The sequence below is a fragment of the Gorilla gorilla genome, chromosome 12 (assembly GCF_029281585.2).
Source record: "Gorilla gorilla gorilla isolate KB3781 chromosome 12, NHGRI_mGorGor1-v2.1_pri, whole genome shotgun sequence".
Classification (NCBI taxonomy): domain Eukaryota; kingdom Metazoa; phylum Chordata; class Mammalia; order Primates; family Hominidae; genus Gorilla; species Gorilla gorilla.
In genome coordinates, this window is record NC_073236.2 from 13,708,590 (window position 1) to 13,852,768 (window position 144,179).

Consider the following 144,179-nt stretch of genomic DNA (forward strand, 5'->3'; position numbering starts at 1 on the left):
TGGAATGGAATGGAATGGAATGGAATTCTATGGAATGGAATGGAACGGAATGGAATGGAATTCAATGGAATGGAATGGAACGGAATGGAATTCAATGGAATGGAATGGAATGGAATGGAATGGAATTCAATGGAATGGAATGGAATGGAATGGAATGGAATGGAATGGAATGGAATGGAATGGAATTCCATGGAATGGAATGGAATGGAATGGAATTCTATGGAATGGAATGGAATGGAATCGAATGGAATGGAATGGAATGGAATGGAATGGAATGGAATGGAATGGAATGGAATAGAATGGAATCAACCTGAGTAGAACGGAATGGAATGGAATGGAATGGAATGGAATGGAATGGAATGGAATGTACCAAAGTAGAACGGAATGGAATGGAATGGAATGCAATGGAATGGAATGGAATGGAATGGAATGGAATGGAATGGAATGGAATGTACCCGAGTAGAACGGAATGGAATGGAATGGAATGGATTGGAATGGAATGGAATGGAATGGAATGGAATGTAACCGAGTAGAACGGAATGGAATGTAATTGAATGGAATGTAACCGAGTTGAACGGAACGGAATGGAATGGAATGGAATGGTATGGAATGGAATGGAATGGAATGGAATGGAATGGAATTGAGTGCAATGCAATGCAATGGAATGCAATGGAATGGAAAGGAATGGAATGGAATGGAATGGAATCTACCCGAGTAGAACGGAATGGAATGGAATTGAATGGAATGTAACCGAGTAGAACGGAACGGAATGGAATGGAATGGAATGGAATGGAATGGAATGCAATGGAATGGAATGGAATGGAATGGAATGGAATGGAATGGACACCAGTTGAATGGAATGGAATGGAATGGAATGGAATGGAATGGAATGGAATGGAATGGAATCTACCCGAGTAGAACGGAATGGAATGGAATGGAATGGAATGGAATGGAATGGACAGGAGCAGAACGGAATGGAATGGAATGGAATGGAATGGACAGGAGCAGAACGGAATGGAATGCAATGGAATGGAATGGAATGTACCCGAGCAGAACGGAATGGAATGAAATGGAAATGGAAAGGGAATGGAAATGGAACGGGAATGGAAATGGAACGGGAACGGAAATGGAACGGGAACGGAAATGGAATTGGAACGGAAACGGAACGAGAACGGAAATGGAACGGGAACGGAAACGGAACGGGAACGGAAATGGAACGGGAATGGTAACGGAACGGGAATGGAAATGGAACGGGAATGGAAAAGGAACGGGAATGGAAATGGATCGGGAATGGAAATGGAACGGGAATGGTAATGGAACGGGAATGGAAATGGAACGGGAATGGAAAAGAAACGGGAATGGAAATGGAAAGGGAATGGAAATGGAATGGGAATGGAAATGGAATGGAATGGAATGGAATGGAATGGAATGGAATGGAATGGAATGGAATGTACCGGAGTGGAGTGGAGTGGAGTGGAGTAGAGTGCACTGGAACGGAATGGAATGGAATGGAATGGAATGGAACGGAACGGAATGTACCTGAGAAGCACGGAATGGAATGGAATGGAATGGAATGGAATGGAATGGAATGTACCGGAGTGGAGTGGAGTGGAATGGAGTGGACTGGAGTGGTGTGGAGTGGAATGGAATGGAATGGAATGGAATGGAATGGAATGGAATGGAATGGAATGCAATGGAATGCAATGGAATGGAAAGGAATGGAATGGAATGGAATGGAATGGAATGGAATGGAATGGAATGGAATGGAATGGAATGGACAACAGTAGAATGGAATGGAATGGAATGGAATGGAATGGAATGGAATGGAATGGAATTCAATGGAATGGAATGGAATGGAATGGAATTCAATGGAATGGAATGGAATGGAATGGAATTCAATGGAATGGAATGGAATGGAATGGAATTCTATGGAATGGAATGGAGTGGAATCGAATGGAATCGAATGGAATCGAATGGAATGGAATGGAATAGAATGGAATCAACCCGAGTAGAACGGAGCGGAACGCAACGGAAAGGAACGGAACGGAACGGCACGGAACGGAACGGAATGGAATGGAATGGAACGGAATTCCATGGAATGGAATGGAATGGAATGAAATTCCATGGAATGGAATGGAATGGAATGGAATGGAATGGAATGGAATGGAATGGAATGGAATGGAAAGGAATTCAATGGAATGGAATGGAATGGAATGGAATGTAATGGAATGGAATGGAATTCGATGGAATGGAATGGAATGGATTGGAATGGAATGGAATAGAATGGAATAAACCCGAGTAGAACGGAACGGAACACAACGGAACGGAACGGAACGCAACGGAACGGAACGGAACGGAACGGAACGGAACGGAATGGAATGGAATGGAACGGAATTCAATGGAATGGAATGGAATGGAATGGAATTCTATGGAATGGAATGGAATGGAATGGAATGGAATGGAATTGCATGGAATGGAATGGAATGGAATGGAATGGAATGGAATTCCATGGAATGGAATGGAATGGAATGGAATGGAATTCCATGGAATGGAATGGAATGGAATGGAATGGAATGGAATGGAATGTACCGGAGTGGAGTGGAGTGGAATGGAGTGGACTGGAGTGGTGTGGAGTGGAATGGAATGGAATGGAATGGAATGGAATGGAATGCAATGGAATGCAATGGAATGGAAAGGAATGGAAAGGAATGGAATGGAATGGAATGGAATGGAATGGAATGGAATGGACAACAGTAGAATGGAATGGAATGGAATGGAATGGAATGGAATGGAATGGAATGGAATGGAATGGAATTCAATGGAATGGAATGGAATGGAATGGAATTCAATGGAATGGAATGGAATGGAATGGAATTCAATGGAATAGAATGGAATGGAATGGAATTCTATGGAATGGAATGGAGTGGAATCGAATGGAATCGAATGGAATCGAATGGAATGGAATGGAATAGAATGGAATCAACCCGAGTAGAACGGAGCGGAACGCAACGGAACGGAACGGAACGGAACGGGACGGAACGGAACGGAATGGAATGGAATGGAACGGAATTCCATGGAATGGAATGGAATGGAATGGAATTCAATGGAATGGAATGGAATGGAATGGAATGGAATGGAATGGAATGGAATGGAATGGAATTCAATGCAATGGAATGGAATGGAATGGAATGGAATGGAATGGAATGGAATGGAATGGAATTCGATGGAATGGAATGGAATGGATTGGAATGGAATGGAATAGAATGGAATCAACCCGAGTAGAACGGAACGGAACACAACGGAACGGAACGGAACGCAACGGAACGGAACGGAACGGAACGGAACGGAACGGAATGGAATGGAATGGAACGGAATTCAATGGAATGGAATGGAATGGAATGGAATTCTATGGAATGGAATGGAATGGAATGGAATGGAATGGAATTCCATGGAATGGAATGGAATGGAATGGAATGGAATTCAATGGAATGGAATGGAGTGGAATGGAATGGAATCGAATGGAATTGAATGGAACCGAATGGAATCAAATGGGATCGAATGGAATGGAATGGAATAGAATGGAATCAACCCGAGTAGAACGGAATGGAATTGAATGGAATGGAATGGGATGGAATGGAATGGAATGGAATGGAATGGAATGGAACGGAATTCAATGGAATGGAATGGAATGGAATGGAATGGAATGGAATGGAATGGAATGGAATGGAATGGAATTCTATGGAATGGAATGGAACGGAATGGAATGGAATTCAATGGAATGGAATGGAACGGAATGGAATTCAATGGAATGGAATGGAATGGAATGGAATGGAATTCAATGGAATGGAATGGAATGGAATGGAATGGAATGGAATGGAATGGAATGGAATTCCATGGAATGGAATGGAATGGAATGGAATTCTATGGAATGGAATGGAATGGAATCGAATGGAATGGAATGGAATGGAATGGAATGGAATGGAATGGAATGGAATGGAATAGAATGGAATCAACCTGAGCAGAACGGAATGGAATGGGATGGAATGGAATGGAATGGAATGGAATGGAATGGAATGGAATGGAATGTACCAAAGTAGAACGGAATGGAATGGAATGGAATGGAATGGAATGGAATGGAATGGAATGGAATGGAATGGAATGTACCCGAGTAGAACGGAATGGAATGGAATGGAATGGATTGGAATGGAATGGAATGGAATGGAATGGAATGTAACCGAGTAGAACGGAATGGAATGTAATTGAATGGAATGTAACCGAGTTGAACGGAACGGAATGGAATGGAATGGAATGGAATGGAATGGAATGGAATTGAGTGCAATGCAATGCAATGGAATGCAATGGAATGGAAAGGAATGGAATGGAATGGAATGGAATCTACCCGAGTAGAACGGAATGGAATGGAATTGAATGGAATGTAACCGAGTAGAACGGAACGGAATGGAATGGAATGGAATGGAATGGAATGGAATGCAATGGAATGGAATGAAATGGAATGGAATGGAATGGAATGGAATGGAATGGACACCAGTTGAATGGAATGGAATGGAATGGAATGGAATGGAATGGAATGGAATGGAATGGAATCTACCCGAGTAGAACGGAATGGAATGGAATGGAATGGAATGGAATGGACAGGAGCAGAACGGAATGGAATGCAATGGAATGGAATGGAATGTACCCGAGCAGAACGGAATGGAATGAAATGGAAATGGAAAGGGAATGGAAATGGAACGGGAATGGAAATGGAACGGGAACGGAAATGGAACGGGAATGGAAATGGAACGGGAACGGAAACGGAACGAGAACGGAAATGGAACGGGAACGGAAACGGAACGGGAACGGAAATGGAACGGGAATGGAAAAGGAACGGGAATGGAAATGGATCGGGAATGGAAATGGAACGGGAAAGGTAATGGAACGGGAATGGAAATGGAACGGGAATGGAAAAGAAACGGGAATGGAAATGGAACGGGAATGGAAATGGAATGGGAATGGAAATGGAATGGAATGGAATGGAATGGAATGGAATGGAATGTACCGGAGTGGAGTGGAGTGGAGTGGAGTAGAGTGCACTGGAACGGAATGGAATGGAATGGAATGGAATGGAACGGAACGGAATGTACCTGAGAAGCACGGAATGGAATGGAATGGAATGGAATGGAATGGAATGGAATGTACCGGAGTGGAGTGGAGTGGAATGGAGTGGACTGGAGTGGTGTGGAGTGGAATGGAATGGAATGGAATGGAATGGAATGGAATGGAATGGAATGGAATGCAATGGAATGCAATGGAATGGAAAGGAATGGAATGGAATGGAATGGAATGGAATGGAATGGAATGGAATGGAATGGAATGGAATGGAATTCAATGGAATGGAATGGAATGGAATGGAATGGAATGGAATGGAATGGAATGGAATTCGATGGAATGGAATGGAATGGATTGGAATGGAATGGAATAGAATGGAATCAACCCGAGTAGAACGGAACGGAACACAACGGAACGGAACGGAACGCAACGGAACGGAACGGAACGGAACGGAACGGAACGGAACGGAACGGAATGGAATGGAACGGAATTCAATGGAATGGAATGGAATGGAATGGAATTCTACGGAATGGAATGGAATGGAATGGAATGGAATGGAATTCCATGGAATGGAATGGAATGGAATGGAATGGAATTCCATGGAATGGAATGGAGTGGAATGGAATGGAATCGAATGGAATTGAATGGAATCGAATGGAATCAAATGGGATCGAATGGAATGGAATGGAATAGAATGGAATCAACCCGAGTAGAACGGAATGGAATTGAATGGAATGGAATGGGATGGAATGGAATGGAATGGAATGGAATGGAACGGAATTCAATGGAATGGAATGGAATGGAATGGAATGGAATGGAATGGAATGGAATGGAATGGAATGGAATTCTATGGAATGGAATGGAACGGAATGGAATGGAATTCAATGGAATGGAATGGAACGGAATGGAATTCAATGGAATGGAATGGAATGGAATGGAATGGAATTCCATGGAATGGAATGGAATGGAATGGAATGGAATTCCATGGAATGGAATGGAATGGAATGGAATGGAATGGAATGGAATGTACCGGAGTGGAGTGGAGTGGAATGGAGTGGACTGGAGTGGTGTGGAGTGGAATGGAATGGAATGGAATGGAATGGAATGGAATGCAATGGAATGCAATGGAATGGAAAGGAATGGAAAGGAATGGAATGGAATGGAATGGAATGGAATGGAATGGAATGGACAACAGTAGAATGGAATGGAATGGAATGGAATGGAATGGAATGGAATGGAATGGAATGGAATGGAATGGAATGGAATTCAATGGAATGGAATGGAATGGAATGGAATTCAATGGAATGGAATGGAATGGAATGGAATTCAATGGAATAGAATGGAATGGAATGGAATTCTATGGAATGGAATGGAGTGGAATCGAATGGAATCGAATGGAATCGAATGGAATGGAATGGAATAGAATGGAATCAACCCGAGTAGAACGGAGCGGAACGCAACGGAACGGAACGGAACGGAACGGGACGGAACGGAACGGAATGGAATGGAATGGAACGGAATTCCATGGAATGGAATGGAATGGAATGGAATTCAATGGAATGGAATGGAATGGAATGGAATGGAATGGAATGGAATGGAATGGAATTCAATGCAATGGAATGGAATGGAATGGAATGGAATGGAATGGAATGGAATGGAATGGAATGGAATGGAATTCGATGGAATGGAATGGAATGGATTGGAATGGAATGGAATAGAATGGAATCAACCCGAGTAGAACGGAACGGAACGCAACGGAACGGAACGGAACGGAACGGAACGGAACGGAATGGAATGGAATGGAACGGAATTCAATGGAATGGAATGGAATGGAATGGAATTCTATGGAATGGAATGGAATGGAATGGAATGGAATGGAATTCCATGGAATGGAATGGAATGGAATGGAATGGAATTCAATGGAATGGAATGGAGTGGAATGGAATGGAATCGAATGGAATTGAATGGAATCGAATGGAATCAAATGGGATCGAATGGAATGGAATGGAATAGAATGGAATCAACCCGAGTAGAACGGAATGGAATTGAATGGAATGGAATGGGATGGAATGGAATGGAATGGAATGGAATGGAATGGAACGGAATTCAATGGAATGGAATGGAATGGAATGGAATGGAATGGAATGGAATGGAATGGAATGGAATGGAATGGAATTCTATGGAATGGAATGGAACGGAATGGAATGGAATTCAATGGAATGGAATGGAACGGAATGGAATTCAATGGAATGGAATGGAATGGAATGGAATGGAATGGAATGGAATGGAATGGAATGGAATGGAATGGAATGGAATGGAATAGAATGGAATCAACCTGAGTAGAACGGAATGGAATGGGATGGAATGGAATGGAATGGAATGGAATGGAATGGAATGTACCAAAGTAGAACGGAATGGAATGGAATGGAATGGAATGGAATGGAATGGAATGGAATGGAATGTACCCGAGTAGAACGGAATGGAATGGAATGGAATGGATTGGAATGGAATGGAATGGAATGGAATGGAATGTAACCGAGTAGAACGGAATGGAATGTAATTGAATGGAATGTAACCGAGTTGAACGGAACGGAATGGAATGGAATGGAATGGAATGGAATGGAATGGAATGGAATGGAATGGAATGGAATGGAATGGAATTGAGTGCAATGCAATGCAATGGAATGCAATGGAATGGAAAGGAATGGAATGGAATGGAATGGAATCTACCCGAGTAGAACGGAATGGAATGGAATTGAATGGAATGTAACCGAGTAGAACGGAACGGAATGGAATGGAATGGAATGGAATGGAATGGAATGCAATGGAATGGAATGAAATGGAATGGAATGGAATGGAATGGAATGGAATGGACACCAGTTGAATGGAATGGAATGGAATGGAATGGAATGGAATGGAATGGAATGGAATGGAATCTACCCGAGTAGAACGGAATGGAATGGAATGGAATGGAATGGAATGGACAGGAGCAGAACGGAATGGAATGCAATGGAATGGAATGGAATGTACCCGAGCAGAACGGAATGGAATGAAATGGAAATGGAAAGGGAATGGAAATGGAACGGGAATGGAAATGGAACGGGAACGGAAATGGAACGGGAATGGAAATGGAACGGGAACGGAAACGGAACGAGAACGGAAATGGAACGGGAACGGAAACGGAACGGGAACGGAAATGGAACGGGAATGGTAACGGAACGGGAATGGAAATGGAACGGGAATGGAAAAGGAACGGGAATGGAAATGGATCGGGAATGGAAATGGAACGGGAATGGTAATCGAACGGGAATGGAAATGGAACGGGAATGGAAAAGAAACGGGAATGGAAATGGAACGGGAATGGAAATGGAATGGGAATGGAAATGGAATGGAATGGAATGGAATGGAATGGAATGGAATGGAATGTACCGGAGTGGAGTGGAGTGGAGTGGAGTAGAGTGCACTGGAACGGAATGGAATGGAATGGAATGGAATGGAACGGAACGGAATGTACCTGAGAAGCACGGAATGGAAAGGAATGGAATGGAATGGAATGGAATGGAATGTACCGGAGTGGAGTGGAGTGGAATGGAGTGGAGTGGAGTGGAGTGGAGTGGAATGGAATGGAATGGAATGGAATGGAATGGAATGGAATGGAATGCAATGGAATGCAATGGAATGGAAAGGAATGGAATGGAATGGAATGGAATGGAATGGAATGGAATGGAATGGAATGGAATGGAATGGAATGGAATTCAATGGAATGGAATGGAATGGAATGGAATGGAATGGAATGGAATGGAATTCGATGGAATGGAATGGAATGGATTGGAATGGAATGGAATAGAATGGAATCAACCCGAGTAGAACGGAACGGAACACAACGGAACGGAACGGAACGCAACGGAACGGAACGGAACGGAACGGAACGGAACGGAATGGAATGGAATGGAACGGAATTCAATGGAATGGAATGGAATGGAATGGAATGGAAGTCTATGGAATGGAATGGAATGGAATGGAATGGAATGGAATTCCATGGAATGGAATGGAATGGAATGGAATGGAATTCCATGGAATGGAATGGAGTGGAATGGAATGGAATCGAATGGAATTGAATGGAATCGAATGGAATCAAATGGGATCGAATGGAATGGAATGGAATAGAATGGAATCAACCCGAGTAGAACGGAATGGAATTGAATGGAATGGAATGGGATGGAATGGAATGGAATGGAATGGAATGGAACGGAATTCAATGGAATGGAATGGAATGGAATGGAATGGAATGGAATGGAATGGAATGGAATGGAATTCTATGGAATGGAATGGAACGGAATGGAATGGAATTCAATGGAATGGAATGGAACGGAATGGAATTCAATGGAATGGAATGGAATGGAATGGAATGGAATTCAATGGAATGGAATGGAATGGAATGGAATGGAATGGAATGGAATGGAATGGAATGGAATTCCATGGAATGGAATGGAATGGAATGGAATTCTATGGAATGGAATGGAATGGAATCGAATGGAATGGAATGGAATGGAATGGAATGGAATGGAATGGAATGGAATAGAATGGAATCAACCTGAGTAGAACGGAATGGAATGGAATGGAATGGAATGGAATGGAATGGAATGGAATGGAATGTACCAAAGTAGAACGGAATGGAATGGAATGGAATGCAATGGAATGGAATGGAATGGAATGGAATGGAATGGAATGGAATGTACCCGAGTAGAACGGAATGGAATGGAATGGAATGGATTGGAATGGAATGGAATGGAATGGAATGGAATGTAACCGAGTAGAACGGAATGGAATGTAATTGAATGGAATGTAACCGAGTTGAACGGAACGGAATGGAATGGAATGGAATGGTATGGAATGGAATGGAATGGAATGGAATGGAATGGAATTGAGTGCAATGCAATGCAATGGAATGCAATGGAATGGAAAGGAATGGAATGGAATGGAATGGAATCTACCCGAGTAGAACGGAATGGAATGGAATTGAATGGAATGGAATGGAATGGAATGCAATGGAATGGAATGGAATGGAATGGAATGGAATGGAATGGACACCAGTTGAATGGAATGGAATGGAATGGAATGGAATGGAATGGAATGGAATGGAATGGAATCTACCCGAGTAGAACGGAATGGAATGGAATGGAATGGAATGGAATGGACAGGAGCAGAACGGAATGGAATGGAATGGAATGGAATGGACAGGAGCAGAACGGAATGGAATGCAATGGAATGGAATGGAATGTACCCGAGCAGAACGGAATGGAATGAAATGGAAATGGAAAGGGAATGGAAATGGAACGGGAATGGAAATGGAACGGGAACGGAAATGGAACGGGAACGGAAATGGAATTGGAACGGAAACGGAACGAGAACGGAAATGGAACGGGAACGGAAACGGAACGGGAACGGAAATGGAACGGGAATGGTAACGGAACGGGAATGGAAATGGAACGGGAATGGAAAAGGAACGGGAATGGAAATGGATCGGGAATGGAAATGGAACGGGAATGGTAATGGAACGGGAATGGAAATGGAACGGGAATGGAAAAGAAACGGGAATGGAAATGGAAAGGGAATGGAAATGGAATGGGAATGGAAATGGAATGGAATGGAATGGAATGGAATGGAATGGAATGGAATGGAATGTACCGGAGTGGAGTGGAGTGGAGTGGAGTAGAGTGCACTGGAACGGAATGGAATGGAATGGAATGGAATGGAACGGAACGGAATGTACCTGAGAAGCACGGAATGGAATGGAATGGAATGGAATGGAATGGAATGGAATGTACCGGAGTGGAGTGGAGTGGAATGGAGTGGACTGGAGTGGTGTGGAGTGGAATGGAATGGAATGGAATGGAATGGAATGGAATGGAATGGAATGGAATGCAATGGAATGCAATGGAATGGAAAGGAATGGAATGGAATGGAATGGAATGGAATGGAATGGACAACAGTAGAATGGAATGGAATGGAATGGAATGGAATGGAATGGAATGGAATGGAATTCAATGGAATGGAATGGAATGGAATGGAATTCAATGGAATGGAATGGAATGGAATGGAATTCAATGGAATGGAATGGAATGGAATGGAATTCTATGGAATGGAATGGAGTGGAATCGAATGGAATCGAATGGAATCGAATGGAATGGAATGGAATAGAATGGAATCAACCCGAGTAGAACGGAGCGGAACGCAACGGAAAGGAACGGAACGGAACGGCACGGAACGGAACGGAATGGAATGGAATGGAACGGAATTCCATGGAATGGAATGGAATGGAATGAAATTCAATGGAATGGAATGGAATGGAATGGAATGGAATGGAATGGAATGGAATGGAATGGAATGGAATGGAAAGGAATTCAATGGAATGGAATGGAATGGAATGGAATGGAATGGAATGGAATTCGATGGAATGGAATGGAATGGATTGGAATGGAATGGAATAGAATGGAATAAACCCGAGTAGAACGGAACGGAACACAACGGAACGGAACGGAACGCAACGGAACGGAACGGAACGGAACGGAACGGAACGGAATGGAATGGAATGGAACGGAATTCAATGGAATGGAATGGAATGGAATGGAATTCTATGGAATGGAATGGAATGGAATGGAATTGCATGGAATGGAATGGAATGGAATGGAATGGAATTCAATGGAATGGAATGGAGTGGAATGGAATGGAATCGAATGGAATTGAATGGAATCGAATTGAATCAAATGGGATCGAATGGAATGGAATGGAATAGAATGGAATCAACCCGAGTAGAACGGAATGGAATTGAATGGAAAGGAATGGGATGGAATGGAATGGAATGGAATGGAATGGAACGGAATTCAATGGAATGGAATGGAATGGAATGGAATGGAATGGAATGGAATTCAATGGAATGGAATGGAACGGAATGGAATTCAATGGAATGGAATGGAATGGAATGGAATGTAATGGAATGGAATGGAATGGAATGGAATGGAATTCCATGGAATGGAATGGAATGGAATGGAATGGAATGGAATGTACCGGAGTGGAGTGGAGTGGAATGGAGTGGACTGGAGTGGTGTGGAGTGGAATGGAATGGAATGGAATGGAATGGAATGGAATGGAATGGAATGGAATGCAATGGAATGCAACGGAATGGAAAGGAATGGAAAGGAATGGAATGGAATGGAATGGAATGGAATGGAATGGAATGGAATGGACAACAGTAGAATGGAATGGAATGGAATGGAATGGAATGGAATGGAATGGAATGGAATGGAATGGAATGGAATTCAATGGAATGGAATGGAATGGAATGGAATTCAATGGAATGGAATGGAATGGAATGGAATTCAATGGAATGGAATGGAATTCTATGGAATGGAATGGAGTGGAATAGAATGGAATCGAATGGAATCGAATGGAATGGAATGGAATAGAATGGAATCAACCCGAGTAGAACGGAGCGGAACGCAACGGAACGGAAAGGAACGGAACGGGACGGAACGGAACGGAATGGAATGGAATGGAACGGAATTCCATGGAATGGAATGGAATGGAATGGAATTCAATGGAATTGAATGGAATGGAATGGAATGGAATGGAATGGAATGGAATGGAATCTACCCGAGTAGAACGGAATGGAATGGAATGGAATGGAATGGAATGGACAGGAGCAGAACGGAATGGAATGCAATGGAATGGAATGGAATGTACCCGAGCAGAACGGAATGGAATGAAATGGAAATGGAAAGGGAATGGAAATGGAACGGGAATGGAAATGGAACGGGAACGGAAATGGAACGGGAACGGAAATGGAACGGGAACGGAAACGGAACGAGAACGGAAATGGAACGGGAACGGAAACGGAACGGGAACGGAAATGGAACGGGAATGGTAACGGAACGGGAATGGAAATGGAACGGGAATGGAAAAGGAACGGGAATGGAAATGGATCGGGAATGGAAATGGAACGGGAATGGTAATGGAACGGGAATGGAAATGGAACGGGAATGGAAAAGAAACGGGAATGGAAATGGAAAGGGAATGGAAATGGAATGGGAATGGAAATGGAATGGAATGGAATGGAATGGAATGGAATGGAATGTACCGGAGTGGAGTGGAGTGGAGTGGAGTAGAGTGCACTGGAACGGAATGGAATGGAATGGAATGGAATGGAACGGAACGGAATGTACCTGAGAAGCACGGAATGGAATGGAATGGAATGGAATGGAATGGAATGGAATGGAATGTACCGGAGTGGAGTGGAGTGGAATGGAGTGGACTGGAGTGGTGTGGAGTGGAATGGAATGGAATGGAATGGAATGGAATGGAATGGAATGGAATGGAATGCAATGGAATGCAATGGAATGGAAAGGAATGGAATGGAATGGAATGGAATGGAATGGAATGGAATGGAATGGAATGGAATGGAATGGAATGGACAACAGTAGAATGGAATGGAATGGAATGGAATGGAATGGAATGGAATGGAATGGAATGGAATTCAATGGAATGGAATGGAATGGAATGGAATTCAATGGAATGGAATGGAATGGAATGGAATTCAATGGAATGGAATGGAATGGAATGGAATTCTATGGAATGGAATGGAGTGGAATCGAATGGAATCGAATGGAATCGAATGGAATGGAATGGAATAGAATGGAATCAACCCGAGTAGAACGGAGCGGAACGCAACGGAACGGAACGGAATGGAACGGGACGGAACGGAACGGAATGGAATGGAATGGAACGGAATTCCATGGAATGGAATGGAATGGAATGGAATTCAATGGAATGGAATGGAATGGAATGGAATGGAATGGAATGGAGTGGAATGGAATTCAATGGAATGGAATGGAATGGAATGGAATGGAATGGAATGGAATGGAATGGAATTCGATGGAATGGAAAGGAATGGATTGGAATGGAATGGAATAGAATGGAATCAACCCGAGTAGAACGGAAAGGAACACAACGGAACGGAACGGAACGCAACGGAACGGAACGGAACGGAACGGAACGGAACGGAATGGAATGGAATGGAACGGAATTCAATGGAATGGAATGGAATGGAATGGAATTCTATGGAATGGAATGGAATGGAATGGAATGGAATGGAATGGAATGGAATTCCATGGAATGGAATGGAATGGAATGGAATGGAATGGAATTCCATGGAATGCAATGGAATTCCATGGAATGGAAAGGAATGGAATGGAATGGAATTCAATGGAATGGAATGGAGTGGAATGGAATGGAATCGAATGGAATTGAATGGAATCGAATGGAATCAAATGGGATCGAATGGAATGGAATGGAATAGAATGGAATCAACCCGAATAGAACGGAATGGAATTGAATGGAATGGAATGGGATGGAATGGAATGGAATGGAATGGAATGGAATGGAACGGAATTCAATGGAATGGAATGGAATGGAATGGAATGGAATGGAATGGAATGGAATGGAATTCTATGGAATGGAATGGAACGGAATGGAATGGAATTCAATGGAATGGAATGGAACGGAATGGAATTCAATGGAATGGAATGGAACGGAAAGGAATGGAATTCAATGGAATGGAATGGAATGGAATGGAATGGAATTCAATGGAATGGAATGGAATGGAATGGAATGGAATGGAATGGAATGGAATGGAATGGAATTCCATGGAATGGAATGGAATGGAATGGAATTCTATGGAATGGAATGGAATGGAATCGAATGGAATGGAATGGAATGGAATGGAATGGAATGGAATGGAATGGAATGGAATGGAATAGAATGGAATCAACCTGAGTAGAACGGAATGGAATGGAATGGAATGGAATGGAATGGAATGGAATGGAATGGAATGTACCAAAGTAGAACGGAATGGAATGGAATGGAATGGAATGGAATGGAATGGAATGGAATGGAATGGAATGGAATGTACCCGAGTAGAACGGAATGGAATGGAATGGAATGGATTGGAATGGAATGGAATGGAATGGAATGGAATGTAACCGAGTAGAACGGAATGGAATGTAATTGAATGGAATGTAACCGAGTTGAACGGAACGGAATGGAATGGAATGGAATGGAATGGAATGGAATGGAATGGAATGGAATTGAGTGCAATGCAATGCAATGGAATGCAATGGAATGGAAAGGAATGGAATGGAATGGAATGGAATCTACCCGAGTAGAACGGAATGGAATGGAATTGAATGGAATGTAACCGAGTAGAACGGAACGGAATGGAATGGAATGGAATGGAATGGAATGGAATGCAATGGAATGGAATGGAATGGAATGGAATGGAATGGAATGGAATGGAATGGACACCAGTTGAATGGAATGGAATGGAATGGAATGGAATGGAATGGAATGGAATGGAATGGAATGGAATGGAATCTACCCGAGTAGAACGGAATGGAATGGAATGGAATGGAATGGAATGGACAGGAGCAGAACGGAATGGAATGCAATGGAATGGAATGGAATGTACCCGAGCAGAACGGAATGGAATGAAATGGAAATGGAAAGGGAATGGAAATGGAACGGGAATGGAAATGGAACGGGAACGGAAACGGAACGGGAATGGAAATGGAACGGGAACGGAAACGGAACGAGAACGGAAATGGAACGGGAACGGAAACGGAACGGGAACGGAAATGGAACGGGAATGGTAACGGAACGGGAATGGAAATGGAACGGGAATGGAAAAGGAACGGGAATGGAAATGGATCGGGAATGGAAATGGAACGGGAATGGTAATGGAACGGGAATGGAAATGGAACGGGAATGGAAAAGAAACGGGAATGGAAATGGAACGGGAATGGAAATGGAATGGGAATGGAAATGGAATGGAATGGAATGGAATGGAATGGAATGGAATGGAATGTACCGGAGTGGAGTGGAGTGGAGTGGAGTAGAGTGCACTGGAACGGAATGGAATGGAATGGAATGGAATGGAACGGAACGGAATGTACCTGAGAAGCACGGAATGGAATGGAATGGAATGGAATGGAATGGAATGGAATGGAATGTACCGGAGTGGAGTGGAGTGGAATGGAGTGGACTGGAGTGGTGTGGAGTGGAATGGAATGGAATGGAATGGAATGGAATGGAATGGAATGGAATGCAATGGAATGCAATGGAATGGAAAGGAATGGAATGGAATGGAATGGAATGGAATGGAATGGAATGGAATGGACAACAGTAGAATGGAATGGAATGGAATGGAATGGAATGGAATGGAATGGAATGGAATGGAATGGAATTCAATGGAATGGAATGGAATGGAATGGAATTCAATGGAATGGAATGGAATGGAATGGAATTCAATGGAATGGAATGGAATGGAATGGAATTCTATGGAATGGAATGGAGTGGAATCGAATGGAATCGAATGGAATCGAATGGAATGGAATGGAATAGAATGGAATCAACCCGAGTAGAACGGAGCGGAACGCAACGGAACGGAACGGAATGGAACGGGACGGAACGGAACGGAATGGAATGGAATGGAACGGAATTCCATGGAATGGAATGGAATGGAATGGAATTCAATGGAATGGAATGGAATGGAATGGAATGGAATGGAATGGAGTGGAATGGAATTCAATGGAATGGAATGGAATGGAATGGAATGGAATGGAATGGAATGGAATGGAATGGAATTCGATGGAATGGAAAGGAATGGATTGGAATGGAATGGAATAGAATGGAATCAACCCGAGTAGAACGGAAAGGAACACAACGGAACGGAACGGAACGCAACGGAACGGAACGGAACGGAACGGAACGGAACGGAATGGAATGGAATGGAACGGAATTCAATGGAATGGAATGGAATGGAATGGAATTCTATGGAATGGAATGGAATGGAATGGAATGGAATGGAATGGAATGGAATGGAATTCCATGGAATGGAATGGAATGGAATGGAATGGAATGGAATTCCATGGAATGCAATGGAATTCCATGGAATGGAATGGAATGGAATGGAATGGAATTCAATGGAATGGAATGGAATGGAATGGAATTCAATGGAATGGAATGGAATGGAATGGAATTCTATGGAATGGAATGGAGTGGAATCGAATGGAATCGAATGGAATCGAATGGAATGGAATGGAATAGAATGGAATCAACCCGAGTAGAACGGAGCGGAACGCAACGGAACGGAACGGAACGGAACGGGACGGAACGGAACGGAATGGAATGGAATGGAACGGAATTCCATGGAATGGAATGGAATGGAATGGAATTCAATGGAATGGAATGGAATGGAATGGAATGGAATGGAATGGAATGGAATGGAATGGAATTCAATGCAATGGAATGGAATGGAATGGAATGGAATGGAATGGAATGGAATGGAATGGAATTCGATGGAATGGAATGGAATGGATTGGAATGGAATGGAATAGAATGGAATCAACCCGAGTAGAACGGAACGGAACACAACGGAACGGAACGGAACGCAACGGAACGGAACGGAACGGAACGGAACGGAACGGAATGGAATGGAATGGAACGGAATTCAATGGAATGGAATGGAATGGAATGGAATTCTATGGAATGGAATGGAATGGAATGGAATGGAATGGAATTCCATGGAATGGAATGGAATGGAATGGAATGGAATTCCATGGAATGGAATGGAGTGGAATGGAATGGAATCGAATGGAATTGAATGGAATCGAATGGAATCAAATGGGATCGAATGGAATGGAATGGAATAGAATGGAATCAACCCGAGTAGAACGGAATGGAATTGAATGGAATGGAATGGGATGGAATGGAATGGAATGGAATGGAATGGAATGGAACGGAATTCAATGGAATGGAATGGAATGGAATGGAATGGAATGGAATGGAATGGAATGGAATGGAATTCTATGGAATGGAATGGAACGGAATGGAATGGAATTCAATGGAATGGAATGGAACGGAATGGAATTCAATGGAATGGAATGGAATGGAATGGAATGGAATTCAATGGAATGGAATGGAATGGAATGGAATGGAATGGAATGGAATGGAATGGAATGGAATGGAATGGAATGGAATGGAATGGAATGGAATGGAATGGAATGGAATTCTATGGAATGGAATGGAATGGAATCGAATGGAATGGAATGGAATGGAATGGAATGGAATGGAATGGAATGGAATAGAATGGAATCAACCTGAGTAGAACGGAATGGAATGGGATGGAATGGAATGGAATGGAATGGAATGGAATGGAATGGAATGTACCAAAGTAGAACGGAATGGAATGGAATGGAATGGAATGGAATGGAATGGAATGGAATGGAATGGAATGGAATGTACCCGAGTAGAACGGAATGGAATGGAATGGAATGGATTGGAATGGAATGGAATGGAATGGAATGGAATGTAACCGAGTAGAACGGAATGGAATGTAATTGAATGGAATGTAACCGAGTTGAACGGAACGGAATGGAATGGAATGGAATGGAATGGAATGGAATGGAATGGAATGGAATTGAGTGCAATGCAATGCAATGGAATGCAATGGAATGGAAAGGAATGGAATGGAATGGAATGGAATCTACCCGAGTAGAACGGAATGGAATGGAATTGAATGGAATGTAACCGAGTAGAACGGAACGGAATGGAATGGAATGGAATGGAATGGAATGGAATGCAATGGAATGGAATGAAATGGAATGGAATGGAATGGAATGGAATGGACACCAGTTGAATGGAATGGAATGGAATGGAATGGAATGGAATGGAATGGAATGGAATGGAATGGAATGGAATGGAATCTACCCGAGTAGAACGGAATGGAATGGAATGGAATGGAATGGAATGGACAGGAGCAGAACGGAATGGAATGCAATGGAATGGAATGGAATGTACCCGAGCAGAACGGAATGGAATGAAATGGAAATGGAAAGGGAATGGAAATGGAACGGGAATGGAAATGGAACGGGAACGGAAATGGAACGGGAATGGAAATGGAACGGGAACGGAAACGGAAGGAGAACGGAAACGGAACGGGAACGGAAACGGAACGGGAACGGAAATGGAACGGGAATGGAAAAGGAACGGGAATGGAAATGGATCGGGAATGGAAATAGAACGGGAAAGGTAATGGAACGGGAAAGGAAATGGAACGGGAATGGAAAAGAAACGGGAATGGAAATGGAACGGGAATGGAAATGGAATGGGAATGGAAATGGAATGGAATGGAATGGAATGGAATGGAATGGAATGGAATGGAATGTACCGGAGTGGAGTGGAGTGGAGTGGAGTAGAGTGCACTGGAACGGAATGGAATGGAATGGAATGGAATGGAACGGAACGGAATGTACCTGAGAAGCACGGAATGGAATGGAATGGAATGGAATGGAATGGAATGGAATGTACCGGAGTGGAGTGGAGTGGAATGGAGTGGACTGGAGTGGTGTGGAGTGGAATGGAATGGAATGGAATGGAATGGAATGGAATGGAATGGAATGCAATGGAATGCAATGGAATGGAAAGGAATGGAATGGAATGGAATGGAATGGAATGGAATTCCATGGAATGGAATGGAGTGGAATGGAATGGAATCGAATGGAATTGAATGGAATCGAATGGAATCAAATGGGATCGAATGGAATGGAATGGAATAGAATGGAATCAACCCGAGTAGAACGGAATGGAATTGAATGGAATGGAATGGGATGGAATGGAATGGAATGGAATGGAATGGAACGGAATTCAATGGAATGGAATGGAATGGAATGGAATGGAATGGAATGGAATGGAATGGAATTCTATGGAATGGAATGGAACGGAATGGAATGGAATTCAATGGAATGGAATGGAACGGAATGGAATTCTATGGAATGGAATGGAATGGAATGGAATGGAATTCCATGGAATGGAATGGAATGGAATGGAATGGAATTCCATGGAATGGAATGGAATGGAATGGAATGGAATGGAATGGAATGTACCGGAGTGGAGTGGAGTGGAATGGAGTGGACTGGAGTGGTGTGGAGTGGAATGGAATGGAATGGAATGGAATGGAATGGAATGGAATGCAATGGAATGCAATGGAATGGAAAGGAATGGAAAGGAATGGAATGGAATGGAATGGAATGGAATGGAATGGAATGGACAACAGTAGAATGGAATGGAATGGAATGGAATGGAATGGAATGGAATGGAATGGAATGGAATGGAATGGAATTCAATGGAATGGAATGGAATGGAATGGAATTCAATGGAATGGAATGGAATGGAATGGAATTCAATGGAATAGAATGGAATGGAATGGAATTCTATGGAATGGAATGGAGTGGAATCGAATGGAATCGAATGGAATCGAATGGAATGGAATGGAATAGAATGGAATCAACCCGAGTAGAACGGAGCGGAACGCAACGGAACGGAACGGAACGGAACGGGACGGAACGGAACGGAATGGAATGGAATGGAACGGAATTCCATGGAATGGAATGGAATGGAATGGAATTCAATGGAATGGAATGGAATGGAATGGAATGGAATGGAATGGAATGGAATGGAATGGAATGGAATTCAATGCAATGGAATGGAATGGAATGGAATGGAATGGAATGGAATGGAATGGAATGGAATTCGATGGAATGGAATGGAATGGATTGGAATGGAATGGAATAGAATGGAATCAACCCGAGTAGAACGGAACGGAACACAACGGAAAGGAACGGAACGCAACGGAACGGAACGGAACGGAACGGAACGGAACGGAATGGAATGGAATGGAACGGAATTCAATGGAATGGAATGGAATGGAATGGAATTCTATGGAATGGAATGGAATGGAATGGAATGGAATGGAATTCCATGGAATGGAATGGAATGGAATGGAATGGAATTCAATGGAATGGAATGGAGTGGAATGGAATGGAATCGAATGGAATTGAATGGAATCGAATGGAATCAAATGGGATCGAATGGAATGGAATGGAATAGAATGGAATCAACCCGAGTAGAACGGAATGGAATTGAATGGAATGGAATGGGATGGAATGGAATGGAATGGAATGGAATGGAATGGAACGGAATTCAATGGAATGGAATGGAATGGAATGGAATGGAATGGAATGGAATGGAATGGAATGGAATGGAATTCTATGGAATGGAATGGAACGGAATGGAATGGAATTCAATGGAATGGAATGGAACGGAATGGAATTCAATGGAATGGAATGGAATGGAATGGAATGGAATTCAATGGAATGGAATGGAATGGAATGGAATGGAATGGAATGGAATGGAATGGAATTCCATGGAATGGAATGGAATTCTATGGAATGGAATGGAATGGAATCGAATGGAATGGAATGGAAAGGAATGGAATGGAATGGAATGGAATGGAATAGAATGGAATCAACCTGAGTAGAACGGAATGGAATGGGATGGAATGGAATGGAATGGAATGGAATGGAATGGAATGTACCAAAGTAGAACGGAATGGAATGGAATGGAATGGAATGGAATGGAATGGAATGGAATGGAATGTACCCGAGTAGAACGGAATGGAATGGAATGGATTGGATTGGAATGGAATGGAATGGAATGGAATGGAATGTAACCGAGTAGAACGGAATGGAATGTAATTGAATGGAATGTAACCGAGTTGAACGGAACGGAATGGAATGGAATGGAATGGAATGGAATGGAATGGAATGGAATGGAATGGAATTGAGTGCAATGCAATGCAATGGAATGCAATGGAATGGAAAGGAATGGAATGGAATGGAATGGAATCTACCCGAGTAGAACGGAATGGAATGGAATTGAATGGAATGTAACCGAGTAGAACGGAACGGAATGGAATGGAATGGAATGGAATGGAATGGAATGCAATGGAATGGAATGAAATGGAATGGAATGGAATGGAATGGAATGGAATGGACACCAGTTGAATGGAATGGAATGGAATGGAATGGAATGGAATGGAATGGAATGGAATGGAATCTACCCGAGTAGAACGGAATGGAATGGAATGGAATGGAATGGAATGGACAGGAGCAGAACGGAATGGAATGCAATGGAATGGAATGGAATGTACCCGAGCAGAACGGAATGGAATGAAATGGAAATGGAAAGGGAATGGAAATGGAACGGGAATGGAAATGGAACGGGAACGGAAATGGAACGGGAATGGAAATGGAACGGGAACGGAAACGGAACGAGAACGGAAATGGAACGGGAACGGAAACGGAACGGGAACGGAAATGGAACGGGAATGGTAACGGAACGGGAATGGAAATGGAACGGGAATGGAAAAGGAACGGGAATGGAAATGGATCGGGAATGGAAATGGAACGGGAATGGTAATGGAACGGGAATGGAAATGGAACGGGAATGGAAAAGAAACGGGAATGGAAATGGAACGGGAATGGAAATGGAATGGGAATGGAAATGGAATGGAATGGAATGGAATGGAACGGAATGGAATGGAATGTACCGGAGTGGAGTGGAGTGGAGTGGAGTAGAGTGCACTGGAACGGAATGGAATGGAATGGAATGGAATGGAACGGAACGGAATGTACCTGAGAAGCACGGAATGGAATGGAATGGAATGGAATGGAATGGAATGGAATGTACCGGAGTGGAGTGGAGTGGAATGGAGTGGAGTGGAGTGGAGTGGAGTGGAATGGAATGGAATGGAATGGAATGGAATGGAATGGAATGGAATGCAATGGAATGCAATGGAATGGAAAGCAATGGAATGGAATGGAATGGAATGGAATGGAATGGAATGGAATGGAATGGAATGGAATGGAATGGAATTCAATGGAATGGAATGGAATGGAATGGAATGGAATGGAATGGAATGGAATTCGATGGAATGGAATGGAATGGATTGGAATGGAATGGAATAGAATGGAATCAACCCGAGTAGAACGGAACGGAACACAACGGAACGGAACGGAACGCAACGGAACGGAACGGAACGGAAAGGAACGGAACGGAACGGAATGGAATGGAATGGAACGGAATTCAATGGAATGGAATGGAATGGAATGGAATGGAATTCTATGGAATGGAATGGAATGGAATGGAATGGAATGGAATTCCATGGAATGGAATGGAATGGAATGGAATGGAATTCCATGGAATGGAATGGAGTGGAATGGAATGGAATCGAATGGAATTGAATGGAATCGAATGGAATCAAATGGGATCGAATGGAATGGAATGGAATAGAATGGAATCAACCCGAGTAGAACGGAATGGAATTGAATGGAATGGAATGGGATGGAATGGAATGGAATGGAATGGAATGGAACGGAATTCAATGGAATGGAATGGAATGGAATGGAATGGAATGGAATGGAATGGAATGGAATTCTATGGAATGGAATGGAACGGAATGGAATGGAATTCAATGGAATGGAATGGAACGGAATGGAATTCAATGGAATGGAATGGAATGGAATGGAATGGAATTCAATGGAATGGAATGGAATGGAATGGAATGGAATGGAATGGAATGGAATGGAATGGAATTCCATGGAATGGAATGGAATGGAATGGAATTCTATGGAATGGAATGGAATGGAATCGAATGGAATGGAATGGAATGGAATGGAATGGAATGGAATGGAATGGAATAGAATGGAATCAAACTGAGTAGAACGGAATGGAATGGAATGGAATGGAATGGAATGGAATGGAATGGAATGGAATGGAATGTACCAAAGTAGAACGGAATGGAATGGAATGGAATGCAATGGAATGGAATGGAATGGAATGGAATGGAATGGAATGGAATGTACCCGAGTAGAACGGAATGGAATGGAATGGAATGGATTGGAATGGAATGGAATGGAATGGAATGGAATGTAACCGAGTAGAACGGAATGGAATGTAATTGAATGGAATGTAACCGAGTTGAACGGAACGGAATGGAATGGAATGGAATGGTATGGAATGGAATGGAATGGAATGGAATGGAATGGAATTGAGTGCAATGCAATGCAATGGAATGCAATGGAATGGAAAGGAATGGAATGGAATGGAATGGAATCTACCCGAGTAGAACGGAATGGAGTGGAATTGAATGGAATGTAACCGAGTAGAACGGAACGGAATGGAATGGAGTGGAATGGAATGGAATCGAATGGAATTGAAAGGAATCGAATGGAATCAAATGGGATCGAATGGAATGGAATGGAATAGAATGGAATCAACCCGAGTAGAACGGAATGGAATTGAATGGAATGGAATGGGATGGAATGGAATGGAATGGAATGGAATGGAACGGAATTCAATGGAATGGAATGGAATGGAATGGAATGGAATGGAATGGAATGGAATTCAATGGAATGGAATGGAACGGAATGGAATTCAATGGAATGGAATGGAACGGAATGGAATGGAATGGAATGGAATGGAATGGAATGGAATGGAATGGAATGGAATGGAATGGAATTCCATGGAATGGAATGGAATGGAATGGAATGGAATGGAATGTACCGGAGTGGAGTGGAGTGGAATGGAGTGGACTGGAGTGGTGTGGAGTGGAATGGAATGGAATGGAATGGAATGGAATGCAATGGAATGCAATGGAATGGAAAGGAATGGAAAGGAATGGAATGGAATGGAATGGAATGGAATGGAATGGAATGGACAACAGTAGAATGGAATGGAATGGAATGGAATGGAATGGAATGGAATGGAATGGAATGGAATTCCATGGAATGGAATGGAATGGAATGGAATTCAATGGAATGGAATGGAATGGAATGGAATTCAATGGAATGGAATGGAATGGAATGGAATTCTATGGAATGGAATGGAGTGGAATCGAATGGAATCGAATGGAATCGAATGGAATGGAATGGAATAGAATGGAATCAACCCGAGTAGAACGGAGCGGAACGCAACGGAACGGAACGGAACGGAACGGGACGGAACGTAACGGAATGGAATGGAATGGAACGGAATTCCATGGAATGGAATGGAATGGAATGGAATTCAATGGAATGGAATGGAATGGAATGGAATGGAATGGAATGGAATGGAATGGAATTCAATGGAATGGAATGGAATGGAATGGAATGGAATGGAATGGAATGGAATGGAATGGAATGGAATTCGATGGAATGGAATGGAATGGATTGGAATGGAATGGAATAGAATGGAATCAACCCGAGTAGAACGGAACGGAACACAACGGAACGGAACGGAACGCAACGGAACGGAACGGAACGGAACGGAACGGAACGGAATGGAATGGAATGGAACGGAATTCAATGGAATGGAATGGAATGGAATGGAATTCTATGGAATGGAATGGAATGGAACGGAATGGAATGGAATTCCATGGAATGGAATGGAATGGAATGGAATGGAATTCAATGGAATGGAATGGAGTGGAATGGAATGGAATCGAATGGAATTGAATGGAATCGAATGGAATCAAATGGGATCGAATGGAATGGAATGGAATAGAATGGAATCAACCCGAGTAGAGCGGAATGGAATTGAATGGAATGGAATGGGATGGAATGGAATGGAATGGAATGGAATGGAACGGAATTCAATGGAATGGAATGGAATGGAATGGAATGGAATGGAATGGAATGGAATGGAATTCTATGGAATGGAATGGAACGGAATGGAATGGAATTCAATGGAATGGAATGGAACGGAATGGAATTCAATGGAATGGAATGGAATGGAATGGAATGGAATTCAATGGAATGGAATGGAATGGAATGGAATGGAATGGAATGGAATGGAATGGAATGGAATGGAATTCCATGGAATGGAATGGAATGGAATGGAATTCTATGGAATGGAATGGAATGGAATGGAATGGAATGGAATGGAATGGAATGGAATAGAATAGAATGGAATCAACCTGAGTAGAACGGAATGGAATGGAATGGAATGGAATGGAATGGAATGGAATGGAATGTACCAAAGTAGAACGGAATGGAATGGAATGGAATGGAATGGAATGGAATGGAATGGAATGGAATGGAATGGAATGGAATGGAATGTACCCGAGTAGAACGGAATGGAATGGAATGGAATGGATTGGAATGGAATGGAATGGAATGGAATGGAATGTAACCGAGTAGAACGGAATGGAATGTAATTGAATGGAATGTAACCGAGTTGAACGGAACGGAATGGAATGGAATGGAATGGAATGGAATGGAATGGAATGGAATGGAATTGAGTGCAATGCAATGCAATGGAATGCAATGGAATGGAAAGGAATGGAATGGAATGGAATGGAATCTACCCGACTAGAACGGAATGGAATGGAATTGAATGGAATGTAACCGAGTAGAACGGAACGGAATGGAATGGAATGGAATGGAATGGAATGGAATGCAATGGAATGGAATGGAATGGAATGGAATGGAATGGAATGGAATGGACACCAGTTGAATGGAATGGAATGGAATGGAATGGAATGGAATGGAATGGAATGGAATGGAATCTACCCGAGTAGAACGGAATGGAATGGAATGGAATGGAATGGAATGGACAGGAGCAGAACGGAATGGAATGCAATGGAATGGAATGGAATGTACCCGAGCAGAACGGAATGGAATGAAATGGAAATGGAAAGGGAATGGAAATGGAACGGGAATGGAAATGGAACGGGAACGGAAACGGAACGAGAACGGAAATGGAACGGGAACGGAAACGGAACGGGAACGGAAATGGAACGGGAATGGTAACGGAACGGGAATGGAAATGGAACGGGAATGGAAAAGGAACGGGAATGGAAATGGATCGGGAATGGAAATGGAACGGGAATGGTAATGGAACGGGAATGGAAATGGAACGGGAATGGAAAAGAAACGGGAATGGAAATGGAACGGGAATGGAAATGGAATGGGAATGGAAATGGAATGGAATGGAATGGAATGGAATGGAATGGAATGGAATGGAATGTACCGGAGTGGAGTGGAGTGGAGTGGAGTAGAGTGCACTGGAACGGAATGGAATGGAATGGAATGGAATGGAACGGAACGGAATGTACCTGAGAAGCACGGAATGGAATGGAATGGAATGGAATGGAATGGAATGGAATGTACCGGAGTGGAGTGGAGTGGAATGGAGTGGACTGGAGTGGTGTGGAGTGGAATGGAATGGAATGGAATGGAATGGAATGGAATGGAATGGACTGGAATGGAATGCAATGGAATGCAATGGAATGGAAAGGAATGGAATGGAATGGAATGGAATGGAATGGAATGGAATGGAATGGACAACAGTAGAATGGAATGGAATGGAATGGAATGGAATGGAATGGAATGGAATGGAATGGAATGGAATTCAATGGAATGGAATGGAATGGAATGGAATGGAATGGAATGGAATGGAATGCAATGGAATGCAACGGAATGGAAAGGAATGGAATGGAATGGAATGGAATGGAATGGAATGGAATGGAATGGAATGGACAACAGTAGAATGGAATGGAATGGAATGGAATGGAATGGAATGGAATGGAATGGAATGGAATGGAATGGAATGGAATGGAATCTACCCGAGTAGAACGGAATGGAACGGAATGGAATGGAATGGAATGGACAGGAGCAGAACGGAATGGAATGCAATGGAATGGAATGGAATGTACCCGAGCAGAACGGAATGGAATGAAATGGAAATGGAAAGGGAATGGAAATGGAACGGGAATGGAAATGGAACGGGAACGGAAATGGAACGGGAATGGAAATGGAACGGGAACGGAAACGGAACGAGAACGGAAATGGAACGGGAACGGAAACGGAACGGGAACGGAAATGGAACGGGAATGGTAACGGAACGGGAATGGAAATGGAACGGGAATGGAAATGGAACGGGAATGGAAATGGATCGGGAATGGAAATGGAACGGGAATGGTAATGGAACTGGAATGGAAATGGAACGGGAATGGAAAAGAAACGGGAATGGAAATGGAACGGGAATGGAAATGGAATGGGAATGGAAATGGAATGGAATGGAATGGAATGGAATGGAATGGAATGTACCGGAGTGGAGTGGAGTGGAGTGGAGTGGAGTAGAGTGCACTGGAACGGAATGGAATGGAATGGAATGGAATGGAATGGAATGGAACGGAACGGCATGTACCTGAGAAGCACGGAACGGAATGGAATGGAATGGAATGGAATGGAATGTACCGGAGTGGAGTGGAGTGGAATGGAGTGGAGTGGAGTGGAGTGGAGTGGAATGGAATGGAATGGAATGGAATGGAATGCAATGGAATGCAATGGAATGGAAAGGAATGGAATGGAATGGAATGGAATGGAATGGAATGGAATGGACACCAGTAGAATGGAATGGAATGGAATGGAATGGAATGGAATGGAATGGAATGGAATTCAATGGAATGGAATGGAATGGAATGGAATGGAATGGAATGGAATGGAATTCAATGGAATGGAATGGAATGGAATGGAATTCCATGGAATGGAATGGAATGGAATCGAATGGAATGGAATGGAATGGAATGGAATGGAATGGAATAGAATGGAATCAACCCGAGTAGAACGGAATGGAATGGAATGGAACGGAATGGAATGGAATGGAATGGAATGGAATGGAATGGAATGGAATGGAATGTACCAAAGTAGAACGGAATGGAATGGAATGGAATGGAATGGAATGGAATGGAATGGAATGGAATGCAATGTACCCGAGTAGAACGGAATGGAATGGAATGGAATGGATTGGAATGGAATGGAATGGAATGGAATGGAACCGAGTAGAACGGAATGGAATGTAATTGAATGGAATGTAACCGGGTTGAACGGAACGGAATGGAATGGAATGGAATGGAATGGAATGGAATGGAATGGAATGGAATTGAGTGCAATGCAATGCAATGGAATGCAATGGAATGGAAAGGAATGGAATGGAATGGAATGGAATATACCCGAGTAGAACGGAATGGAATGGAATTGAATGGAATGTAACCGAGTAGAACGGAACGGAATGGAATGGAATGGAATGGAATGGAATGCAATGGAATGGAATGGAATGGAATGGAATGGAATGGAATGGAATGGAATGGACACCAGTAGAATGGAATGGAATGGAATGGAATGGAATGGAATGGAATGGAATGGAATGGAATGGAATGGAATGGAATCTACCCGAGTAGAACGGAATGGAACGGAATGGAATGGAATGGAATGTACAGGAGCAGAACGGAATGGAATGCAATGGAATGGAATGGAATGTACCCGAGCAGAACGGAAAGGAATGAAATGGAAATGGAAAGGGAATGGAAATGGAACGGGAATGGAAATGGAACGGGAACGCAATTGAAACGGGAATGGAAATGGAACGGGAACGGAAACGGAACGAGAACGGAAATGGAACGGGAACGGAAACGGAACGGGAACGGAAAAGGAACGGGAATGGTAACGGAACGGGAATGGAAATGGAACGGGAATGGAAAAGGAACGGGAATGGAAATGGATCGGGAATGGAAATGGAACGGGAATGGTAATGGAACGGGAATGGAAATGGAACGGGAATGGAAAAGAAACGGGAATGGAAATGGAAAGGGAATGGAAATGGAATGGGAATGGAAATGGAATGGAATGGAATGGAATGGAATGGAATGGAATGGAATGTACCGGAGTGGAGTGGAGTGGAGTGGAGTAGAGTGCACTGGAACGGAATGGAATGGAATGGAATGGAATGGAACGGAACGGAATGTACCTGAGAAGCACGGAATGGAATGGAATGGAATGGAATGGAATGGAATGGAATGTACCGGAGTGGAGTGGAGTGGAATGGAGTGGACTGGAGTGGTGTGGAGTGGAATGGAATGGAATGGAATGGAATGGAATGGAATGGAATGGAATGGAATGCAATGGAATGCAATGGAATGGAAAGGAATGGAATGGAATGGAATGGAATGGAATGGAATGGAATGGAATGGAATGGAATGGACAACAGTAGAATGGAATGGAATGGAATGGAATGGAATGGAATGGAATGGAATGGAATTCAATGGAATGGAATGGAATGGAATGGAATTCAATGGAATGGAATGGAATGGAATGGAATGGAATTCAATGGAATGGAATGGAATGGAATGGAATTCTATGGAATGGAATGGAGTGGAATCGAATGGAATCGAATGGAATCGAATGGAATGGAATGGAATAGAATGGAATCAACCCGAGTAGAACGGAGCGGAACGCAACGGAAAGGAACGGAACGGAACGGGACGGAACGGAACGGAATGGAATGGAATGGAACGGAATTCCATGGAATGGAATGGAATGGAATGGAATTCAATGGAATGGAATGGAATGGAATGGAATGGAATGGAATGGAATGGAATGGAATGGAATGGAATGGAATGGAATTCAATGGAATGGAATGGAATGGAATGGAATGTAATGGAATGGAATGGAATTCGATGGAATGGAATGGAATGGATTGGAATGGAATGGAATAGAATGGAATCAACCCGAGTAGAACGGAACGGAACACAACGGAACGGAACGGAACGCAACGGAACGGAACGGAACGGAACGGAACGGAACGGAATGGAATGGAATGGAACGGAATTCAATGGAATTGAATGGAATGGAATGGAATTCTATGGAATGGAATGGAATGGAATGGAATGGAATGGAGTGGAATTGCATGGAATGGAATGGAATGGAATGGAATGGAATTCAATGGAATGGAATGGAGTGGAATGGAATGGAATCGAATGGAATTGAATGGAATCGAATTGAATCAAATGGGATCGAATGGAATGGAATGGAATAGAATGGAATCAACCCGAGTAGAACGGAATGGAATTGAATGGAAAGGAATGGGATGGAATGGAATGGAATGGAATGGAATGGAACGGAATTCAATGGAATGGAATGGAATGGAATGGAATGGAATGGAATGGAATTCAATGGAATGGAATGGAACGGAATGGAATTCAATGGAATGGAATGGAATGGAATGGAATGGAATGGAATGGAATGGAATGGAATGGAATTCCATGGAATGGAATGGAATGGAATGGAATGGAATGGAATGTACCGGAGTGGAGTGGAGTGGAATGGAGTGGACTGGAGTGGTGTGGAGTGGAATGGAATGGAATGGAATGGAATGGAATGGAATGGAATGGAATGGAATGCAATGGAATGCAACGGAATGGAAAGGAATGGAAAGGAATGGAATGGAATGGAATGGAATGGAATGGAATGGAATGGACAACAGTAGAATGGAATGGAATGGAATGGAATGGAATGGAATGGAATGGAATGGAATGGAATGGAATGGAATTCAATGGAATGGAATGGAATGGAATGGAATTCAATGGAATGGAATGGAATGGAATGGAATTCAATGGAATGGAATGGAATTCTATGGAATGGAATGGAGTGGAATAGAATGGAATCGAATGGAATCGAATGGAATGGAATGGAATAGAATGGAATCAACCCGAGTAGAACGGAGCGGAACGCAACGGAACGGAACGGAACGGAACGGGACGGAACGGAACGGAATGGAATGGAATGGAACGGAATTCCATGGAATGGAATGGAATGGAATGGAATTCAATGGAATGGAATGGAATGGAATGGAATGGAATGGAATGGAATGGAATCTACCCGAGTAGAACGGAATGGAATGGAATGGAATGGAATGGAATGGACAGGAGCAGAACGGAATGGAATGCAATGGAATGGAATGGAATGTACCCGAGCAGAACGGAATGGAATGAAATGGAAATGGAAAGGGAATGGAAATGGAACGGGAATGGAAATGGAACGGGAACGGAAATGGAACGGGAACGGAAATGGAACGGGAACGGAAACGGAACGAGAACGGAAATGGAACGGGAACGGAAACGGAACGGGAACGGAAATGGAACGGGAATGGTAACGGAACGGGAATGGAAATGGAACGGGAATGGAAAAGGAACGGGAATGGAAATGGATCGGGAATGGAAATGGAACGGGAATGGTAATGGAACGGGAATGGAAATGGAACGGGAATGGAAAAGAAACGGGAATGGAAATGGAAAGGGAATGGAAATGGAATGGGAATGGAAATGGAATGGAATGGAATGGAATGGAATGGAATGGAATGTACCGGAGTGGAGTGGAGTGGAGTGGAGTAGAGTGCACTGGAACGGAATGGAATGGAATGGAATGGAATGGAACGGAACGGAATGTACCTGAGAAGCACGGAATGGAATGGAATGGAATGGAATGGAATGGAATGGAATGTACCGGAGTGGAGTGGAGTGGAATGGAGTGGACTGGAGTGGTGTGGAGTGGAATGGAATGGAATGGAATGGAATGGAATGGAATGGAATGGAATGCAATGGAATGCAATGGAATGGAAAGGAATGGAATGGAATGGAATGGAATGGAATGGAATGGAATGGAATGGAATGGAATGGACAACAGTAGAATGGAATGGAATGGAATGGAATGGAATGGAATGGAATGGAATGGAATTCAATGGAATGGAATGGAATGGAATGGAATTCAATGGAATGGAATGGAATGGAATGGAATTCAATGGAATGGAATGGAATGGAATGGAATTCTATGGAATGGAATGGAGTGGAATCGAATGGAATCGAATGGAATCGAATGGAATGGAATGGAATAGAATGGAATAAACCCGAGTAGAACGGAGCGGAACGCAACGGAAAGGAACGGAACGGAACGGGACGGAACGGAACGGAATGGAATGGAATGGAACGGAATTCCATGGAATGGAATGGAATGGAATGGAATTCAATGGAATGGAATGGAATGGAATGGAATGGAATGGAATGGAATGGAATGGAATTCAATGGAATGGAATGGAATGGAATGGAATGTAATGGAATGGAATGGAATTCGATGGAATGGAATGGAATGGATTGGAATGGAATGGAATAGAATGGAATCAACCCGAGTAGAACGGAACGGAACACAACGGAACGGAACGGAACGCAACGGAACGGAACGGAACGGAACGGAACGGAACGGAATGGAATGGAATGGAACGGAATTCAATGGAATGGAATGGAATGGAATGGAATTCTATGGAATGGAATGGAATGGAATGGAATGGAATGGAATTCCATGGAATGGAATGGAATGGAATGGAATGGAATTCAATGGAATGGAATGGAGTGGAATGGAATGGAATCGAATGGAATTGAATGGAATCGAATGGAATCAAATGGGATCGAATGGAATGGAATGGAATAGAATGGAATCAACCCGAGTAGAACGGAATGGAATTGAATGGAAAGGAATGGGATGGAATGGAATGGAATGGAATGGAATGGAACGGAATTCAATGGAATGGAATGGAATGGAATGGAATGGAATGGAATGGAATTCAATGGAATGGAATGGAACGGAATGGAATTCAATGGAATGGAATGGAATGGAATGGAATGGAATGGAATGGAATGGAATGGAATGGAATGGAATGGAATTCCATGGAATGGAATGGAATGGAATGGAATGGAATGGAATGTACCGGAGTGGAGTGGAGTGGAATGGAGTGGACTGGAGTGGTGTGGAGTGGAATGGAATGGAATGGAATGGAATGGAATGGAATGGAATGCAATGGAATGCAATGGAATGGAAAGGAATGGAAAGGAATGGAATGGAATGGAATGGAATGGAATGGAATGGAATGGACAACAGTAGAATGGAATGGAATGGAATGGAATGGAATGGAATGGAATGGAATGGAATGGAATTCAATGGAATGGAATGGAATGGAATGGAATTCAATGGAATGGAATGGAATGGAATGGAATTCAATGGAATGGAATGGAATGGAATGGAATTCTATGGAATGGAATGGAGTGGAATAGAATGGAATCGAATGGAATCGAATGGAATGGAATGGAATAGAATGGAATCAACCCGAGTAGAACGGAGCGGAACGCAACGGAACGGAACGGAACGGAACGGGACGGAACGGAACGGAATGGAATGGAATGGAACGGAATTCCATGGAATGGAATGGAATGGAATGGAATTCAATGGAATGGAATGGAATGGAATGGAATGGAATGGAATGGAATGGAATGGAATCTACCCGAGTAGAACGGAATGGAATGGAATGGAATGGAATGGAATGGACAGGAGCAGAACGGAATGGAATGCAATGGAATGGAATGGAATGTACCCGAGCAGAACGGAATGGAATGAAATGGAAATGGAAAGGGAATGGAAATGGAACGGGAATGGAAATGGAACGGGAACGGAAATGGAACGGGAACGGAAATGGAACGGGAACGGAAACGGAACGAGAACGGAAATGGAACGGGAACGGAAACGGAACGGGAACGGAAATGGAACGGGAATGGTAACGGAACGGGAATGGAAATGGAACGGGAATGGAAAAGGAACGGGAATGGAAATGGATCGGGAATGGAAATGGAACGGGAATGGTAATGGAACGGGAATGGAAATGGAACGGGAATGGAAAAGAAACGGGAATGGAAATGGAAAGGGAATGGAAATGGAATGGGAATGGAAATGGAATGGAATGGAATGGAATGGAATGGAATGGAATGTACCGGAGTGGAGTGGAGTGGAGTGGAGTAGAGTGCACTGGAACGGAATGGAATGGAATGGAATGGAATGGAACGGAACGGAATGTACCTGAGAAGCACGGAATGGAATGGAATGGAATGGAATGGAATGGAATGGAATGTACCGGAGTGGAGTGGAGTGGAATGGAGTGGACTGGAGTGGTGTGGAGTGGAATGGAATGGAATGGAATGGAATGGAATGGAATGGAATGGAATGGAATGCAATGGAATGCAATGGAATGGAAAGGAATGGAATGGAATGGAATGGAATGGAATGGAATGGAATGGAATGGAATGGAATGGACAACAGTAGAATGGAATGGAATGGAATGGAATGGAATGGAATGGAATGGAATGGAATTCAATGGAATGGAATGGAATGGAATGGAATTCAATGGAATGGAATGGAATGGAATGGAATTCAATGGAATGGAATGGAATGGAATGGAATTCTATGGAATGGAATGGAGTGGAATCGAATGGAATCGAATGGAATCGAATGGAATGGAATGGAATAGAATGGAATAAACCCGAGTAGAACGGAGCGGAACGCAACGGAAAGGAACGGAACGGAACGGGACGGAACGGAACGGAATGGAATGGAATGGAACGGAATTCCATGGAATGGAATGGAATGGAATGGAATTCAATGGAATGGAATGGAATGGAATGGAATGGAATGGAATGGAATGGAATGGAATTCAATGGAATGGAATGGAATGGAATGGAATGTAATGGAATGGAATGGAATTCGATGGAATGGAATGGAATGGATTGGAATGGAATGGAATAGAATGGAATCAACCCGAGTAGAACGGAACGGAACACAACGGAACGGAACGGAACGCAACGGAACGGAACGGAACGGAACGGAACGGAACGGAATGGAATGGAATGGAACGGAATTCAATGGAATGGAATGGAATGGAATGGAATTCTATGGAATGGAATGGAATGGAATGGAATGGAATGGAATTCCATGGAATGGAATGGAATGGAATGGAATGGAATTCAATGGAATGGAATGGAGTGGAATGGAATGGAATCGAATGGAATTGAATGGAATCGAATGGAATCAAATGGGATCGAATGGAATGGAATGGAATAGAATGGAATCAACCCGAGTAGAACGGAATGGAATTGAATGGAAAGGAATGGGATGGAATGGAATGGAATGGAATGGAATGGAACGGAATTCAATGGAATGGAATGGAATGGAATGGAATGGAATGGAATGGAATTCAATGGAATGGAATGGAACGGAATGGAATTCAATGGAATGGAATGGAATGGAATGGAATGGAATGGAATGGAATGGAATGGAATGGAATGGAATTCCATGGAATGGAATGGAATGGAATGGAATGGAATGGAATGTACCGGAGTGGAGTGGAGTGGAATGGAGTGGACTGGAGTGGTGTGGAGTGGAATGGAATGGAATGGAATGGAATGGAATGGAATGGAATGCAATGGAATGCAATGGAATGGAAAGGAATGGAAAGGAATGGAATGGAATGGAATGGAATGGAATGGAATGGAATGGACAACAGTAGAATGGAATGGAATGGAATGGAATGGAATGGAATGGAATGGAATGGAATGGAATTCAATGGAATGGAATGGAATGGAATGGAATTCAATGGAATGGAATGGAATGGAATGGAATTCAATGGAATGGAATGGAATGGAATGGAATTCTATGGAATGGAATGGAGTGGAATAGAATGGAATCGAATGGAATCGAATGGAATGGAATGGAATAGAATGGAATCAACCCGAGTAGAACGGAGCGGAACGCAACGGAACGGAACGGAACGGAACGGGACGGAACGGAACGGAATGGAATGGAATGGAACGGAATTCCATGGAATGGAATGGAATGGAATGGAATTCAATGGAATGGAATGGAATGGAATGGAATGGAATGGAATGGAATGGAATGGAATGGAATTCAATGGAATGGAATGGAATGGAATGGAATGGAATGGAATGGAATGGAATGGAATGGAATGGAATTCGATGGAATGGAATGGAATGGATTGGAATGGAATGGAATAGAATGGAATCAACCCGAGTAGAACGGAACGGAACACAACGGAACGGAACGGAACGCAACGGAACGGAACGGAACGGAACGGAACGGAACGGAATGGAATGGAATGGAACGGAATTCAATGGAATGGAATGGAATGGAATGGAATTCTATGGAATGGAATGGAATGGAATGGAATGGAATTCCATGGAATGGAATGGAATTCCATGGAATGGAATGGAATGGAATGGAATGGAATTCAATGGAATGGAATGGAGTGGAATGGAATGGAATCGAATGGAATTGAATGGAATAGAATGGAATCAAATGGGATCGAATGGAATGGAATGGAATAGAATGGAATCAACCCGAGTAGAACGGAATGGAATTGAATGGAATGGAATGGGATGGAATGGAATGGAATGGAATGGAATGGAACGGAATTCAATGGAATGGAATGGAATGGAATGGAATGGAATGGAATGGAATGGAATTCAATGGAATGGAATGGAACGGAATGGAATTCAATGGAATGGAATGGAATGGAATGGAATGGAATGGAATGGAATGGAATGGAATTCCATGGAATGGAATGGAATGGAATGGAATGGAATGGAATGGAATGTACCGGAGTGGAGTGGAGTGGAATGGAGTGGACTGGAGTGGTGTGGAGTGGAATGGAATGGAATGGAATGGAATGGAATGGAATGCAATGGAATGCAATTGAATGGAAAGGAATGGAAAGGAATGGAATGGAATGGAATGGAATGGAATGGAATGGAATGGACAACAGTAGAATGGAATGGAATGGAATGGAATGGAATGGAATGGAATGGAATGGAATGGAATGGAATGGAATTCAATGGAATGGAATGGAATGGAATGGAATTCAATGGAATGGAATGCAATGGAATGGAATTCCATGGAATGGAATGGAATGGAATGGAATTCTATGGAATGGAATGGAGTGGAATCGAATGGAATCGAATGGAATCGAATGGAATGGAATGGAATAGAATGGAATCAACCCGAGTAGAACGGAGCGGAACGCAACGGAACGGAACGGAACGGAACGGGACGGAACGGAACGGAATGGAATGGAATGGAACGGAATTCCATGGAATGGAATGGAATGGAATGGAATTCAATGGAATGGAATGGAATGGAATGGAATGGAATGGAATGGAATGGAATGGAATGGAATGGAATTCAATGCAATGGAATGGAATGGAATGGAATGGAATGGAATGGAATGGAATGGAATGGAATTCGATGGAATGGAATGGAATGGATTGGAATGGAATGGAATAGAATGGAATCAACCCGAGTAGAACGGAACGGAACACAACGGAACGGAACGGAACGCAACGGAACGGAACGGAACGGAACGGAACGGAACGGAATGGAATGGAATGGAACGGAATTCAATGGAATGGAATGGAATGGAATGGAATTCTATGGAATGGAATGGAATGGAATGGAATGGAATGGAATTCCATGGAATGGAATGGAATGGAATGGAATGGAATTCAATGGAATGGAATGGAGTGGAATGGAATGGAATCGAATGGAATTGAATGGAATCGAATGGAATCAAATGGGATCGAATGGAATGGAATGGAATAGAATGGAATCAACCCGAGTAGAACGGAATGGAATGGAATGGAATGGAATGGGATGGAATGGAATGGAATGGAATGGAATGGAATGGAATGGAATGGGATGGAATGGAATGGAATGGAATGGAATAGAATGGAATCAATCTGAGTAGAACGGAATGGAATGGAATGGAATGGAATGGAATGGAATGGAATGGAATGTACCAAAGTAGAACGGAATGGAATGGAATGGAATGGAATGGAATGGAATGGAATGGAATGGAATGGAATGCAATTGAGTGCAATGCAATGCAATGGAATGCAATGGAATGGAAAGGAATGGAATGGAATGGAATGGAATCTACCCGAGTAGAACGGAATGGAATGGAATTGAATGGAATGTAACCGAGTAGAACGGAACGGAATGGAATGGAATGGAATGGAATGGAATGGAATGCAATGGAATGGAATGAAATGGAATGGAATGGAATGGAATGGAATGGACACCAGTTGAATGGAATGGAATGGAATGGAATGGAATGGAATGGAATGGAATGGAATGGAATGGAATGGAATGGAATCTACCCGAGTAGAACGGAATGGAATGGAATGGAATGGAATGGAATGGACAGGAGCAGAACGGAATGGAATGCAATGGAATGGAATGGAATGTACCCGAGCAGAACGGAATGGAATGAAATGGAAATGGAAAGGGAATGGAAATGGAACGGGAATGGAAATGGAACGGGAACGGAAATGGAACGGGAATGGAAATGGAACGGGAACGGAAACGGAAGGAGAACGGAAACGGAACGGGAACGGAAACGGAACGGGAACGGAAATGGAACGGGAATGGAAAAGGAACGGGAATGGAAATGGATCGGGAATGGAAATAGAACGGGAAAGGTAATGGAACGGGAATGGAAATGGAACGGGAATGGAAAAGAAACGGGAATGGAAATGGAACGGGAATGGAAATGGAATGGGAATGGAAATGGAATGGAATGGAATGGAATGGAATGGAATGGAATGGAATGGAATGTACCGGAGTGGAGTGGAGTGGAGTGGAGTAGAGTGCACTGGAACGGAATGGAATGGAATGGAATGGAATGGAACGGAACGGAATGTACCTGTGAAGCACGGAATGGAATGGAATGGAATGGAATGGAATGGAATGGAATGTACCGGAGTGGAGTGGAGTGGAATGGAGTGGACTGGAGTGGTGTGGAGTGGAATGGAATGGAATGGAATGGAATGGAATGGAATGGAATGGAATGCAATGGAATGCAATGGAATGGAAAGGAATGGAATGGAATGGAATGGAATGGAATGGAATTCCATGGAATGGAATGGAGTGGAATGGAATGGAATCGAATGGAATTGAATGGAATCGAATGGAATCAAATGGGATCGAATGGAATGGAATGGAATAGAATGGAATCAACCCGAGTAGAACGGAATGGAATTGAATGGAATGGAATGGGATGGAATGGAATGGAATGGAATGGAATGGAACGGAATTCAATGGAATGGAATGGAATGGAATGGAATGGAATGGAATGGAATGGAATTCTATGGAATGGAATGGAACGGAATGGAATGGAATTCAATGGAATGGAATGGAACGGAATGGAATTCTATGGAATGGAATGGAATGGAATGGAATGGAATTCCATGGAATGGAATGGAATGGAATGGAATGGAATTCCATGGAATGGAATGGAATGGAATGGAATGGAATGGAATGGAATGTACCGGAGTGGAGTGGAGTGGAATGGAGTGGACTGGAGTGGTGTGGAGTGGAATGGAATGGAATGGAATGGAATGGAATGGAATGCAATGGAATGCAATGGAATGGAAAGGAATGGAATGGAATGGAATGGAATGGAATGGAATGGAATGGACAACAGTAGAATGGAATGGAATGGAATGGAATGGAATGGAATGGAATGGAATGGAATGGAATGGAATGGAATGGAATTCAATGGAATGGAATGGAATGGAATGGAATTCAATGGAATGGAATGGAATGGAATGGAATTCAATGGAATAGAATGGAATGGAATGGAATTCTATGGAATGGAATGGAGTGGAATCGAATGGAATCGAATGGAATCGAATGGAATGGAATGGAATAGAATGGAATCAACCCGAGTAGAACGGAGCGGAACGCAACGGAACGGAACGGAACGGAACGGGACGGAACGGAACGGAATGGAATGGAATGGAACGGAATTCCATGGAATGGAATGGAATGGAATGGAATTCAATGGAATGGAATGGAATGGAATGGAATGGAATGGAATGGAATGGAATGGAATGGAATGGAATGGAATTCAATGCAATGGAATGGAATGGAATGGAATGGAATGGAATGGAATGGAATGGAATGGAATTCGATGGAATGGAATGGAATGGATTGGAATGGAATGGAATAGAATGGAATCAACCCGAGTAGAACGGAACGGAACACAACGGAACGGAACGGAACGCAACGGAACGGAACGGAACGGAACGGAACGGAACGGAATGGAATGGAATGGAACGGAATTCAATGGAATGGAATGGAATGGAATGGAATTCTATGGAATGGAATGGAATGGAATGGAATGGAATGGAATTCCATGGAATGGAATGGAATGGAATGGAATGGAATTCAATGGAATGGAATGGAGTGGAATGGAATGGAATCGAATGGAATTGAATGGAATCGAATGGAATCAAATGGGATCGAATGGAATGGAATGGAATAGAATGGAATCAACCCGAGTAGAACGGAATGGAATTGAATGGAATGGAATGGGATGGAATGGAATGGAATGGAATGGAATGGAATGGAACGGAATTCAATGGAATGGAATGGAATGGAATGGAATGGAATGGAATGGAATGGAATGGAATGGAATGGAATTCTATGGAATGGAATGGAACGGAATGGAATGGAATTCAATGGAATGGAATGGAACGGAATGGAATTCAATGGAATGGAATGGAATGGAATGGAATGGAATGGAATTCAATGGAATGGAATGGAATGGAATGGAATGGAATGGAATGGAATGGAATGGAATTCCATGGAATGGAATGGAATTCTATGGAATGGAATGGAATGGAATCGAATGGAATGGAATGGAAAGGAATGGAATGGAATGGAATGGAATGGAATAGAATGGAATCAACCTGAGTAGAACGGAATGGAATGGGATGGAATGGAATGGAATGGAATGGAATGGAATGGAATGGAATGTACCAAAGTAGAACGGAATGGAATGGAATGGAATGGAATGGAATGGAATGGAATGGAATGGAATGGAATGTACCCGAGTAGAACGGAATGGAATGGAATGGATTGGATTGGAATGGAATGGAATGGAATGGAATGGAATGTAACCGAGTAGAACGGAATGGAATGTAATTGAACGGAATGTAACCGAGTTGAACGGAACGGAATGGAATGGAATGGAATGGAATGGAATGGAATGGAATGGAATGGAATGGAATGGAATGGAATTGAGTGCAATGCAATGCAATGGAATGCAATGGAATGGAAAGGAATGGAATGGAATGGAATGGAATCTACCCGAGTAGAACGGAATGGAATGGAATTGAATGGAATGTAACCGAGTAGAACGGAACGGAATGGAATGGAATGGAATGGAATGGAATGGAATGCAATGGAATGGAATGAAATGGAATGGAATGGAATGGAATGGAATGGACACCAGTTGAATGGAATGGAATGGAATGGAATGGAATGGAATGGAATGGAATGGAATGGAATGGAATGGAATCTACCCGAGTAGAACGGAATGGAATGGAATGGAATGGAATGGAATGGACAGGAGCAGAACGGAATGGAATGCAATGGAATGGAATGGAATGTACCCGAGCAGAACGGAATGGAATGAAATGGAAATGGAAAGGGAATGGAAATGGAACGGGAATGGAAATGGAACGGGAACGGAAATGGAACGGGAATGGAAATGGAACGGGAACGGAAACGGAACGAGAACGGAAATGGAACGGGAACGGAAACGGAACGGGAACGGAAATGGAACGGGAATGGTAACGGAACGGGAATGGAAATGGAACGGGAATGGAAAAGGAACGGGAATGGAAATGGATCGGGAATGGAAATGGAACGGGAATGGTAATGGAACGGGAATGGAAATGGAACGGGAATGGAAAAGAAACGGGAATGGAAATGGAACGGGAATGGAAATGGAATGGGAATGGAAATGGAATGGAATGGAATGGAATGGAATGGAATGGAATGTACCGGAGTGGAGTGGAGTGGAGTGGAGTAGAGTGCACTGGAACGGAATGGAATGGAATGGAATGGAATGGAACGGAACGGAATGTACCTGAGAAGCACGGAATGGAATGGAATGGAATGGAATGGAATGGAATGGAATGTACCGGAGTGGAGTGGAGTGGAATGGAGTGGAGTGGAGTGGAGTGGAGTGGAATGGAATGGAATGGAATGGAATGGAATGGAATGGAATGGAATGCAATGGAATGCAATGGAATGGAAAGCAATGGAATGGAATGGAATGGAATGGAATGGAATGGAATGGAATGGAATGGAATGGAATTCAATGGAATGGAATGGAATGGAATGGAATGGAATGGAATGGAATGGAATTCGATGGAATGGAATGGAATGGATTGGAATGGAATGGAATAGAATGGAATCAACCCGAGTAGAACGGAACGGAACACAACGGAACGGAACGGAACGCAACGGAACGGAACGGAACGGAAAGGAACGGAACGGAACGGAATGGAATGGAATGGAACGGAATTCAATGGAATGGAATGGAATGGAATGGAATGGAATTCTATGGAATGGAATGGAATGGAATGGAATGGAATGGAATTCCATGGAATGGAATGGAATGGAATGGAATGGAATTCCATGGAATGGAATGGAGTGGAATGGAATGGAATCGAATGGAATTGAATGGAATCGAATGGAATCAAATGGGATCGAATGGAATGGAATGGAATAGAATGGAATCAACCCGAGTAGAACGGAATGGAATTGAATGGAATGGAATGGGATGGAATGGAATGGAATGGAATGGAATGGAATGGAACGGAATTCAATGGAATGGAATGGAATGGAATGGAATGGAATGGAATGGAATGGAATGGAATTCTATGGAATGGAATGGAACGGAATGGAATGGAATTCAATGGAATGGAATGGAACGGAATGGAATTCAATGGAATGGAATGGAATGGAATGGAATGGAATTCAATGGAATGGAATGGAATGGAATGGAATGGAATGGAATGGAATGGAATGGAATGGAATTCCATGGAATGGAATGGAATGGAATGGAATTCTATGGAATGGAATGGAATGGAATCGAATGGAATGGAATGGAATGGAATGGAATGGAATGGAATGGAATGGAATAGAATGGAATCAACCTGAGTAGAACGGAATGGAATGGAATGGAATGGAATGGAATGGAATGGAATGGAATGGAATGGAATGTACCAAAGTAGAACGGAATGGAATGGAATGGAATGCAATGGAATGGAATGGAATGGAATGGAATGGAATGGAATGGAATGTACCCGAGTAGAACGGAATGGAATGGAATGGAATGGATTGGAATGGAATGGAATGGAATGGAATGGAATGTAACCGAGTAGAACGGAATGGAATGTAATTGAATGGAATGTAACCGAGTTGAACGGAACGGAATGGAATGGAATGGAATGGTATGGAATGGAATGGAATGGAATGGAATGGAATGGAATTGAGTGCAATGCAATGCAATGGAATGCAATGGAATGGAAAGGAATGGAATGGAATGGAATGGAATCTACCCGAGTAGAACGGAATGGAATGGAATTGAATGGAATGTAACCGAGTAGAACGGAACGGAATGGAATGGAATGGAATGGAATGGAATGGAATGCAATGGAATGGAATGGAATGGAATGGAATGGAATGGAATGGACACCAGTTGAATGGAATGGAATGGAATGGAATGGAATGGAATGGAATGGAATGGAATGGAATGGAATGGAATCTACCCGAGTAGAACGGAATGGAATGGAATGGAATGGAATGGAATGGACAGGAGCAGAACGGAATGGAATGGAATGGAATGGAATGGACAGGAGCAGAACGGAATGGAATGCAATGGAATGGAATGGAATGTACCCGAGCAGAACGGAATGGAATGAAATGGAAATGGAAAGGGAATGGAAATGGAACGGGAATGGAAATGGAACGGGAACGGAAATGGAACGGGAACGGAAATGGAACGGGAACGGAAACGGAACGAGAACGGAAATGGAACGGGAACGGAAACGGAACGGGAACGGAAATGGAACGGGAATGGTAACGGAACGGGAATGGAAATGGAACGGGAATGGAAAAGGAACGGGAATGGAAATGGATCGGGAATGGAAATGGAACGGGAATGGTAATGGAACGGGAATGGAAATGGAACGGGAATGGAAAAGAAACGGGAATGGAAATGGAAAGGGAATGGAAATGGAATGGGAATGGAAATGGAATGGAATGGAATGGAATGGAATGGAATGGAATGGAATGTACCGGAGTGGAGTGGAGTGGAGTGGAGTAGAGTGCACTGGAACGGAATGGAATGGAATGGAATGGAATGGAACGGAACGGAATGTACCTGAGAAGCACGGAATGGAATGGAATGGAATGGAATGGAATGGAATGGAATGTACCGGAGTGGAGTGGAGTGGAATGGAGTGGACTGGAGTGGTGTGGAGTGGAATGGAATGGAATGGAATGGAATGGAATGGAATGGAATGGAATGGAATGCAATGGAATGCAATGGAATGGAAAGGAATGGAATGGAATGGAATGGAATGGAATGGAATGGAATGGAATGGAATGGAATGGACAACAGTAGAATGGAATGGAATGGAATGGAATGGAATGGAATGGAATGGAATGGAATTCAATGGAATGGAATGGAATGGAATGGAATTCAATGGAATGGAATGGAATGGAATGGAATTCAATGGAATGGAATGGAATGGAATGGAATTCTATGGAATGGAATGGAGTGGAATCGAATGGAATCGAATGGAATCGAATGGAATGGAATGGAATAGAATGGAATCAACCCGAGTAGAACGGAGCGGAACGCAACGGAAAGGAACGGAACGGAACGGGACGGAACGGAACGGAATGGAATGGAATGGAACGGAATTCCATGGAATGGAATGGAATGGAATGGAATTCAATGGAATGGAATGGAATGGAATGGAATGGAATGGAATGGAATGGAATGGAATGGAATGGAATGGAATTCAATGGAATGGAATGGAATGGAATGGAATGTAATGGAATGGAATGGAATTCGATGGAATGGAATGGAATGGATTGGAATGGAATGGAATAGAATGGAATCAACCCGAGTAGAACGGAACGGAACACAACGGAACGGAACGGAACGCAACGGAACGGAACGGAACGGAACGGAACGGAACGGAATGGAATGGAATGGAACGGAATTCAATGGAATGGAATGGAATGGAATGGAATTCTATGGAATGGAATGGAATGGAATGGAATGGAATGGAATTGCATGGAATGGAATGGAATGGAATGGAATGGAATTCAATGGAATGGAATGGAGTGGAATGGAATGGAATCGAATGGAATTGAATGGAATCGAATTGAATCAAATGGGATCGAATGGAATGGAATGGAATAGAATGGAATCAACCCGAGTAGAACGGAATGGAATTGAATGGAAAGGAATGGGATGGAATGGAATGGAATGGAATGGAATGGAACGGAATTCAATGGAATGGAATGGAATGGAATGGAATGGAATGGAATGGAATTCAATGGAATGGAATGGAACGGAATGGAATTCAATGGAATGGAATGGAATGGAATGGAATGGAATGGAATGGAATGGAATGGAATGGAATTCCATGGAATGGAATGGAATGGAATGGAATGGAATGGAATGTACCGGAGTGGAGTGGAGTGGAATGGAGTGGACTGGAGTGGTGTGGAGTGGAATGGAATGGAATGGAATGGAATGGAATGGAATGGAATGGAATGGAATGCAATGGAATGCAACGGAATGGAAAGGAATGGAAAGGAATGGAATGGAATGGAATGGAATGGAATGGAATGGAATGGAATGGACAACAGTAGAATGGAATGGAATGGAATGGAATGGAATGGAATGGAATGGAATGGAATGGAATGGAATGGAATTCAATGGAATGGAATGGAATGGAATGGAATTCAATGGAATGGAATGGAATGGAATGGAATTCAATGGAATGGAATGGAATTCTATGGAATGGAATGGAGTGGAATAGAATGGAATCGAATGGAATCGAATGGAATGGAATGGAATAGAATGGAATCAACCCGAGTAGAACGGAGCGGAACGCAACGGAACGGAACGGAACGGAACGGGACGGAACGGAACGGAATGGAATGGAATGGAACGGAATTCCATGGAATGGAATGGAATGGAATGGAATTCAATGGAATGGAATGGAATGGAATGGAATGGAATGGAATGGAATCTACCCGAGTAGAACGGAATGGAATGGAATGGAATGGAATGGAATGGACAGGAGCAGAACGGAATGGAATGCAATGGAATGGAATGGAATGTACCCGAGCAGAACGGAATGGAATGAAATGGAAATGGAAAGGGAATGGAAATGGAACGGGAATGGAAATGGAACGGGAACGGAAATGGAACGGGAACGGAAATGGAACGGGAACGGAAACGGAACGAGAACGGAAATGGAACGGGAACGGAAACGGAACGGGAACGGAAATGGAACGGGAATGGTAACGGAACGGGAATGGAAATGGAACGGGAATGGAAAAGGAACGGGAATGGAAATGGATCGGGAATGGAAATGGAACGGGAATGGTAATGGAACGGGAATGGAAATGGAACGGGAATGGAAAAGAAACGGGAATGGAAATGGAAAGGGAATGGAAATGGAATGGGAATGGAAATGGAATGGAATGGAATGGAATGGAATGGAATGGAATGTACCGGAGTGGAGTGGAGTGGAGTGGAGTAGAGTGCACTGGAACGGAATGGAATGGAATGGAATGGAATGGAACGGAACGGAATGTACCTGAGAAGCACGGAATGGAATGGAATGGAATGGAATGGAATGGAATGGAATGTACCGGAGTGGAGTGGAGTGGAATGGAGTGGACTGGAGTGGTGTGGAGTGGAATGGAATGGAATGGAATGGAATGGAATGGAATGGAATGGAATGCAATGGAATGCAATGGAATGGAAAGGAATGGAATGGAATGGAATGGAATGGAATGGAATGGAATGGAATGGAATGGAATGGACAACAGTAGAATGGAATGGAATGGAATGGAATGGAATGGAATGGAATGGAATGGAATGGAATTCAATGGAATGGAATGGAATGGAATGGAATTCAATGGAATGGAATGGAATGGAATGGAATTCAATGGAATGGAATGGAATGGAATGGAATTCTATGGAATGGAATGGAGTGGAATCGAATGGAATCGAATGGAATCGAATGGAATGGAATGGAATAGAATGGAATAAACCCGAGTAGAACGGAGCGGAACGCAACGGAAAGGAACGGAACGGAACGGGACGGAACGGAACGGAATGGAATGGAATGGAACGGAATTCCATGGAATGGAATGGAATGGAATGGAATTCAATGGAATGGAATGGAATGGAATGGAATGGAATGGAATGGAATGGAATGGAATGGAATGGAATGGAATTCAATGGAATGGAATGGAATGGAATGGAATGTAATGGAATGGAATGGAATTCGATGGAATGGAATGGAATGGATTGGAATGGAATGGAATAGAATGGAATCAACCCGAGTAGAACGGAACGGAACACAACGGAACGGAACGGAACGCAACGGAACGGAACGGAACGGAACGGAACGGAACGGAATGGAATGGAATGGAACGGAATTCAATGGAATGGAATGGAATGGAATGGAATTCTATGGAATGGAATGGAATGGAATGGAATGGAATGGAATTCCATGGAATGGAATGGAATGGAATGGAATGGAATTCAATGGAATGGAATGGAGTGGAATGGAATGGAATCGAATGGAATTGAATGGAATCGAATGGAATCAAATGGGATCGAATGGAATGGAATGGAATAGAATGGAATCAACCCGAGTAGAACGGAATGGAATTGAATGGAAAGGAATGGGATGGAATGGAATGGAATGGAATGGAATGGAATGGAACGGAATTCAATGGAATGGAATGGAATGGAATGGAATGGAATGGAATGGAATGGAATTCAATGGAATGGAATGGAACGGAATGGAATTCAATGGAATGGAATGGAATGGAATGGAATGGAATGGAATGGAATGGAATGGAATGGAATGGAATTCCATGGAATGGAATGGAATGGAATGGAATGGAATGGAATGTACCGGAGTGGAGTGGAGTGGAATGGAGTGGACTGGAGTGGTGTGGAGTGGAATGGAATGGAATGGAATGGAATGGAATGGAATGGAATGCAATGGAATGCAATGGAATGGAAAGGAATGGAAAGGAATGGAATGGAATGGAATGGAATGGAATGGAATGGAATGGACAACAGTAGAATGGAATGGAATGGAATGGAATGGAATGGAATGGAATGGAATGGAATGGAATTCAATGGAATGGAATGGAATGGAATGGAATTCAATGGAATGGAATGGAATGGAATGGAATTCAATGGAATGGAATGGAATGGAATGGAATGGAATGGAATGGAATGGAATGGAATGGAATTCAATGGAATGGGATGGAATGGAATGGAATGGAATGGAATGGAATGGAATGGAATGGAATGGAATGGAATTCCATGGAATGGAATGGAATGGAATGGAATGGAATGGAATGGAATTCTATGGAATGGAATGGAACGGAATGGAATGGAATTCAATGGAATGGAATGGAACGGAATGGAATTCAATGGAATGGAATGGAATGGAATGGAATGGAATTCAATGGAATGGAATGGAATGGAATGGAATGGAATGGAATGGAATGGAATGGAATGGAATTCCATGGAATGGAATGGAATGGAATGGAATTCTATGGAATGGAATGGAATGGAATCGAATGGAATGGAATGGAATGGAATGGAATGGAATGGAATGGAATGGAATAGAATGGAATCAACCTGAGTAGAACGGAATGGAATGGAATGGAATGGAATGGAATGGAATGGAATGGAATGGAATGGAATGTACCAAAGTAGAACGGAATGGAATGGAATGGAATGCAATGGAATGGAATGGAATGGAATGGAATGGAATGGAATGGAATGTACCCGAGTAGAACGGAATGGAATGGAATGGAATGGATTGGAATGGAATGGAATGGAATGGAATGGAATGTAACCGAGTAGAACGGAATGGAATGTAATTGAATGGAATGTAACCGAGTTGAACGGAACGGAATGGAATGGAATGGAATGGTATGGAATGGAATGGAATGGAATGGAATGGAATGGAATTGAGTGCAATGCAATGCAATGGAATGCAATGGAATGGAAAGGAATGGAATGGAATGGAATGGAATCTACCCGAGTAGAACGGAATGGAATGGAATTGAATGGAATGTAACCGAGTAGAACGGAACGGAATGGAATGGAATGGAATGGAATGGAATGGAATGCAATGGAATGGAATGGAATGGAATGGAATGGAATGGAATGGACACCAGTTGAATGGAATGGAATGGAATGGAATGGAATGGAATGGAATGGAATGGAATGGAATGGAATCTACCCGAGTAGAACGGAATGGAATGGAATGGAATGGAATGGAATGGACAGGAGCAGAACGGAATGGAATGGAATGGAATGGAATGGACAGGAGCAGAACGGAATGGAATGCAATGGAATGGAATGGAATGTACCCGAGCAGAACGGAATGGAATGAAATGGAAATGGAAAGGGAATGGAAATGGAACGGGAATGGAAATGGAACGGGAACGGAAATGGAACGGGAACGGAAATGGAACGGGAACGGAAACGGAACGAGAACGGAAATGGAACGGGAACGGAAACGGAACGGGAACGGAAATGGAACGGGAATGGTAACGGAACGGGAATGGAAATGGAACGGGAATGGAAAAGGAACGGGAATGGAAATGGATCGGGAATGGAAATGGAACGGGAATGGTAATGGAACGGGAATGGAAATGGAACGGGAATGGAAAAGAAACGGGAATGGAAATGGAAAGGGAATGGAAATGGAATGGGAATGGAAATGGAATGGAATGGAATGGAATGGAATGGAATGGAATGGAATGTACCGGAGTGGAGTGGAGTGGAGTGGAGTAGAGTGCACTGGAACGGAATGGAATGGAATGGAATGGAATGGAACGGAACGGAATGTACCTGAGAAGCACGGAATGGAATGGAATGGAATGGAATGGAATGGAATGGAATGTACCGGAGTGGAGTGGAGTGGAATGGAGTGGACTGGAGTGGTGTGGAGTGGAATGGAATGGAATGGAATGGAATGGAATGGAATGGAATGGAATGGAATGGAATGCAATGGAATGCAATGGAATGGAAAGGAATGGAATGGAATGGAATGGAATGGAATGGAATGGAATGGAATGGACAACAGTAGAATGGAATGGAATGGAATGGAATGGAATGGAATGGAATGGAATGGAATTCAATGGAATGGAATGGAATGGAATGGAATTCAATGGAATGGAATGGAATGGAATGGAATTCAATGGAATGGAATGGAATGGAATGGAATTCTATGGAATGGAATGGAGTGGAATCGAATGGAATCGAATGGAATCGAATGGAATGGAATGGAATAGAATGGAATCAACCCGAGTAGAACGGAGCGGAACGCAACGGAAAGGAACGGAACGGAACGGGACGGAACGGAACGGAATGGAATGGAATGGAACGGAATTCCATGGAATGGAATGGAATGGAATGGAATTCAATGGAATGGAATGGAATGGAATGGAATGGAATGGAATGGAATGGAATGGAATGGAATGGAATGGAATGGAATTCAATGGAATGGAATGGAATGGAATGGAATGTAATGGAATGGAATGGAATTCGATGGAATGGAATGGAATGGATTGGAATGGAATGGAATAGAATGGAATCAACCCGAGTAGAACGGAACGGAACACAACGGAACGGAACGGAACGCAACGGAACGGAACGGAACGGAACGGAACGGAACGGAATGGAATGGAATGGAACGGAATTCAATGGAATGGAATGGAATGGAATGGAATTCTATGGAATGGAATGGAATGGAATGGAATGGAATGGAATTGCATGGAATGGAATGGAATGGAATGGAATGGAATTCAATGGAATGGAATGGAGTGGAATGGAATGGAATCGAATGGAATTGAATGGAATCGAATTGAATCAAATGGGATCGAATGGAATGGAATGGAATAGAATGGAATCAACCCGAGTAGAACGGAATGGAATTGAATGGAAAGGAATGGGATGGAATGGAATGGAATGGAATGGAATGGAACGGAATTCAATGGAATGGAATGGAATGGAATGGAATGGAATGGAATGGAATTCAATGGAATGGAATGGAACGGAATGGAATTCAATGGAATGGAATGGAATGGAATGGAATGGAATGGAATGGAATGGAATGGAATGGAATGGAATGGAATTCCATGGAATGGAATGGAATGGAATGGAATGGAATGGAATGGAATGTACCGGAGTGGAGTGGAGTGGAATGGAGTGGACTGGAGTGGTGTGGAGTGGAATGGAATGGAATGGAATGGAATGGAATGGAATGGAATGGAATGGAATGCAATGGAATGCAACGGAATGGAAAGGAATGGAAAGGAATGGAATGGAATGGAATGGAATGGAATGGAATGGAATGGAATGGACAACAGTAGAATGGAATGGAATGGAATGGAATGGAATGGAATGGAATGGAATGGAATGGAATGGAATTCAATGGAATGGAATGGAATGGAATGGAATTCAATGGAATGGAATGGAATGGAATGGAATTCAATGGAATGGAATGGAATTCTATGGAATGGAATGGAGTGGAATAGAATGGAATCGAATGGAATCGAATGGAATGGAATGGAATAGAATGGAATCAACCCGAGTAGAACGGAGCGGAACGCAACGGAACGGAACGGAACGGAACGGGACGGAACGGAACGGAATGGAATGGAATGGAACGGAATTCCATGGAATGGAATGGAATGGAATGGAATTCAATGGAATGGAATGGAATGGAATGGAATGGAATGGAATGGAATGGAATGGAATCTACCCGAGTAGAACGGAATGGAATGGAATGGAATGGAATGGAATGGACAGGAGCAGAACGGAATGGAATGCAATGGAATGGAATGGAATGTACCCGAGCAGAACGGAATGGAATGAAATGGAAATGGAAAGGGAATGGAAATGGAACGGGAATGGAAATGGAACGGGAACGGAAATGGAACGGGAACGGAAATGGAACGGGAACGGAAACGGAACGAGAACGGAAATGGAACGGGAACGGAAACGGAACGGGAACGGAAATGGAACGGGAATGGTAACGGAACGGGAATGGAAATGGAACGGGAATGGAAAAGGAACGGGAATGGAAATGGATCGGGAATGGAAATGGAACGGGAATGGTAATGGAACGGGAATGGAAATGGAACGGGAATGGAAAAGAAACGGGAATGGAAATGGAAAGGGAATGGAAATGGAATGGGAATGGAAATGGAATGGAATGGAATGGAATGGAATGGAATGGAATGTACCGGAGTGGAGTGGAGTGGAGTGGAGTAGAGTGCACTGGAACGGAATGGAATGGAATGGAATGGAATGGAACGGAACGGAATGTACCTGAGAAGCACGGAATGGAATGGAATGGAATGGAATGGAATGGAATGGAATGTACCGGAGTGGAGTGGAGTGGAATGGAGTGGACTGGAGTGGTGTGGAGTGGAATGGAATGGAATGGAATGGAATGGAATGGAATGGAATGGAATGCAATGGAATGCAATGGAATGGAAAGGAATGGAATGGAATGGAATGGAATGGAATGGAATGGAATGGAATGGAATGGAATGGAATGGAATGGACAACAGTAGAATGGAATGGAATGGAATGGAATGGAATGGAATGGAATGGAATGGAATGGAATTCAATGGAATGGAATGGAATGGAATGGAATTCAATGGAATGGAATGGAATGGAATGGAATTCAATGGAATGGAATGGAATGGAATGGAATTCTATGGAATGGAATGGAGTGGAATCGAATGGAATCGAATGGAATCGAATGGAATGGAATGGAATAGAATGGAATAAACCCGAGTAGAACGGAGCGGAACGCAACGGAAAGGAACGGAACGGAACGGGACGGAACGGAACGGAATGGAATGGAATGGAACGGAATTCCATGGAATGGAATGGAATGGAATGGAATTCAATGGAATGGAATGGAATGGAATGGAATGGAATGGAATGGAATGGAATGGAATGGAATGGAATTCAATGGAATGGAATGGAATGGAATGGAATGGAATGGAATGGAATGGAATTCGATGGAATGGAATGGAATGGATTGGAATGGAATGGAATAGAATGGAATCAACCCGAGTAGAACGGAACGGAACACAACGGAACGGAACGGAACGCAACGGAACGGAACGGAACGGAACGGAACGGAACGGAATGGAATGGAATGGAACGGAATTCAATGGAATGGAATGGAATGGAATGGAATTCTATGGAATGGAATGGAATGGAATGGAATGGAATGGAATTCCATGGAATGGAATGGAATGGAATGGAATGGAATTCAATGGAATGGAATGGAGTGGAATGGAATGGAATCGAATGGAATTGAATGGAATCGAATGGAATCAAATGGGATCGAATGGAATGGAATGGAATAGAATGGAATCAACCCGAGTAGAACGGAATGGAATTGAATGGAAAGGAATGGGATGGAATGGAATGGAATGGAATGGAATGGAACGGAATTCAATGGAATGGAATGGAATGGAATGGAATGGAATGGAATGGAATTCAATGGAATGGAATGGAACGGAATGGAATTCAATGGAATGGAATGGAATGGAATGGAATGGAATGGAATGGAATGGAATGGAATGGAATGGAATTCCATGGAATGGAATGGAATGGAATGGAATGGAATGGAATGTACCGGAGTGGAGTGGAGTGGAATGGAGTGGACTGGAGTGGTGTGGAGTGGAATGGAATGGAATGGAATGGAATGGAATGGAATGGAATGCAATGGAATGCAATGGAATGGAAAGGAATGGAAAGGAATGGAATGGAATGGAATGGAATGGAATGGAATGGAATGGACAACAGTAGAATGGAATGGAATGGAATGGAATGGAATGGAATGGAATGGAATGGAATGGAATTCAATGGAATGGAATGGAATGGAATGGAATTCAATGGAATGGAATGGAATGGAATGGAATTCAATGGAATGGAATGGAATGGAATGGAATTCTATGGAATGGAATGGAGTGGAATAGAATGGAATCGAATGGAATCGAATGGAATGGAATGGAATAGAATGGAATCAACCCGAGTAGAACGGAGCGGAACGCAACGGAACGGAACGGAACGGAACGGGACGGAACGGAACGGAATGGAATGGAATGGAACGGAATTCCATGGAATGGAATGGAATGGAATGGAATTCAATGGAATGGAATGGAATGGAATGGAATGGAATGGAATGGAATGGAATGGAATGGAATTCAATGGAATGGAATGGAATGGAATGGAATGGAATGGAATGGAATGGAATGGAATGGAATGGAATTCGATGGAATGGAATGGAATGGATTGGAATGGAAAGGAATAGAATGGAATCAACCCGAGTAGAACGGAACGGAACACAACGGAACGGAACGGAACGCAACGGAACGGAACGGAACGGAACGGAACGGAACGGAATGGAATGGAATGGAACGGAATTCAATGGAATGGAATGGAATGGAATGGAATTCTATGGAATGGAATGGAATGGAATGGAATGGAATTCCATGGAATGGAATGGAATTCCATGGAATGGAATGGAATGGAATGGAATGGAATTCAATGGAATGGAATGGAGTGGAATGGAATTCTATGGAATGGAATGGACAGGAGCAGAACGGAATGGAATGCAATGGAATGGAATGGAATGTACCCGAGCAGAACGGAATGGAATGAAATGGAAATGGAAAGGGAATGGAAATGGAACGGGAATGGAAATGGAACGGGAACGGAAATGGAACGGGAATGGAAATGGAACGGGAACGGAAACGGAAGGAGAACGGAAACGGAACGGGAACGGAAACGGAACGGGAACGGAAATGGAACGGGAATGGAAAAGGAACGGGAATGGAAATGGATCGGGAATGGAAATAGAACGGGAAAGGTAATGGAACGGGAATGGAAATGGAACGGGAATGGAAAAGAAACGGGAATGGAAATGGAACGGGAATGGAAATGGAATGGGAATGGAAATGGAATGGAATGGAATGGAATGGAATGGAATGGAATGGAATGGAATGTACCGGAGTGGAGTGGAGTGGAGTGGAGTAGAGTGCACTGGAACGGAATGGAATGGAATGGAATGGAATGGAACGGAACGGAATGTACCTGTGAAGCACGGAATGGAATGGAATGGAATGGAATGGAATGGAATGGAATGTACCGGAGTGGAGTGGAGTGGAATGGAGTGGACTGGAGTGGTGTGGAGTGGAATGGAATGGAATGGAATGGAATGGAATGGAATGGAATGGAATGCAATGGAATGCAATGGAATGGAAAGGAATGGAATGGAATGGAATGGAATGGAATGGAATTCCATGGAATGGAATGGAGTGGAATGGAATGGAATCGAATGGAATTGAATGGAATCGAATGGAATCAAATGGGATCGAATGGAATGGAATGGAATAGAATGGAATCAACCCGAGTAGAACGGAATGGAATTGAATGGAATGGAATGGGATGGAATGGAATGGAATGGAATGGAATGGAACGGAATTCAATGGAATGGAATGGAATGGAATGGAATGGAATGGAATGGAATGGAATTCTATGGAATGGAATGGAACGGAATGGAATGGAATTCAATGGAATGGAATGGAACGGAATGGAATTCTATGGAATGGAATGGAATGGAATGGAATGGAATTCCATGGAATGGAATGGAATGGAATGGAATGGAATTCCATGGAATGGAATGGAATGGAATGGAATGGAATGGAATGGAATGGAATGTACCGGAGTGGAGTGGAGTGGAATGGAGTGGACTGGAGTGGTGTGGAGTGGAATGGAATGGAATGGAATGGAATGGAATGGAATGCAATGGAATGCAATGGAATGGAAAGGAATGGAAAGGAATGGAATGGAATGGAATGGAATGGAATGGAATGGAATGGACAACAGTAGAATGGAATGGAATGGAATGGAATGGAATGGAATGGAATGGAATGGAATGGAATGGAATGGAATTCAATGGAATGGAATGGAATGGAATGGAATTCAATGGAATGGAATGGAATGGAATGGAATTCAATGGAATAGAATGGAATGGAATGGAATTCTATGGAATGGAATGGAGTGGAATCGAATGGAATCGAATGGAATCGAATGGAATGGAATGGAATAGAATGGAATCAACCCGAGTAGAACGGAGCGGAACGCAACGGAACGGAACGGAACGGAACGGGACGGAACGGAACGGAATGGAATGGAATGGAACGGAATTCCATGGAATGGAATGGAATGGAATGGAATTCAATGGAATGGAATGGAATGGAATGGAATGGAATGGAATGGAATGGAATGGAATTCAATGCAATGGAATGGAATGGAATGGAATGGAATGGAATGGAATGGAATGGAATGGAATTCGATGGAATGGAATGGAATGGATTGGAATGGAATGGAATAGAATGGAATCAACCCGAGTAGAACGGAACGGAACACAACGGAACGGAACGGAACGCAACGGAACGGAACGGAACGGAACGGAACGGAACGGAATGGAATGGAATGGAACGGAATTCAATGGAATGGAATGGAATGGAATGGAATTCTATGGAATGGAATGGAATGGAATGGAATGGAATGGAATTCCATGGAATGGAATGGAATTCCATGGAATGGAATTCAATGGAATGGAATGGAGTGGAATGGAATGGAATCGAATGGAATTGAATGGAATCGAATGGAATCAAATGGGATCGAATGGAATGGAATGGAATAGAATGGAATCAACCCGAGTAGAACGGAATGGAATTGAATGGAATGGAATGGGATGGAATGGAATGGAATGGAATGGAATGGAATGGAACGGAATTCAATGGAATGGAATGGAATGGAATGGAATGGAATGGAATGGAATGGAATGGAATGGAATGGAATTCTATGGAATGGAATGGAACGGAATGGAATGGAATTCAATGGAATGGAATGGAACGGAATGGAATTCAATGGAATGGAATGGAATGGAATGGAATGGAATGGAATTCAATGGAATGGAATGGAATGGAATGGAATGGAATGGAATGGAATGGAATGGAATGGAATTCCATGGAATGGAATGGAATTCTATGGAATGGAATTCCATGGAATGGAATGGAATTCTATGGAATGGAATGGAATGGAATCGAATGGAATGGAATGGAAAGGAATGGAATGGAATGGAATGGAATGGAATAGAATGGAATCAACCTGAGTAGAACGGAATGGAATGGGATGGAATGGAATGGAATGGAATGGAATGGAATGGAATGTACCAAAGTAGAACGGAATGGAATGGAATGGAATGGAATGGAATGGAATGGAATGGAATGGAATGTACCCGAGTAGAACGGAATGGAATGGAATGGATTGGATTGGAATGGAATGGAATGGAATGGAATGGAATGTAACCGAGTAGAACGGAATGGAATGTAATTGAATGGAATGTAACCGAGTTGAACGGAACGGAATGGAATGGAATGGAATGGAATGGAATGGAATGGAATGGAATGGAATGGAATGGAATGGAATGGAATTGAGTGCAATGCAATGCAATGGAATGCAATGGAATGGAAAGGAATGGAATGGAATGGAATGGAATCTACCCGAGTAGAACGGAATGGAATGGAATTGAATGGAATGTAACCGAGTAGAACGGAACGGAATGGAATGGAATGGAATGGAATGGAATGGAATGCAATGGAATGGAATGAAATGGAATGGAATGGAATGGAATGGAATGGACACCAGTTGAATGGAATGGAATGGAATGGAATGGAATGGAATGGAATGGAATGGAATGGAATCTACCCGAGTAGAACGGAATGGAATGGAATGGAATGGAATGGAATGGACAGGAGCAGAACGGAATGGAATGCAATGGAATGGAATGGAATGTACCCGAGCAGAACGGAATGGAATGAAATGGAAATGGAAAGGGAATGGAAATGGAACGGGAATGGAAATGGAACGGGAACGGAAATGGAACGGGAATGGAAATGGAACGGGAACGGAAACGGAACGAGAACGGAAATGGAACGGGAACGGAAACGGAACGGGAACGGAAATGGAACGGGAATGGTAACGGAACGGGAATGGAAATGGAACGGGAATGGAAAAGGAACGGGAATGGAAATGGATCGGGAATGGAAATGGAACGGGAATGGTAATGGAACGGGAATGGAAATGGAACGGGAATGGAAAAGAAACGGGAATGGAAATGGAACGGGAATGGAAATGGAATGGGAATGGAAATGGAATGGAATGGAATGGAATGGAATGGAATGGAATGGAATGTACCGGAGTGGAGTGGAGTGGAGTGGAGTAGAGTGCACTGGAACGGAATGGAATGGAATGGAATGGAATGGAACGGAACGGAATGTACCTGAGAAGCACGGAATGGAATGGAATGGAATGGAATGGAATGGAATGGAATGTACCGGAGTGGAGTGGAGTGGAATGGAGTGGAGTGGAGTGGAGTGGAGTGGAATGGAATGGAATGGAATGGAATGGAATGGAATGGAATGGAATGCAATGGAATGCAATGGAATGGAAAGCAATGGAATGGAATGGAATGGAATGGAATGGAATGGAATGGAATGGAATGGAATGGAATGGAATTCAATGGAATGGAATGGAATGGAATGGAATGGAATGGAATGGAATGGAATTCGATGGAATGGAATGGAATGGATTGGAATGGAATGGAATAGAATGGAATCAACCCGAGTAGAACGGAACGGAACACAACGGAACGGAACGGAACGCAACGGAACGGAACGGAACGGAAAGGAACGGAACGGAACGGAATGGAATGGAATGGAACGGAATTCAATGGAATGGAATGGAATGGAATGGAATGGAATTCTATGGAATGGAATGGAATGGAATGGAATGGAATGGAATTCCATGGAATGGAATGGAATGGAATGGAATGGAATTCCATGGAATGGAATGGAGTGGAATGGAATGGAATCGAATGGAATTGAATGGAATCGAATGGAATCAAATGGGATCGAATGGAATGGAATGGAATAGAATGGAATCAACCCGAGTAGAACGGAATGGAATTGAATGGAATGGAATGGGATGGAATGGAATGGAATGGAATGGAATGGAACGGAATTCAATGGAATGGAATGGAATGGAATGGAATGGAATGGAATGGAATGGAATGGAATTCTATGGAATGGAATGGAACGGAATGGAATGGAATTCAATGGAATGGAATGGAACGGAATGGAATTCAATGGAATGGAATGGAATGGAATGGAATGGAATTCAATGGAATGGAATGGAATGGAATGGAATGGAATGGAATGGAATGGAATGGAATGGAATTCCATGGAATGGAATGGAATGGAATGGAATTCTATGGAATGGAATGGAATGGAATCGAATGGAATGGAATGGAATGGAATGGAATGGAATGGAATGGAATGGAATAGAATGGAATCAACCTGAGTAGAACGGAATGGAATGGAATGGAATGGAATGGAATGGAATGGAATGGAATGGAATGGAATGTACCAAAGTAGAACGGAATGGAATGGAATGGAATGCAATGGAATGGAATGGAATGGAATGGAATGGAATGTACCCGAGTAGAACGGAATGGAATGGAATGGAATGGATTGGAATGGAATGGAATGGAATGGAATGGAATGTAACCGAGTAGAACGGAATGGAATGTAATTGAATGGAATGTAACCGAGTTGAACGGAACGGAATGGAATGGAATGGAATGGTATGGAATGGAATGGAATGGAATGGAATGGAATGGAATTGAGTGCAATGCAATGCAAAGGAATGCAATGGAATGGAAAGGAATGGAATGGAATGGAATGGAATCTACCCGAGTAGAACGGAATGGAATGGAATTGAATGGAATGTAACCGAGTAGAACGGAACGGAATGGAATGGAATGGAATGGAATGGAATGGAATGCAATGGAATGGAATGGAATGGAATGGAATGGAATGGAATGGACACCAGTTGAATGGAATGGAATGGAATGGAATGGAATGGAATGGAATGGAATGGAATGGAATCTACCCGAGTAGAACGGAATGGAATGGAATGGAATGGAATGGAATGGACAGGAGCAGAACGGAATGGAATGGAATGGAATGGAATGGACAGGAGCAGAACGGAATGGAATGCAATGGAATGGAATGGAATGTACCCGAGCAGAACGGAATGGAATGAAATGGAAATGGAAAGGGAATGGAAATGGAACGGGAATGGAAATGGAACGGGAACGGAAATGGAACGGGAACGGAAATGGAACGGGAACGGAAACGGAACGATAACGGAAATGGAACGGGAACGGAAACGGAACGGGAACGGAAATGGAACGGGAATGGTAACGGAACGGGAATGGAAATGGAACGGGAATGGAAAAGGAACGGGAATGGAAATGGATCGGGAATGGAAATGGAACGGGAATGGTAATGGAACGGGAATGGAAATGGAACGGGAATGGAAAAGAAACGGGAATGGAAATGGAAAGGGAATGGAAATGGAATGGGAATGGAAATGGAATGGAATGGAATGGAATGGAATGGAATGGAATGGAATGTACCGGAGTGGAGTGGAGTGGAGTGGAGTAGAGTGCACTGGAACGGAATGGAATGGAATGGAATGGAATGGAACGGAACGGAATGTACCTGAGAAGCACGGAATGGAATGGAATGGAATGGAATGGAATGGAATGGAATGTACCGGAGTGGAGTGGAGTGGAATGGAGTGGACTGGAGTGGTGTGGAGTGGAATGGAATGGAATGGAATGGAATGGAATGGAATGGAATGGAATGGAATGGAATGCAATGGAATGCAATGGAATGGAAAGGAATGGAATGGAATGGAATGGAATGGAATGGAATGGAATGGAATGGAATGGAATGGACAACAGTAGAATGGAATGGAATGGAATGGAATGGAATGGAATGGAATGGAATGGAATTCAATGGAATGGAATGGAATGGAATGGAATTCAATGGAATGGAATGGAATGGAATGGAATTCAATGGAATGGAATGGAATGGAATGGAATTCTATGGAATGGAATGGAGTGGAATCGAATGGAATCGAATGGAATCGAATGGAATGGAATGGAATAGAATGGAATCAACCCGAGTAGAACGGAGCGGAACGCAACGGAAAGGAACGGAACGGAACGGGACGGAACGGAACGGAATGGAATGGAATGGAACGGAATTCCATGGAATGGAATGGAATGGAATGGAATTCAATGGAATGGAATGGAATGGAATGGAATGGAATGGAATGGAATGGAATGGAATGGAATGGAATGGAATGGAATTCAATGGAATGGAATGGAATGGAATGGAATGTAATGGAATGGAATGGAATTCGATGGAATGGAATGGAATGGATTGGAATGGAATGGAATAGAATGGAATCAACCCGAGTAGAACGGAACGGAACACAACGGAACGGAACGGAACGCAACGGAACGGAACGGAACGGAACGGAACGGAACGGAATGGAATGGAATGGAACGGAATTCAATGGAATGGAATGGAATGGAATGGAATTCTATGGAATGGAATGGAATGGAATGGAATGGAATGGAATTGCATGGAATGGAATGGAATGGAATGGAATGGAATTCAATGGAATGGAATGGAGTGGAATGGAATGGAATCGAATGGAATTGAATGGAATCGAATTGAATCAAATGGGATCGAATGGAATGGAATGGAATAGAATGGAATCAACCCGAGTAGAACGGAATGGAATTGAATGGAAAGGAATGGGATGGAATGGAATGGAATGGAATGGAATGGAACGGAATTCAATGGAATGGAATGGAATGGAATGGAATGGAATGGAATGGAATTCAATGGAATGGAATGGAACGGAATGGAATTCAATGGAATGGAATGGAATGGAATGGAATGGAATGGAATGGAATGGAATGGAATGGAATGGAATGGAATTCCATGGAATGGAATGGAATGGAATGGAATGGAATGGAATGTACCGGAGTGGAGTGGAGTGGAATGGAGTGGACTGGAGTGGTGTGGAGTGGAATGGAAAGGAATGGAATGGAATGGAATGGAATGGAATGGAATGGAATGCAATGGAATGCAACGGAATGGAAAGGAATGGAAAGGAATGGAATGGAATGGAATGGAATGGAATGGAATGGAATGGAATGGACAACAGTAGAATGGAATGGAATGGAATGGAATGGAATGGAATGGAATGGAATGGAATGGAATGGAATGGAATTCAATGGAATGGAATGGAATGGAATGGAATTCAATGGAATGGAATGGAATGGAATGGAATTCAATGGAATGGAATGGAATTCTATGGAATGGAATGGAGTGGAATAGAATGGAATCGAATGGAATCGAATGGAATGGAATGGAATAGAATGGAATCAACCCGAGTAGAACGGAGCGGAACGCAACGGAACGGAACGGAACGGAACGGGACGGAACGGAACGGAATGGAATGGAATGGAACGGAATTCCATGGAATGGAATGGAATGGAATGGAATTCAATGGAATGGAATGGAATGGAATGGAATGGAATGGAATGGAATGGAATGGAATCTACCCGAGTAGAACGGAATGGAATGGAATGGAATGGAATGGAATGGACAGGAGCAGAACGGAATGGAATGCAATGGAATGGAATGGAATGTACCCGAGCAGAACGGAATGGAATGAAATGGAAATGGAAAGGGAATGGAAATGGAACGGGAATGGAAATGGAACGGGAACGGAAATGGAACGGGAACGGAAATGGAACGGGAACGGAAACGGAACGAGAACGGAAATGGAACGGGAACGGAAACGGAACGGGAACGGAAATGGAACGGGAATGGTAACGGAACGGGAATGGAAATGGAACGGGAATGGAAAAGGAACGGGAATGGAAATGGATCGGGAATGGAAATGGAACGGGAATGGTAATGGAACGGGAATGGAAATGGAACGGGAATGGAAAAGAAACGGGAATGGAAATGGAAAGGGAATGGAAATGGAATGGGAATGGAAATGGAATGGAATGGAATGGAATGGAATGGAATGGAATGTACCGGAGTGGAGTGGAGTGGAGTGGAGTAGAGTGCACTGGAACGGAATGGAATGGAATGGAATGGAATGGAACGGAACGGAATGTACCTGAGAAGCACGGAATGGAATGGAATGGAATGGAATGGAATGGAATGGAATGTACTGGAGTGGAGTGGAGTGGAATGGAGTGGACTGGAGTGGTGTGGAGTGGAATGGAATGGAATGGAATGGAATGGAATGGAATGGAATGGAATGCAATGGAATGCAATGGAATGGAAAGGAATGGAATGGAATGGAATGGAATGGAATGGAATGGAATGGAATGGAATGGAATGGACAACAGTAGAATGGAATGGAATGGAATGGAATGGAATGGAATGGAATGGAATGGAATGGAATTCAATGGAATGGAATGGAATGGAATGGAATTCAATGGAATGGAATGGAATGGAATGGAATTCAATGGAATGGAATGGAATGGAATGGAATTCTATGGAATGGAATGGAGTGGAATCGAATGGAATCGAATGGAATCGAATGGAATGGAATGGAATAGAATGGAATAAACCCGAGTAGAACGGAGCGGAACGCAACGGAAAGGAACGGAACGGAACGGGACGGAACGGAACGGAATGGAATGGAATGGAACGGAATTCCATGGAATGGAATGGAATGGAATGGAATTCAATGGAATGGAATGGAATGGAATGGAATGGAATGGAATGGAATGGAATGGAATGGAATGGAATGGAATGGAATTCAATGGAATGGAATGGAATGGAATGGAATGGAATGGAATGGAATGGAATTCGATGGAATGGAATGGAATGGATTGGAATGGAATGGAATAGAATGGAATCAACCCGAGTAGAACGGAACGGAACACAACGGAACGGAACGGAACGCAACGGAACGGAACGGAACGGAATGGAATGGAATGGAACGGAATTCAATGGAATGGAATGGAATGGAATGGAATTCTATGGAATGGAATGGAATGGAATGGAATGGAATGGAATTCCATGGAATGGAATGGAATGGAATGGAATGGAATTCAATGGAATGGAATGGAGTGGAATGGAATGGAATCGAATGGAATTGAATGGAATCAAATGGAATCAAATGGGATCGAATGGAATGGAATGGAATAGAATGGAATCAACCCGAGTAGAACGGAATGGAATTGAATGGAAAGGAATGGGATGGAATGGAATGGAATGGAATGGAATGGAATGGAACGGAATTCAATGGAATGGAATGGAATGGAATGGAATGGAATGGAATGGAATGGAATTCAATGGAATGGAATGGAACGGAATGGAATTCAATGGAATGGAATGGAATGGAATGGAATGGAATGGAATGGAATGGAATGGAATGGAATGGAATTCCATGGAATGGAATGGAATGGAATGGAATGGAATGGAATGGAATGTACCGGAGTGGAGTGGAGTGGAATGGAGTGGACTGGAGTGGTGTGGAGTGGAATGGAATGGAATGGAATGGAATGGAATGGAATGGAATGCAATGGAATGCAATGGAATGGAAAGGAATGGAAAGGAATGGAATGGAATGGAATGGAATGGAATGGAATGGAATGGACAACAGTAGAATGGAATGGAATGGAATGGAATGGAATGGAATGGAATGGAATGGAATGGAATTCAATGGAATGGAATGGAATGGAATGGAATTCAATGGAATGGAATGGAATGGAATGGAATTCAATGGAATGGAATGGAATGGAATGGAATTCTATGGAATGGAATGGAGTGGAATAGAATGGAATCGAATGGAATCGAATGGAATGGAATGGAATAGAATGGAATCAACCCGAGTAGAACGGAGCGGAACGCAACGGAACGGAACGGAACGGAACGGGACGGAACGGAACGGAATGGAATGGAATGGAACGGAATTCCATGGAATGGAATGGAATGGAATGGAATTCAATGGAATGGAATGGAATGGAATGGAATGGAATGGAATGGAATGGAATGGAATGGAATGGAATTCAATGGAATGGAATGGAATGGAATGGAATGGAATGGAATGGAATGGAATGGAATGGAATTCGATGGAATGGAATGGAATGGATTGGAATGGAATGGAATAGAATGGAATCAACCCGAGTAGAACGGAACGGAACACAACGGAACGGAACGGAACGCAACGGAACGGAACGGAACGGAACGGAACGGAACGGAATGGAATGGAATGGAACGGAATTCAATGGAATGGAATGGAATGGAATGGAATTCTATGGAATGGAATGGAATGGAATGGAATGGAATGGAATTCCATGGAATGGAATGGAATGGAATGGAATGGAATTCAATGGAATGGAATGGAGTGGAATGGAATGGAATCGAATGGAATTGAATGGAATCGAATGGAATCAAATGGGATCGAATGGAATGGAATGGAATAGATTGGAATCAACCCGAGTAGAACGGAATGGAATTGAATGGAATGGAATGGGATGGAATGGAATGGAATGGAATGGAATGGAACGGAATTCAATGGAATGGAATGGAATGGAATGGAATGGAATGGAATGGAATGGAATGGAATTCTATGGAATGGAATGGAACGGAATGGAATGGAATTCAATGGAATGGAATGGAACGGAATGGAATTCAATGGAATGGAATGGAATGGAATGGAATGGAATTCAATGGAATGGAATGGAATGGAATGGAATGGAATGGAATGGAATGGAATTCCATGGAATGGAATGGAATGGAATGGAATTCTATGGAATGGAATGGAATGGAATCGAATGGAATGGAATGGAATGGAATGGAATGGAATGGAATGGAATGGAATGGAATGGAATGGAATGGAATAGAATGGAATCAACCTGAGTAGAACGGAATGGAATGGAATGGAATGGAATGGAATGGAATGGAATGTACCAAAGTAGAACGGAATGGAATGGAATGGAATGGAATGGAATGGAATGGAATGGAATGGAATGGAATGGAATGTACCCGAGTAGAACGGAATGGAATGGAATGGAATGGATTGGAATGGAATGGAATGGAATGGAATGGAATGTAACCGAGTAGAACGGAATGGAATGTAATTGAATGGAATGTAACCGAGTTGAACGGAACTGAATGGAATGGAATGGAATGGAATGGAATGGAATGGAATGGAATGGAATGGAATGGAATGGAATGGAATTGAGTGCAATGCAATGCAATGGAATGCAATGGAATGGAAAGGAATGGAATGGAATGGAATGGAATCTACCCGAGTAGAACAGAATGGAATGGAATTGAATGGAATGTAACCGAGTAGAACGGAACGGAATGGAATGGAATGGAATGGAATGGAATGGAATGCAATGGAATGGAATGGAATGGAATGGAATGGAATGGAATGGACACCAGTTGAATGGAATGGAATGGAATGGAATGGAATGGAATGGAATGGAATGGAATGGAATGGAATCTACCCGAGTAGAACGGAATGGAATGGAATGGAATGGAATGGAATGGACAGGAGCAGAACGGAATGGAATGCAATGGAATGGAATGGAATGTACCCGAGCAGAACGGAATGGAATGAAATGGAAATGGAAAGGGAATGGAAATGGAACGGGAATGGAAATGGAACGGGAACGGAAATGGAACGGGAATGGAAATGGAACGGGAACGGAAACGGAACGAGAACGGAAATGGAACGGGAACGGAAACGGAACGGGAACGGAAATGGAACGGGAATGGTAACGGAACGGGAATGGAAATGGAACGGGAATGGAAAAGGAACGGGAATGGAAATGGATCGGGAATGGAAATGGAACGGGAATGGTAATGGAACGGGAATGGAAATGGAACGGGAATGGAAAAGAAACGGGAATGGAAATGGAACGGGAATGGAAATGGAATGGGAATGGAAATGGAATGGAATGGAATGGAATGGAATGTACCGGAGTGGAGTGGAGTGGAGTGGAGTAGAGTGCACTGGAACGGAATGGAATGGAATGGAATGGAATGGAATGGAACGGAACGGAATGTACCTGAGAAGCACGGAATGGAATGGAATGGAATGGAATGGAATGGAATGGAATGTACCGGAGTGGAGTGGAGTGGAATGGAGTGGACTGGAGTGGTGTGGAGTGGAATGGAATGGAATGGAATGGAATGGAATGGAATGGAATGGAATGCAATGGAATGCAATGGAATGGAAAGGAATGGAATGGAATGGAATGGAATGGAATGGAATGGAATGGACAACAGTAGAATGGAATGGAATGGAATGGAATGGAATGGAATGGAATGGAATGGAATGGAATTCAATGGAATGGAATGGAATGGAATGGAATTCAATGGAATGGAATGGAATGGAATGGAATTCAATGGAATGGAATGGAATGGAATGGAATTCTATGGAATGGAATGGAGTGGAATCGAATGGAATCGAATGGAATCGAATGGAATGGAATGGAATAGAATGGAATCAACCCGAGTAGAACGGAGCGGAACGCAACGGAACGGAACGGAACGGAACGGGACGGAACGGAACGGAATGGAATGGAATGGAACGGAATTCCATGGAATGGAATGGAATGGAATGGAATTCAATGGAATGGAATGGAATGGAATGGAATGGAATGGAATGGAATGGAATGGAATGGAATGGAATCTACCCGAGTAGAACGGAATGGAACGGAATGGAATGGAATGGAATGGACAGGAGCAGAACGGAATGGAATGCAATGGAATGGAATGGAAGGTACCCGAGCAGAACGGAATGGAATGAAATGGAAATGGAAAGGGAATGGAAATGGAACGGGAATGGAAATGGAACGGGAACGGAAATGGAACGGGAATGGAAATGGAACGGGAACGGAAACGGAACGAGAACGGAAATGGAACGGGAACGGAAACGGAACGGGAACGGAAATGGAACGGGAATGGTAACGGAACGGGAATGTAAATGGAACGGGAATGGAAAAGGAACGGGAATGGAAACGGATCGGGAATGGAAATGGAACGGGAATGGTAATGGAACTGGAATGGAAATGGAACGGGAATGGAAAAGAAACGGGAATGGAAATGGAACGGGAATGGAAATGGAATGGGAATGGAAATGGAATGGAATGGAATGGAATGGAATGTACCGGAGTGGAGTGGAGTGGAGTGGAGTGGAGTAGAGTGCACTGGAACGGAATGGAATGGAATGGAACGGAACGGAATGTACCCGAGAAGCACGGAATGGAATGGAATGGAATGGAATGGAATGGAATGGAATGGAATGGAATGGAATGTACCGGAGTGGAGTGGAGTGGAATGGAGTGGAGTGGAGTGGAGTGGAATGGAATGGAATGGAATGGAATGGAATGGAATGGAATGCAATGCAATGCAATGGAATGGAAAGGAATGGAATGGAATGGAATGGAATGGAATGGAATGGAATGGAATGGAATGGACACCAGTAGAATGGAATGGAATGGAATGGAATGGAATGGAATGGAATGGAATGGAATGGAATGGAATGGAATTCAATGGAATGGAATGGAATGGAATGGAATTCAATGGAATGGAATGGAATGGAATGGAATTCAATGGAATGGAATGGAATGGAATGGAATTCTATGGAATGGAATGGAGTGGAATCGAATGGAATCGAATGGAATCGAATGGAATGGAATGGAATAGAATGGAATCAACCCGAGTAGAACGGAACGGAACGCAACGGAACGGAACAGAACGGAACGGGACGGAACGGAACGGAATGGAATGGAATGGAACGGAATTCCATGGAATGGAATGGAATGGAATGGAATTCAATGGAATGGATTGGAATGGAATGGAATAGAATGGAATCAACCCGAGTAGAACGGAACGGAACACAACGCAACGGAACGGAACACAGCGGAACGGAACGGAACGGAACGGAACGGAATGGAATGGAATGGAACGGAATTCAATGGAATGGAATGGAATGGAATGGAATTCTATGGAATGGAGTGGAATGGAATGGAATGGAATGGAATGGAATGGAATGGAATGGAATGGAATGGAATTCCATGGAATGGAATGGAATGGAATGGAATGGAATGGAATGGAATGGAATGGAATGGAATGGAATCTACCCGAGTAGAACGGAATGGAACGGAATGGAATGGAATGGAATGGACAGGAGCAGAACGGAATGGAATGCAATGGAATGGAATGGAATGTACCCGAGCAGAACGGAATGGAATGAAATGGAAATGGAAAGGGAATGGAAATGGAACGGGAATGGAAATGGCACGGGAACGGAAACAGAACGGGAATGGAAATGGAACGGGAAAGGAAACGGAACGGGAACGGAAATGGAACGGGAACGGAAACGGAACGGGAACGGAAATGGAACGGGAATGGTAACGGAACGGGAATGGAAATGGAACGGGAATGGAAAAGGAACGGGAATGGAAATGGATCGGGAATGGAAATGGAACGGGAATGGTAATGGAACTGGAATGGAAATGGAACGGGAATGGAAAAGAAACGGGAATGGAAATGGAACGGGAATGGAAATGGAATGGGAATGGAAATGGAATGGAATGGAATGGAATGGAATGGAATGGAATGTACCGGAGTGGAGTGGAGTGGAGTGGAGTGGAGTAGAGTGCACTGGAACGGAATGGAATGGAATGGAACGGAACGGAATGTACCCGAGAAGCACGGAATGGAATGGAATGGAATGGAATGGAATGGAATGGAATGGAATGTACCGGAGTGGAGTGGAGTGGAATGGAGTGGAGTGGAGTGGAGTGGAGTGGAATGGAATGGAATGGAATGGAATGGAATGGAATGGAATGCAATGGAATGCAATGGAATGGAAAGGAATGGAATGGAATGGAATGGAATGGAATGGAATGGAATGGACACCAGTAGAATGGAATGGAATGGAATGGAATGGAATGGAATGGTATGGAATGGAATGGAATGGAATTCAATGGAATGGAATGGAATGGAATGGAATTCAATGGAATGGAATGGAATGGAATGGAATTCAATGGAATGGAATGGAATGGAATGGAATTCTATGGAATGGAATGGAGTGGAATCGAATGGAATCGAATGGAATCGAATGGAATGGAATGGAATAGAATGGAATCAACCCGAGTAGAACGGAACGGAACGCAACGGAACGGAACAGAACGGAACGGGACGGAACGGAACGGAATGGAATGGAATGGAACGGAATTTCATGGAATGGAATGGAATGGAATGGAATTCAATGGAATGGATTGGAATGGAATGGAATAGAATGGAATCAACCCGAGTAGAACGGAACGGAACACAACGCAACGGAACGGAACGCAACGGAACGGAACGGAACGGAACGGAACGGAATGGAATGGAATGGAACGGAATTCAATGGAATGGAATGGAATGGAATGGAATTCTATGGAATGGAATGGAATGGAATGGAATGGAATGGAATGGAATGGAATGGAATGGAATGGAATTCCATGGAATGGAATGGAATGGAATGGAATTCCATGGAATGGAATGGAATGGAATGGAATGGAATGGAATGGAATGGAATGGAATCTACCCGAGTAGAACGGAATGGAACGGAATGGAATGGAATGGAATGGACAGGAGCAGAACGGAATGGAATGCAATGGAATGGAATGGAATGTACCCGAGCAGAACGGAATGGAATGAAATGGAAATGGAAAGGGAATGGAAATGGAACGGGAATGGAAATGGCACGGGAACGGAAACAGAACGGGAATGGAAATGGAACGGGAAAGGAAACGGAACGGGAACGGAAATGGAACGGGAACGGAAACGGAACGGGAACGGAAATGGAACGGGAATGGTAACGGAACGGGAATGGAAATGGAACGGGAATGGAAAAGGAACCGGAATGGAAATGGATCGGGAATGGAAATGGAACGGGAATGGTAATGGAACTGGAATGGAAATGGAACGGGAATGGAAAAGAAACGGGAATGGAAATGGAACGGGAATGGAAATGGAATGGGAATGGAAATGGAATGGAATGGAATGGAATGGAATGGAATGGAATGTACCGGAGTGGAGTGGAGTGGAGTGGAGTGGAGTAGAGTGCACTGGAACGGAATGGAATGGAATGGAACGGAATGGAATGTACCCGAGAAGCACGGAATGGAATGGAATGGAATGGAATGGAATGGAATGGAATGGAATGGAATGTACCGGAGTGGAGTGGAGTGGAATGGAGTGGAGTGGAGTGGAGTGGAGTGGAATGGAATGGAATGGAATGGAATGGAATGGAATGGAATGGAATGGAATGGAATGCAATGGAATGCAATGGAATGGAAAGGAATGGAATGGAATGGAATGGAATGGAATGGAATGGAATGGAATGGAATGGAATGGAATGGAATGGAATTCAATGGAATGGAATGGAATGGAATGGAATTCTATGGAATGGAATGGAATGGAATGGAATTCCATGGAATGGAATGGAATGGAATGGAATTCTATGGAATGGAATGGAGTGGAATCGAATGGAATCGAATGGAATCGAATGGAATGGAATGGAATAGAATGGAATCAACCCGAGTAGAACGGAACGGAACGCAACGGAACGGAACGGAACGGAACGGGACGGAACGGAACGGAATGGAATGGAATGGAACGGAATTCCATGGAATGGAATGGAATGGAATGGAATTCAATGGAATGGAATGGAATGGAATGGAATGGAATGGAATGGAATTCAATGGAATGGAATGGAATGGAATGGAATGGAATGGAATGGAATGGAATTCAATGGAATGGAATGGAATGGATTGGAATGGAATGGAATAGAATGGAATCAACCCGAGTAGAACGGAACGGAACACAACGGAAGGGAACGGAACGCAACAGAACGGAACGGAACGGAACGGAATGGAATGGAATGGAACGGAATTCAGTGGAATGGAATGGAATGGAATGGAATTCTATGGAATGGAATGGAATGGAATGGAATGGAATTCCATGGAATGGAATGGAATGGAATGGAATGGAATTCCATGGAATGGAATGGAATGGAAAGGAATGGAATGGAATGGAATGTACCGGAGTGGAGTGGAGTGGAATGGAGTGGACTGGAGTGGTGTGGAGTGGAATGGAATGGAATGGAATGGAATGGAATGGAATGCAATGGAATGCAATGGAATGGAAAGGAATGGAATGGAATGGAATGGAATGGAATGGAATGGAATGGACAACAGTAGAATGGAATGGAATGGAATGGAATGGAATGGAATGGAATGGAATGGAATGGAATGGAATGGAATTCAATGGAATGGAATGGAATGGAATGGAATTCAATGGAATGGAATGGAATGGAATGGAATTCAATGGAATAGAATGGAATGGAATGGAATTCTATGGAATGGAATGGAGTGGAATCGAATGGAATCGAATGGAATCGAATGGAATGGAATGGAATAGAATGGAATCAACCCGAGTAGAACGGAGCGGAACGCAACGGAACGGAACGGAACGGAACGGGACGGAACGGAACGGAATGGAATGGAATGGAACGGAATTCCATGGAATGGAATGGAATGGAATGGAATTCAATGGAATGGAATGGAATGGAATGGAATGGAATGGAATGGAATGGAATGGAATGGAATTCAATGCAATGGAATGGAATGGAATGGAATGGAATGGAATGGAATGGAATGGAATGGAATTCGATGGAATGGAATGGAATGGATTGGAATGGAATGGAATAGAATGGAATCAACCCGAGTAGAACGGAACGGAACACAACGGAACGGAACGGAACGCAACGGAACGCAACGGAACGGAACGGAACGGAACGGAATGGAATGGAATGGAACGGAATTCAATGGAATGGAATGGAATGGAATGGAATTCTATGGAATGGAATGGAATGGAATGGAATGGAATGGAATTCCATGGAATGGAATGGAATTCCATGGAATGGAATTCAATGGAATGGAATGGAGTGGAATGGAATGGAATCGAATGGAATTGAATGGAATCGAATGGAATCAAATGGGATCGAATGGAATGGAATGGAATAGAATGGAATCAACCCGAGTAGAACGGAATGGAATTGAATGGAATGGAATGGGATGGAATGGAATGGAATGGAATGGAATGGAATGGAACGGAATTCAATGGAATGGAATGGAATGGAATGGAATGGAATGGAATGGAATGGAATGGAATGGAATGGAATGGAATTCTATGGAATGGAATGGAACGGAATGGAATGGAATTCAATGGAATGGAATGGAACGGAATGGAATTCAATGGAATGGAATGGAATGGAATGGAATGGAATGGAATTCAATGGAATGGAATGGAATGGAATGGAATGGAATGGAATGGAATGGAATGGAATGGAATTCCATGGAATGGAATGGAATTCTATGGAATGGAATTCCATGGAATGGAATGGAATTCTATGGAATGGAATGGAATGGAATCGAATGGAATGGAATGGAAAGGAATGGAATGGAATGGAATGGAATGGAATAGAATGGAATCAACCTGAGTAGAACGGAATGGAATGGGATGGAATGGAATGGAATGGAATGGAATGGAATGGAATGTACCAAAGTAGAACGGAATGGAATGGAATGGAATGGAATGGAATGGAATGGAATGGAATGGAATGTACCCGAGTAGAACGGAATGGAATGGAATGGATTGGATTGGAATGGAATGGAATGGAATGGAATGGAATGTAACCGAGTAGAACGGAATGGAATGTAATTGAATGGAATGTAACCGAGTTGAACGGAACGGAATGGAATGGAATGGAATGGAATGGAATGGAATGGAATGGAATGGAATGGAATGGAATGGAATGGAATTGAGTGCAATGCAATGCAATGGAATGCAATGGAATGGAAAGGAATGGAATGGAATGGAATGGAATCTACCCGAGTAGAACGGAATGGAATGGAATTGAATGGAATGTAACCGAGTAGAACGGAACGGAATGGAATGGAATGGAATGGAATGGAATGGAATGCAATGGAATGGAATGAAATGGAATGGAATGGAATGGAATGGAATGGACACCAGTTGAATGCAATGGAATGGAATGGAATGGAATGGAATGGAATGGAATGGAATGGAATCTACCCGAGTAGAACGGAATGGAATGGAATGGAATGGAATGGAATGGACAGGAGCAGAACGGAATGGAATGCAATGGAATGGAATGGAATGTACCCGAGCAGAACGGAATGGAATGAAATGGAAATGGAAAGGGAATGGAAATGGAACGGGAATGGAAATGGAACGGGAACGGAAATGGAACGGGAATGGAAATGGAACGGGAACGGAAACGGAACGAGAACGGAAATGGAACGGGAACGGAAACGGAACGGGAACGGAAATGGAACGGGAATGGTAACGGAACGGGAATGGAAATGGAACGGGAATGGAAAAGGAACGGGAATGGAAATGGATCGGGAATGGAAATGGAACGGGAATGGTAATGGAACGGGAATGGAAATGGAACGGGAATGGAAAAGAAACGGGAATGGAAATGGAACGGGAATGGAAATGGAATGGGAATGGAAATGGAATGGAATGGAATGGAATGGAATGGAATGGAATGGAATGTACCGGAGTGGAGTGGAGTGGAGTGGAGTAGAGTGCACTGGAACGGAATGGAATGGAATGGAATGGAATGGAACGGAACGGAATGTACCTGAGAAGCACGGAATGGAATGGAATGGAATGGAATGGAATGGAATGGAATGGAATGTACCGGAGTGGAGTGGAGTGGAATGGAGTGGAGTGGAGTGGAGTGGAGTGGAATGGAATGGAATGGAATGGAATGGAATGGAATGGAATGGAATGCAATGGAATGCAATGGAATGGAAAGCAATGGAATGGAATGGAATGGAATGGAATGGAATGGAATGGAATGGAATGGAATGGAATGGAATGGAATTCAATGGAATGGAATGGAATGGAATGGAATGGAATGGAATGGAATGGAATTCGATGGAATGGAATGGAATGGATTGGAATGGAATGGAATAGAATGGAATCAACCCGAGTAGAACGGAACGGAACACAACGGAACGGAACGGAACGCAACGGAACGGAACGGAACGGAAAGGAACGGAACGGAACGGAATGGAATGGAATGGAACGGAATTCAATGGAATGGAATGGAATGGAATGGAATGGAATTCTATGGAATGGAATGGAATGGAATGGAATGGAATGGAATTCCATGGAATGGAATGGAATGGAATGGAATGGAATTCCATGGAATGGAATGGAGTGGAATGGAATGGAATCGAATGGAATTGAATGGAATCGAATGGAATCAAATGGGATCGAATGGAATGGAATGGAATAGAATGGAATCAACCCGAGTAGAACGGAATGGAATTGAATGGAATGGAATGGGATGGAATGGAATGGAATGGAATGGAATGGAACGGAATTCAATGGAATGGAATGGAATGGAATGGAATGGAATGGAATGGAATGGAATGGAATTCTATGGAATGGAATGGAACGGAATGGAATGGAATTCAATGGAATGGAATGGAACGGAATGGAATTCAATGGAATGGAATGGAATGGAATGGAATGGAATTCAATGGAATGGAATGGAATGGAATGGAATGGAATGGAATGGAATGGAATGGAATGGAATTCCATGGAATGGAATGGAATGGAATGGAATTCTATGGAATGGAATGGAATGGAATCGAATGGAATGGAATGGAATGGAATGGAATGGAATGGAATGGAATGGAATAGAATGGAATCAACCTGAGTAGAACGGAATGGAATGGAATGGAATGGAATGGAATGGAATGGAATGGAATGGAATGGAATGTACCAAAGTAGAACGGAATGGAATGGAATGGAATGCAATGGAATGGAATGGAATGGAATGGAATGGAATGTACCCGAGTAGAACGGAATGGAATGGAATGGAATGGATTGGAATGGAATGGAATGGAATGGAATGGAATGTAACCGAGTAGAACGGAATGGAATGTAATTGAATGGAATGTAACCGAGTTGAACGGAACGGAATGGAATGGAATGGAATGGTATGGAATGGAATGGAATGGAATGGAATGGAATGGAATTGAGTGCAATGCAATGCAATGGAATGCAATGGAATGGAAAGGAATGGAATGGAATGGAATGGAATCTACCCGAGTAGAACGGAATGGAATGGAATTCAATGGAATGTAACCGAGTAGAACGGAACGGAATGGAATGGAATGGAATGGAATGGAATGGAATGCAATGGAATGGAATGGAATGGAATGGAATGGAATGGAATGGACACCAGTTGAATGGAATGGAATGGAATGGAATGGAATGGAATGGAATGGAATGGAATGGAATCTACCCGAGTAGAACGGAATGGAATGGAATGGAATGGAATGGAATGGACAGGAGCAGAACGGAATGGAATGGAATGGAATGGAATGGACAGGAGCAGAACGGAATGGAATGCAATGGAATGGAATGGAATGTACCCGAGCAGAACGGAATGGAATGAAATGGAAATGGAAAGGGAATGGAAATGGAACGGGAATGGAAATGGAACGGGAACGGAAATGGAACGGGAACGGAAATGGAACGGGAACGGAAACGGAACGATAACGGAAATGGAACGGGAACGGAAACGGAACGGGAACGGAAATGGAACGGGAATGGTAACGGAACGGGAATGGAAATGGAACGGGAATGGAAAAGGAACGGGAATGGAAATGGATCGGGAATGGAAATGGAACGGGAATGGTAATGGAACGGGAATGGAAATGGAACGGGAATGGAAAAGAAACGGGAATGGAAATGGAAAGGGAATGGAAATGGAATGGGAATGGAAATGGAATGGAATGGAATGGAATGGAATGGAATGGAATGGAATGTACCGGAGTGGAGTGGAGTGGAGTGGAGTAGAGTGCACTGGAACGGAATGGAATGGAATGGAATGGAATGGAACGGAACGGAATGTACCTGAGAAGCACGGAATGGAATGGAATGGAATGGAATGGAATGGAATGGAATGTACCGGAGTGGAGTGGAGTGGAATGGAGTGGACTGGAGTGGTGTGGAGTGGAATGGAATGGAATGGAATGGAATGGAATGGAATGGAATGGAATGGAATGGAATGCAATGGAATGCAATGGAATGGAAAGGAATGGAATGGAATGGAATGGAATGGAATGGAATGGAATGGAATGGAATGGACAACAGTAGAATGGAATGGAATGGAATGGAATGGAATGGAATGGAATGGAATGGAATTCAATGGAATGGAATGGAATGGAATGGAATTCAATGGAATGGAATGGAATGGAATGGAATTCAATGGAATGGAATGGAATGGAATGGAATTCTATGGAATGGAATGGAGTGGAATCGAATGGAATCGAATGGAATCGAATGGAATGGAATGGAATAGAATGGAATCAACCCGAGTAGAACGGAGCGGAACGCAACGGAAAGGAACGGAACGGAACGGGACGGAACGGAACGGAATGGAATGGAATGGAACGGAATTCCATGGAATGGAATGGAATGGAATGGAATTCAATGGAATGGAATGGAATGGAATGGAATGGAATGGAATGGAATGGAATGGAATGGAATGGAATGGAATTCAATGGAATGGAATGGAATGGAATGGAATGTAATGGAATGGAATGGAATTCGATGGAATGGAATGGAATGGATTGGAATGGAATGGAATAGAATGGAATCAACCCGAGTAGAACGGAACGGAACACAACGGAACGGAACGGAACGCAACGGAACGGAACGGAACGGAACGGAACGGAACGGAATGGAATGGAATGGAACGGAATTCAATGGAATGGAATGGAATGGAATGGAATTCTATGGAATGGAATGGAATGGAATGGAATGGAATGGAATTGCATGGAATGGAATGGAATGGAATGGAATGGAATTCAATGGAATGGAATGGAGTGGAATGGAATGGAATCGAATGGAATTGAATGGAATCGAATTGAATCAAATGGGATCGAATGGAATGGAATGGAATAGAATGGAATCAACCCGAGTAGAACGGAATGGAATTGAATGGAAAGGAATGGGATGGAATGGAATGGAATGGAATGGAATGGAACGGAATTCAATGGAATGGAATGGAATGGAATGGAATGGAATGGAATGGAATTCAATGGAATGGAATGGAACGGAATGGAATTCAATGGAATGGAATGGAATGGAATGGAATGGAATGGAATGGAATGGAATGGAATGGAATGGAATGGAATTCCATGGAATGGAATGGAATGGAATGGAATGGAATGGAATGTACCGGAGTGGAGTGGAGTGGAATGGAGTGGACTGGAGTGGTGTGGAGTGGAATGGAAAGGAATGGAATGGAATGGAATGGAATGGAATGGAATGGAATGCAATGGAATGCAACGGAATGGAAAGGAATGGAAAGGAATGGAATGGAATGGAATGGAATGGAATGGAATGGAATGGAATGGACAACAGTAGAATGGAATGGAATGGAATGGAATGGAATGGAATGGAATGGAATGGAATGGAATGGAATGGAATTCAATGGAATGGAATGGAATGGAATGGAATTCAATGGAATGGAATGGAATGGAATGGAATTCAATGGAATGGAATGGAATTCTATGGAATGGAATGGAGTGGAATAGAATGGAATCGAATGGAATCGAATGGAATGGAATGGAATAGAATGGAATCAACCCGAGTAGAACGGAGCGGAACGCAACGGAACGGAACGGAACGGAACGGGACGGAACGGAACGGAATGGAATGGAATGGAACGGAATTCCATGGAATGGAATGGAATGGAATGGAATTCAATGGAATGGAATGGAATGGAATGGAATGGAATGGAATGGAATGGAATGGAATCTACCCGAGTAGAACGGAATGGAATGGAATGGAATGGAATGGAATGGACAGGAGCAGAACGGAATGGAATGCAATGGAATGGAATGGAATGTACCCGAGCAGAACGGAATGGAATGAAATGGAAATGGAAAGGGAATGGAAATGGAACGGGAATGGAAATGGAACGGGAACGGAAATGGAACGGGAACGGAAATGGAACGGGAACGGAAACGGAACGAGAACGGAAATGGAACGGGAACGGAAACGGAACGGGAACGGAAATGGAACGGGAATGGTAACGGAACGGGAATGGAAATGGAACGGGAATGGAAAAGGAACGGGAATGGAAATGGATCGGGAATGGAAATGGAACGGGAATGGTAATGGAACGGGAATGGAAATGGAACGGGAATGGAAAAGAAACGGGAATGGAAATGGAAAGGGAATGGAAATGGAATGGGAATGGAAATGGAATGGAATGGAATGGAATGGAATGGAATGGAATGTACCGGAGTGGAGTGGAGTGGAGTGGAGTAGAGTGCACTGGAACGGAATGGAATGGAATGGAATGGAATGGAACGGAACGGAATGTACCTGAGAAGCACGGAATGGAATGGAATGGAATGGAATGGAATGGAATGGAATGTACCGGAGTGGAGTGGAGTGGAATGGAGTGGACTGGAGTGGTGTGGAGTGGAATGGAATGGAATGGAATGGAATGGAATGGAATGGAATGGAATGCAATGGAATGCAATGGAATGGAAAGGAATGGAATGGAATGGAATGGAATGGAATGGAATGGAATGGAATGGAATGGAATGGACAACAGTAGAATGGAATGGAATGGAATGGAATGGAATGGAATGGAATGGAATGGAATGGAATTCAATGGAATGGAATGGAATGGAATGGAATTCAATGGAATGGAATGGAATGGAATGGAATTCAATGGAATGGAATGGAATGGAATGGAATTCTATGGAATGGAATGGAGTGGAATCGAATGGAATCGAATGGAATCGAATGGAATGGAATGGAATAGAATGGAATAAACCCGAGTAGAACGGAGCGGAACGCAACGGAAAGGAACGGAACGGAACGGGACGGAACGGAACGGAATGGAATGGAATGGAACGGAATTCCATGGAATGGAATGGAATGGAATGGAATTCAATGGAATGGAATGGAATGGAATGGAATGGAATGGAATGGAATGGAATGGAATGGAATGGAATGGAATTCAATGGAATGGAATGGAATGGAATGGAATGGAATGGAATGGAATGGAATTCGATGGAATGGAATGGAATGGATTGGAATGGAATGGAATAGAATGGAATCAACCCGAGTAGAACGGAACGGAACACAACGGAACGGAACGGAACGCAACGGAACGGAACGGAACGGAACGGAACGGAACGGAATGGAATGGAATGGAACGGAATTCAATGGAATGGAATGGAATGGAATGGAATTCTATGGAATGGAATGGAATGGAATGGAATGGAATGGAATTCCATGGAATGGAATGGAATGGAATGGAATGGAATTCAATGGAATGGAATGGAGTGGAATGGAATGGAATCGAATGGAATTGAATGGAATCAAATGGAATCAAATGGGATCGAATGGAATGGAATGGAATAGAATGGAATCAACCCGAGTAGAACGGAATGGAATTGAATGGAAAGGAATGGGATGGAATGGAATGGAATGGAATGGAATGGAATGGAACGGAATTCAATGGAATGGAATGGAATGGAATGGAATGGAATGGAATGGAATGGAATTCAATGGAATGGAATGGAACGGAATGGAATTCAATGGAATGGAATGGAATGGAATGGAATGGAATGGAATGGAATGGAATGGAATGGAATGGAATTCCATGGAATGGAATGGAATGGAATGGAATGGAATGGAATGTACCGGAGTGGAGTGGAGTGGAATGGAGTGGACTGGAGTGGTGTGGAGTGGAATGGAATGGAATGGAATGGAATGGAATGGAATGGAATGCAATGGAATGCAATGGAATGGAAAGGAATGGAAAGGAATGGAATGGAATGGAATGGAATGGAATGGAATGGAATGGACAACAGTAGAATGGAATGGAATGGAATGGAATGGAATGGAATGGAATGGAATGGAATGGAATTCAATGGAATGGAATGGAATGGAATGGAATTCAATGGAATGGAATGGAATGGAATGGAATTCAATGGAATGGAATGGAATGGAATGGAATTCTATGGAATGGAATGGAGTGGAATAGAATGGAATCGAATGGAATCGAATGGAATGGAATGGAATAGAATGGAATCAACCCGAGTAGAACGGAGCGGAACGCAACGGAACGGAACGGAACGGAACGGGACGGAACGGAACGGAATGGAATGGAATGGAACGGAATTCCATGGAATGGAATGGAATGGAATGGAATTCAATGGAATGGAATGGAATGGAATGGAATGGAATGGAATGGAATGGAATGGAATGGAATGGAATTCAATGGAATGGAATGGAATGGAATGGAATGGAATGGAATGGAATGGAATGGAATTCGATGGAATGGAATGGAATGGATTGGAATGGAATGGAATAGAATGGAATCAACCCGAGTAGAACGGAACGGAACACAACGGAACGGAACGGAACGCAACGGAACGGAACGGAACGGAACGGAACGGAACGGAATGGAATGGAATGGAACGGAATTCAATGGAATGGAATGGAATGGAATGGAATTCTATGGAATGGAATGGAATGGAATGGAATGGAATGGAATTCCATGGAATGGAATGGAATGGAATGGAAAGGAATTCAATGGAATGGAATGGAGTGGAATGGAATGGAATCGAATGGAATTGAATGGAATCGAATGGAATCAAATGGGATCGAATGGAATGGAATGGAATAGATTGGAATCAACCCGAGTAGAACGGAATGGAATTGAATGGAATGGAATGGGATGGAATGGAATGGAATGGAATGGAATGGAACGGAATTCAATGGAATGGAATGGAATGGAATGGAATGGAATGGAATGGAATGGAATGGAATTCTATGGAATGGAATGGAACGGAATGGAATGGAATTCAATGGAATGGAATGGAACGGAATGGAATTCAATGGAATGGAATGGAATGGAATGGAATGGAATTCAATGGAATGGAATGGAATGGAATGGAATGGAATGGAATGGAATGGAATTCCATGGAATGGAATGGAATGGAATGGAATTCTATGGAATGGAATGGAATGGAATCGAATGGAATGGAATGGAATGGAATGGAATGGAATGGAATGGAATGGAATGGAATGGAATGGAATGGAATGGAATAGAATGGAATCAACCTGAGTAGAACGGAATGGAATGGAATGGAATGGAATGGAATGGAATGGAATGTACCAAAGTAGAACGGAATGGAATGGAATGGAATGGAATGGAATGGAATGGAATGGAATGGAATGGAATGTACCCGAGTAGAACGGAATGGAATGGAATGGAATGGATTGGAATGGAATGGAATGGAATGGAATGGAATGTAACCGAGTAGAACGGAATGGAATGTAATTGAATGGAATGTAACCGAGTTGAACGGAACTGAATGGAATGGAATGGAATGGAATGGAATGGAATGGAATGGAATGGAATGGAATGGAATGGAATGGAATTGAGTGCAATGCAATGCAATGGAATGCAATGGAATGGAAAGGAATGGAATGGAATGGAATGGAATCTACCCGAGTAGAACAGAATGGAATGGAATTGAATGGAATGTAACCGAGTAGAACGGAACGGAATGGAATGGAATGGAATGGAATGGAATGGAATGCAATGGAATGGAATGGAATGGAATGGAATGGAATGGAATGGAATGGACACCAGTTGAATGGAATGGAATGGAATGGAATGGAATGGAATGGAATGGAATGGAATGGAATGGAATCTACCCGAGTAGAACGGAATGGAATGGAATGGAATGGAATGGAATGGACAGGAGCAGAACGGAATGGAATGCAATGGAATGGAATGGAATGTACCCGAGCAGAACGGAATGGAATGAAATGGAAATGGAAAGGGAATGGAAATGGAACGGGAATGGAAATGGAACGGGAACGGAAATGGAACGGGAATGGAAATGGAACGGGAACGGAAACGGAACGAGAACGGAAATGGAACGGGAACGGAAACGGAACGGGAACGGAAATGGAACGGGAATGGTAACGGAACGGGAATGGAAATGGAACGGGAATGGAAAAGGAACGGGAATGGAAATGGATCGGGAATGGAAATGGAACGGGAATGGTAATGGAACGGGAATGGAAATGGAACGGGAATGGAAAAGAAACGGGAATGGAAATGGAACGGGAATGGAAATGGAATGGGAATGGAAATGGAATGGAATGGAATGGAATGGAATGTACCGGAGTGGAGTGGAGTGGAGTGGAGTAGAGTGCACTGGAACGGAATGGAATGGAATGGAATGGAATGGAATGGAACGGAACGGAATGTACCTGAGAAGCACGGAATGGAATGGAATGGAATGGAATGGAATGGAATGGAATGTACCGGAGTGGAGTGGAGTGGAATGGAGTGGACTGGAGTGGTGTGGAGTGGAATGGAATGGAATGGAATGGAATGGAATGGAATGGAATGGAATGCAATGGAATGCAATGGAATGGAAAGGAATGGAATGGAATGGAATGGAATGGAATGGAATGGAATGGACAACAGTAGAATGGAATGGAATGGAATGGAATGGAATGGAATGGAATGGAATGGAATGGAATTCAATGGAATGGAATGGAATGGAATGGAATTCAATGGAATGGAATGGAATGGAATGGAATTCAATGGAATGGAATGGAATGGAATGGAATTCTATGGAATGGAATGGAGTGGAATCGAATGGAATCGAATGGAATCGAATGGAATGGAATGGAATAGAATGGAATCAACCCGAGTAGAACGGAGCGGAACGCAACGGAACGGAACGGAACGGAACGGGACGGAACGGAACGGAATGGAATGGAATGGAACGGAATTCCATGGAATGGAATGGAATGGAATGGAATTCAATGGAATGGAATGGAATGGAATGGAATGGAATGGAATGGAATGGAATGGAATGGAATGGAATCTACCCGAGTAGAACGGAATGGAACGGAATGGAATGGAATGGAATGGACAGGAGCAGAACGGAATGGAATGCAATGGAATGGAATGGAAGGTACCCGAGCAGAACGGAATGGAATGAAATGGAAATGGAAAGGGAATGGAAATGGAACGGGAATGGAAATGGAACGGGAACGGAAATGGAACGGGAATGGAAATGGAACGGGAACGGAAACGGAACGAGAACGGAAATGGAACGGGAACGGAAACGGAACGGGAACGGAAATGGAACGGGAATGGTAACGGAACGGGAATGGAAATGGAACGGGAATGGAAAAGGAACGGGAATGGAAACGGATCGGGAATGGAAATGGAACGGGAATGGTAATGGAACTGGAATGGAAATGGAACGGGAATGGAAAAGAAACGGGAATGGAAATGGAACGGGAATGGAAATGGAATGGGAATGGAAATGGAATGGAATGGAATGGAATGGAATGTACCGGAGTGGAGTGGAGTGGAGTGGAGTGGAGTAGAGTGCACTGGAACGGAATGGAATGGAATGGAACGGAACGGAATGTACCCGAGAAGCACGGAATGGAATGGAATGGAATGGAATGGAATGGAATGGAATGGAATGGAATGGAATGTACCGGAGTGGAGTGGAGTGGAATGGAGTGGAGTGGAGTGGAGTGGAATGGAATGGAATGGAATGGAATGGAATGGAATGGAATGCAATGCAATGCAATGGAATGGAAAGGAATGGAATGGAATGGAATGGAATGGAATGGAATGGAATGGAATGGACACCAGTAGAATGGAATGGAATGGAATGGAATGGAATGGAATGGAATGGAATGGAATGGAATGGAATGGAATTCAATGGAATGGAATGGAATGGAATGGAATTCAATGGAATGGAATGGAATGGAATGGAATTCAATGGAATGGAATGGAATGGAATGGAATTCTATGGAATGGAATGGAGTGGAATCGAATGGAATCGAATGGAATCGAATGGAATGGAATGGAATAGAATGGAATCAACCCGAGTAGAACGGAACGGAACGCAACGGAACGGAACAGAACGGAACGGGACGGAACGGAACGGAATGGAATGGAATGGAACGGAATTCCATGGAATGGAATGGAATGGAATGGAATTCAATGGAATGGATTGGAATGGAATGGAATAGAATGGAATCAACCCGAGTAGAACGGAACGGAACACAACGCAACGGAACGGAACACAGCGGAACGGAACGGAACGGAACGGAACGGAATGGAATGGAATGGAACGGAATTCAATGGAATGGAATGGAATGGAATGGAATTCTATGGAATGGAGTGGAATGGAATGGAATGGAATGGAATGGAATGGAATGGAATGGAATGGAATGGAATTCCATGGAATGGAATGGAATGGAATGGAATGGAATGGAATGGAATGGAATGGAATGGAATGGAATCTACCCGAGTAGAACGGAATGGAACGGAATGGAATGGAATGGAATGGACAGGAGCAGAACGGAATGGAATGCAATGGAATGGAATGGAATGTACCCGAGCAGAACGGAATGGAATGAAATGGAAATGGAAAGGGAATGGAAATGGAACGGGAATGGAAATGGCACGGGAACGGAAACAGAACGGGAATGGAAATGGAACGGGAAAGGAAACGGAACGGGAACGGAAATGGAACGGGAACGGAAACGGAACGGGAACGGAAATGGAACGGGAATGGTAACGGAACGGGAATGGAAATGGAACGGGAATGGAAAAGGAACGGGAATGGAAATGGATCGGGAATGGAAATGGAACGGGAATGGTAATGGAACTGGAATGGAAATGGAACGGGAATGGAAAAGAAACGGGAATGGAAATGGAACGGGAATGGAAATGGAATGGGAATGGAAATGGAATGGAATGGAATGGAATGGAATGGAATGGAATGTACCGGAGTGGAGTGGAGTGGAGTGGAGTGGAGTAGAGTGCACTGGAACGGAATGGAATGGAATGGAACGGAACGGAATGTACCCGAGAAGCACGGAATGGAATGGAATGGAATGGAATGGAATGGAATGGAATGGAATGTACCGGAGTGGAGTGGAGTGGAATGGAGTGGAGTGGAGTGGAGTGGAGTGGAATGGAATGGAATGGAATGGAATGGAATGGAATGGAATGCAATGGAATGCAATGGAATGGAAAGGAATGGAATGGAATGGAATGGAATGGAATGGAATGGAATGGACACCAGTAGAATGGAATGGAATGGAATGGAATGGAATGGAATGGTATGGAATGGAATGGAATGGAATTCAATGGAATGGAATGGAATGGAATGGAATTCAATGGAATGGAATGGAATGGAATGGAATTCAATGGAATGGAATGGAATGGAATGGAATTCTATGGAATGGAATGGAGTGGAATCGAATGGAATCGAATGGAATCGAATGGAATGGAATGGAATAGAATGGAATCAACCCGAGTAGAACGGAACGGAACGCAACGGAACGGAACAGAACGGAACGGGACGGAACGGAACGGAATGGAATGGAATGGAACGGAATTTCATGGAATGGAATGGAATGGAATGGAATTCAATGGAATGGATTGGAATGGAATGGAATAGAATGGAATCAACCCGAGTAGAACGGAACGGAACACAACGCAACGGAACGGAACGCAACGGAACGGAACGGAACGGAACGGAACGGAATGGAATGGAATGGAACGGAATTCAATGGAATGGAATGGAATGGAATGGAATTCTATGGAATGGAATGGAATGGAATGGAATGGAATGGAATGGAATGGAATGGAATGGAATGGAATTCCATGGAATGGAATGGAATGGAATGGAATTCCATGGAATGGAATGGAATGGAATGGAATGGAATGGAATGGAATGGAATGGAATCTACCCGAGTAGAACGGAATGGAACGGAATGGAATGGAATGGAATGGACAGGAGCAGAACGGAATGGAATGCAATGGAATGGAATGGAATGTACCCGAGCAGAACGGAATGGAATGAAATGGAAATGGAAAGGGAATGGAAATGGAACGGGAATGGAAATGGCACGGGAACGGAAACAGAACGGGAATGGAAATGGAACGGGAAAGGAAACGGAACGGGAACGGAAATGGAACGGGAACGGAAACGGAACGGGAACGGAAATGGAACGGGAATGGTAACGGAACGGGAATGGAAATGGAACGGGAATGGAAAAGGAACCGGAATGGAAATGGATCGGGAATGGAAATGGAACGGGAATGGTAATGGAACTGGAATGGAAATGGAACGGGAATGGAAAAGAAACGGGAATGGAAATGGAACGGGAATGGAAATGGAATGGGAATGGAAATGGAATGGAATGGAATGGAATGGAATGGAATGGAATGTACCGGAGTGGAGTGGAGTGGAGTGGAGTGGAGTAGAGTGCACTGGAACGGAATGGAATGGAATGGAACGGAATGGAATGTACCCGAGAAGCACGGAATGGAATGGAATGGAATGGAATGGAATGGAATGGAATGGAATGGAATGTACCGGAGTGGAGTGGAGTGGAATGGAGTGGAGTGGAGTGGAGTGGAGTGGAATGGAATGGAATGGAATGGAATGGAATGGAATGGAATGGAATGGAATGGAATGCAATGGAATGCAATGGAATGGAAAGGAATGGAATGGAATGGAATGGAATGGAATGGAATGGAATGGAATGGAATGGAATTCAATGGAATGGAATGGAATGGAATGGAATTCTATGGAATGGAATGGAATGGAATGGAATTCCATGGAATGGAATGGAATGGAATGGAATTCTATGGAATGGAATGGAGTGGAATCGAATGGAATCGAATGGAATCGAATGGAATGGAATGGAATAGAATGGAATCAACCCGAGTAGAACGGAACGGAACGCAACGGAACGGAACGGAACGGAACGGGACGGAACGGAACGGAATGGAATGGAATGGAACGGAATTCCATGGAATGGAATGGAATGGAATGGAATTCAATGGAATGGAATGGAATGGAATGGAATGGAATGGAATGGAATTCAATGGAATGGAATGGAATGGAATGGAATGGAATGGAATGGAATGGAATTCAATGGAATGGAATGGAATGGATTGGAATGGAATGGAATAGAATGGAATCAACCCGAGTAGAACGGAACGGAACACAACGGAAGGGAACGGAACGCAACAGAACGGAACGGAACGGAACGGAATGGAATGGAATGGAACGGAATTCAGTGGAATGGAATGGAATGGAATGGAATTCTATGGAATGGAATGGAATGGAATGGAATGGAATTCAATGGAATGGAACGGAATGGAATGGAATTCCATGGAATGGAATGGAATGGAATGGAATGGAATGGAATGGAATGGAATGGAATTCAATGGAATGGAATGGAGTGGAATGGAATGGAATCGAATGGAATTGAATGGAATCGAATGGAATCAAATGGGATCGAATGGAATGGAATGGAATAGAATGGAATCAACCCGAGTAGAACGGAATGGAATGGAATGGAATGGAATGGGATGGAATGGAATGGAATGGAATGGAATGGAATGGAATGGAATGGAATGGAATGGAATGGAATGGAATGGAATGGAATGGAATAGAATGGAATCAATCTGAGTAGAACGGAATGGAATGGAATGGAATGGAATGGAATGGAATGGAATGGAATGTACCAAAGTAGAACGGAATGGAATGGAATGGAATGGAATGGAATGGAATGGAATGGAATGGAATGGAATGGAATGTACCCGAGTAGAACGGAATGGAATGGAATGGAATGGATTGGAATGGAATGGAATGGAATGGAATGGAATGTAACCGAGTAGAACGGAATGGAATGTAATTGAATGGAATGTAACCGAGTTGAACGGAACGGAATGGAATGGAATGGAATGGAATGGAATGGAATGGAATGGAATGGAATGGAATTGAGGGCAATGCAATGCAATGGAATGCAACGGAATGGAAAGGAATGGAATGGAATGGAATGGAATCTACCCGAGTAGAACAGAATGGAATGGAATTGAATGGAATGTAACCGAGTAGAACGGAACGGAATGGAATGGAATGGAATGGAATGGAATGGAATGCAATGGAATGGAATGGAATGGAATGGAATGGAATGGAATGGAATGGACACCAGTTGAATGGAATGGAATGGAATGGAATGGAATGGAATGGAATGGAATGGAATCTACCCGAGTAGAACGGAATGGAATGGAATGGAATGGAATGGAATGGACAGGAGCAGAACGGAATGGAATGCAATGGAATGGAATGGAATGTACCCGAGCAGAACGGAATGGAATGAAATGGAAATGGAAAGGGAATGGAAATGGAACGGGAATGGAAATGGAACGGGAACGGAAATGGAACGGGAATGGAAATGGAACGGGAACGGAAACGGAACGAGTACGGAAATGGAACGGGAACGGAAACGGAACGGGAACGGAAATGGAACGGAAATGGTAACGGAACGGGAATGGAAATGGAACGGGAATGGAAAAGGAACGGGAATGGAAATGGATCGGGAATGGAAATGGAACGGGAATGGTAATGGAACGGGAATGGAAATGGAACGGGAATGGAAAAGAAACGGGAATGGAAATGGAACGGGAACGGAAATGGAATGGGAATGGAAATGGAATGGAATGGAATGGAATGGAATGGAATGGAATGTACCGGAGTGGAGTGGAGTGGAGTGGAGTAGAGTGCACTGGAACGGAATGGAATGGAATGGAATGGAATGGAACGGAACGGAATGTACCTGAGAAGCACGGAATGGAATGGAATGGAATGGAATGGAATGGAATGTACCGGAGTGGAGTGGAGTGGAATGGAGTGGACTGGAGTGGTGTGGAGTGGAATGGAATGGAATGGAATGGAATGGAATGGAATGGAATGGAATGGAATGCAATGGAATGCAATGGAATGGAAAGGAATGGAATGGAATGGAATGGAATGGAATGGAATGGAATGGAATGGAATGGAATGGACAACAGTAGAATGGAATGGAATGGAATGGAATGGAATGGAATGGAATGGAATGGAATGGAATGGAATTCAATGGAATGGAATGGAATGGAATGGAATTCAATGGAATGGAATGGAATGGAATGTAATTCAATGGAATGGAATGGAATGGAATGGAATTCTATGGAATGGAATGGAGTGGAATCGAATGGAATCGAATGGAATCGAATGGAATGGAATGGAATAGAATGGAATCAACCCGAGTAGAACGGAGCGGAACGCAACGGAACGGAACGGAACGGAACGGGACGGAACGGAACGGAATGGAATGGAATGGAACGGAATTCCATGGAATGGAATGGAATGGAATGGAATTCAATGGAATGGAATGGAATGGAATGGAATGGAATGGAATGGAATGGAATGGAATGGAATGGAATGGAATGGAATTCAATGGAATGGAATGGAATGGAATGGAATGGAATGGAATGGAATGGAATTCGATGGAATGGAATGGAATGGATTGGAATGGAATGGAATAGAATGGAATCAACCCGAGTAGAACGGAACGGAACACAACGGAACGGAACGGAACGCAACGGAACGGAACGGAACGAAACGGAACGGAACGGAATGGAATGGAATGGAACGGAATTCAATGGAATGGAATGGAATGGAATGGAATTCTATGGAATGGAATGGAATGGAATGGAATTCCATGGAATGGAATGGAATTCCATGGAATGGAATGGAATGGAATGGAATGGAATTCAATGGAATGGAATGGAGTGGAATGGAATGGAATCGAATGGAATTGAATGGAATAGAATGGAATCAAATGGGATCGAATGGAATGGAATGGAATAGAATGGAATCAACCCGAGTAGAACGGAATGGAATTGAATGGAATGGAATGGGATGGAATGGAATGGAATGGAATGGAATGGAACGGAATTCAATGGAATGGAATGGAATGGAATGGAATGGAATGGAATGGAATGGAATGGAATTCAATGGAATGGAATGGAACGGAATGGAATGGAATGGAATGGAATGGAATGGAATGGAATGGAATGGAATGGAATGGAATTCCATGGAATGGAATGGAATGGAATGGAATGGAATGGAATGGAATGTACCGGAGTGGAGTGGAGTGGAATGGAGTGGACTGGAGTGGTGTGGAGTGGAATGGAATGGAATGGAATGGAATGGAATGGAATGCAATGGAATGCAATGGAATGGAAAGGAATGGAAAGGAATGGAATGGAATGGAATGCAATGGAATGGAATGGAATGGACAACAGTAGAATGGAATGGAATGGAATGGAATGGAATGGAATGGAATGGAATGGAATGGAATGGAATGGAATTCAATGGAATGGAATGGAATGGAATGGAATTCAATGGAATGGAATGGAATGGAATGGAATTCAATGGAATGGAATGGAATGGAATGGAATTCTATGGAATGGAATGGAGTGGAATCGAATGGAATCGAATGGAATGGAATGGAATGGAATGGAATAGAATGGAATCAACCCGAGTAGAACGGAGCGGAACGCAACGGAACGGAACGGAACGGAACGGGACGGAACGGAACGGAATGGAATGGAATGGAACGGAATTCCATGGAATGGAATGGAATGGAATGGAATTCAATGGAATGGAATGGAATGGAATGGAATGGAATGGAATGGAATGGAATGGAATGGAATTCAATGCAATGGAATGGAATGGAATGGAATGGAATGGAATGGAATGGAATGGAATGGAATTCGATGGAATGGAATGGAATGGATTGGAATGGAATGGAATAGAATGGAATCAACCCGAGTAGAACGGAACGGAACACAACGGAACGGAACGGAACGCAACGGAACGGAACGGAACGGAACGGAACGGAACGGAATGGAATGGAATGGAACGGAATTCAATGGAATGGAATGGAATGGAAAGGAATTCTATGGAATGGAATGGAATGGAATGGAATGGAATGGAATTCCATGGAATGGAATGGAATGGAATGGAATGGAATTCAATGGAATGGAATGGAGTGGAATGGAATGGAATCGAATGGAATTGAATGGAATCGAATGGAATCAAATGGGATCGAATGGAATGGAATGGAATAGAATGGAATCAACCCGAGTAGAACGGAATGGAATTGAATGGAAAGGAATGGGATGGAATGGAATGGAATGGAATGGAATGGAATGGAACGGAATTCAATGGAATGGAATGGAATGGAATGGAATGGAATGGAATGGAATGGAATGGAATGGAATGGAATTCTATGGAATGGAATGGAACGGAATGGAATGGAATTCAATGGAATGGAATGGAACGGAATGGAATTCAATGGAATGGAATGGAATGGAATGGAATGGAATTCAATGGAATGGAATGGAATGGAATGGAATGGAATGGAATGGAATGGAATTCCATGGAATGGAATGGAATGGAATTCTATGGAATGGAATGGAATGGAATCGAATGGAATGGAATGGAATGGAATGGAATGGAATGGAATGGAATGGAATGGAATGGAATAGAATGGAATCAACCTGAGTAGAACGGAATGGAATGGGATGGAATGGAATGGAATGGAATGGAATGGAATGGAATGGAATGTACCAAAGTAGAACGGAATGGAATGGAATGGAATGGAATGGAATGGAATGGAATGGAATGGAATGGAATGGAATGGAATGTACCCGAGTAGAACGGAATGGAATGGAATGGAATGGATTGGAATGGAATGGAATGGAATGGAATGGAATGTAACCGAGTAGAACGGAATGGAATGTAATTGAATGGAATGTAACCGAGTTGAACGGAACGGAATGGAATGGAATGGAATGGAATGGAATGGAATGGAATGGAATGGAATGGAATGGAATTGAGTGCAATGCAATGCAATGGAATGCAATGGAATGGAAAGGAATGGAATGGAATGGAATGGAATCTACCCGAGTAGAACGGAATGGAATGGAATTGAATGGAATGTAACCGAGTAGAACGGAACGGAATGGAATGGAATGGAATGGAATGGAATGGAATGCAATGGAATGGAATGAAATGGAATGGAATGGAATGGAATGGAATGGAATGGACACCAGTTGAATGGAATGGAATGGAATGGAATGGAATGGAATGGAATGGAATGGAATGGAATGGAATGGAATCTACCCGAGTAGAACGGAATGGAATGGAATGGAATGGAATGGAATGGACAGGAGCAGAACGGAATGGAATGCAATGGAATGGAATGGAATGTACCCGAGCAGAACGGAATGGAATGAAATGGAAATGGAAAGGGAATGGAAATGGAACGGGAATGGAAATGGAACGGGAACGGAAATGGAACGGGAATGGAAATGGAACGGGAACGGAAACGGAACGAGAACGGAAATGGAACGGGAACGGAAACGGAACGGGAACGGAAATGGAACGGGAATGGTAACGGAACGGGAATGGAAATGGAACGGGAATGGAAAAGGAACGGGAATGGAAATGGATCGGGAATGGAAATGGAACGGGAATGGTAATGGAACGGGAATGGAAATGGAACGGGAATGGAAAAGAAACGGGAATGGAAATGGAACGGGAATGGAAATGGAATGGGAATGGAAATGGAATGGAATGGAATGGAATGGAATGGAATGGAATGGAATGTACCGGAGTGGAGTGGAGTGGAGTGGAGTAGAGTGCACTGGAACGGAATGGAATGGAATGGAATGGAATGGAACGGAACGGAATGTACCTGAGAAGCACGGAATGGAATGGAATGGAATGGAATGGAATGGAATGGAATGGAATGGAATGTACCGGAGTGGAGTGGAGTGGAATGGAGTGGACTGGAGTGGTGTGGAGTGGAATGGAATGGAATGGAATGGAATGGAATGGAATGGAATGGAATGCAATGGAATGCAATGGAATGGAAAGGAATGGAATGGAATGGAATGGAATGGAATGGAATGGAATGGAATGGAATGGAATGGAATGGAATTCAATGGAATGGAATGGAATGGAATGGAATGGAATGGAATGGAATGGAATTCGATGGAATGGAATGGAATGGATTGGAATGGAATGGAATAGAATGGAATCAACCCGAGTAGAACGGAACGGAACACAACGGAACGGAACGGAACGCAACGGAACGGAACGGAACGGAACGGAACGGAACGGAATGGAATGGAATGGAACGGAATTCAATGGAATGGAATGGAATGGAATGGAATTCTATGGAATGGAATGGAATGGAATGGAATGGAATGGAATTCCATGGAATGGAATGGAATGGAATGGAATGGAATGGAATGGAATTCCATGGAATGGAATGGAGTGGAATGGAATGGAATCGAATGGAATTGAATGGAATCGAATGGAATCAAATGGGATCGAATGTAATGGAATGGAATAGAATGGAATCAACCCGAGTAGAACGGAATGGAATTGAATGGAATGGAATGGGATGGAATGGAATGGAATGGAATGGAATGGAACGGAATTCAATGGAATGGAATGGAATGGAATGGAATGGAATGGAATGGAATGGAATGGAATTCTATGGAATGGAATGGAACGGAATGGAATGGAATTCAATGGAATGGAATGGAACGGAATGGAATTCAATGGAATGGAATGGAATGGAATGGAATGGAATTCAATGGAATGGAATGGAATGGAATGGAATGGAATGGAATGGAATGGAATGGAATGGAATGGAATGGAATTCCATGGAATGGAATGGAATGGAATGGAATTCTATGGAATGGAATGGAATGGAATGGAATGGAATGGAATGGAATGGAATGGAATGGAATGGAATGGAATAGAATGGAATCAACCTGAGTAGAACGGAATGGAATGGAATGGAATGGAATGGAATGGAATGGAATGGAATGGAATGGAATGGACCAAAGTAGAACGGAATGGAATGGAATGGAATGGAATGGAATGGAATGGAATGGAATGGAATGGAATGGAATGGAATGGAATGGAATGTACCCGAGTAGAACGGAATGGAATGGAATGGAATGGATTGGAATGGAATGGAATGGAATGGAATGGAATGTAACCGAGTAGAACGGAATGGAATGTAATTGAATGGAATGTAACCGAGCTGAACGGAACGGAATGGAATGGAATGGAATGGAATGGAATGGAATGGAATGGAATGGAATGGAATGGAATTGAGTGCAATGCAATGCAATGGAATGCAATGGAATTTAAAGGAATGGAATGGAATGGAATGGAATCTACCCGAGTAGAACGGAATGGAATGGAATTGAATGGAATGTAACCGAGTAGAACGGAACGGAATGGAATGGAATGGAATGGAATGGAATGGAATGGAATGGAATGGAATGGAATGGAATGGAATGGAATGGACACCAGTTGAATGGAATGGAATGGAATGGAATGGAATGGAATGGAATGGAATGGAATGGAATCTACCCGAGTAGAACAGAATGGAATGGAATGGAATGGAATGGAATGGAATGGACAGGAGCAGAACGGAATGGAATGCAATGGAATGGAATGGAATGTACCCGAGCAGAACGGAATGGAATGAAATGGAAATGGAAAGGGAATGGAAATGGAACGGGAATGGAAATGGAACGGGAACGGAAATGGAACGGGAACGGAAATGGAACGGGAACGGAAACGGAACGAGAACGGAAATGGAACGGGAACGGAAACGGAACGGGAACGGAAATGGAACGGGAATGGTAACGGAACGGGAATGGAAATGGAACGGGAATGGAAAAGGAACGGGAATGGAAATGGATCGGGAATGGAAATGGAACGGGAATGGTAATGGAACGGGAATGGAAATGGAACGGGAATGGAAAAGAAACGGGAATGGAAATGGAAAGGGAATGGAAATGGAATGGGAATGGAAATGGAATGGAATGGAATGGAATGGAATGGAATGGAATGGAATGTACCGGAGTGGAGTGGAGTGGAGTGGAGTAGAGTGCACTGGAACGGAATGGAATGGAATGGAATGGAATGGAACGGAACGGAATGTACCTGAGAAGCACGGAATGGAATGGAATGGAATGGAATGGAATGGAATGGAATGTACCGGAGTGGAGTGGAGTGGAATGGAGTGGACTGGAGTGGTGTGGAGTGGAATGGAATGGAATGGAATGGAATGGAATGGAATGGAATGGAATGGAATGCAATGGAATGCAATGGAATGGAAAGGAATGGAATGGAATGGAATGGAATGGAATGGAATGGAATGGAATGGAATGGACAACAGTAGAATGGAATGGAATGGAATGGAATGGAATGGAATGGAATGGAATGGAATGGAATGGAATTCAATGGAATGGAATGGAATGGAATGGAATTCAATGGAATGGAATGGAATGGAATGGAATTCAATGGAATGGAATGGAATGGAATGGAATTCAATGGAATGGAATGGAGTGGAATCGAATGGAATCGAATGGAATCGAATGGAATGGAATGGAATAGAATGGAATCAACCCGAGTAGAACGGAGCGGAACGCAACGGAAAGGAACGGAACGGAACGGGACGGAACGGAACGGAATGGAATGGAATGGAACGGAATTCCATGGAGTGGAATGGAATGGAATGGAATTCAATGGAATGGAATGGAATGGAATGGAATGGAATGGAATGGAATGGAATGGAATGGAATGGAATTCAATGGAATGGAATGGAATGGAATGGAATGTAATGGAATGGAATGGAATTCGATGGAATGGAATGGAATGGATTGGAATGGAATGGAATAGAATGGAATCAACCCGAGTAGAACGGAACGGAACACAACGGAACGGAACGGAACGCAACGGAACGGAACGGAACGGAACGGAACGGAACGGAATGGAATGGAATGGAACGGAATTCAATGGAATGGAATGGAATGGAATGGAATTCTATGGAATGGAATGGAATGGAATGGAATGGAATGGAATTCCATGGAATGGAATGGAATGGAATGGAATGGAATTCAATGGAATGGAATGGAGTGGAATGGAATGGAATCGAATGGAATTGAATGGAATCGAATGGAATCAAATGGGATCGAATGGAATGGAATGGAATAGAATGGAATCAACCCGAGTAGAACGGAATGGAATTGAATGGAAAGGAATGGGATGGAATGGAATGGAATGGAATGGAATGGAACGGAATTCAATGGAATGGAATGGAATGGAATGGAATGGAATGGAATGGAATTCAATGGAATGGAATGGAACGGAATGGAATTCAATGGAATGGAATGGAATGGAATGGAATGGAATGGAATGGAATGGAATGGAATGGAATTCCATGGAATGGAATGGAATGGAATGGAATGGAATGGAATGTACCGGAGTGGAGTGGAGTGGAATGGAGTGGACTGGAGTGGTGTGGAGTGGAATGGAATGGAATGGAATGGAATGGAATGGAATGGAATGGAATGGAATGCAATGGAATGCAATGGAATGGAAAGGAATGGAAAGGAATGGAATGGAATGGAATGGAATGGAATGGAATGGACAACAGTAGAATGGAATGGAATGGAATGGAATGGAATGGAATGGAATGGAATGGAATTCTATGGAATGGAATGGAATGGAATATAATTCAATGGAATGGAATGGAATGGAATGGAATTCAATGGAATGGAATGGAATGGAATGGAATTCTATGGAATGGAATGGAGTGGAATAGAATGGAATCGAATGGAATCAAATGGAATGGAATGGAATAGAATGGAATCAACCCGAGTAGAACGGAGCGGAACGCAACGGAACGGAACGGAACGGAACGGGACGGAACGGAACGGAATGGAATGGAATGGAACGGAATTCCATGGAATGGAATGGAATGGAATGGAATTCAATGGAATGGAATGGAATGGAATGGAATGGAATGGAATGGAATGGAATGGAATGGAATTCAATGGAATGGAATGGAATGGAATGGAATGGAATGGAATGGAATGGAATGGAATTCGATGGAATGGAATGGAATGGATTGGAATGGAATGGAATAGAATGGAATCAACCCGAGTAGAACGGAACGGAACACAACGGAACGGAACGGAACGCAACGGAACGGAACGGAACGGAACGGAACGGAACGGAATGGAATGGAATGGAATGGAATTCAATGGAATGGAATGGAATGGAATGGAATTCTATGGAATGGAATGGAATGGAATGGAATGGAATGGAATTCCATGGAATGGAATGGAATGGAATGGAATGGAATTCCATGGAATGGAATGGAGTGGAATGGAATGGAATCGAATGGAATTGAATGGAATCGAATGGAATCAAATGGGATCGAATGGAATGGAATGGAATAGAATGGAATCAACCCGAGTAGAACGGAATGGAATTGAATGGAATGGAATGGGATGGAATGGAATGGAATGGAATGGAATGGAACGGAATTCAATGGAATGGAATGGAATGGAATGGAATGGAATGGAATGGAATGGAATGGAATTCTATGGAATGGAATGGAACGGAATGGAATGGAATTCAATGGAATGGAATGGAACGGAATGGAATTCAATGGAATGGAATGGAATGGAATGGAATGGAATTCAATGGAATGGAATGGAATGGAATGGAATGGAATGGAATGGAATGGAATGGAATGGAATGGAATGGAATGGAATTCCATGGAATGGAATGGAATGGAATGGAATTCTATGGAATGGAATGGAATGGAATCGAATGGAATGGAATGGAATGGAATGGAATGGAATGGAATGGAATGGAATAGAATGGAATCAACCTGAGTAGAACGGAATGGAATGGAATGGAATGGAATGGAATGGAATGGAATGGAATGGAATGGAATGTACCAAAGTAGAACGGAATGGAATGGAATGGAATGGAATGGAATGGAATGGAATGGAATGGAATGGAATGGAATGGAATGGAATGGAATGGAATGTACCCGAGTAGAACGGAATGGAATGGAATGGAATGGATTGGAATGGAATGGAATGGAATGGAATGGAATGTAACCGAGTAGAACGGAATGGAATGTAATTGAATGGAATGTAACCGAGCTGAACGGAACGGAATGGAATGGAATGGAATGGAATGGAATGGAATGGAATGGAATGGAATGGAATTGAGTGCAATGCAATGCAATGGAATGCAATGGAATGGAAAGGAATGGAATGGAATGGAATGGAATCTACCCGAGTAGAACGGAATGGAATGGAATTGAATGGAATGTAACCGAGTAGAACGGAACGGAATGGAATGGAATGGAATGGAATGGAATGGAATGCAATGGAATGGAATGGAATGGAATGGAATGGAATGGAATGGACACCAGTTGAATGGAATGGAATGGAATGGAATGGAATGGAATGGAATGGAATGGAATGGAATCTACCCGAGTAGAACGGAATGGAATGGAATGGAATGGAATGGAATGGACAGGAGCAGAACGGAATGGAATGCAATGGAATGGAATGGAATGTACCCGAGCAGAACGGAATGGAATGAAATGGAAATGGAAAGGGAATGGAAATGGAACGGGAATGGAAATGGAACGGGAACGGAAATGGAACGGGAACGGAAATGGAACGGGAACGGAAACGGAACGAGAACGGAAATGGAACGGGAACGGAAACGGAACGGGAACGGAAATGGAACGGGAATGGTAACGGAACGGGAATGGAAATGGAACGGGAATGGAAAAGGAACGGGAATGGAAATGGATCGGGAATGGAAATGGAACGGGAATGGTAATGGAACGGGAATGGAAATGGAACGGGAATGGAAAAGAAACGGGAATGGAAATGGAAAGGGAATGGAAATGGAATGGGAATGGAAATGGAATGGAATGGAATGGAATGGAATGGAATGGAATGGAATGTACCGGAGTGGAGTGGAGTGGAGTGGAGTAGAGTGCACTGGAACGGAATGGAATGGAATGGAATGGAATGGAACGGAACGGAATGTACCTGAGAAGCACGGAATGGAATGGAATGGAATGGAATGGAATGGAATGGAATGTACCGGAGTGGAGTGGAGTGGAATGGAGTGGACTGGAGTGGTGTGGAGTGGAATGGAATGGAATGGAATGGAATGGAATGGAATGGACTGGAATGGAATGCAATGGAATGCAATGGAATGGAAAGGAATGGAATGGAATGGAATGGAATGGAATGGAATGGAATGGAATGGACAACAGTAGAATGGAATGGAATGGAATGGAATGGAATGGAATGGAATGGAATGGAATGGAATGGAATTCAATGGAATGGAATGGAATGGAATGGAATTCAATGGAATGGAATGGAATGGAATGGAATTCAATGGAATGGAATGGAATGGAATGGAATTCTATGGAATGGAATGGAGTGGAATCGAATGGAATCGAATGGAATCGAATGGAATGGAATGGAATAGAATGGAATCAACCCGAGTAGAACGGAGCGGAACGCAACGGAAAGGAACGGAACGGAACGGGACGGAACGGAACGGAATGGAATGGAATGGAACGGAATTCCATGGAGTGGAATGGAATGGAATGGAATTCAATGGAATGGAATGGAATGGAATGGAATGGAATGGAATGGAATGGAATGGAATGGAATGGAATGGAATGGAATTCAATGGAATGGAATGGAATGGAATGGAATGTAATGGAATGGAATGGAATTCGATGGAATGGAATGGAATGGATTGGAATGGAATGGAATAGAATGGAATCAACCCGAGTAGAACGGAACGGAAAACAACGGAACGGAACGGAACGCAACGGAACGGAACGGAACGGAACGGAACGGAACGGAATGGAATGGAATGGAACGGAATTCAATGGAATGGAATGGAATGGAATGGAATTCTATGGAATGGAATGGAATGGAATGGAATGGAATGGAATTCCATGGAATGGAATGGAATGGAATGGAATGGAATTCAATGGAATGGAATGGAGTGGAATGGAATGGAATCGAATGGAATTGAATGGAATCGAATGGAATCAAATGGGATCGAATGGAATGGAATGGAATAGAATGGAATCAACCCGAGTAGAACGGAATGGAATTGAATGGAAAGGAATGGGATGGAATGGAATGGAATGGAATGGAATGGAACGGAATTCAATGGAATGGAATGGAATGGAATGGAATGGAATGGAATGGAATTCAATGGAATGGAATGGAACGGAATGGAATTCAATGGAATGGAATGGAATGGAATGGAATGGAATGGAATGGAATGGAATGGAATGGAATTCCATGGAATGGAATGGAATGGAATGGAATGGAATGGAATGTACCGGAGTGGAGTGGAGTGGAATGGAGTGGACTGGAGTGGTGTGGAGTGGAATGGAATGGAATGGAATGGAATGGAATGGAATGGAATGGAATGGAATGCAATGGAATGCAATGGAATGGAAAGGAATGGAAAGGAATGGAATGGAATGGAATGGAATGGAATGGAATGGACAACAGTAGAATGGAATGGAATGGAATGGAATGGAATGGAATGGAATGGAATGGAATGGAATGGAATGGAATTCTATGGAATGGAATGGAATGGAATATAATTCAATGGAATGGAATGGAATGGAATGGAATTCAATGGAATGGAATGGAATGGAATGGAATTCTATGGAATGGAATGGAGTGGAATAGAATGGAATCGAATGGAATCGAATGGAATTGAATGGAATCGAATGGAATCAAATGGGATCGAATGGAATGGAATGGAATAGAATGGAATCAACCCGAGTAGAACGGAATGGAATTGAATGGAATGGAATGGGATGGAATGGAATGGAATGGAATGGAATGGAAGGGAACGGAATTCAATGGAATGGAATGGAATGGAATGGAATGGAATGGAATGGAATGGAATGGAATGGAATGGAATTCTATGGAATGGAATGGAACGGAATGGAATGGAATTCAATGGAATGGAATGGAACGGAATGGAATTCAATGGAATGGAATGGAATGGAATGGAATGGAATTCAATGGAATGGAATGGAATGGAATGGAATGGAATGGAATGGAATGGAATGGAATGGAATTCCATGGAATGGAATGGAATGGAATGGAATTCTATGGAATGGAATGGAATGGAATCGAATGGAATGGAATGGAATGGAATGGAATGGAATGGAATGGAATGGAATGGAATGGAATAGAATGGAATCAACCTGAGTAGAACGGAATGGAATGGGATGGAATGGAATGGAATGGAATGGAATGGAATGGAATGGAATGTACCAAAGTAGAACGGAATGGAATGGAATGGAATGGAATGGAATGGAATGGAATGGAATGGAATGGAATGGAATGTACCCGAGTAGAACGGAATGGAATGGAATGGAATGGATTGGAATGGAATGGAATGGAATGGAATGGAATGTAACCGAGTAGAACGGAATGGAATGTAATTGAATGGAATGTAACCGAGTTGAACGGAACGGAATGGAATGGAATGGAATGGAATGGAATGGAATGGAATGGAATGGAATGGAATTGAGTGCAATGCAATGCAATGGAATGCAATGGAATGGAAAGGAATGGAATGGAATGGAATGGAATCTACCCGAGTAGAACGGAATGGAATGGAATTGAATGGAATGTAACCGAGTAGAACGGAACGGAATGGAATGGAATGGAATGGAATGGAATGGAATGCAATGGAATGGAATGAAATGGAATGGAATGGAATGGAATGGAATGGAATGGACACCAGTTGAATGGAATGGAATGGAATGGAATGGAATGGAATGGAATGGAATGGAATGGAATGGAATCTACCCGAGTAGAACGGAATGGAATGGAATGGAATGGAATGGAATGGACAGGAGCAGAACGGAATGGAATGCAATGGAATGGAATGGAATGTACCCGAGCAGAACGGAATGGAATGAAATGGAAATGGAAAGGGAATGGAAATGGAACGGGAATGGAAATGGAACGGGAACGGAAATGGAACGGGAATGGAAATGGAACGGGAACGGAAACGGAACGAGAACGGAAATGGAACGGGAACGGAAACGGAACGGGAACGGAAATGGAACGGGAATGGTAACGGAACGGGAATGGAAATGGAACGGGAATGGAAAAGGAACGGGAATGGAAATGGATCGGGAATGGAAATGGAACGGGAATGGTAATGGAACGGGAATGGAAATGGAACGGGAATGGAAAAGAAACGGGAATGGAAATGGAACGGGAATGGAAATGGAATGGGAATGGAAATGGAATGGAATGGAATGGAATGGAATGGAATGGAATGGAATGTACCGGAGTGGAGTGGAGTGGAGTGGAGTAGAGTGCACTGGAACGGAATGGAATGGAATGGAATGGAATGGAACGGAACGGAATGTACCTGAGAAGCACGGAATGGAATGGAATGGAATGGAATGGAATGGAATGGAATGTACCGGAGTGGAGTGGAGTGGAATGGAGTGGACTGGAGTGGTGTGGAGTGGAATGGAATGGAATGGAATGGAATGGAATGGAATGGAATGGAATGCAATGGAATGCAATGGAATGGAAAGAAATGGAATGGAATGGAATGGAATGGAATGGAATGGAATGGAATGGAATGGAATGGAATGGAATGGAATTCAATGGAATGGAATGGAATGGAATGGAATGGAATGGAATGGAATGGAATTCGATGGAATGGAATGGAATGGATTGGAATGGAATGGAATATAATGGAATCAACCCGAGTAGAACGGAACGGAACACAACGGAACGGAACGGAACGCAACGGAACGGAACGGAACGGAACGGAACGGAACGGAACGGAATGGAATGGAACGGAATTCAATGGAATGGAATGGAATGGAATGGAATTCTATGGAATGGAATGGAATGGAATGGAATGGAATGGAATTCCATGGAATGGAATGGAATGGAATGGAATGGAATTCCATGGAATGGAATGGAGTGGAATGGAATGGAATCGAATGGAATGGAATGGAATCGAATGGAATCAAATGGGATCGAATGGAATGGAATGGAATAGAATGGAATCAACCCGAGTAGAACGGAATGGAATTGAATGGAATGGAATGGGATGGAATGGAATGGAATGGAATGGAATGGAACGGAATTCAATGGAATGGAATGGAATGGAATGGAATGGAATGGAATGGAATGGAATGGAATTCTATGGAATGGAATGGAACGGAATGGAATGGAATTCAATGGAATGGAATGGAACGGAATGGAATTCAATGGAATGGAATGGAATGGAATGGAATGGAATTCAATGGAATGGAATGGAATGGAATGGAATGGAATGGAATGGAATGGAATGGAATGGAATGGAATTCCATGGAATGGAATGGAATGGAATGGAATTCTATGGAATGGAATGGAATGGAATCGAATGGAATGGAATGGAATGGAATGGAATGGAATGGAATGGAATGGAATGGAATAGAATGGAATCAACCTGAGTAGAACGGAATGGAATGGAATGGAATGGAATGGAATGGAATGGAATGGAATGGAATGGAATGTACCAAAGTAGAACGGAATGGAATGGAATGGAATGGAATGGAATGGAATGGAATGGAATGGAATGGAATGGAATGTACCCGAGTAGAACGGAATGGAATGGAATGGAATGGATTGGAATGGAATGGAATGGAATGGAATGGAATGTAACCGAGTAGAACGGAATGGAATGTAATTGAATGGAATGTAACCGAGCTGAACGGAACGGAATGGAATGGAATGGAATGGAATGGAATGGAATGGAATGGAATGGAATGGAATTGAGTGCAATGCAATGCAATGGAATGCAATGGAATGGAAAGGAATGGAATGGAATGGAATGGAATCTACCCGAGTAGAACGGAATGGAATGGAATTGAATGGAATGTAACCGAGTAGAACGGAACGGAATGGAATGGAATGGAATGGAATGGAATGGAATGCAATGGAATGGAATGGAATGGAATGGAATGGAATGGAATGGAATGGACACCAGTTGAATGGAATGGAATGGAATGGAATGGAATGGAATGGAATGGAATGGAATGGAATCTACCCGAGTAGAACGGAATGGAATGGAATGGAATGGAATGGAATGGACAGGAGCAGAACGGAATGGAATGCAATGGAATGGAATGGAATGTACCCGAGCAGAACGGAATGGAATGAAATGGAAATGGAAAGGGAATGGAAATGGAACGGGAATGGAAATGGAACGGGAACGGAAATGGAACGGGAACGGAAATGGAACGGGAACGGAAACGGAACGAGAACGGAAATGGAACGGGAACGGAAACGGAACGGGAACGGAAATGGAACGGGAATGGTAACGGAACGGGAATGGAAATGGAACGGGAATGGAAAAGGAACGGGAATGGAAATGGATCGGGAATGGAAATGGAACGGGAATGGTAATGGAACGGGAATGGAAATGGAACGGGAATGGAAAAGAAACGGGAATGGAAATGGAAAGGGAATGGAAATGGAATGGGAATGGAAATGGAATGGAATGGAATGGAATGGAATGGAATGGAATGGAATGTACCGGAGTGGAGTGGAGTGGAGTGGAGTAGAGTGCACTGGAACGGAATGGAATGGAATGGAATGGAATGGAACGGAACGGAATGTACCTGAGAAGCACGGAATGGAATGGAATGGAATGGAATGGAATGGAATGGAATGTACCGGAGTGGAGTGGAGTGGAATGGAGTGGACTGGAGTGGTGTGGAGTGGAATGGAATGGAATGGAATGGAATGGAATGGAATGGAATGGAATGGAATGCAATGGAATGCAATGGAATGGAAAGGAATGGAATGGAATGGAATGGAATGGAATGGAATGGAATGGAATGGAATGGAATGGACAACAGTAGAATGGAATGGAATGGAATGGAATGGAATGGAATGGAATGGAATGGAATGGAATTCAATGGAATGGAATGGAATGGAATGGAATTCAATGGAATGGAATGGAATGGAATGGAATTCAATGGAATGGAATGGAATGGAATGGAATTCTATGGAATGGAATGGAGTGGAATCGAATGGAATCGAATGGAATCGAATGGAATGGAATGGAATAGAATGGAATCAACCCGAGTAGAACGGAGCGGAACGCAACGGAAAGGAACGGAACGGAACGGGACGGAACGGAACGGAATGGAATGGAATGGAACGGAATTCCATGGAATGGAATGGAATGGAATGGAATTCTATGGAATGGAATGGAATGGAATGGAATGGAATGGAATGGAATGGAATGGAATGGAATGGAATTCAATGGAATGGAATGGAATGGAATGGAATGTAATGGAATGGAATGGAATTCGATGGAATGGAATGGAATGGATTGGAATGGAATGGAATAGAATGGAATCAACCCGAGTAGAACGGAACGGAACACAACGGAACGGAACGGAACGCAACGGAACGGAACGGAACGGAACGGAACGGAACGGAATGGAATGGAATGGAACGGAATTCAATGGAATGGAATGGAATGGAATGGAATTCTATGGAATGGAATGGAATGGAATGGAATGGAATGGAATTCCATGGAATGGAATGGAATGGAATGGAATGGAATTCAATGGAATGGAATGGAGTGGAATGGAATGGAATCGAATGGAATTGAATGGAATCGAATGGAATCAAATGGGATCGAATGGAATGGAATGGAATAGAATGGAATCAACCCGAGTAGAACGGAATGGAATTGAATGGAAAGGAATGGGATGGAATGGAATGGAATGGAATGGAATGGAACGGAATTCAATGGAATGGAATGGAATGGAATGGAATGGAATGGAATGGAATTCAATGGAATGGAATGGAACGGAATGGAATTCAATGGAATGGAATGGAATGGAATGGAATGGAATGGAATGGAATGGAATGGAATGGAATTCCATGGAATGGAATGGAATGGAATGGAATGGAATGGAATGTACCGGAGTGGAGTGGAGTGGAATGGAGTGGACTGGAGTGGTGTGGAGTGGAATGGAATGGAATGGAATGGAATGGAATGGAATGGAATGGAATGGAATGCAATGGAATGCAATGGAATGGAAAGGAATGGAAAGGAATGGAATGGAATGGAATGGAATGGAATGGACAACAGTAGAATGGAATGGAATGGAATGGAATGGAATGGAATGGAATGGAATGGAATGGAATGGAATGGAATGGAATGGAATGGAATGGAATGGAATTCAATGGAATGGAATGGAATGGAATGGAATGGAATGGAAAGGAATGGAATGGAATTCAATGGAATGGAATGGAATGGAATGGAATGGAATGGAATGGAATGGAATTCGATGGAATGGAATGGAATGGATTGGAATGGAATGGAATAGAATGGAATCAACCCGAGTAGAACGGAACGGAACACAACGGAACGGAACGGAACGCAACGGAACGGAACGGAACGGAACGGAACGGAATGGAATGGAATGGAACGGAATTCAATGGAATGGAATGGAATGGAATGGAATTCTATGGAATGGAATGGAATGGAATGGAATGGAATGGAATTCCATGGAATGGAATGGAATGGAATGGAATGGAATGGAATTCCATGGAATGGAATGGAGTGGAATGGAATGGAATCGAATGGAATTGAATGGAATCGAATGGAATCAAATGGGATCGAATGTAATGGAATGGAATAGAATGGAATCAACCCGAGTAGAACGGAATGGAATTGAATGGAATGGAATGGGATGGAATGGAATGGAATGGAATGGAATGGAACGGAATTCAATGGAATGGAATGGAATGGAATGGAATGGAATGGAATGGAATGGAATGGAATTCTATGGAATGGAATGGAACGGAATGGAATGGAATTCAATGGAATGGAATGGAACGGAATGGAATTCAATGGAATGGAATGGAATGGAATGGAATGGAATTCCATGGAATGGAATGGAATGGAATGGAATGGAATGGAATGGAATGGAATGGAATGGAATGGAATGGAATTCCATGGAATGGAATGGAATGGAATGGAATTCTATGGAATGGAATGGAATGGAATCGAATGGAATGGAATGGAATGGAATGGAATGGAATGGAATGGAATGGAATAGAATGGAATCAACCTGAGTAGAACGGAATGGAATGGAATGGAATGGAATGGAATGGAATGGAATGGAATGGAATGGAATGTACCAAAGTAGAACGGAATGGAATGGAATGGAATGGAATGGAATGGAATGGAATGGAATGGAATGGAATGGAATGGAATGGAATGGAATGTACCCGAGTAGAACGGAATGGAATGGAATGGAATGGATTGGAATGGAATGGAATGGAATGGAATGGAATGTAACCGAGTAGAACGGAATGGAATGTAATTGAATGGAATGTAACCGAGCTGAACGGAACGGAATGGAATGGAATGGAATGGAATGGAATGGAATGGAATGGAATGGAATGGAATTGAGTGCAATGCAATGCAATGGAATGCAATGGAATGGAAAGGAATGGAATGGAATGGAATGGAATCTACCCGAGTAGAACGGAATGGAATGGAATTGAATGGAATGTAACCGAGTAGAACGGAACGGAATGGAATGGAATGGAATGGAATGGAATGGAATGCAATGGAATGGAATGGAATGGAATGGAATGGAATGGAATGGACACCAGTTGAATGGAATGGAATGGAATGGAATGGAATGGAATGGAATCTACCCGAGTAGAACGGAATGGAATGGAATGGAATGGAATGGAATGGAATGGACAGGAGCAGAACGGAATGGAATGCAATGGAATGGAATGGAATGTACCCGAGCAGAACGGAATGGAATGAAATGGAAATGGAAAGGGAATGGAAATGGAACGGGAATGGAAATGGAACGGGAACGGAAATGGAACGGGAACGGAAATGGAACGGGAACGGAAACGGAACGAGAACGGAAATGGAACGGGAACGGAAACGGAACGGGAACGGAAATGGAACGGGAATGGTAACGGAACGGGAATGGAAATGGAACGGGAATGGAAAAGGAACGGGAATGGAAATGGATCGGGAATGGAAATGGAACGGGAATGGTAATGGAACGGGAATGGAAATGGAACGGGAATGGAAAAGAAACGGGAATGGAAATGGAAAGGGAATGGAAATGGAATGGGAATGGAAATGGAATGGAATGGAATGGAATGGAATGGAATGGAATGGAATGTACCGGAGTGGAGTGGAGTGGAGTGGAGTAGAGTGCACTGGAACGGAATGGAATGGAATGGAATGGAATGGAACGGAACGGAATGTACCTGAGAAGCACGGAATGGAATGGAATGGAATGGAATGGAATGGAATGGAATGTACCGGAGTGGAGTGGAGTGGAATGGAGTGGACTGGAGTGGTGTGGAGTGGAATGGAATGGAATGGAATGGAATGGAATGGAATGGAATGGAATGGAATGGAATGCAATGGAATGCAATGGAATGGAAAGGAATGGAATGGAATGGAATGGAATGGAATGGAATGGAATGGAATGGAATGGACAACAGTAGAATGGAATGGAATGGAATGGAATGGAATGGAATGGAATGGAATGGAATGGAATTCAATGGAATGGAATGGAATGGAATGGAATTCAATGGAATGGAATGGAATGGAATGGAATTCAATGGAATGGAATGGAATGGAATGGAATTCTATGGAATGGAATGGAGTGGAATCGAATGGAATCGAATGGAATCGAATGGAATGGAATGGAATAGAATGGAATCAACCCGAGTAGAACGGAGCGGAACGCAACGGAAAGGAACGGAACGGAACGGGACGGAACGGAGCGGAATGGAATGGAATGGAACGGAATTCCATGGAGTGGAATGGAATGGAATGGAATTCAATGGAATGGAATGGAATGGAATGGAATGGAATGGAATGGAATGGAATGGAATGGAATTCAATGGAATGGAATGGAATGGAATGGAATGTAATGGAATGGAATGGAATTCGATGGAATGGAATGGAATGGATTGGAATGGAATGGAATAGAATGGAATCAACCCGAGTAGAACGGAACGGAACACAACGGAACGGAACGGAACGCAACGGAACGGAACGGAACGGAACGGAACGGAACGGAATGGAATGGAATGGAACGGAATTCAATGGAATGGAATGGAATGGAATGGAATTCTATGGAATGGAATGGAATGGAATGGAATGGAATGGAATTCCATGGAATGGAATGGAATGGAATGGAATGGAATTCAATGGAATGGAATGGAGTGGAATGGAATGGAATCGAATGGAATTGAATGGAATCGAATGGAATCAAATGGGATCGAATGGAATGGAATGGAATAGAATGGAATCAACCCGAGTAGAACGGAATGGAATTGAATGGAAAGGAATGGGATGGAATGGAATGGAATGGAATGGAATGGAACGGAATTCAATGGAATGGAATGGAATGGAATGGAATGGAATGGAATGGAATTCAATGGAATGGAATGGAACGGAATGGAATTCAATGGAATGGAATGGAATGGAATGGAATGGAATGGAATGGAATGGAATGGAATGGAATTCCATGGAATGGAATGGAATGGAATGGAATGGAATGGAATGTACCGGAGTGGAGTGGAGTGGAATGGAGTGGACTGGAGTGGTGTGGAGTGGAATGGAATGGAATGGAATGGAATGGAATGGAATGGAATGGAATGGAATGCAATGGAATGCAATGGAATGGAAAGGAATGGAAAGGAATGGAATGGAATGGAATGGAATGGAATGGAATGGACAACAGTAGAATGGAATGGAATGGAATGGAATGGAATGGAATGGAATGGAATTCTATGGAATGGAATGGAATGGAATATAATTCAATGGAATGGAATGGAATGGAATGGAATTCAATGGAATGGAATGGAATGGAATGGAATTCTATGGAATGGAATGGAGTGGAATAGAATGGAATCGAATGGAATCGAATGGAATGGAATGGAATAGAATGGAATCAACCCGAGTAGAACGGAGCGGAACGCAACGGAACGGAACGGAACGGAACGGGACGGAACGGAACGGAATGGAATGGAATGGAACGGAATTCCATGGAATGGAATGGAATGGAATGGAATTCAATGGAATGGAATGGAATGGAATGGAATGGAATGGAATGGAATGGAATGGAATGGAATTCAATGGAATGGAATGGAATGGAATGGAATGGAATGGAATGGAATGGAATGGAATTCGATGGAATGGAATGGAATGGATTGGAATGGAATGGAATAGAATGGAATCAACCCGAGTAGAACGGAACGGAACACAACGGAACGGAACGGAACGCAACGGAACGGAACGGAACGGAACGGAACGGAACGGAATGGAATGGAATGGAATGGAATTCAATGGAATGGAATGGAATGGAATGGAATTCTATGGAATGGAATGGAATGGAATGGAATGGAATGGAATTCCATGGAATGGAATGGAATGGAATGGAATGGAATTCCATGGAATGGAATGGAGTGGAATGGAATGGAATCGAATGGAATTGAATGGAATCGAATGGAATCAAATGGGATCGAATGGAATGGAATGGAATAGAATGGAATCAACCCGAGTAGAACGGAATGGAATTGAATGGAATGGAATGGGATGGAATGGAATGGAATGGAATGGAATGGAACGGAATTCAATGGAATGGAATGGAATGGAATGGAATGGAATGGAATGGAATGGAATGGAATTCTATGGAATGGAATGGAACGGAATGGAATGGAATTCAATGGAATGGAATGGAACGGAATGGAATTCAATGGAATGGAATGGAATGGAATGGAATGGAATTCAATGGAATGGAATGGAATGGAATGGAATGGAATGGAATGGAATGGAATGGAATGGAATTCCATGGAATGGAATGGAATGGAATGGAATTCTATGGAATGGAATGGAATGGAATCGAATGGAATGGAATGGAATGGAATGGAATGGAATGGAATGGAATGGAATGGAATAGAATGGAATCAACCTGAGTAGAACGGAATGGAATGGAATGGAATGGAATGGAATGGAATGGAATGGAATGGAATGGAATGTACCAAAGTAGAACGGAATGGAATGGAATGGAATGGAATGGAATGGAATGGAATGGAATGGAATGGAATGGAATGGAATGGAATGTACCCGAGTAGAACGGAATGGAATGGAATGGAATGGATTGGAATGGAATGGAATGGAATGGAATGGAATGTAACCGAGTAGAACGGAATGGAATGTAATTGAATGGAATGTAACCGAGCTGAACGGAACGGAATGGAATGGAATGGAATGGAATGGAATGGAATGCAATGGAATGGAATGGAATTGAGTGCAATGCAATGCAATGGAATGCAATGGAATGGAAAGGAATGGAATGGAATGGAATGGAATCTACCCGAGTAGAACGGAATGGAATGGAATTGAATGGAATGTAACCGAGTAGAACGGAACGGAATGGAATGGAATGGAATGGAATGGAATGGAATGCAATGGAATGGAATGGAATGGAATGGAATGGAATGGAATGGACACCAGTTGAATGGAATGGAATGGAATGGAATGGAATGGAATGGAATGGAATGGAATGGAATCTACCCGAGTAGAACGGAATGGAATGGAATGGAATGGAATGGAATGGACAGGAGCAGAACGGAATGGAATGCAATGGAATGGAATGGAATGTACCCGAGCAGAACGGAATGGAATGAAATGGAAATGGAAAGGGAATGGAAATGGAACGGGAATGGAAATGGAACGGGAACGGAAATGGAACGGGAACGGAAATGGAACGGGAACGGAAACGGAACGAGAACGGAAATGGAACGGGAACGGAAACGGAACGGGAACGGAAATGGAACGGGAATGGTAACGGAACGGGAATGGAAATGGAACGGGAATGGAAAAGGAACGGGAATGGAAATGGATCGGGAATGGAAATGGAACGGGAATGGTAATGGAACGGGAATGGAAATGGAACGGGAATGGAAAAGAAACGGGAATGGAAATGGAAAGGGAATGGAAATGGAATGGGAATGGAAATGGAATGGAATGGAATGGAATGGAATGGAATGGAATGGAATGTACCGGAGTGGAGTGGAGTGGAGTGGAGTAGAGTGCACTGGAACGGAATGGAATGGAATGGAATGGAATGGAACGGAACGGAATGTACCTGAGAAGCACGGAATGGAATGGAATGGAATGGAATGGAATGGAATGGAATGTACCGGAGTGGAGTGGAGTGGAATGGAGTGGACTGGAGTGGTGTGGAGTGGAATGGAATGGAATGGAATGGAATGGAATGGAATGGACTGGAATGGAATGCAATGGAATGCAATGGAATGGAAAGGAATGGAATGGAATGGAATGGAATGGAATGGAATGGAATGGAATGGACAACAGTAGAATGGAATGGAATGGAATGGAATGGAATGGAATGGAATGGAATGGAATGGAATTCAATGGAATGGAATGGAATGGAATGGAATTCAATGGAATGGAATGGAATGGAATGGAATTCAATGGAATGGAATGGAATGGAATGGAATTCTATGGAATGGAATGGAGTGGAATCGAATGGAATCGAATGGAATCGAATGGAATGGAATGGAATAGAATGGAATCAACCCGAGTAGAACGGAGCGGAACGCAACGGAAAGGAACGGAACGGAACGGGACGGAACGGAACGGAATGGAATGGAATGGAACGGAATTCCATGGAGTGGAATGGAATGGAATGGAATTCAATGGAATGGAATGGAATGGAATGGAATGGAATGGAATGGAATGGAATGGAATGGAATGGAATGGAATTCAATGGAATGGAATGGAATGGAATGGAATGTAATGGAATGGAATGGAATTCGATGGAATGGAATGGAATGGATTGGAATGGAATGGAATAGAATGGAATCAACCCGAGTAGAACGGAACGGAACACAACGGAACGGAACGGAACGCAACGGAACGGAACGGAACGGAACGGAACGGAACGGAATGGAATGGAATGGAACGGAATTCAATGGAATGGAATGGAATGGAATGGAATTCTATGGAATGGAATGGAATGGAATGGAATGGAATGGAATTCCATGGAATGGAATGGAATGGAATGGAATGGAATTCAATGGAATGGAATGGAGTGGAATGGAATGGAATCGAATGGAATTGAATGGAATCGAATGGAATCAAATGGGATCGAATGGAATGGAATGGAATAGAATGGAATCAACCCGAGTAGAACGGAATGGAATTGAATGGAAAGGAATGGGATGGAATGGAATGGAATGGAATGGAATGGAACGGAATTCAATGGAATGGAATGGAATGGAATGGAATGGAATGGAATGGAATTCAATGGAATGGAATGGAACGGAATGGAATTCAATGGAATGGAATGGAATGGAATGGAATGGAATGGAATGGAATGGAATGGAATGGAATTCCATGGAATGGAATGGAATGGAATGGAATTCCATGGAATGGAATGGAATGGAATGGAATGGAATGGAATGTACCGGAGTGGAGTGGAGTGGAATGGAGTGGACTGGAGTGGTGTGGAGTGGAATGGAATGGAATGGAATGGAATGGAATGGAATGGAATGGAATGGAATGCAATGGAATGCAATGGAATGGAAAGGAATGGAAAGGAATGGAATGGAATGGAATGGAATGGAATGGAATGGACAACAGTAGAATGGAATGGAATGGAATGGAATGGAATGGAATGGAATGGAATGGAATGGAATGGAATGGAATGGAATTCTATGGAATGGAATGGAATGGAATATAATTCAATGGAATGGAATGGAATGGAATGGAATTCAATGGAATGGAATGGAATGGAATGGAATTCTATGGAATGGAATGGAGTGGAATAGAATGGAATCGAATGGAATCGAATGGAATGGAATGGAATAGAATGGAATCAACCCGAGTAGAACGGAGCGGAACGCAACGGAACGGAACGGAACGGAACGGGACGGAACGGAACGGAATGGAATGGAATGGAACGGAATTCCATGGAGTGGAATGGAATGGAATGGAATTCAATGGAATGGAATGGAATGGAATGGAATGGAATGGAATGGAATGGAATGGAATGGAATGGAATTCAATGGAATGGAATGGAATGGAATGGAATGGAATGGAATGGAATGGAATGGAATTCGATGGAATGGAATGGAATGGATTGGAATGGAATGGAATAGAATGGAATCAACCCGAGTAGAACGGAACGGAACACAACGGAACGGAACGGAACGCAACGGAACGGAACGGAACGGAACGGAACGGAACGGAATGGAATGGAATGGAACGGAATTCAATGGAATGGAATGGAATGGAATGGAATTCTATGGAATGGAATGGAATGGAATGGAATGGAATGGAATTCCATGGAATGGAATGGAATGGAATGGAATGGAATTCAATGGAATGGAATGGAGTGGAATGGAATGGAATCGAATGGAATTGAATGGAATCGAATGGAATCAAATGGGATCGAATGGAATGGAATGGAATAGAATGGAATCAACCCGAGTAGAACGGAATGGAATTGAATGGAATGGAATGGGATGGAATGGAATGGAATGGAATGGAATGGAACGGAATTCAATGGAATGGAATGGAATGGAATGGAATGGAATGGAATGGAATGGAATGGAATGGAATTCTATGGAATGGAATGGAACGGAATGGAATGGAATTCAATGGAATGGAATGGAACGGAATGGAATTCAATGGAATGGAATGGAATGGAATGGAATGGAATTCAATGGAATGGAATGGAATGGAATGGAATGGAATGGAATGGAATGGAATGGAATTCTATGGAATGGAATGGAATGGAATCGAATGGAATGGAATGGAATGGAATGGAATGGAATGGAATGGAATGGAATGGAATGGAATGGAATAGAATGGAATCAACCTGAGTAGAACGGAATGGAATGGGATGGAATGGAATGGAATGGAATGGAATGGAATGGAATGGAATGTACCAAAGTAGAACGGAATGGAATGGAATGGAATGGAATGGAATGGAATGGAATGGAATGGAATGGAATGGAATGGAATGTACCCGAGTAGAACGGAATGGAATGGAATGGAATGGATTGGAATGGAATGGAATGGAATGGAATGGAATGTAACCGAGTAGAACGGAATGGAATGTAATTGAATGGAATGTAACCGAGTTGAACGGAACGGAATGGAATGGAATGGAATGGAATGGAATGGAATGGAATGGAATGGAATGGAATGGAATGGAATTGAGTGCAATGCAATGCAATGGAATGCAATGGAATGGAAAGGAATGGAATGGAATGGAATGGAATCTACCCGAGTAGAACGGAATGGAATGGAATTGAATGGAATGTAACCGAGTAGAACGGAACGGAATGGAATGGAATGGAATGGAATGGAATGGAATGCAATGGAATGGAATGGAATGGAATGGAATGGAATGGAATGGACACCAGTTGAATGGAATGGAATGGAATGGAATGGAATGGAATGGAATGGAATGGAATGGAATCTACCCGAGTAGAACGGAATGGAATGGAATGGAATGGACAGGAGCAGAACGGAATGGAATGCAATGGAATGGAATGGAATGTACCCGAGCAGAACGGAATGGAATGAAATGGAAATGGAAAGGGAATGGAAATGGAACGGGAATGGAAATGGAACGGGAACGGAAATGGAACGGGAACGGAAATGGAACGGGAACGGAAACGGAACGAGAACGGAAATGGAACGGGAACGGAAACGGAACGGGAACGGAAATGGAACGGGAATGGTAACGGAACGGGAATGGAAATGGAACGGGAATGGAAAAGGAACGGGAATGGAAATGGATCGGGAATGGAAATGGAACGGGAATGGTAATGGAACGGGAATGGAAATGGAACGGGAATGGAAAAGAAACGGGAATGGAAATGGAAAGGGAATGGAAATGGAATGGGAATGGAAATGGAATGGAATGGAATGGAATGGAATGGAATGGAATGGAATGTACCGGAGTGGAGTGGAGTGGAGTGGAGTAGAGTGCACTGGAACGGAATGGAATGGAATGGAATGGAATGGAACGGAACGGAATGTACCTGAGAAGCACGGAATGGAATGGAATGGAATGGAATGGAATGGAATGGAATGTACCGGAGTGGAGTGGAGTGGAATGGAGTGGACTGGAGTGGTGTGGAGTGGAATGGAATGGAATGGAATGGAATGGAATGGAATGGAATGGAATGGAATGCAATGGAATGCAATGGAATGGAAAGGAATGGAATGGAATGGAATGGAATGGAATGGAATGGAATGGAATGGAATGGAATGGAATGGAATGGAATGGACAACAGTAGAATGGAATGGAATGGAATGGAATGGAATGGAATGGAATGGAATGGAATGGAATTCAATGGAATGGAATGGAATGGAATGGAATTCAATGGAATGGAATGGAATGGAATGGAATTCAATGGAATGGAATGGAATGGAATGGAATTCTATGGAATGAAATGGAGTGGAATCGAATGGAATCGAATGGAATCGAATGGAATGGAATGGAATGGAATGGAATGGAATTCCATGGAATGGAATGGAATGGAATGGAATGGAATGGAATGTACCGGAGTGGAGTGGAGTGGAATGGAGTGGACTGGAGTGGTGTGGAGTGGAATGGAATGGAATGGAATGGAATGGAATGGAATGGAATGGAATGGAATGCAATGGAATGCAATGGAATGGAAAGGAATGGAAAGGAATGGAATGGAATGGAATGGAATGGAATGGAATGGACAACAGTAGAATGGAATGGAATGGAATGGAATGGAATGGAATGGAATGGAATGGAATGGAATGGAATGGAATTCTATGGAATGGAATGGAATGGAATATAATTCAATGGAATGGAATGGAATGGAATGGAATTCAATGGAATGGAATGGAATGGAATGGAATTCTATGGAATGGAATGGAGTGGAATAGAATGGAATCGAATGGAATCGAATGGAATGGAATGGAATAGAATGGAATCAACCCGAGTAGAACGGAGCGGAACGCAACGGAACGGAACGGAACGGAACGGGACGGAACGGAACGGAATGGAATGGAATGGAACGGAATTCCATGGAGTGGAATGGAATGGAATGGAATTCAATGGAATGGAATGGAATGGAATGGAATGGAATGGAATGGAATGGAATGGAATGGAATGGAATTCAATGGAATGGAATGGAATGGAATGGAATGGAATGGAATGGAATGGAATGGAATTCGATGGAATGGAATGGAATGGATTGGAATGGAATGGAATAGAATGGAATCAACCCGAGTAGAACGGAACGGAACACAACGGAACGGAACGGAACGCAACGGAACGGAACGGAACGGAACGGAACGGAACGGAATGGAATGGAATGGAACGGAATTCAATGGAATGGAATGGAATGGAATGGAATTCTATGGAATGGAATGGAATGGAATGGAATGGAATGGAATTCCATGGAATGGAATGGAATGGAATGGAATGGAATTCAATGGAATGGAATGGAGTGGAATGGAATGGAATCGAATGGAATTGAATGGAATCGAATGGAATCAAATGGGATCGAATGGAATGGAATGGAATAGAATGGAATCAACCCGAGTAGAACGGAATGGAATTGAATGGAATGGAATGGGATGGAATGGAATGGAATGGAATGGAATGGAAGGGAACGGAATTCAATGGAATGGAATGGAATGGAATGGAATGGAATGGAATGGAATGGAATGGAATGGAATGGAATTCTATGGAATGGAATGGAACGGAATGGAATGGAATTCAATGGAATGGAATGGAACGGAATGGAATTCAATGGAATGGAATGGAATGGAATGGAATGGAATTCAATGGAATGGAATGGAATGGAATGGAATGGAATGGAATGGAATGGAATGGAATTCCATGGAATGGAATGGAATGGAATGGAATTCTATGGAATGGAATGGAATGGAATCGAATGGAATGGAATGGAATGGAATGGAATGGAATGGAATGGAATGGAATGGAATGGAATAGAATGGAATCAACCTGAGTAGAACGGAATGGAATGGGATGGAATGGAATGGAATGGAATGGAATGGAATGGAATGGAATGTACCAAAGTAGAACGGAATGGAATGGAATGGAATGGAATGGAATGGAATGGAATTTAATGGAATGGAATGTACCCGAGTAGAACGGAATGGAATGGAATGGAATGGATTGGAATGGAATGGAATGGAATGGAATGGAATGTAACCGAGTAGAACGGAATGGAATGTAATTGAATGGAATGTAACCGAGTTGAACGGAACGGAATGGAATGGAATGGAATGGAATGGAATGGAATGGAATGGAATGGAATGGAATTGAGTGCAATGCAATGCAATGGAATGCAATGGAATGGAAAGGAATGGAATGGAATGGAATGGAATCTACCCGAGTAGAACGGAATGGAATGGAATTGAATGGAATGTAACCGAGTAGAACGGAACGGAATGGAATGGAATGGAATGGAATGGAATGGAATGCAATGGAATGGAATGAAATGGAATGGAATGGAATGGAATGGAATGGAATGGACACCAGTTGAATGGAATGGAATGGAATGGAATGGAATGGAATGGAATGGAATGGAATGGAATCTACCCGAGTAGAACGGAATGGAATGGAATGGAATGGAATGGAATGGACAGGAGCAGAACGGAATGGAATGCAATGGAATGGAATGGAATGTACCCGAGCAGAACGGAATGGAATGAAATGGAAATGGAAAGGGAATGGAAATGGAACGGGAATGGAAATGGAACGGGAACGGAAATGGAACGGGAATGGAAATGGAACGGGAACGGAAACGGAACGAGAACGGAAATGGAACGGGAACGGAAACGGAACGGGAACGGAAATGGAACGGGAATGGTAACGGAACGGGAATGGAAATGGAACGGGAATGGAAAAGGAACGGGAATGGAAATGGATCGGGAATGGAAATGGAACGGGAATGGTAATGGAACGGGAATGGAAATGGAACGGGAATGGAAAAGAAACGGGAATGGAAATGGAACGGGAATGGAAATGGAATGGGAATGGAAATGGAATGGAATGGAATGGAATGGAATGGAATGGAATGGAATGTACCGGAGTGGAGTGGAGTGGAGTGGAGTAGAGTGCACTGGAACGGAATGGAATGGAATGGAATGGAATGGAACGGAACGGAATGTACCTGAGAAGCACGGAATGGAATGGAATGGAATGGAATGGAATGGAATGGAATGGAATGTACCGGAGTGGAGTGGAGTGGAATGGAGTGGACTGGAGTGGTGTGGAGTGGAATGGAATGGAATGGAATGGAATGGAATGGAATGGAATGGAATGCAATGGAATGCAATGGAATGGAAAGAAATGGAATGGAATGGAATGGAATGGAATGGAATGGAATGGAATGGAATGGAATGGAATGGAATGGAATTCAATGGAATGGAATGGAATGGAATGGAATGGAATGGAATGGAATGGAATTCGATGGAATGGAATGGAATGGATTGGAATGGAATGGAATATAATGGAATCAACCCGAGTAGAACGGAACGGAACACAACGGAACGGAACGGAACGCAACGGAACGGAACGGAACGGAACGGAACGGAACGGAACGGAATGGAATGGAACGGAATTCAATGGAATGGAATGGAATGGAATGGAATTCTATGGAATGGAATGGAATGGAATGGAATGGAATTCCATGGAATGGAATGGAATGGAATGGAATGGAATTCCATGGAATGGAATGGAGTGGAATGGAATGGAATCGAATGGAATGGAATGGAATCGAATGGAATCAAATGGGATCGAATGGAATGGAATGGAATAGAATGGAATCAACCCGAGTAGAACGGAATGGAATTGAATGGAATGGAATGGGATGGAATGGAATGGAATGGAATGGAATGGAACGGAATTCAATGGAATGGAATGGAATGGAATGGAATGGAATGGAATGGAATGGAATGGAATTCTATGGAATGGAATGGAACGGAATGGAATGGAATTCAATGGAATGGAATGGAACGGAATGGAATTCAATGGAATGGAATGGAATGGAATGGAATGGAATTCAATGGAATGGAATGGAATGGAATGGAATGGAATGGAATGGAATGGAATGGAATGGAATGGAATTCCATGGAATGGAATGGAATGGAATGGAATTCTATGGAATGGAATGGAATGGAATCGAATGGAATGGAATGGAATGGAATGGAATGGAATGGAATGGAATGGAATAGAATGGAATCAACCTGAGTAGAACGGAATGGAATGGAATGGAATGGAATGGAATGGAATGGAATGGAATGGAATGGAATGTACCAAAGTAGAACGGAATGGAATGGAATGGAATGGAATGGAATGGAATGGAATGGAATGGAATGGAATGGAATGTACCCGAGTAGAACGGAATGGAATGGAATGGAATGGATTGGAATGGAATGGAATGGAATGGAATGGAATGTAACCGAGTAGAACGGAATGGAATGTAATTGAATGGAATGTAACCGAGCTGAACGGAACGGAATGGAATGGAATGGAATGGAATGGAATGGAATGGAATGGAATGGAATGGAATTGAGTGCAATGCAATGCAATGGAATGCAATGGAATGGAAAGGAATGGAATGGAATGGAATGGAATCTACCCGAGTAGAACGGAATGGAATGGAATTGAATGGAATGTAACCGAGTAGAACGGAACGGAATGGAATGGAATGGAATGGAATGGAATGGAATGCAATGGAATGGAATGGAATGGAATGGAATGGAATGGAATGGAATGGACACCAGTTGAATGGAATGGAATGGAATGGAATGGAATGGAATGGAATGGAATGGAATGGAATCTACCCGAGTAGAACGGAATGGAATGGAATGGAATGGAATGGAATGGACAGGAGCAGAACGGAATGGAATGCAATGGAATGGAATGGAATGTACCCGAGCAGAACGGAATGGAATGAAATGGAAATGGAAAGGGAATGGAAATGGAACGGGAATGGAAATGGAACGGGAACGGAAATGGAACGGGAATGGAAATGGAACGGGAACGGAAACGGAACGAGAACGGAAATGGAACGGGAACGGAAACGGAACGGGAACGGAAATGGAACGGGAATGGTAACGGAACGGGAATGGAAATGGAACGGGAATGGAAAAGGAACGGGAATGGAAATGGATCGGGAATGGAAATGGAACGGGAATGGTAATGGAACGGGAATGGAAATGGAACGGGAATGGAAAAGAAACGGGAATGGAAATGGAACGGGAATGGAAATGGAATGGGAATGGAAATGGAATGGAATGGAATGGAATGGAATGGAATGGAATGGAATGTACCGGAGTGGAGTGGAGTGGAGTGGAGTAGAGTGCACTGGAACGGAATGGAATGGAATGGAATGGAATGGAACGGAACGGAATGTACCTGAGAAGCACGGAATGGAATGGAATGGAATGGAATGGAATGGAATGGAATGGAATGTACCGGAGTGGAGTGGAGTGGAATGGAGTGGACTGGAGTGGTGTGGAGTGGAATGGAATGGAATGGAATGGAATGGAATGGAATGGAATGGAATGCAATGGAATGCAATGGAATGGAAAGAAATGGAATGGAATGGAATGGAATGGAATGGAATGGAATGGAATGGAATGGAATGGAATGGAATTCAATGGAATGGAATGGAATGGAATGGAATGGAATGGAATGGAATGGAATTCGATGGAATGGAATGGAATGGATTGGAATGGAATGGAATATAATGGAATCAACCCGAGTAGAACGGAACGGAACACAACGGAACGGAACGGAACGCAACGGAACGGAACGGAACGGAACGGAACGGAACGGAACGGAATGGAATGGAACGGAATTCAATGGAATGGAATGGAATGGAATGGAATTCTATGGAATGGAATGGAATGGAATGGAATGGAATTCCATGGAATGGAATGGAATGGAATGGAATGGAATTCCATGGAATGGAATGGAGTGGAATGGAATGGAATCGAATGGAATGGAATGGAATCGAATGGAATCAAATGGGATCGAATGGAATGGAATGGAATAGAATGGAATCAACCCGAGTAGAACGGAATGGAATTGAATGGAATGGAATGGGATGGAATGGAATGGAATGGAATGGAATGGAACGGAATTCAATGGAATGGAATGGAATGGAATGGAATGGAATGGAATGGAATGGAATGGAATTCTATGGAATGGAATGGAACGGAATGGAATGGAATTCAATGGAATGGAATGGAACGGAATGGAATTCAATGGAATGGAATGGAATGGAATGGAATGGAATTCAATGGAATGGAATGGAATGGAATGGAATGGAATGGAATGGAATGGAATGGAATGGAATGGAATTCCATGGAATGGAATGGAATGGAATGGAATTCTATGGAATGGAATGGAATGGAATCGAATGGAATGGAATGGAATGGAATGGAATGGAATGGAATGGAATGGAATAGAATGGAATCAACCTGAGTAGAACGGAATGGAATGGAATGGAATGGAATGGAATGGAATGGAATGGAATGGAATGGAATGTACCAAAGTAGAACGGAATGGAATGGAATGGAATGGAATGGAATGGAATGGAATGGAATGGAATGGAATGGAATGTACCCGAGTAGAACGGAATGGAATGGAATGGAATGGATTGGAATGGAATGGAATGGAATGGAATGGAATGTAACCGAGTAGAACGGAATGGAATGTAATTGAATGGAATGTAACCGAGCTGAACGGAACGGAATGGAATGGAATGGAATGGAATGGAATGGAATGGAATGGAATGGAATGGAATTGAGTGCAATGCAATGCAATGGAATGCAATGGAATGGAAAGGAATGGAATGGAATGGAATGGAATCTACCCGAGTAGAACGGAATGGAATGGAATTGAATGGAATGTAACCGAGTAGAACGGAACGGAATGGAATGGAATGGAATGGAATGGAATGGAATGCAATGGAATGGAATGGAATGGAATGGAATGGAATGGAATGGAATGGACACCAGTTGAATGGAATGGAATGGAATGGAATGGAATGGAATGGAATGGAATGGAATGGAATCTACCCGAGTAGAACGGAATGGAATGGAATGGAATGGAATGGAATGGACAGGAGCAGAACGGAATGGAATGCAATGGAATGGAATGGAATGTACCCGAGCAGAACGGAATGGAATGAAATGGAAATGGAAAGGGAATGGAAATGGAACGGGAATGGAAATGGAACGGGAACGGAAATGGAACGGGAACGGAAATGGAACGGGAACGGAAACGGAACGAGAACGGAAATGGAACGGGAACGGAAACGGAACGGGAACGGAAATGGAACGGGAATGGTAACGGAACGGGAATGGAAATGGAACGGGAATGGAAAAGGAACGGGAATGGAAATGGATCGGGAATGGAAATGGAACGGGAATGGTAATGGAACGGGAATGGAAATGGAACGGGAATGGAAAAGAAACGGGAATGGAAATGGAAAGGGAATGGAAATGGAATGGGAATGGAAATGGAATGGAATGGAATGGAATGGAATGGAATGGAATGGAATGTACCGGAGTGGAGTGGAGTGGAGTGGAGTAGAGTGCACTGGAACGGAATGGAATGGAATGGAATGGAATGGAACGGAACGGAATGTACCTGAGAAGCACGGAATGGAATGGAATGGAATGGAATGGAATGGAATGGAATGTACCGGAGTGGAGTGGAGTGGAATGGAGTGGACTGGAGTGGTGTGGAGTGGAATGGAATGGAATGGAATGGAATGGAATGGAATGGAATGGAATGGAATGCAATGGAATGCAATGGAATGGAAAGGAATGGAATGGAATGGAATGGAATGGAATGGAATGGAATGGAATGGAATGGACAACAGTAGAATGGAATGGAATGGAATGGAATGGAATGGAATGGAATGGAATGGAATGGAATTCAATGGAATGGAATGGAATGGAATGGAATTCAATGGAATGGAATGGAATGGAATGGAATTCAATGGAATGGAATGGAATGGAATGGAATTGTATGGAATGGAATGGAGTGGAATCGAATGGAATCGAATGGAATCGAATGGAATGGAATGGAATAGAATGGAATCAACCCGAGTAGAACGGAGCGGAACGCAACGGAAAGGAACGGAACGGAACGGGACGGAACGGAACGGAATGGAATGGAATGGAACGGAATTCCATGGAGTGGAATGGAATGGAATGGAATTCAATGGAATGGAATGGAATGGAATGGAATGGAATGGAATGGAATGGAATGGAATGGAATGGAATGGAATTCAATGGAATGGAATGGAATGGAATGGAATGGAATGGAATGGAATTCAATGGAATTCAATGGAATGGAATGGAATGGAATGGAATTCAATGGAATGGAATGGAATGGAATTCAATGGAATGCAATGGAATGGAATCGAATGGAATCGAATGGAATCGAATGGAATCGAATGGAATCGAATGGAATGGAATGGAATAGAATGGAATCAACCGAGTAGAACGGAACGGAACGCAACGGAATGGAAAGGAACGGAACGGAATGGAATGGAATGGAAAGGAATTCAATGGAATGGAATGGAATGGAATGGAATTCAATGGAATGGAATTGAATTCAATGGAATGGAATAGAATGGAATTCCATGGAATGGAACGGAATGGAATCGAATGGAGTCGAATGGAATCGAATGGAATCGATTGGAATCGAATGGAATGGAATGGAATAGAATGGAATCAACCCGAGCAGAACGGAATGGAATGGAATGGAATGGAATGGAATGGAATGGAATGGAATGGAGTGGAATTCAATGGAATGGAATGGAATGGAATGGAATGGAATGGAATTCAATGGAATGGAATGGAATGGAATGGAATTCAATGGAATAGAATGGAGTGGAATGGAATGGAATTCAATGGAAAGGAATGGAATGGAATGGAATGGAATGGAATGGAATGGAATGGAATGGAATGGAATTCAATGGAATGGAATGGAATGGAATGGAATGGAATGGAATGGAATTCAATGGAATGGAATGGAATGGAATCGAATGGAATCGAATGGAATGGAATGGAATGGAATGGAATGGAATGGAATGGAATGGAATGGAATTCAGTGGAATGGAATGGAATGGAATCGAATGGAATCGAATGGAATCGAATGGAATCGAATGGAATCGAATGGAATGGAATGGAATAGAATGGAATCAACCCGAGTAGAACGGAACGGAACGCAACGGAACGGAACGGAACGGAACGGAACGGAATGGAATGGAATGGAACGGAATTCAATGGAATGGAATGGAATGGAATGGAATTCAATGGAATGGAATGGAATGGAATGGAATTCTATGGAATGGAATGGAGTGGAATCGAATGGAATCGAATGGAATCGAATGGAATGGAATGGAATAGAATGGAATCAACCCGAGTAGAATGGAGCGGAACGCAACGGAACGGAACGGAACGGAACGGGACGGAACGGAACGGAATGGAATGGAATGGAACGGAATTCCATGGAATGGAATGGAATGGAATGGAATTCAATGGAATGTAATGGAATGGAATGGAATGGAATGGAATGGAATTCGATGGAATGGAATGGAATGGATTGGAATGGAATGGAATAGAATGGAATCAACCCGAGTAGAACGGAACGGAACACAACGGAACGGAACGGAACGCAACGGAACGGAACGGAACGGAACGGAACGGAACGGAATGGAATGGAATGGAACGGAATTCAATGGAATGGAATGGAATGGAATGGAATTCTATGGAATGGAATGGAATGGAATGGAATGGAATGGAATGGAATTCCATGGAATGGAATGGAATGGAATGGAATGGAATTCAATGGAATGGAATGGAGTGGAATGGAATGGAATCGAATGGAATTGAATGGAATCGAATGGAATCAAATGGGATCGAATGGAATGGAATGGAATAGAATGGAATCAACCCGAGTAGTACGGAATGGAATGGAATGGAATGGAATGGGATGGAATGGAATGGAATGGAATGGAATGGAACGGAATTCAATGGAATGGAATGGAATGGAATGGAATGGAATGGAATGGAATTCCATGGAAGGGAATGGAACGGAATGGAATTCAATGGAATGGAATGGAATGGAATGGAATGGAATGGAATGGAATGGAATTCCATGGAATGGAATGGAATGGAATGGAATTCCATGGAATGGAATGGAATGGAATGGAATTCTATGGAATGGAATGGAGTGGAATAGAATGGAATCGAATGGAATCGAATGGAATGGAATGGAATAGAATGGAATCAACCCGAGTAGAACGGAGCGGAACGCAACGGAACGGAACGGAACGGAACGGGACGGAACGGAACGGAATGGAATGGAATGGAACGGAATTCCATGGAGTGGAATGGAATGGAATGGAATTCAATGGAATGGAATGGAATGGAATGGAATGGAATGGAATGGAATGGAATGGAATGGAATGGAATTCAATGGAATGGAATGGAATGGAATGGAATGGAATGGAATGGAATGGAATGGAATGGAATTCTATGGAATGGAATGGAATGGAATATAATTCAATGGAATGGAATGGAATGGAATGGAATTCAATGGAATGGAATGGAATGGAATGGAATTCTATGGAATGGAATGGAGTGGAATAGAATGGAATCGAATGGAATCGAATGGAATGGAATGGAATAGAATGGAATCAACCCGAGTAGAACGGAGCGGAACGCAACGGAACGGAACGGAACGGAACGGGACGGAACGGAACGGAATGGAATGGAATGGAACGGAATTCCATGGAGTGGAATGGAATGGAATGGAATTCAATGGAATGGAATGGAATGGAATGGAATGGAATGGAATGGAATGGAATGGAATGGAATGGAATTCAATGGAATGGAATGGAATGGAATGGAATGGAATGGAATGGAATGGAATGGAATTCGATGGAATGGAATGGAATGGATTGGAATGGAATGGAATAGAATGGAATCAACCCGAGTAGAACGGAACGGAACACAACGGAACGGAACGGAACGCAACGGAACGGAACGGAACGGAACGGAACGGAACGGAATGGAATGGAATGGAACGGAATTCAATGGAATGGAATGGAATGGAATGGAATTCTATGGAATGGAATGGAATGGAATGGAATGGAATGGAATTCCATGGAATGGAATGGAATGGAATGGAATGGAATTCAATGGAATGGAATGGAGTGGAATGGAATGGAATCGAATGGAATTGAATGGAATCGAATGGAATCAAATGGGATCGAATGGAATGGAATGGAATAGAATGGAATCAACCCGAGTAGAACGGAATGGAATTGAATGGAATGGAATGGGATGGAATGGAATGGAATGGAATGGAATGGAAGGGAACGGAATTCAATGGAATGGAATGGAATGGAATGGAATGGAATGGAATGGAATGGAATGGAATGGAATGGAATTCTATGGAATGGAATGGAACGGAATGGAATGGAATTCAATGGAATGGAATGGAACGGAATGGAATTCAATGGAATGGAATGGAATGGAATGGAATGGAATTCAATGGAATGGAATGGAATGGAATGGAATGGAATGGAATGGAATGGAATGGAATTCCATGGAATGGAATGGAATGGAATGGAATTCTATGGAATGGAATGGAATGGAATCGAATGGAATGGAATGGAATGGAATGGAATGGAATGGAATGGAATGGAATGGAATGGAATAGAATGGAATCAACCTGAGTAGAACGGAATGGAATGGGATGGAATGGAATGGAATGGAATGGAATGGAATGGAATGGAATGTACCAAAGTAGAACGGAATGGAATGGAATGGAATGGAATGGAATGGAATGGAATTTAATGGAATGGAATGTACCCGAGTAGAACGGAATGGAATGGAATGGAATGGATTGGAATGGAATGGAATGGAATGGAATGGAATGTAACCGAGTAGAACGGAATGGAATGTAATTGAATGGAATGTAACCGAGTTGAACGGAACGGAATGGAATGGAATGGAATGGAATGGAATGGAATGGAATGGAATGGAATGGAATTGAGTGCAATGCAATGCAATGGAATGCAATGGAATGGAAAGGAATGGAATGGAATGGAATGGAATCTACCCGAGTAGAACGGAATGGAATGGAATTGAATGGAATGTAACCGAGTAGAACGGAACGGAATGGAATGGAATGGAATGGAATGGAATGGAATGCAATGGAATGGAATGAAATGGAATGGAATGGAATGGAATGGAATGGAATGGACACCAGTTGAATGGAATGGAATGGAATGGAATGGAATGGAATGGAATGGAATGGAATGGAATCTACCCGAGTAGAACGGAATGGAATGGAATGGAATGGAATGGAATGGACAGGAGCAGAACGGAATGGAATGCAATGGAATGGAATGGAATGTACCCGAGCAGAACGGAATGGAATGAAATGGAAATGGAAAGGGAATGGAAATGGAACGGGAATGGAAATGGAACGGGAACGGAAATGGAACGGGAATGGAAATGGAACGGGAACGGAAACGGAACGAGAACGGAAATGGAACGGGAACGGAAACGGAACGGGAACGGAAATGGAACGGGAATGGTAACGGAACGGGAATGGAAATGGAACGGGAATGGAAAAGGAACGGGAATGGAAATGGATCGGGAATGGAAATGGAACGGGAATGGTAATGGAACGGGAATGGAAATGGAACGGGAATGGAAAAGAAACGGGAATGGAAATGGAACGGGAATGGAAATGGAATGGGAATGGAAATGGAATGGAATGGAATGGAATGGAATGGAATGGAATGGAATGTACCGGAGTGGAGTGGAGTGGAGTGGAGTAGAGTGCACTGGAACGGAATGGAATGGAATGGAATGGAATGGAACGGAACGGAATGTACCTGAGAAGCACGGAATGGAATGGAATGGAATGGAATGGAATGGAATGGAATGGAATGTACCGGAGTGGAGTGGAGTGGAATGGAGTGGACTGGAGTGGTGTGGAGTGGAATGGAATGGAATGGAATGGAATGGAATGGAATGGAATGGAATGCAATGGAATGCAATGGAATGGAAAGAAATGGAATGGAATGGAATGGAATGGAATGGAATGGAATGGAATGGAATGGAATGGAATGGAATGGAATTCAATGGAATGGAATGGAATGGAATGGAATGGAATGGAATGGAATGGAATTCGATGGAATGGAATGGAATGGATTGGAATGGAATGGAATATAATGGAATCAACCCGAGTAGAACGGAACGGAACACAACGGAACGGAACGGAACGCAACGGAACGGAACGGAACGGAACGGAACGGAACGGAACGGAATGGAATGGAACGGAATTCAATGGAATGGAATGGAATGGAATGGAATTCTATGGAATGGAATGGAATGGAATGGAATGGAATTCCATGGAATGGAATGGAATGGAATGGAATGGAATTCCATGGAATGGAATGGAGTGGAATGGAATGGAATCGAATGGAATGGAATGGAATCGAATGGAATCAAATGGGATCGAATGGAATGGAATGGAATAGAATGGAATCAACCCGAGTAGAACGGAATGGAATTGAATGGAATGGAATGGGATGGAATGGAATGGAATGGAATGGAATGGAACGGAATTCAATGGAATGGAATGGAATGGAATGGAATGGAATGGAATGGAATGGAATGGAATTCTATGGAATGGAATGGAACGGAATGGAATGGAATTCAATGGAATGGAATGGAACGGAATGGAATTCAATGGAATGGAATGGAATGGAATGGAATGGAATTCAATGGAATGGAATGGAATGGAATGGAATGGAATGGAATGGAATGGAATGGAATGGAATGGAATTCCATGGAATGGAATGGAATGGAATGGAATTCTATGGAATGGAATGGAATGGAATCGAATGGAATGGAATGGAATGGAATGGAATGGAATGGAATGGAATGGAATAGAATGGAATCAACCTGAGTAGAACGGAATGGAATGGAATGGAATGGAATGGAATGGAATGGAATGGAATGGAATGGAATGTACCAAAGTAGAACGGAATGGAATGGAATGGAATGGAATGGAATGGAATGGAATGGAATGGAATGGAATGGAATGTACCCGAGTAGAACGGAATGGAATGGAATGGAATGGATTGGAATGGAATGGAATGGAATGGAATGGAATGTAACCGAGTAGAACGGAATGGAATGTAATTGAATGGAATGTAACCGAGCTGAACGGAACGGAATGGAATGGAATGGAATGGAATGGAATGGAATGGAATGGAATGGAATGGAATTGAGTGCAATGCAATGCAATGGAATGCAATGGAATGGAAAGGAATGGAATGGAATGGAATGGAATCTACCCGAGTAGAACGGAATGGAATGGAATTGAATGGAATGTAACCGAGTAGAACGGAACGGAATGGAATGGAATGGAATGGAATGGAATGGAATGCAATGGAATGGAATGGAATGGAATGGAATGGAATGGAATGGAATGGACACCAGTTGAATGGAATGGAATGGAATGGAATGGAATGGAATGGAATGGAATGGAATGGAATCTACCCGAGTAGAACGGAATGGAATGGAATGGAATGGAATGGAATGGACAGGAGCAGAACGGAATGGAATGCAATGGAATGGAATGGAATGTACCCGAGCAGAACGGAATGGAATGAAATGGAAATGGAAAGGGAATGGAAATGGAACGGGAATGGAAATGGAACGGGAACGGAAATGGAACGGGAATGGAAATGGAACGGGAACGGAAACGGAACGAGAACGGAAATGGAACGGGAACGGAAACGGAACGGGAACGGAAATGGAACGGGAATGGTAACGGAACGGGAATGGAAATGGAACGGGAATGGAAAAGGAACGGGAATGGAAATGGATCGGGAATGGAAATGGAACGGGAATGGTAATGGAACGGGAATGGAAATGGAACGGGAATGGAAAAGAAACGGGAATGGAAATGGAACGGGAATGGAAATGGAATGGGAATGGAAATGGAATGGAATGGAATGGAATGGAATGGAATGGAATGGAATGTACCGGAGTGGAGTGGAGTGGAGTGGAGTAGAGTGCACTGGAACGGAATGGAATGGAATGGAATGGAATGGAACGGAACGGAATGTACCTGAGAAGCACGGAATGGAATGGAATGGAATGGAATGGAATGGAATGGAATGGAATGTACCGGAGTGGAGTGGAGTGGAATGGAGTGGACTGGAGTGGTGTGGAGTGGAATGGAATGGAATGGAATGGAATGGAATGGAATGGAATGGAATGCAATGGAATGCAATGGAATGGAAAGAAATGGAATGGAATGGAATGGAATGGAATGGAATGGAATGGAATGGAATGGAATGGAATGGAATTCAATGGAATGGAATGGAATGGAATGGAATGGAATGGAATGGAATGGAATTCGATGGAATGGAATGGAATGGATTGGAATGGAATGGAATATAATGGAATCAACCCGAGTAGAACGGAACGGAACACAACGGAACGGAACGGAACGCAACGGAACGGAACGGAACGGAACGGAACGGAACGGAACGGAATGGAATGGAACGGAATTCAATGGAATGGAATGGAATGGAATGGAATTCTATGGAATGGAATGGAATGGAATGGAATGGAATTCCATGGAATGGAATGGAATGGAATGGAATGGAATTCCATGGAATGGAATGGAGTGGAATGGAATGGAATCGAATGGAATGGAATGGAATCGAATGGAATCAAATGGGATCGAATGGAATGGAATGGAATAGAATGGAATCAACCCGAGTAGAACGGAATGGAATTGAATGGAATGGAATGGGATGGAATGGAATGGAATGGAATGGAATGGAACGGAATTCAATGGAATGGAATGGAATGGAATGGAATGGAATGGAATGGAATGGAATGGAATTCTATGGAATGGAATGGAACGGAATGGAATGGAATTCAATGGAATGGAATGGAACGGAATGGAATTCAATGGAATGGAATGGAATGGAATGGAATGGAATTCAATGGAATGGAATGGAATGGAATGGAATGGAATGGAATGGAATGGAATGGAATGGAATGGAATTCCATGGAATGGAATGGAATGGAATGGAATTCTATGGAATGGAATGGAATGGAATCGAATGGAATGGAATGGAATGGAATGGAATGGAATGGAATGGAATGGAATAGAATGGAATCAACCTGAGTAGAACGGAATGGAATGGAATGGAATGGAATGGAATGGAATGGAATGGAATGGAATGGAATGTACCAAAGTAGAACGGAATGGAATGGAATGGAATGGAATGGAATGGAATGGAATGGAATGGAATGGAATGGAATGTACCCGAGTAGAACGGAATGGAATGGAATGGAATGGATTGGAATGGAATGGAATGGAATGGAATGGAATGTAACCGAGTAGAACGGAATGGAATGTAATTGAATGGAATGTAACCGAGCTGAACGGAACGGAATGGAATGGAATGGAATGGAATGGAATGGAATGGAATGGAATGGAATGGAATTGAGTGCAATGCAATGCAATGGAATGCAATGGAATGGAAAGGAATGGAATGGAATGGAATGGAATCTACCCGAGTAGAACGGAATGGAATGGAATTGAATGGAATGTAACCGAGTAGAACGGAACGGAATGGAATGGAATGGAATGGAATGGAATGGAATGCAATGGAATGGAATGGAATGGAATGGAATGGAATGGAATGGAATGGACACCAGTTGAATGGAATGGAATGGAATGGAATGGAATGGAATGGAATGGAATGGAATGGAATCTACCCGAGTAGAACGGAATGGAATGGAATGGAATGGAATGGAATGGACAGGAGCAGAACGGAATGGAATGCAATGGAATGGAATGGAATGTACCCGAGCAGAACGGAATGGAATGAAATGGAAATGGAAAGGGAATGGAAATGGAACGGGAATGGAAATGGAACGGGAACGGAAATGGAACGGGAACGGAAATGGAACGGGAACGGAAACGGAACGAGAACGGAAATGGAACGGGAACGGAAACGGAACGGGAACGGAAATGGAACGGGAATGGTAACGGAACGGGAATGGAAATGGAACGGGAATGGAAAAGGAACGGGAATGGAAATGGATCGGGAATGGAAATGGAACGGGAATGGTAATGGAACGGGAATGGAAATGGAACGGGAATGGAAAAGAAACGGGAATGGAAATGGAAAGGGAATGGAAATGGAATGGGAATGGAAATGGAATGGAATGGAATGGAATGGAATGGAATGGAATGGAATGTACCGGAGTGGAGTGGAGTGGAGTGGAGTAGAGTGCACTGGAACGGAATGGAATGGAATGGAATGGAATGGAACGGAACGGAATGTACCTGAGAAGCACGGAATGGAATGGAATGGAATGGAATGGAATGGAATGGAATGTACCGGAGTGGAGTGGAGTGGAATGGAGTGGACTGGAGTGGTGTGGAGTGGAATGGAATGGAATGGAATGGAATGGAATGGAATGGAATGGAATGGAATGCAATGGAATGCAATGGAATGGAAAGGAATGGAATGGAATGGAATGGAATGGAATGGAATGGAATGGAATGGAATGGACAACAGTAGAATGGAATGGAATGGAATGGAATGGAATGGAATGGAATGGAATGGAATGGAATTCAATGGAATGGAATGGAATGGAATGGAATTCAATGGAATGGAATGGAATGGAATGGAATTCAATGGAATGGAATGGAATGGAATGGAATTGTATGGAATGGAATGGAGTGGAATCGAATGGAATCGAATGGAATCGAATGGAATGGAATGGAATAGAATGGAATCAACCCGAGTAGAACGGAGCGGAACGCAACGGAAAGGAACGGAACGGAACGGGACGGAACGGAACGGAATGGAATGGAATGGAACGGAATTCCATGGAGTGGAATGGAATGGAATGGAATTCAATGGAATGGAATGGAATGGAATGGAATGGAATGGAATGGAATGGAATGGAATGGAATGGAATGGAATTCAATGGAATGGAATGGAATGGAATGGAATGGAATGGAATGGAATTCAATGGAATTCAATGGAATGGAATGGAATGGAATGGAATTCAATGGAATGGAATGGAATGGAATTCAATGGAATGCAATGGAATGGAATCGAATGGAATCGAATGGAATCGAATGGAATCGAATGGAATCGAATGGAATGGAATGGAATAGAATGGAATCAACCGAGTAGAACGGAACGGAACGCAACGGAATGGAAAGGAACGGAACGGAATGGAATGGAATGGAAAGGAATTCAATGGAATGGAATGGAATGGAATGGAATTCAATGGAATGGAATTGAATTCAATGGAATGGAATAGAATGGAATTCCATGGAATGGAACGGAATGGAATCGAATGGAGTCGAATGGAATCGAATGGAATCGATTGGAATCGAATGGAATGGAATGGAATAGAATGGAATCAACCCGAGCAGAACGGAATGGAATGGAATGGAATGGAATGGAATGGAATGGAATGGAATGGAGTGGAATTCAATGGAATGGAATGGAATGGAATGGAATGGAATGGAATTCAATGGAATGGAATGGAATGGAATGGAATTCAATGGAATAGAATGGAGTGGAATGGAATGGAATTCAATGGAAAGGAATGGAATGGAATGGAATGGAATGGAATGGAATGGAATGGAATGGAATGGAATTCAATGGAATGGAATGGAATGGAATGGAATGGAATGGAATGGAATTCAATGGAATGGAATGGAATGGAATCGAATGGAATCGAATGGAATGGAATGGAATGGAATGGAATGGAATGGAATGGAATGGAATGGAATTCAGTGGAATGGAATGGAATGGAATCGAATGGAATCGAATGGAATCGAATGGAATCGAATGGAATCGAATGGAATGGAATGGAATAGAATGGAATCAACCCGAGTAGAACGGAACGGAACGCAACGGAACGGAACGGAACGGAACGGAACGGAATGGAATGGAATGGAACGGAATTCAATGGAATGGAATGGAATGGAATGGAATTCAATGGAATGGAATGGAATGGAATGGAATTCTATGGAATGGAATGGAGTGGAATCGAATGGAATCGAATGGAATCGAATGGAATGGAATGGAATAGAATGGAATCAACCCGAGTAGAATGGAGCGGAACGCAACGGAACGGAACGGAACGGAACGGGACGGAACGGAACGGAATGGAATGGAATGGAACGGAATTCCATGGAATGGAATGGAATGGAATGGAATTCAATGGAATGTAATGGAATGGAATGGAATGGAATGGAATGGAATTCGATGGAATGGAATGGAATGGATTGGAATGGAATGGAATAGAATGGAATCAACCCGAGTAGAACGGAACGGAACACAACGGAACGGAACGGAACGCAACGGAACGGAACGGAACGGAACGGAACGGAACGGAATGGAATGGAATGGAACGGAATTCAATGGAATGGAATGGAATGGAATGGAATTCTATGGAATGGAATGGAATGGAATGGAATGGAATGGAATGGAATTCCATGGAATGGAATGGAATGGAATGGAATGGAATTCAATGGAATGGAATGGAGTGGAATGGAATGGAATCGAATGGAATTGAATGGAATCGAATGGAATCAAATGGGATCGAATGGAATGGAATGGAATAGAATGGAATCAACCCGAGTAGTACGGAATGGAATGGAATGGAATGGAATGGGATGGAATGGAATGGAATGGAATGGAATGGAACGGAATTCAATGGAATGGAATGGAATGGAATGGAATGGAATGGAATGGAATTCCATGGAAGGGAATGGAACGGAATGGAATTCAATGGAATGGAATGGAATGGAATGGAATGGAATGGAATGGAATGGAATTCCATGGAATGGAATGGAATGGAATGGAATTCCATGGAATGGAATGGAATGGAATGGAATTCCATGGAATGGAATGGAATGGAATGGAATTCAATGGAATGGAATGGAATGGAATCGAATGGAATGGAATGGAATGGAATGGAATGAAATGGAATGGAATGGAATAGAATGGAATCAACCTGAGTAGAACGGAATGGAATGGAATGGAATGGAATGGAATGGAATGGAATGGAATGGAATGGAATGGAATGGAATGTACCAAAGTAGAACGGAATGGAATGGAATGGAATGGAATGGAATGGAATGGAATGGAATGGAATGGAATGGAATGTACACGAGTAGAACGGAATGGAATGGAATGGAATGGATTGGAATGGAATGGAATGGAATGGAATGGAATGTAACCGAGTAGAACGGAATGGAATGTAATTGAATGGAATGTAACCGAGTTGAACGGAACGGAATGGAATGGAATGGAATGGAATGGAATGGAATTGAGTGCAATGCAATGCAATGGAATGCAATGGAATGGAAAGGAATGGAATGGAATGGAATGGAATCTACCCGAGTAGAACGGAATGGAATGGAATTGAATGGAATGTAATCGAGTAGAACGGAACGGAATGGAATGGAATGGAATGGAATGCAATGGAATGGAATGGAATGGAATGGAATGGAATGGAATGGAATGTAACCGAGTAGAACGGAATGGAATGTAATTGAATGGAATGTAACCGAGTTGAACGGAACGGAACGGAATGGAACGGAATGGAATGGAATGGAATGGACAGGAGCAGAACGGAATGGAATGCAATGGAATGGAATGGAATGTACCCGAGCAGAACGGAATGGAATGAAATGGAAATGGAAAGGGAATGGAAATTCAACGGGAACGGAAATGGAACGGGAACGGAAATGGAACGGGAATGGAAATGGAACGGGAACGGAAACGGAACGAGAACGGAAATGGAACGGGAACGGAAACGGAACGGGAACGGAAATGGAACGGGAATGGTAACGGAACGGGAATGGAAATGGAACGGGAATGGAAATGGAACGGGAATGGAAATGGAACGGGAATGGAAATGGAACGGGAATGGAAATGGATCGGGAATGGAAATGGAACGGGAATGGTAATGGAACTGGAATGGAAATGGAACGGGAATGGAAAAGAAACGTGAATGGAAATGGAACGGGAATGGAAATGGAATGGGAATGGAAATGGAATGGAATGGAATGGAATGTAATGGAATGGAATGTACCGGAGTGGAGTGGAGTGGAGTGGAGTGGAGTAGAGTGCACTGAAACGGAATGGAATGGAATGGAATGGAATGGAATGGAATGGAACGGAACGGAATGTACCTGAGAAGCACGGAATGGAATGGAATGGAATGGAATGGAATGGAATGGAATGTACCGGAGTGGAGTGGAGTGGAATGGAGTGGAGTGGAGTGGAGTGGAGTGGAATGGAATGGAATGGAATGGAATGGAAAGCAATGGAATGCAATGGAATGGAAAGGAATGGAATGGAATGGAATGGAATGGAATGGAATGGACACCAGTAGAATGGAATGGAATGGAATGGAATGGAATGAAATGGAATGGAATTCAATGGAATGGAATGGAATGGAATGGAATGGAATTCAAAGGAATGGAATGGAATGGAATGGAATGGAATTCAATGGAATGGAATGGAATGGAATGGAATGGAATGGAATGGAATGGAATTCAATGCAATAGAATGGAATGGAATGGAATGGAATCGAATGGAATCGAATGGAATCGAATGGAATCGAATGGAATGGAATGGAATGGAATGGAATAGAATGGAATCAACCCGAGTAGAATGGAACGGAACGCAACGGAACGGAACGGAACGGAACAGAACGGAATGGAATGGAATGGAACGGAATTCATTGGAATGGAATGGAATGGAATGGAATTCTATGGAATGGAATGGAATTCAATGGAATGGAATGGAATGGAATGGAATGGAATGGAATGGAATGGAATCGAATGGAATCGAATGGAATCGAATGGAATCGAATGGAATGGAATGGAATAGAATGGAATCAACCCGAGTAGAGCGGAACGGAACGGAACGGAACGGAACAGAACAGAATGGAATTCAATGGAATGGAATTCAATGGAATTCAATGGAATTCAACGGAATGGAATGGAGTGGAGTGGAGTGGAGTGGAGTGGAATGGAGTGGAATGGAATGGAATGGAATGGAATGGAATGGAATGCAATTCAATGGAATTCAATGGAATGGAATGGAGTGGAGTGGAGTGGAGTGCAGTGGAGTGGAATGGAGTGGAATGGAATGGAATGGAATGGAATGGAATGGAATGGAATGGAATGGAATGGAATGGAATTCAATGGAATGGAATGGAATGGAATGGAATGGAATGGAATGGAATGGAAAGGAATGGAATGGAATAGATTGGAATCAACCCGAGAAGAACGGAATGGAATGGAATGGAATGGAATGGAATGGAATTCAATGGAATTCAATGGAATTCAATGGAATGGAATGGAATGGAAAAGAGTGGAGTGGAGTGGATTGGAGTGGAGTGGAGTGGAGTGGAATGGAATGGAATGGAATGGAATGGAATTCAATGGAATGGAATGGAATGGAATGGAGTGGAGTGGAGTGGAGTGGAGTGGAGTGGAATGGAGTGGAATGGAATGGAGTGGAGTGGAATGGAATGGAATGGAATGGAATGGAATGGAATGGAATGGAATTCCATGGAATGGAATGGAATGGAATGGAATGGAATTCAATGGAATGGAATGGAATGGAATGGAATGGAATGGAATGGAATGGAATTCAATGCAATAGAATGGAATGGAATGGAATGGAATCGAATGGAATCGAATGGAATCGAATGGAATCGAATGGAATCGAATGGAATGGAATGGAATAGAATGGAATCAACCCGAGTAGAACGGAATGGAATGGAATGGAATGGAATGGAATGGAATTCAATGGAATTCAATGGAATTCAATGGAAGGCAATGGAATGGAAAAGAGTGGAGTGGAGTGGACTGGAGTGGAGTGGAGTGGAGTGGAGTGGAATGGAATGGAGTGGAGTGGAATGGAATGGAATGGAATGGAATGGAATGGAATGGAATGGAATGGAATGGAATGGAATTCAATGGAATGGAATGGAATGGAATGGAATGGAGTGGAGTGGAGTGGAGTGGAGTGGAGTGGAATGGAGTGGAATGGAATGGAGTGGAGTGGAATGGAATGGAATGGAATGGAATGGAATGGAATGGAATGGAATTCCATGGAATGGAATGGAATGGAATGGAATGGAATTCAATGGAATGGAATGGAATGGAATGGAATGGAATGGAATGGAATGGAATTCAATGCAATAGAATGGAATGGAATGGAATGGAATCGAATGGAATCGAATGGAATCGAATGGAATCGAATGGAATCGAATGGAATGGAATGGAATAGAATGGAATCAACCCGAGTAGAACGGAATGGAATGGAATGGAATGGAATGGAATGGAATTCAATGGAATTCAATGGAATTCAATGGAATGGAATGGAATGGAAAAGAGTGGAGTGGAGTGGACTGGAGTGGAGTGGAGTGGAGTGGAGTGGAATGGAATGGAGTGGAATGGAATGGAATGGAATGGAATGGAATGGAATGGAATGGAATTCAATGGAATGGAATGGAATGGAATGGAATGGACTGGAATGGAATTCAATGGAATGGAATGGAATGGAATGGAATGGAATTCAATGGAATGGAATTCAATGGAATTCAATGGAATGGAATGGAATGGAATGGAATGGAATGGAATTCAATGGAATGGAATTCAATGGAATGGAATTCAATGGAATGGAATTCAATGGAATGGAATGGAATTCAATGGAATGGAATTCAATGGAATTCAATGGAATGGAATGGAATGGAATGGAATTCAATGGAATGGAATGGAATGGAATTCAATGGAATGCAATGGAATGGAATCGAATGGAATCGAATGGAATCGAATGGAATCGAATGGAATCGAATGGAATGGAATGGAATAGAATGGAATAAACCGAGTAGAATGGAACGGAACGCAACGGAATGGAACGGAACGGAACGGAATGGAATGGAATGGAAAGGAATTCAATGGAATGGAATGGAATGGAATGGAATTCAATGGAATGGAATTGAATTCAATGGAATGGAATAGAATGGAATTCCATGGAATGGAACGGAATGGAATCGAATGGAGTCGAATGGAATCGAATGGAATCGATTGGAATCGAATGGAATGGAATGGAATAGAATGGAATCAACCCGAGTAGAACGGAATGGAATGGAATGGAATGGAATGGAATGGAATGGAATGGAATGGAATTCAATGGAATGGAATGGAATGGAATGGAATGGAATGGAATTCAATGGAATGGAATGGAATGGAATGGAATTCAATGGAATAGAATGGAGTGGAATGGAATGGAATTCTATGGAAAGGAATGGAATGGAATGGAATGGAATGGAATGGAATGGAATGGAATGGAATGGAATTCAATGGAATGGAATGGAATGGAATGGAATGGAATGGAATGGAATGGAATGGAATTCAATGGAATGGAATGGAATGGAATCGAATGGAATCGAATGGAATGGAATGGAATGGAATGGAATGGAATGGAATGGAATGGAATGGAATGGAATGGAATTCAGTGGAATGGAATGGAATGGAATCGAATGGAATCGAATGGAATCGAATGGAATCGAATGGAATCGAATGGAATGGAATGGAATAGAATGGAATCAACCCGAGTAGAACGGAACGGAACGCAACGGAACGGAACGGAACGGAACGGAACGGAATGGAATGGAATGGAACGGAATTCAATGGAATGGAATGGAATGGAATGGAATTCAATGGAATGGAATGGAATGGAATGGAATTCTATGGAATGGAATGGAGTGGAATCGAATGGAATCGAATGGAATCGAATGGAATGGAATGGAATAGAATGGAATCAACCCGAGTAGAATGGAGCGGAACGCAACGGAACGGAACGGAACGGAACGGGACGGAACGGAACGGAATGGAATGGAATGGAACGGAATTCCATGGAATGGAATGGAATGGAATGGAATTCAATGGAATGGAATGGAATGGAATGGAATGGAATGGAATGGAATGGAATTCAATGGAATGTAATGGAATGGAATGGAATGGAATGGAATGGAATGGAATTCGATGGAATGGAATGGAATGGATTGGAATGGAATGGAATAGAATGGAATCAACCCGAGTAGAACGGAACGGAACACAACGGAACGGAACGGAACGCAACGGAACGGAACGGAACGGAACGGAACGGAATGGAATGGAATGGAACGGAATTCAATGGAATGGAATGGAATGGAATGGAATTCTATGGAATGGAATGGAATGGAATGGAATGGAATGGAATTCCATGGAATGGAATGGAATGGAATTCCATGGAATGGAATGGAATGGAATGGAATGGAATGGAATTCCATGGAATGGAATGGAATGGAATGGAATGGAATGGAATTCAATGGAATGGAATGGAGTGCAATGGAATGGAATCGAATGGAATTGAATGGAATCGAATGGAATCAAATGGGATCGAATGGAATGGAATGGAATAGAATGGAATCAACCCGAGTAGAACGGAATGGAATGGAATGGAATGGAATGGGATGGAATGGAATGGAATGGAATGGAATGGAACGGAATTCAATGGAATGGAATGGAATGGAATGGAATGGAATGGAATTCAAAGGAATGGAATGGAACGGAATGGAATTCAATGGAATGGAATGGAATGGAATCGAATGGAATGGAATGGAATGGAATTCAAAGGAATGGAATGGAATGGAATGGAATTCAATGGAATGGAATGGAATGGAATCGAATGGAATGGAATGGAATGGAATGGAATGAAATGGAATGGAATGGAATAGAATGGAATCAACCTGAGTAGAACGGAATGGAATGGAATGGAATGGAATGGAATGGAATGGAATGTAATGGAATGGAATGTACCAAAGTAGAACGGAATGGAATGGAATGGAATGGAATGGAATGGAATGGAATGGAATGGAATGGAATGTACACGAGTAGAACGGAATGGAATGGAATGGAATGGATTGGAATGGAATGGAATGG